Source organism: Symphodus melops, assembly GCF_947650265.1.
Source record: "Symphodus melops genome assembly, chromosome: 4".
Taxonomy (NCBI): domain Eukaryota; kingdom Metazoa; phylum Chordata; class Actinopteri; order Labriformes; family Labridae; genus Symphodus; species Symphodus melops.
Window position 1 is genome coordinate 21071427 of NC_136694.1, and position 141935 is coordinate 21213361.

At 39.4% G+C, this 141935-nt stretch overlaps 8 protein-coding genes and 2 long non-coding RNA genes across 16 annotated transcripts in view; 2 read left to right on the forward strand and 8 right to left on the reverse strand.

The window, feature by feature from the left end:
* trim62.1 (tripartite motif containing 62, tandem duplicate 1) overlaps nucleotides 1-20336 on the reverse strand; it is a 32110-nt gene extending 11774 nt beyond the window's left edge. The window contains exons 1-3 of the mRNA XM_079342130.1: nucleotides 20185-20336; nucleotides 18517-19064; nucleotides 1-50 (exon numbers count right to left, since the gene is read on the reverse strand). The exon at nucleotides 1-50 is cut by the window's left edge and continues 46 nt beyond it. Coding sequence (XP_079198256.1) covers nucleotides 1-50; nucleotides 18517-18924 — 458 coding nt within the window. The 5' untranslated portion in view covers nucleotides 18925-19064; nucleotides 20185-20336. The remainder of the gene's footprint in view (nucleotides 51-18516; nucleotides 19065-20184) is intronic.
* A 6924-nt stretch (nucleotides 20337-27260) lies between these two features.
* Nucleotides 27261-35763, reverse strand: tnfrsf1b (tumor necrosis factor receptor superfamily, member 1B). Of its 2 annotated transcripts, none has more exons than XM_079342128.1 (10): nucleotides 35117-35763; nucleotides 33214-35033; nucleotides 31782-31884; nucleotides 30106-30231; nucleotides 29838-29996; nucleotides 28889-28982; nucleotides 28528-28805; nucleotides 28334-28420; nucleotides 28107-28165; nucleotides 27261-28014 (listed from the first exon to the last, which is right to left on the reverse strand). In XM_079342128.1, the coding sequence occupies exons 2-10, from the start codon at nucleotides 33262-33264 to the stop codon at nucleotides 27472-27474; spliced, it is 1500 nt and encodes a 499-aa protein (XP_079198254.1). In that variant the 5' UTR covers nucleotides 33265-35033; nucleotides 35117-35763; the 3' UTR covers nucleotides 27261-27471. The 2 variants fall into 2 exon arrangements, with proteins under 2 accessions (XP_079198254.1, XP_079198253.1); XM_079342127.1 differs by having other exon boundaries at nucleotides 27261-28017.
* A 100-nt stretch (nucleotides 35764-35863) lies between these two features.
* Nucleotides 35864-48816, reverse strand: miip (migration and invasion inhibitory protein). The gene is made up of 9 exons (XM_079342131.1): nucleotides 48456-48816; nucleotides 47731-47939; nucleotides 39592-39697; nucleotides 39401-39512; nucleotides 39234-39313; nucleotides 39026-39152; nucleotides 38561-38657; nucleotides 38314-38424; nucleotides 35864-36712 (listed from the first exon to the last, which is right to left on the reverse strand). Exons 1-9 carry the CDS (start codon nucleotides 48685-48687, stop codon nucleotides 36578-36580), a joined length of 1209 nt encoding a protein of 402 aa, XP_079198257.1. The 5' UTR covers nucleotides 48688-48816; the 3' UTR covers nucleotides 35864-36577.
* On the reverse strand, nucleotides 36803-38303 carry LOC306822879. The gene is made up of 2 exons (XR_013778963.1): nucleotides 38084-38303; nucleotides 36803-37211 (listed from the first exon to the last, which is right to left on the reverse strand). It is a non-coding gene; the product is annotated as an uncharacterized lncRNA (long non-coding RNA).
* Nucleotides 48817-48940: 124 nt separating the features above from the next.
* On the forward strand, nucleotides 48941-73032 carry mmel1 (membrane metallo-endopeptidase-like 1). Of its 2 annotated transcripts, XM_079342115.1 has the most exons (25): nucleotides 48941-49181; nucleotides 58906-59069; nucleotides 62397-62573; nucleotides 62915-62959; nucleotides 63289-63348; nucleotides 63482-63643; nucleotides 63759-63839; nucleotides 65119-65214; nucleotides 65745-65863; nucleotides 66228-66293; nucleotides 66693-66827; nucleotides 67100-67189; nucleotides 67921-68057; nucleotides 68163-68256; nucleotides 68357-68485; nucleotides 68968-69066; nucleotides 69203-69286; nucleotides 69368-69471; nucleotides 69770-69828; nucleotides 70053-70172; nucleotides 70762-70895; nucleotides 71031-71096; nucleotides 71226-71321; nucleotides 71883-71959; nucleotides 72804-73032. In XM_079342115.1, the coding sequence occupies exons 3-25, from the start codon at nucleotides 62417-62419 to the stop codon at nucleotides 72901-72903; spliced, it is 2310 nt and encodes a 769-aa protein (XP_079198241.1). In that variant the 5' UTR covers nucleotides 48941-49181; nucleotides 58906-59069; nucleotides 62397-62416; the 3' UTR covers nucleotides 72904-73032. The 2 variants fall into 2 exon arrangements, with proteins under 2 accessions (XP_079198241.1, XP_079198242.1); XM_079342116.1 differs by lacking the exon at nucleotides 48941-49181 and having other exon boundaries at nucleotides 58559-59069.
* LOC306822878 lies at nucleotides 62507-70747 on the reverse strand. 2 transcript variants are annotated; one of them, XR_013778961.1, is made up of 3 exons: nucleotides 70258-70747; nucleotides 66708-66806; nucleotides 62507-62594 (listed from the first exon to the last, which is right to left on the reverse strand). It is a non-coding gene; the product is annotated as an uncharacterized lncRNA (long non-coding RNA). The 2 variants fall into 2 exon arrangements; XR_013778962.1 differs by lacking the exon at nucleotides 70258-70747 and adding an exon at nucleotides 68017-68096 and having other exon boundaries at nucleotides 66708-66856.
* Nucleotides 73033-75857: 2825 nt separating the features above from the next.
* On the reverse strand, nucleotides 75858-84049 carry prxl2b (peroxiredoxin like 2B). The gene is made up of 7 exons (XM_079342142.1): nucleotides 83814-84049; nucleotides 83201-83405; nucleotides 82449-82500; nucleotides 82078-82141; nucleotides 81872-81947; nucleotides 80313-80431; nucleotides 75858-77151 (listed from the first exon to the last, which is right to left on the reverse strand). Exons 1-7 carry the CDS (start codon nucleotides 83874-83876, stop codon nucleotides 77125-77127), a joined length of 606 nt encoding a protein of 201 aa, XP_079198268.1. The 5' UTR covers nucleotides 83877-84049; the 3' UTR covers nucleotides 75858-77124.
* A 1398-nt stretch (nucleotides 84050-85447) lies between these two features.
* Nucleotides 85448-95361, forward strand: slc45a1 (solute carrier family 45 member 1). 3 transcript variants are annotated; one of them, XM_079342113.1, is made up of 10 exons: nucleotides 85449-85991; nucleotides 86564-87007; nucleotides 87102-87194; nucleotides 87944-88168; nucleotides 88253-89139; nucleotides 89233-89386; nucleotides 89497-89673; nucleotides 89815-90020; nucleotides 91995-92220; nucleotides 93441-95361. In XM_079342113.1, the coding sequence occupies exons 2-10, from the start codon at nucleotides 86584-86586 to the stop codon at nucleotides 93467-93469; spliced, it is 2421 nt and encodes an 806-aa protein (XP_079198239.1). In that variant the 5' UTR covers nucleotides 85449-85991; nucleotides 86564-86583; the 3' UTR covers nucleotides 93470-95361. The 3 variants fall into 3 exon arrangements, with proteins under 3 accessions (XP_079198238.1, XP_079198239.1, XP_079198240.1); XM_079342114.1 differs by having other exon boundaries at nucleotides 91995-92117; XM_079342112.1 differs by having other exon boundaries at nucleotides 85448-85991; nucleotides 91995-95361.
* On the reverse strand, nucleotides 94704-97356 carry LOC306822877 (uncharacterized protein). Its single transcript, XM_079342144.1, has 5 exons — nucleotides 97145-97356; nucleotides 96441-96548; nucleotides 95928-95991; nucleotides 95704-95780; nucleotides 94704-95593 (listed from the first exon to the last, which is right to left on the reverse strand). Exons 1-5 carry the CDS (start codon nucleotides 97193-97195, stop codon nucleotides 95522-95524), a joined length of 372 nt encoding a protein of 123 aa, XP_079198270.1. The 5' UTR covers nucleotides 97196-97356; the 3' UTR covers nucleotides 94704-95521.
* Nucleotides 97357-106906: 9550 nt separating this feature from the next.
* On the reverse strand, nucleotides 106907-112161 carry odad1 (outer dynein arm docking complex subunit 1). 2 transcript variants are annotated; one of them, XM_079342600.1, is made up of 16 exons: nucleotides 112051-112141; nucleotides 111814-111842; nucleotides 111516-111583; nucleotides 111315-111411; nucleotides 111045-111234; nucleotides 110801-110926; nucleotides 110568-110681; nucleotides 110408-110475; nucleotides 110137-110321; nucleotides 108785-108919; nucleotides 108518-108600; nucleotides 108033-108201; nucleotides 107711-107874; nucleotides 107506-107609; nucleotides 107297-107387; nucleotides 106907-107202 (listed from the first exon to the last, which is right to left on the reverse strand). In XM_079342600.1, exons 3-16 carry the CDS (start codon nucleotides 111574-111576, stop codon nucleotides 107146-107148), a joined length of 1644 nt encoding a protein of 547 aa, XP_079198726.1. In that variant the 5' UTR covers nucleotides 111577-111583; nucleotides 111814-111842; nucleotides 112051-112141; the 3' UTR covers nucleotides 106907-107145. The 2 variants fall into 2 exon arrangements, with proteins under 2 accessions (XP_079198726.1, XP_079198725.1); XM_079342599.1 differs by lacking the exon at nucleotides 111814-111842 and having other exon boundaries at nucleotides 112051-112161.
* Between the last annotated feature and the right edge of the window lie 29774 nt (nucleotides 112162-141935).

Below are 141935 nucleotides of genomic sequence, written 5' to 3' on the forward strand. Positions count from 1 at the left end.
TGTCCCTTCTCACTGTCCTGCAGGGTGGCCAGCTGCTCCTTCATCTCCCTCTGCAACACAACAACAAACACACGCAGCCGTTAGGAAAGACAGATCAACAGAAATGAAGACAACATTCAGCTATGTTCAATCCTCTTCTGTAACACCCTTCCCTTCATCTCAGCTCCAATACAGTCTCAAACCCATCTCATTTGCATAAAGTAATGCTCAAAGTATTCGTCCACATTCTACAGTATTTATCATAACTGTGATGTTTGTGTAAAAGCAGTAGAGACTTCTTACCTCGGAGAGAAAACAAGCAAGGCAGATAAATGGCGAGATATAAAAGAGATGAAATAAAACCTCTGCCGATGTTGAGCTGTGACAGAGGAAAAAAAAAAAACTGGGTCTCAACTCTCGTCAGGCACACGCTGGCAGAACCTGCAGCACTCAGCCACCTCCGAGTCTCCCCACGGCAGGAGAGCGGCTCAGTGGGAGCTGACTGGGGTGGCTGCTGTCACGAATTGCGCAGAGTTTTGTGTGCCAACAACTCCGATTTAGCTTTTGGGAAAAGACGTGCTTCAGCAGAGATCCTCCCTGAAGTGGAGACTTAATTATTCAAATGTGCAAAAGAAGTCATGGTAGAAGCTCTGCAATTTATTCATCTGTACCTGGATTTAGTTTTCATACCAAGTGAATTAAAAAAAAAAAAACAAGGCTGGAGGAGACTCAAGTTGGCTACTGTGAGAATAACAAACTTGTGATTTCTTCAGCTAAATCACACTCTTGCTGAGTGAGTTTAGATTTTTGTTCCAAATGTGTAATAAAATGAGGTTGAAAGAAAAGAGGAAGCAGACATTTTGCAGAGACTCATTAGCTCTGTGAGGCTGTTCTGAGACACGCGTTCTGTTTTCAGCCTCATCCTTACTTTACATGTGATCACAAACAGAATCAGTGCTTACACTGGGATCTTTGAACAGGTATAATGTTTACAATGTTCATCAACTAAATTTGGCTCTTTAGTATGCTAACCATAGACTGACTAGTCATTGTTCTGAAAGCACTAAGGGAAATCTTACCACTGATGGCACAAGGTAAGAGTTTAAAAAACTATACACACACAGTATATACATATTTTTTTTCGAGCAGAGAGAGTGGGCGGTTACATGCAGCGACAGATTCAAGTTTGTATTGGTGCTCGCTCTCACCAGTATGCCAAACTGGGACAGGAAAATGAAAGGAAACGGATGAAAAAGACGCTGCTATCTTTGAATATAAACTTCGGTAACTGATTGCAGTAAAAGAAAGAGAAAGAAACCAAATGAACAACATGAACGTTAAAGCGTGGTGCATTGAGCAAGAGCGGTACAATGTGTTTAGTTCCTAAGACAGCTGACTCATGGGCACAGATTGCACCACCTTAAAAACACAGTCTAAATTCTAAGCTCTGGCCTGAGATAATTACTGTATTTGTTGTGTTGATTCATTTTGTTAAAGTAGCTTACAAAACAGCAGGGAAAGATTAATGTCTCCTCCGCACATGGAGGACGAGCCATCAATGACAGACCTTGGGGGAAGTACTAACTTCTAAAAACCATAAAGCACCGAACACAAACCTGCCTAAAAGAAGAAACAAGGTTATTTTTCATCATGGACCTGACCTTCGTTAAACTGAGGGATTCTCAATCAACCTGATCCGAGCCTTGATACGCTGGCCAACTATTCAAATCTGAAGGATTTTTTGCAAGTTTTAGATTCAGAGAGAGTAAAGCCATCCCGTTCCAATCTGAAGCTAGAATGAGCTACAAACACAAACTGTTTTATAAAACACAGCTTCAACAAAACTGTGCACGGGGCACAAGCTCATACTCAAAATGAGTGTACACATCTATGCGAGGGCAGAAAAAAAACAAAACACTTTATATTTGAGAGGGAAATTAAATCTTTTGCATCAAAGGGAACAACATGGAGCAAGCCTGATTTATTTTAAACCCCCTGTTAAGCCCCCCCCCCCCCCCGCTGCTGGTCTCTCTTCTCATATAACCCACGCGTCACCTTCTCTGAAACAATCCACCAAATGAAACTGTCAGCTTAAACAGAGAGACAACCACACCGCTGCTACCAGGCCGACACAAAACTAGGAAAAGATCTCCAAAGACATACGAACATAATTATTCAACTATCTCGCCCACGAGGGGAAAAAAAAAAAAAAAGGTTAATATACCGCTGGAGAAAGATATAGAACAAGCTATGCACTAGTCGAAAAACCTTGACCTGGATTTTTAGCTGCTGAATTAAAAAAAGAAAGAAAGAAAGAAGAAGCAGCAAAAGTGGGCTGTTGTAGAGCAAGCTTGTTTCTTCTCAAGGGCAGAAACAGTGGGGAAAACAATGGCTGGTGCAGGAGGAGAGCGTGACTCTCCATGCTAATGATAGAGAGTGCGGCAGGCTCGGCGGGCTCTCCGCCTCATCGCTACGCGCTCGTCTCCAGCAGGTCAAAGGCTGAACACACACTGAGACAGAGCAGCACTGACAGACTGGCAGAGAAAACATGCTCTTCACCTTTCCTCCTCTGCATAGAGCTCGACTGACGGGGCAAACAAGGGCAACTTTAGCTGTTAGAAAAAAACAAAACAAAAAACAACGCTCTGCAGAAGGTCTATTTTAATAAACAGTTTGTGCACAGTAAGGTTTGAATTACTCTTGTTCCAGTCACTTATTGAGCTTGTCACTGAGTAGAGACTGTGTGCAGTGTTTGAGCTGAATGTAACACGGTGAAGCTGCATCTGAGAAAAAGCAAAAAAAAAACAACTCTGGGGTAATCATCTTTACACACTTTTAAGGCCCTAAAAGCTCCTCCATAACGTGCAATTACATAATCCCCTTTAATCTTCCTGGAAGCGAATTGCGTCCTTTGAGCATCATACAGATGGAGATTTGTGCTGAAACAGAGAAAAATGGCACAGCTGCAGTGTCAGTTACCACACATGGACAAGGAATTATAGATCAGATTTTGGTGGGGCTCTCTCCAGAGGAAACATGTGCCTGATGGCAACAACAACAAAAAAAAAACATTCTTACGTGACAAGAAAACTAATAATGGAGGTTGGAAGGTGGAAGGAGTGCTGGTATCAGCAGGGGCTCTGAATCGGAGGTGTGCATGTGCACATGGCGTGTGAGTGTGTGTTTGTGCCATGTACGGAGGTGTCTCTCCTCTCAGTCTCATCTGGCTAACACAAGTCTGACATGACATTTCTCCAGGACAGCAAAATACAGAAAAATGGGGGGGGTCACAGCAAGGGGATTATAAATCTAAAACTCATTTCATCCTGCTGTCACTCCCTCCTTCTTCTTGGTCTCTTCATCTCCTGTCATGTTAGCAGCTCGGGCAGATATTTACAAGCAAATAAATGGATCAAATGATAGAATAAGTTTGTGTGTGAAAATGTGCTCACGGCTTGAAATATCTCGTTCTTTTTCTAAACGCTCTGAGCTCGATTACATTCAGCCGCTCGTTCAGGATTGAAAAAGCGTTACTGGCTTCAAACTGTCAGTCTGATGAAGTGGCGAACAACACAAAAATGCGGTGTCACAGCATGAATAATGAAAAGCCTACAGGGTGGAGAACTTCAACGCACACAAAGCTTTCTGTGACCAAATACGGGAAAAAACAACAATCAGGGAGACATTTCTTTCTCCCTGAACGACCAAATGAACTCAGAGCTAATTTGGTACTTGGGCTTATAATGGTCCAAGCATCTGTCTCTTCTGTTTGTCTTTACACAAAGCACAGCTCCCAGTAAGTCTCAGGTAGCAGACAGGCTGGGATACCAGGACATCAGCCAACAAGAATGCAGTGAAAACACTGCAGCCCTGACAGCAGGGCAGGGAGTTTTATGGTTTTGTTCTAATTTAACATGAAGGGTCTGAAATATGTCGTCCGCACCCAGACCGAGTCGCAGGGGGCAACAACACTCGGTCAGTTCAAGGTCAGCCACTGAGATATTACAAAGGAAGCAACACACCGGTGTGCACGTCGACTGAGCATCAATCGCCAAGTATATCGACCACGTGACTCACCGTGACGTTATCTGTACACAGGCGATTTAAAGGTGGCTCTCCCTCTACTGTCTGTGGTCCAAAAAACACGGCTAGTATTAGCTAAGAAATGTCTTCTGACAAGCAGACTCAGGTGTGAGGATGTACACAAGCAGAGGATTGTGTGACGGTGGACTTTACTCTGTCGCTAAACTTCAATTATTTCTGTCATTACATTCCAAGTTCGTATTATCTAAAGGGTGAAAACGGCCTCTACTACGCAGACAAGAACAGTTTGTAACCACGGTAACACAGATTCTCATTGTCATGTGACTGCAGGGATTCCCTCGTATCTTTTTAACGTCTGTTCTGAGACACACGACAACAAAGAACTGTGACAAAGCGAGCGTTTCATTTTAAATGTTGGAGGGATTATGTTTCAGTATGGAGGACTGTTCAGGTCGCCTCTCTGAAGCGTAGCGAGCGACAGCAGTGCTCAATGAGATGATGGCCATTAGTGAAGTCACGACCTTAAGATTAACCTGCTGGGACTGAGGTTTCACTTCTCTGACACGCTGTTCCTAAAAGAATGAAACAATGACCAAGGATTACAAAACACAGTGTAATCACGCAGCTCTTTAAAATATGTCTCTGGATTTCATACAAGTCATACTGACTCATGAGAACAAAGTTATGATATGCTGCAGGCATAGGTTTAGAAAAATGTTTCACTTGTCAGTCTGCTATCACTGCTGACCCCCCCCCCCCCCCCCCCCCGTCTCCACCCCACAGGCTGCATCCAGAACTTGTGAAAAGAAAGAAAAAGCAGCACAACTAAAATGCTGTCTCAGGCCCAAAGCTGCAGTGGAAATGTTCTCTTGGTTCACTGTGCCTCGCAGAGTCTTGTCCGTCTAGCATCAGCAGAGCTCGCAGCCTCTCTGGGGGGTTTCGAGCGCGTCCCTGCAGACTGAGCTCAGCCAACGGCGCAGACAGAGGCCAGCTGAGCTGACTGTGCATGGCCCGCTCCCAAAGCTGCAGGACAGACTGTTCCCTGCTAACATCTGTCCTCGTGAGACAGAGGGTGTGTCAGACAGGAACAGTCTGTCCGGGACGAGGGTTTGCTCAATCTAACTAAAATACTGCTAGGTGACTGACTCCACTCTGCAGATGTAATGCCCCTTAAAGTAGAGGTCTCGCCCTGCAGGAACAGAATGCAGACGGTCATCCTTTTTGGAGGTAAACTCATCTTCATGTTTTATAGTGACGCTGTTTTGCCCATTACAGCCATATTACTAAATCAAATAAAAGCCTCACTGACACGTCCCTTCATTAAGCCTCTTGGACGTTACATTACAGACAAAGTGTAACATGATGAGTTCGTAAATGTGGAAGGTTGACACATTTGGAAAGTTGAGACCAGAGTTAGCATTTTTTGGTCTTTTTAAAATTGAATAACATCAATCAATTGTTGATAACACATAGTGGAACTTTGTTGTCTGACAAACTATTTATATAAGTCTGTGACCACTTTGACCTTTATCTTCTATTATTGTCTGGTGTCACTTGTGCCTTTGTATTTTATGTGTAATGCGTCTTCTCCGTTACCCGTCGAGGGACAACAGATGGAAACGAGCACTTCTGCAATAATCTGCCATCTTTTAAAGCTGTAATCGTTACAGCTGTTCATTAATCTGCACTGTCTCTAACAAATAAATAAATAAATAAATATATTTACCTAAACCAGCCAGCTGCGCGATACGGAGTGTGTGTGTGTGTGTGTGTGTGTGTGTGTGTGTGTGAAGCCTCTGCTGTTTGTTTACATGCTGTACATCTCATTCCCCTCGAACCTTCAGCCTCATGTAGACTCCCACGCTGTTGCAGGGTTCAAATACAAAAAACTACAAAGGTTCAGTACCAGCAGGGATTCATTATCGGGGCTGCAGCTGAATTTCACTATTTTTATATACAATATTAAAGGGTATGTGCGCCTTCGAATACTATTGCTGTGGTAAAACAAAGAAACCTCAGGGTTTTGGGAACTTTCTTTTTCTTTTCTTATCTTATGTTTGAAAAAAACTAAATGCCAACAGAATAGTTGTCTCGACAACAAACTGTCAAAACCCAAGTAAACATTTATTTTGAAAAGTTGAAAGAACAAGAAAAGTTGTTTCCATGTTTACTGGATTAAAGATAAATCAATGAACATTTCAGAATATTCTGCTGATTGACAACTCAATATTAGCTTTTAGCGATAGCTTCTAGCCACAGCCAATACTTTTTTTTTTTTTTTTTAATAAATGTTGAATTTCTGTTCAAGTACGCTTGTCCTGATTGTCCATTATTTGACAGATATACATTAGAGAACTTTAGCGATGAAGACATGTCTCCTGCGGCTGATCCTGGTTCACAGCATCGGATCACAAATGACCCTCAAGTGTGAAATTTCTATTTTTACAAGAAAACATTTGGTGAAAGCAGCAGGGATGAGTGGTAGTGCTGCTGCTGGCGGGCCTCTCCAGTCCTCTGAATATAGGCCATGTCATGTAAATGATGAATGCTCAGAGGCTGCTGCTCCACTTCCTGGAGCGAGGAAAGGCACCGGGTATGCAAATGTATGATCCCAGTGTGGAAGTACAACACTGCATGTCAGTTTTAATAACTTGATCCTCAAAATGAAACAGATTCATGATGTCTGAATAGCCGTGGAGGGTCTACAGAGTCTACATACCGGCCTGGGGGAGCAGTGATGAGAAAAGGGTGTGTGGCAGGAAAGCAGCTGAAGGTGTTTAGAAAGACAAACTGGTCTCTAAGCTATCAGTGTTTTGTCTGATAATCTACACAGTGCAGGACAAGCTGTTTAAGAGGAACAGAGAGCTTGTCTTTGGCACACAAGTGGAAATCCGAGAAGTGGAGAGTGATAAGAGCAAGCCTGCTGCTCGACAGATGCCGCTCAACGCTTCCCCCATCAGTCCCGAGGCTGTTATACTTCTGCCGCCTTCTGAGCCAAACTAGCTTCCACAGAGCTATTTCAACAAGCAATCCAACATATATACACAATTTTCCCAGCTGAAGCCTGAATCTCATTTGACAGACGGATGGTTCAGTTGCTTTCAGACCCTTATACAAAATATTCACCCTACAGCAACCAGTTTCAGCCAATCTCGGAGGAGCTATCAATCAGCCCTGCCAAGAGCAAGATGCTAATCTCAGAGAGGGCTATACATCATCTCAACAGGCAACTGATGAAAGAAAAACCCATTAGCATAGTCAAAGTTACTTCCTCCAGGCCTGTGAGATCACATACAATCCTAAAACAAGCCACAAACTACTCCCATGAATCACCAACAACGGCTATAATCATCTCCAAAGATAAGAACCATGAGGAAAATTGGTTTTTAAAGCTACTCGTGGAAGCTCCACCGAGCTGCCACACGTTCAGACCTTTTGGAGTCGTTATGGTGTATAAGGAAAAAGGGAAACTAGAATTCCTTTAATTAAAAATCCCAGCATGCCACAGACCATCATCGGGTTAGGACAATACACCAAAATATCTTGGTTTAGACTTAAATCGTACATTATTAGAGCTAAATAATTATATTTTTTATTCATATTCATGAGAAGTTAAGAGATGAAGTATAATTATAGATAATAAAAAATTGCATTGAATAAAATACATTATTGCTTCTTTGGGGCATTGTGTATTCTTCAGTCAATCAGACAGTGTGATGTATCGTCTACGATTGTCTTGCCATGTATGAATGTTTGCAGTAAAGCTGCATCCTGAAATTATTGATACGTTGAGCCATGTATCCGGTAACCATGGTAATCATGAGTTACCCAGACAGTCCCACCCCAAGACCCTCCCAGGTAAGCTGTGGCTGTGTTGGGTTCAGGCATGTTTGCAAAACCATTTGAGACAGCAGTTTTGAGACGTGTTAAGAGCTACAGAACAAAAGACGTTGGACTTCACTTCACATGTTCACAGCTATATTTTTGGAAGTTACACCTGGCTACACAAAAAGCAAACTCTTGATTCGTGCCTAAGAACTTCAAAGCAGGGACTTCACTCTGAGCTCCCCCGCTAGGTAAAAAAAAACAAAAAAAAACACACACCCTGAAAATGACCTTTGGATAGGTTTGACTGCCAGCAGATTTTCTCCACAGCCAAATACAAGCTTGTGTCATTTTTAGAAAAAGCCTCTTAGGATTAGTCAAACCTCTAATAGTCAGCATGTTGTTAATATAAAACCTTGTAGTTTGTGTCGGGCGCATAAATCTTGTGCTTAAACACGGGGAGGTGACATGCAAGCCTGCAGCGATGTTTCCTGGACTTCATCGTTCAGGCACGGGAGCAGGAGGCAACAACTCTTCTGTGGCTGTTCTATATGAACTACACAGTCACGATTGTTTTCCCCTCACCTGCTACAACTCCATCTGACCAAATACACTGGCTGTCTGATTCCTTTCACTGACGTCTCTAATATAATTTGTTGGGTGTTTTCCTCTTTTGGTAAATCAGACACTTGCACTACAGTTCCATGAATTTTAAGTACAGCCTTGAGTTAGCACTACATGTTACTAAATCCCCCCTGATGATTCCTTCTAATCTACATATTGTAGCCTGGATCATTAAAAATAAAAGAAATAACACATTTCAGCATCGGTTTGAGCACTAAAAGATCTTTTTAATAGATGCCATTCTTTGTACGTTTTTTTTTTTTTTTCCAACCCACACAGGACTTCATTAGGGTTTTAATACTGAATAGAATTAAGATCAGTCCTCAAGACAACACTAGCTTTGCTTCACTGCAAACTAAAAAGAATAGCTGGCCACAAACCTGTGCACATGATTTGCACACATGATCAATAACATGAAGACTGAAATGGATATAATAGTCGTCTTTGTTTTGCCACAATCAATTATTCATCAATAAACCTTAGTAACTATCCGATTTCCAAAAGTGTCATTCAAGGCCTTTAGCATTTGTTCCACTTGCTTCAGTCAGATATGATGCATTCACTGACAGCCCAAAAGAGCTGAAACGAGAGCTTTCTGTTCTGGAGATTTGAGCAACTAGACAAGAAAAGCAAGACGACACGTGGGAGCTGTAGTCATTATTTCCTCATGGTTAATGTGACGCTGCTCAGACGGAAGGTCAAACAAGTAGACACCAATTTAAAATGAAGTGTTCTTTGGTTTCCTCTGCATCCATTTGGGCTGTTCGCTGATGTAATTATGTTTCTGTATTCACACATGCATGTTATTGTTCATCAGATGAAAATGGCTAATTCCGTGCAGTGATTTGGAACTGAAACCAAAAGCATGATGAAGTCCCCCTCATGATGACAACACCTTTATTGTGCAATCACCACGAGTGACGTTTGAATTAAAGGAGGTTGTGGGCTGCAGACGGTTGTCTTTAGTAGCACAGAGCAATCAGGCTCAGAAGAATATCAAAACTCAGTCACAGAATAATTCATGCTTTCAGATTTGAAAGAAACGGAACTCAACGATGACTGATGTAGTTTGGAATAAAGGCTGTTATAATGTTTTTTTTTTAAAGCTTACAACAAGGCATTTTTTTTGGAACGGTTGACTTGTGCTTTTGGTCGTCTCACTCAAAACTCACAATGACTATTTTTGTTTTCAAAGACGGATTTGTGCATTTCAAAATGGGATGAATTCAATGACTCAAGCTGCAGCTCTCCTCACAAACCTTTCCAAAGAGTCTCAACTGGCTGACAGGCAGCTCACACTTTTTTTCCCTCCATGTTTCTTGAATGCTCACTTGCTGTTTTACAGCTGCGATTATTGTAAGTTCACAGCGGAAAAGAGCTGCAGCTAGATGCCTAAACTGTAAACATCTGCCGAAGCAGGAAGCTCGTGGTAATGTGCAGACGGAGAGCGATGATGAGTGGAGGAAGGAGGGTGAGGACAGACTATACAGCTGGCTGCTCCCCACTGATTGGCCTGACCCTGGAGCACACTGAATGCATTATAGGAGTAGAAATAAGCTCTAAGAAAGCCCGTCCAGACGAGGGAGAACTGGCCCAATATATCACAGTGACAAAGAATTTAGAGGTTATAGTGTTTAAAATAGCTAATGAGGAAATCAATTATTACAAGGTCCAAACCTGTGTGGCCCTGCAGAACATTTAAATCACTTTCATTGAGCAATTTTGTATTCTGCACATTATCCCTAAATCTGATTATTTATTTATAAGGCTTCTTTGTTCTTGCACTCTGATGATCACACAACTGTTTGGCAAAGATCTCCGTTTCTATAATCCCACTGCTCAAACTTTACTGAGCCTGTGCGAGCTCTCCGAGCATGCATGGACCTGATCAGTCGTCATCTGTCCCTCAGCTCTCAGACAGTAGTTAGAACTGCAGCGTATTTGGTAAAATGAAAAACCTCTTCTTTCTCGTTAAAGACAAAACAGACGTTGAGAGCAGGTAAATATCTTCAGGCTGCTCTTTCGCTTTCACCGACGAGCTGGCTCAGAGGGGGCGGGGGGGGGGGGGGGGGGGGGGCGTAGGAGTCTGGGGCTGATTGGAAGCTATAAAAGAGGCGAAGAAAATCAAATTAAATAATCTGCAGCAAATCAGCGACAGAGCATTACAAGAGATTATAGCCCGCTCTGGCCTTGTCCATACCCCTGAGAACAATGGCCTGTAATCTGTCTTAATTCCCCTGCTAATCAAGGGAGGCAGGCTTATTGTCTGCAGCGGTGCATCGACTCTAATATCAAACTGACACAGGCAAGAAAAAAGCCGAAAAAAAAAATCTCTTCTGCAATCTCACAACAAACTTCAAACTTTTACCGAGATTTTAACGACGATTTCTCACCTCCTCCCCCAAACTCTTCACATTCATCGCTTCCGAGGAGGCAATTCACGTCTATGCAGGCGGCAGAGAAAGTAACCACTCTAACAACGTCTCTAAGTGTCTGGTCTTTTTCATTGAATGAAATCTTTATCGCGGTGTCACTGGCTGTCTCTGCTCATCTCCCCAGCATTAGGCTTCACTTTAAGCCGCAAAACTTAAAAGGACAGCACTTCCCCTCCTTACATTGATTAAGATGACCAGTAAATCTCTCCAGTGATCCGTCCGCTCAGACCAATTAATGCTCACACGCAACTCCTCATACATGTTCAGAATGTGGGTATGCCGTGCGTTCATGTCTGATGAATCGCAGATGGAGTCATGTGTGGGAGTTTGTTTATTTTCACAGAGAGTGAAATACACTTCAGAGAAACAAACCTCTAATGAGGTGGTTATTTTAAGTTTTACAAAATATGATGGTGGTGCTAAAGAAGTTTACACAGTACAATTCTAATTTCCCAATTTAACTCAACACAGCCCTATAATACTTCACTGACTGATTCAATTATTTAAAAAGTGCTGGTTTGAAGTCTTCACTAAACTGGTAAAGCTGTTTCTAATATTTTGTTCCTTGATACCAAATATTTCCTCACGTACATGAACACACAACTTTAAACATTACGACGACAGAGCCTTACTGCTTTTGTCCTGTTAAATACAGTATGTATCATTGTTTTATGCAACTGTCCCCCTTTTTACAGCTCATCGTGTTAGGTTATACATCATGTTAGTTTTTTAGTCGAGTTGATCACTACATGTTGGTTTTTGTGGGATAGATATTTTTTGTGCACTTTAAAAGCTGGTACCAGACTTTCTCAGGGAGCCCTGAGTTACAAATACGCAAGTGGGAGGAACGTGTCAGTGAACAATTGTTTCTTAGAAGGTTTCTTCGATAGGCACTTGTTAATCCTCTGGGTTCTGGGTTGTGTTGGGGCTGGGGGGGAAGGGGGGGTAGTCGCCAGTCAATCACGGGGCCGACATAAAGAGACAGACAAACACTTACACCCCTACTGGTAATTTGATGTCATACAACTCACCTAATGAGCTGGTCTTTGGACTGTAAGCCGGGGTACATGCAGGGTACACAGATACGCACAAGGCCTCTGCCTGACCAGGGTTTCTATCCAGGTACTTTTGGGGCGACATTATTCACCACCGCACAACTGTGAAGCCTCAGTGAGGAAAAAAAAAATGTAAAAATTATTTTAGCCTGAAGAATTTGTGCTCGTTTTTGGGTTTTTTTGCACCTCTGGATTTTTGCTGTAAACATCTGCATCTGCATGTGTCCAGCCCTCTATTAAAACAAGCCAGTCTGGCTTTTTTCCCCCTTTACCTGGTTTGAAAACATATGGCAATTAGGAAAACAGACTCCTTTGTGCAGAAGGCCTACATGAATCCTTCTAATGCACAACAGATGTACAGTCATCTGACTCACTTCACTTAAGAGCTCACCAAAGTAATCATCTCAACCAGACTTAAATGTTCAGGCCGATGGACAGCACACCAGCTCTACTTTCTCCAATCACTCAACTCTTCATCTGCTCATCCAGCAGCAGCCTGCACTGAAGTAAACATGCAGCCTCCAGCATCATCAGTGGGATCAGTAATGAGAGCAGAAGAGGCCACTGCCGCTCTCTGGATGAGGAGAATAAACCAGTACTCCTCTAATAGAACATGACTGCGCTGTCTTCCCCCATAGCTCCTTTTCCACTTGAATGCTGCCTCTCTGCCACACCACCCCGCCTGTCGGCCAAGCTGGACCAAGCGAGCCATTGGGATTGGTGGTTGGTGGGAAATTAGCAGCCTCCTCCAAAGAATATTGTAGCGTCCACTCATTCCTTACACATGGAGTTCTCTGTAGTGAACCGTCGTGCACGTATTCGGCACAATAAAATTCGGACGCCACTACATAATGACATATTCACTATCTACAGTGAGTAGTGTGTGATTTCAGCCAGCCTGTGTTACTAATCCAGATCTGTCTCATTTAATAAATTGCATGGCCTCCCCAAAAACAAGGAGACCATTACAGAGAGAGCACAGGAGGGAGAAATAAAATAAAGGGAGAGAGAGAGAGAGAGAGAGAGAGAGAGAGAGCTGCCAGAGGAAAAAGGAGAGCAGGCTGAGATGAGCCACAGGGGTGATGGCAACCGTGGGTGCCCTTGAAATTGCCTGACTCATTACTGCAGCAGCACGGCCATGCGTGGTGATGGCAGGCTTAAAAAAAAAAAAAAGAAGAAGAAGAGAGACAGAAAGAGAGAGATAGCTCTGTTTTGGCTCTGACAGCAGGAGAGTGAAAGACAGGCCTGTTTTTAAACCATCAGAGAGACACTTCAAAGGCTGGTGAGCTCATTCTGCACTAAAAGACAGGACCATAAAAGAGCGTCACATTTCTTATTAACACAATCAGCATGTGATCAGAAAGGGTTACTGAAGGAGAGCACGCAGGTGCCTCTGCAGACTTTGAGTGACAGGTCCGTGTGGGTGACTCACACCTCAGTAATCATTTCATTCTTCAGCTGTGTGGGTTTCCGTTGAACTCTGCTACCTGCTATATGATTAACAGGATCTGTATTATGTGGGACAGAAGTAGGTGCCTAAATATGCATGATGAGCACGGGCTGCAGTCTTCTCTGGTCCTATAGCACGGTCAACTAGAGCGGAAACACGTCCGCAGGGAGAGTGTAACACTCACACACAGCCCCCCCCCCCCCCCCCCCCCCCCCCCCCCCCCCCATATCACCACAATTAAGACACGATGACTGCTGTGGCTTCAACTTTGTCCTATGCTGGAGTTTACTGCCAACTTTAAACCACAGCGGTGCTTTAATAGGCGCACAGCTTCTTCCCCCGCTTCAATCAGAGCTACAGCGATCAAGCCGACCTCTAATTTAAACTGGCGCCAAGTGCTGCACAGCTGAGGGAGGGGACTGTAATCTCATCACATTTTACACAACATAGAGGCCCGTAGTTTACCAGCTGAGGGATGTGGCTCTGTGTTTAAGAAAGTCTGGCTTTATGGTTACCGTCTTGTTTAAAAAATAAAATAAAATCACAACAACAAAAGACAAAGATGGCACGCCGTGTCTGGTGCTGATGACAGCATGATCACTCAAGTTTGAGATGATGTTGCATGCAGAATGCTCGCTGCTTCCATTTGAATTGTGCAAATAGCTGCGCATTATGATTACTGGAATAAAACCAAAAACATGCATTAGTTCACTGTGAAACCTCCGCTTCCTAATGGCATCGCAGCGGACAAATCCTCCTCCATCCTACCTTAATGTTCTTTATGTTGAGGATGCAGTTATGCGTTTGCAGAGTGGATGCCAGATGTGTGTGTTTTGTGCATTTCCCATTTGGCTGCAGGAACTGTTTTTACTTGTGGGGGGGGGGGGGGGATGCAAATCAGCAGGAGGTAAAGCTGTCGACGCAGGAACAGGACTCTGGGCCCGAGGTCAGCACAGTGACATGCCAGGCTAAGGAGATTAGAGCCGGCCGCAGACCGACCACAGGCTGCCCTCATCAGCAGACACCAGCCGGCCAAATAAAGTGACAACACTGAGCCACAAGACCGGGGTGGTGAGACATGGCAGGAGAGTGATGTTGATCCGAACCCTCTGGGGATGAAGTCTGTGTGAGAATATTTCAAGATTGAAATGTGATGTAACACTGACTTAAAGCTTGTAGACGTTTGCATGATGTGAAATTGTGTTTTTACAGTGCAAAGGGCTCCTCATCACACCGAAATGTAGAGTGTGTTTATTCAGGACATCTCTTTGAGATTAAGATCTATTTGGCAATTGAGCCCTGACAGCGAACACGCAGCAATTTCTATGTGGACAGACGATGTTTTGTGTTTCTGTATTTTTACTGTCGATATTTCAGTCTGCTGCGGTTGTGAAACAAACCCATCATGAGCATGTTGTCGGGTTTAAAGACAGCTGGGCTGACAAAAACAAGGTGATGGAGGACACAGATGAGATGGGAATGACATAACCTAAAAGCAAACACTTCTCAGAGAACAGAGAGAAAAATAATAAACCATCAGCGAGCTTTTCTTTTGTTTTCACGGAGAACACAAAAACATGACTCTCTTTCATTTGGCTTGTGGTCACGCACGTTCTCCGCCCCCCTCTGGATGAGGAGTTGCTCTCCTACAGAACCACACGAATGATGAGTTATGTCACACTGAGAGGCCGAGGAGAACTTACGGAGACACGGTTTGAGCTAGTGCCACAGTGTCAAACAATTCAAAACAAAAAAAGTGCCAAACTTTGGCTCTCGACCAACCAAATCCTCTCCTTTAGAAACTTTGAAACAAAAACTCTGAGGTTTATCTTTAAAGAGTTCACCAAGCTGGCACGACATATGAAAAAAACACTGAAGCCGATTGCTGCTATACGCTTTAAGGCGTCCTCCTCAAGCATGTTGTTTGTGCACAATGTACATCGGGATGTCCAAAATAAAGTGTTTGCATGTTAAAGACGAGGCATTAAAAAAAACAAATCAGGCCACTTGTAGATCTTAAAAGGCCACTGTGCCAAACTCACCATGGGACATGGTTGTTTTCCGAGGGGGCCTCTGTGTACTCGTGCTCTCGTTCTATTTTGTCGATCTGGGAAGCCTCCAAAAGCTCCTGGCAGAATTCAAAATGCCGCCTTGAAAAGAGCTCCAAGCAGAGGGACAAGCTGGTCTCGAGGAAAAGAGAAACATCTTGTGTTGGGCCTAATTACTTCTGCTCCAAGATTGCACAGCTCTGACCTTTCTCAGGCTTCCGGCGCAGAGCGTGATTGGAAAGGAAGGAGGACAGCGTCGATGTTCACAGCGGCGTTTTTTCGTTCAGTTTAATGCAGAACACAGCTTGGTTTAGGTTTATGCCATTAAGCTAAATGATTGCACTTGTCTTTGATTTTAATTTCTTAATTCCTAATCCTCTCCTCAAACCCATCTCCATGGAGTTACTTTTCATTATCCAGTTCAGACTTTTGGGATTTTGAGTTCTAAAAATAATACAACTTTAAAGCAATTCATATTAAGCCACAAAATTACACAGCATTTATCCCCATTTCGGTTTGAAGGGAGCATTTGTTTTTGCCAAACAAAAACAGAATCAGCATGCATTTATACAGTGCGTGTGCGTCTGTCAGCCCAGATGAGATAAAAGAAGGCAGCTATTATGTGGAAAACAAGATTAAATCTGAAGAAAACATTAACGATAAGGAAAACGGTGCAAACTGATGTTCACATAGTTTTCAAAGACATCATTGATGTTGACAGAAAACTGCAGTGCAATCAGCACCGTTAGATTCATTCGGTACATAATCTGTCCTGCAATTTAAACATCAGTAAATAAGACGTCTGGAGGAAGACGTCAGTTTGGCCCCTTTCACACATTCACATCCTGATATTTCAGTGTGAGCTGCAGGAGTGAACTCAATTTTTATTTTATTTTTTTTTAGGTCATTACAGCCATCTTATCCGGACTTTTTCCTGCCAGCCGTCAACTACATCTTCTGCAAAATTTAAGGGTGAGCCAATGTGTGAACACAGCAGGAAATATTGATAACATTTCACTGCTACCAACGGGGTGAAGACGTTTCTTTTATGCATCTCCTCCTGTGAGGGCTGAATCAAATCTCTCGAATGTAAATATTTCAAAATGCCCTAAAATGTTCTTACAACTGTCTGGAGTTTGTGAAAGGAGCTTCTTTTTTTTTTTTTAACCCAGTTGTTGTATTATAAATATTTTTTTCCACTAAAACCTGTGTAGCTGTAATGTCGTCCAAACGTGTCGCTTCTTTCAGCTCTCAGTAAATTTAGTTTTATCACCAAGAAATCAGAGATCCTGTCTCTGAGCTTTGAGCTATGACGTCATCTACCACCTCCCATATTTAAAGGCAGGGTCGGTCATTTCCTCCAGATACACTTTTTAGGATTTTGGTTGAAATTGTCTTTAGGTCCTGACAGATATCAATAACTCAATAAGTAAAAAAGAAACAAAGAAAATCTGTCATCTGTAGGAGTTGTAAACGTCGACCAATATCTGCACTTGGCTCGACTTTTATGAACCAATCACGTCTCCCTGCTCGCTCTCTACCCCATACACGCACGAGCCCAAACTCAAAACATGAGCTGAAATCTGCTTCTGGACCAATGGCGCTAGTGCATGCATGTGAGGGGCGTGGCTTTAGAGGGAGCACAGAGGTATCAGGTTTAATGTATTTGGTTGCTAATGACATCCTTCGGCAATCATTTAAAAACCCAAACATCTAATATATGACATCATTTTTTCAATATACTAAATGCCATTATAAAACAGTGGTATTGTTGTTCATGAAGTTCGTCCTCCTTTTCTCTACTGGATGGGGTTTATCATCAGAAATCTGCTCACGGACTCAAGAGCAGTGAGGGCAAAATAAGCCTGCCAGTGTCGAAGAGAAACTTAAAACAGTGTTTTATGTTCAGTGTAATGAATAGTCAAAAGGCTGAGGTCATCTCATTGATGCAGTGTCTGCTGAAAAGGAAGGACTGGTTCATAGAGTAAACCTGAAAATGACAGGGTCTGTGGCATTTTAAAGAGGTAGATATACGGGGAAACAAGGTAGAACAACTTAAAGTTATGAATGAACGAATCCCTGAAACAAAGAAAAAAGGATATGTAAGTTTGATATCTAGGATTGCTCGCAGCTGCAGTGGGAGAGTGTAAACCTTTCATAAGCCCTGAGCAGGCTGCGTGTTAACCATCAACACTCTAGTCTGTTTCTTCTAAGAGAGAGATCTGCTAAGAAACCTGCAAACTATAAATGTTTTTAGGTCGCTTAAAGCAGATCTTCCCGTTGTCTACACATCAGTAACAGCAGATGTAAGCCATTAGACTGACTACATGAAATGCCTCTGGAATGTTTCTTTGCATACTCGGGCAGAGAAGGAACAGGATTAGGAGCTTTGTTTCACAGTTATTGGATTTTGGCTCGGTGGGTATGGAATAATCCAAACAACGAGAGGAAAGCAAACACTGACTGAAGCGTTCCTGTTAATGTGGAAAATGTGACTCAACTTCCGATCACATCAACACAGGCTTTAAAAGGAAGCTACAGCAGGCACCGTCAAGAAAAAAAAACCCATTTCATTTTAAACTTGTTTTAGTCTCATTTCAACAAAGACTTTCTTTTTTGTCCAGGGACCTACTTTACTTCTTTCCTCGAAAACAATGCACCGCTCAGTTACTACCAGAGCACATCTATTATCAATGCCGCATTTGTCATTACACTTTTCAAGAAATACTTTAAGAATTTAAATTTGAGAGTTAATATAAGCAATGCAGGCAAAATATACGAATGACACCAAACTGATCTCACAGATGAGCGAGGTAATGAGGGCAAATAAAATGAGATTCCATTATATTCCTCACTAACTTTTTGCACTCATGAGCAAAGTGCTGAAGCCCCAGACGGCGTGAGTGGGAGCAGAGGTCTGAGGCTGAACTGTCTGGGCAGCTCCCGTGGGGTTGAACTGAACTGCATGAACACGTAACAGAGTGCTGATGGGTTTTAAAGGAACGTCAACCTCGCCCTTGCTAATGGGCTGTCAGACTGCGTGTGCTCTAACTGACCTGTATCTCCTCGTACGCCTCGTCGATAGTGGTTACTTGGTGCTGCTCGTGTAGCGCCGGCTCGTCGCAGAAGAAGCACACCAGACTTTTGTCGGTGAGGCAGAAGAGCTTGACCTTCTCGTGGTCCTTGCAAGGGTAGGAGCTCCTCTGAGCGTTGAGGATGGCGTCCAGAGGGAAGGCCGAGTAGCGCTCCACAATGTTGGACAGCTTGAGACTGGGCGAGAGAAGGGGGTCGGCGAAGGTCCTGCGACACTCAGGACAGTCCCTCGTTCCGTGAGGCTCCTGTCTGCTCCAGTGCTCGGTGATACACTTTCTGCAGAAGTAGTGCTCGCAGCCGAAGCTGACAGGGTCTTGGTAGATGCTGAGGCAGATGGAACAGAGGAGCTCGTCCTTCAGACAACAAGCCATTTGCAAAGACAGAGACTGAGCGGCATCTAAGAAGGCAATGCTCTGAAGAGGAGTGTACTTGGTTTAATGTTCAAGTGAGAGGATCACTGCCATGTGGGAGGTGACGATATCTTCAGGAATCTTTTTCACTTTAAATGTCTCTATTGGAAAAAACAAACAAACGTGAATTAAAGACTGGCTATTTTTATTATGAATCCAGGGCATGGTCTAATCTGGAGCATTAATTATAAAGAAATCACTTACATGGGGCAGATTGTTTGGGTTGAACATTGACAAAGCAGACTTCAGTGAAAGATCATTTATCACAGATCTTAGTTTAAGAGATTTGAACCAACTACTATCAGCAGTGAGAGAGAGTAAGTAGGAAATAAACTGATAAATACATCGACAGGAGCTAATTCAAGCACATTACAGCTTCAACTTCTACAACTGCATTGTTCACTCCCCTTTATAACAATATGTTATGAATGTAATGTGGACTACTTGAAAAAACAATCAGGACATATAAAGTTGAAACAGTCCTTGCTCTATTTAAAAAAAAAAAAACACACTTTTTCCTTGAAGAGTTTAAGAAGTTATCAATCAAAAAACTATTTCAAATCAGCACAATCTGACAATGACAAGACAGCACTTGCAACAAGTCCAGGGGTTTCACTTTTAACCTTTTATTTTGTTAAATTAAATCTACAGTTATCTCAATTGGTATTCACACATGAAATGGTGTTTCACTTTTGTTAGCTTCCTCTTTACCTGGGAATAAAAATGAATATTGATGCTTTTAAATAATAAAAATGCAGGCTTTAAAATACAAATGTGTCCCCTCTTATGGACGTTGAGTTGTTGACTTGCCAGCTGTCTGTCTGCACACACAAACAGGGAAAAAAGGAAACACCTGCAGCGGTATTATCTTCCTCCCTTCCTGGCGTGAAGACGCTTCCTCATGCAGAAGGAAGCTACAGGCTAGACGGACTTTCATAATAATTACCACACGCTGTCGAAGAGATATCTTACAGATATCTTAGTTTTACAGACTTGTTCTACCTTTCTCTTTAAACTGGATTTGTAAACATAACCGAACCATGTTCACGACACCAGCAAGCACAGCAGGAGAATGAGAGGAGACATTAAAAGAGGAAACGTATATTTTAAAAAAAGCTGGATTCTAGGAGGGGGGATATATGAGTGGCATAAATATACAAACCTTATAGTCCTTTAAAGAAATAACAAATATGTGTCGATAAAAAAAAAGCCTAAACTTACCAGTCTGAGGTTAGCGACATCAGCGGCTCCAACGTAAGCAAGTGTCTTTCAGGAAGGAGAGCGACACACAGCGGCAACAGACGAAACCATTTGTGTTTGTGCAATGGGGGGAAGATTTCAAGCATAATCCTTACAGGTTAACGTCGGCTTGTCGATAGATACTTTTCAAAGGGAAAATTGAGATCGTTTTGATTTGATTTTGATATTTAAGGGGTGTTGTCTGTGAATTTTTGGGTTTAAATGCTTACAAAAAGAAATAGAATTGGGGGTATCAGTTTGCAATACAATTGATGCCCCCGATTAAGAATGGAATGGCTCAAATATCTTCTCTCTCCCTTTACCGGTTAGCATCGCTTATTAGCTACCTTCATTACAACACACAATACATGTTAAAGACACACGAACTTAAATATGACACATGATGAATGATCTTCACTTCAACAGAGCCTGTTTGGTGGAGACATTGTCGTCAAACTGGACTCTTACTGTTCACTGAGACGCAGACCCGTCGCCAGACCTTAGTCTTAGGGGGGCATATGAAATGCATGGGGGGGGGGGGGGGGGGGGGGGGCGCACAATTATTATCAGCCAGTACGCACATTTTAATAATCCTATACTGTATTCGTACAGCACGCAAACAGCAATATGACCCGGTACACTAAGAAATGATTCTGTAGTCATGTACATTTAATATATTTGATGAAATGTATTCAATATAAATGCGTCATTGATTTTGTGGCAATTATTTAAGTAACTTTCAAACAAAAATGTTTAAGATAGTATCTGATTATTTTGGTTGCATTAAAGAGCATATTGCAGGTTTAAAAAAGTGTAAATTAACACTTCATGTTGTCTGATAAGGGCTGTAGAATAAGTACATCAATTTTCTGTATGTTCTTCAACACATAAGTGCTCTAATTTAGAGGAGAAAGTGGCTGTTTTTAGCGTAGCTGTTTAGAACTCGCTTTTTTTCCAACAACGCGTCATATGACGTCACATAAGGGAGTCGCGTTCTGTTACTCTGCTTTGATGGGCTTTATGCGTACGTGTATGAATGAATGAATGAAGCCTTTATTGCCCCTGGGGGAACTTGTCTTGCACCGAGAGCATGACACACTTTATAAACAAACATTTAGAAGGCAGCACAAAAGAATTAAAGCACAAAAAACAGGCTAAAACATGACATGATTAAAGAGGTGTAATGATACGTGGTAGTGAGTGAGAACAGACAGGATGCCCCCTGCAGCACACACTCTTCACTGCAATAGTTTGTAATTTGCGCGGCGCACATTCGGGTGCATAGTGTAAGTAGCTTGACTATTCATAGTGTGTTTTGGTGAATTATTACCACAACCTCAGAAACGATCGAACAGATACGTTGAATATTTCGGCATCAGGCGCAAAAGCGTTTCCTTATTACTGATTTAAATCTCTGGGTGTTTAACATAAAATATTATATACGCAGACAAGCGTTTAATGATTTGATCTGCTGGAATCCTCTGTTATATTCTCTAGTTTGCGCGTAATAGACACCGGACAGTCTGTATTAATATATGTAGTCATACGATTTATTATAAATCCAACTCTGTTACAAGAGAGCGTGTGTATCTGTGTGTGTGTGTGTGTGTGTGTGTGTGTGTGTGTGTGTGTGTGTGTGTGTGTGTGTGTGCGCGCGCAGTGGGGAAAGACGGAATGCACAGTTTGGAAACAAACCGAAACACAAGCTTTACGTCTATCCCATTAAAATTTTAAACTTTTTGTCGAAGCCTAATATATGTGCAAAAGTACACATTAAAGTGTGGAGTGCGCTGTTGTGCATGTTTGTGTGGATTACGTTCAGTGGACGTGCGCTGTGAACTCACGTCAGGAGAATCCTGCACCATACACTGTATTTTCTATAACAACGTGAGCACTGGGCTGCATCAGGAATAAAAAATAAAGACATAGTGCTGCATTTGCACAGGCTGTGTAATCGGGTTCTATGTCTCTCTCTCTCTCTCTCTCTCAAAAAATGTAACTAATTACTTTAGGGCTTTCTAATTAATTAATCGAAATGAATCGCATTTTAAGTGCATCACAATATTTGCCCTGAAAAGCAAAACTTTTCAATCTAAATGGATGTTAGTGGATGAATGAATACAATGCATGCAATTTTACTTGCTTGTCAGTTTCATAAAGCTGTTGGATCTTGTTTGAAATTTGTTTTTCTACACAGCAGTTGGAAAGTTGGATCACACATTGCTACCTTTAGCACATTTCCGACCCCCTTATCTTCTACCACTAATAGTGGTATACAGTCCAGAGCAACCAATTGAGCGAGTGAATTTCTAAGTTTATCAGATGTTGAATTACTAATTTTGGTCCTGAAGCCAGTCATTTGGTCGAGTTTACACTGCAAATGCTTCTTGTTTGTACTTGTGGTGGAGCTAGGGCAGAGCGAGTGCGGAGCAATGACAAAAATGGCAAACTGTGATTTAATTATGTTCTTGTAATTAATTAATCGTAATCAATTGGTTTAAGTCCCGTCCCTAAAAGAAATGCAAATTATTAACTAAATGGTAAATGCTGACGTACTGCAAATATATATAAATACCTAGTTGTCGCTAATGCTATGCTTCCTCAGTTGCATTTTAAAAAAAATTAGCAACAAGGCTAATGCTCAAGCTAAGCAACATGCTATGCTACATCACAAGCTCAGAAGAAATGTATGACACAAAACACCCAGGCTAATGCTAACGCTACACATAGTCACTTAAGTACATGCTCATGCTTCTAAGAAATGCTGCAGCTACATGCTAACAGAATGACAAAAGGCAAACCACATTACAAATGCACATGGTAATTGCAATGTTTAAACAGGACAGATCACCTATATTAGACTAGTTTACAAGTTGAGCTTTTGGGGACTCAGGTTGTACTTTGATACACATTACACATTGACTATTGTACATCAAAATATTTTATTTATTGTTACACATCAAATATATCTTGCCAATCACCTGTTGCTCCACAGATTTGAGTGCACTATTCTCTCTCAACCAGGAAGTGTCAAACTGAGCTGAACCCAGCCTTGAGTTCATATAATTATTTGGGGGGGGGACTCGAGTGGAAGGTGCCATGTTTGGTCGAAGTGGAGGTATGTTTGGATTGTTGAGATTAAAAATGTTAATATAAAAGGCAGTTTTAGTATTTTAGAGGAGGCTGGGGAGCCTCTGAGGTAGATGGAGTTTGGAACTGGAGTGGATCAGAGCTGTTTCAACAGTTTATCACAGAGCTGAAGGGCCCAGACTGGTATTGTTTTGAGCTCAGTCTCTTTGTTTGTTTGGCCCTTTTTGCTTAATGTATTTTTTCTTGCAAGTATTATTTTCATGTTCAAGGAACAAAGGAGGCCCTACAGGCCCGGTGAATACCCAGGAAAGGTAAGTCAGCAGAGGTGTGAGAGTACTAAAATATCAAGTAAAAGTACTGTTACTTAAAAAACACATTTACTTAAAGAGCATATTGCAGGTTAAAAAAAAATTGTAATTAATATTTTATATAGTCTGTTAATAGCTGTAAAATAAGTGGGTTATTTTTTTAATATGTTCTACAACACATAAGTGCTCTAATTTAGAGGAGAAAGTGGCTGTTTTAGCATAGCCGTTTAGAACGTGCTTTTTTTCAACAACGCGTCATATGACGTCACATAAGGGAGTCCCGTTCTCTGACTCTGCTTTGATCGGCTTTATGCGTCTGTGTATGAATGAATGAATGAAGCCTTTATTGCCCCTGGGGGAACTTGTCTTGCACCAAGAGCATCAAGCACTTTACAAACAAACATTTAGAAGGCAGCACAAAAGAATTAAAGCACAAAAAAACAGGCTAAAACATGATTAAAGAGGTGTAATGACACGTGGTAGTGAGTGAGAACAGACAGGATGCCTCACTGTAATAGTGTGTAACTTGCGCGGCGCACATCCAGGTGCACAGTGTAAGTGGCTTGATTATTCACAGTGTGTTTTGGTGAATTATTCCCACAACCTCAGAAACGATCGAACAGACACGTTGAATATTTCGGCATCAGACACAAAAGCGTTTATTAATGATTTAAATCTCTGGCTGTTTAACATAAAATATTATATACGCAGACAAACATTTAATGATTTGATCTGCTGGAATCCTCTGTTATATTCTGTAGTTTGCGCGTAATAGACACCGGACAGTCTGTTTTAATATATGTAGTCATACGATTTATTATAAATCCAACTCTGTTACAAGAGAGCGCGTGTGTGTGTGCGCGTGTGTGTGTGTGCGCAGTGGGGAAAGACGGAACGCGCAGTTTGGAAACGAAACGAAACACAACCTTTACTTCTGTCGGTCCTTTATCCCATTAAAACTTTAAACTTTTTGTAGTAGCCTAATATATGTGCACGCATTAAACTGTGGAGTGTGTGTGCGCGTGTGTGTGTGTGCGCAGTGAGGAAAGACGGAACGCGCAGTTTGGAAACAAAACGAAACACAACCTTTACTTCTGTCGGTCCTCTATCCAATTAAAACTTTAAACTTTTTGTAATAGCCTAATATATGTGCACCATTAAACTGCGGAGTGTGTGTGTGTGTGTGTGTGCGCTGTTGTGCATGTTTGTGTGGATTACGTGCGCTGTGAACTCACGTCAGGAGAATCCTGCAGCATACACTGTATTTTCTATAACAACGTGAGCACTGGGCTGCATGAGGAATAAACAATAAAGACATGGTGCTGCATTTGCACAGGCCGTGTAATCGGGTTCTATGTCTGTCTGTCTCTCTCTCTCTCTCTGTCTGTCTCTGTCTCTCGCGCGCACAGCGCGGCACCGTAATATGTTGAACGGATTTGCCGTTTTTACAAGCAGCTCCCATACAATGTAAAGGTGAATGATCGTCACTTGCACCTTCTACAAATTGTTTTTGAATTGATTGAATGTGATTACAAACTTTACATAAGCTGATGTGAACACAGCACGAGCCCATATATGGCGAGCTGACACCTGTCACTCGGCAGGAAGCCTGCTCCGGGTCTCTCTTCTCTCCTGAGGCCGTTATTCCTCTAATCCTGCCTGTTTCTGCTCTCTATCACATCTAACAGGTTCAGAATAATAAGCCAGCACATCATTATATGTAAAGGAATACATATTTTCTTCCTATTTATTGACGGGAGTGACACTCGGATCCATGATTTTCTATGTTAAACAGACGGGGATTCAGCGGGACTCCCTTATGTTACGTCACAGCCGAATGCGGAAGTAAAAAGCAAAGACGTGCGAACACGTACTAAAACGTCTCCAGGAGACCCTGTGGGTTATTAATTTCAGAATTTCTTTAAAAACAGTATTGTTAACGTATTTCCCTATGATTAGTTAAGTTTTGTCTTTAACCTGCAATATGCTCTTTAAACACAAGTAAAAGTACCAGTTTAAAACTCATGTAAAAATAAAAAAAAGTAGCTCGAATTTAAAAATAGACTTTAAAAGGGATTTAACCCCTTTTTTTAACCAGCTATGTTTTAATGATGGATAATTTAATAATCAAGGCTTACTTTATAATGTTAAAATAATCAACTTTTTTTATGACCGGAACAGTTAAACTATTTAAGAAAATACTGGCAAGGTATTTATCTAAATAATAATGTAAAGAGTACTTTATTACATTTAGTATACTGATGCTGCTTAGGTCCTGTTTACACGGAGACGCTGTGACAGTAAGACCAGAACCATATAGAGATATGGCTCTGGCCTACACCACATAAGCAATGTTATGATGAATATCCATAATAAACTTGACTATAGAACATATTAGATGTAACACCAGAAGCATCTCTCAAACATTGCTTTTAAAGTAGTCAACAGAGGGATATGCACAGACATGTGACACACACATACACATAGACTTTGAAACTACCGGTACTTTGAGTGGCAGCAGCGCAGCTCTCGCCAGTCCTCCTGTCAGTACAGCTGGATGCAGCGTTAGAGAACCTTCTCATCCTTCCATCCGGACTTAAACATGTTTAAGGTTCTTTTTAAAAGCAAACTGAATCAGCGGGGCCTTGCTTCCGAGCAGCATACTGCGCTGATGCTCTGAGAAGACGCTTTAGAGCATGGAAAATTAGTTTTCACACATGACTGTAGAAGCTCCTAAAGTTAGGACAAAGGTGTGCTGTGAGAACAGTCAACATAGAATGGATTTATACGGATATCCATGACAAAATTAAGTGGGTAAGCCGGCAAAAACAAGCATTTCAGCATCCCCCTATATATGGCCCGCCGATAGCGACGAGTGTGCTGAGACGTCTGAAGGAGAAAAGCTCCCCCAGTGCTCCCTCAGACTGCAGTGTCCACTTTCCACCAGCAGGTGTCAGGAGTGTCCACAGAACGCTCCCTGATATGTCTAAATAGTATACTGTCACACGCTCTTTTACAGAAAGGACACGAGGTGATTATTTATCTTTTAAAAATCGGCAATGTGCGCGGTTTTTTTTTTTTTTTTTACATATTATGCCTCTTGTGACTCAAGCCTACCCGCTAATGTAGGCCCACAGGTTTAACATCACATTTTAATTTGCTACATGTTTATTTTATTTACTTAACTAGCATCAATATTTTCTTTGCATTTGCAAGTTCAAATATAACAGACTTGTTGTTTGTTTGTTTTAATAAATTCTCATTGTAAACATGGAACATTGAAACCAAACAAATAAATACCTTTAGAAGTAAAGGGCTCCCCAGTTATACTGCCTCCAAAAAAAAACACTGCAGGGGCCCTTCTTCTCTCTAAAATACTATACATCTTTACTTTTAATATTGATTATCAATGAAAAAACTGCATTAAAGTAGTATTTGCATTTTGTATTGATAAAGAATCTCCATACTTATATGAAAATAAAGTTTATTATAAGCAATTGTATAAGTTCCATATACAATGTAGCACCCGGGGTTGTAATTAACTACATCAGTGAAGGATATTAGTCACTTCATTTATTATAAATCACATTTAAAAACAGCAATGGCTGACCAAAGTACTGTACATGAAACGAGAACAATACAGCATAAAGGGCAAAAAGACAATATTCAGATTTTTATTTACAGTACAGTTATTTCTATACACATTTTATACACACTGGAAGTGAAGGACTAAGATATAGGAAACAGAATAAATGTTAACTGTCTTGTTGTCTTCGATAAAAGAGGCCATGACCTACAGGTGTGACTTGAAGTCCTTTAGATTGTTTTTATAGTTCTTTATGAAGACGCAAAGGAGAAAACAAATGTTCCTTCATGTACTGTAACTTTCACTCTCTTGCTCTGACATGAGTGTTGTTTTTCCAGCCTCTTGCTGTGGGATGCTTAATGACGTCTCTTCCTCTCCAAATGGAGGTTTACAGTCCTTCTGAATCAATTCTGCGGGCATGACAGAAGGTGTTCCAGCAGAGCCATTTCCTATGTTGAAGGTGATGTTCACATTAACCTGGGGGCTGGTTGCGGTGGGCTGTGGGGAGGCCTGCGTGGCAATGCTGGTCTGTGAAGAGTCCGGGTCTGTCATGGAAAGTAAAGACAGGGGCTCCGACAGAGCAGAGTGTGGATCGTGGAGACATGTTGAGGACTGAAGAGGCCCGATGGACTGCAGAGGCCCGATGGACTGCAGAGGCCCGATGGACTCTTCGCTGCTACAACCACATGGTCTGGTTAAAAATCGGGTGTTGTCACTATACTGATTCTGGTCATTGAAGGCTTGTCCTTTCTCAAGCAGAAGCTGCTGTTCTGGTGAATCTTTTGTAAAGGAGAGCAGCTGGGTTTCCCCTGGATAACCCTCTTTGGTCTGCTGTATGAAGACACAACAAGGTTAGCTTTATACTACACTGATAACGTCTTTTGATTGGTGTTCAAAAAGCAAAGCAAAAGGAGACTTACTTTATCACCAGCCTCACAATTTCCATTTGCATCTACTTTAGGATGAAAGGTTGCAGCATCTGGGCGGAAAAGCAGAGCGAACATGCAGTGAAGGTGAGTAATGTAAGACACTGCTCCAGATAATGACCATAATTAGTCAACATTATTATTGTTCTTATTTTCAACTAGAGGACTCAAAGAATCGAGATACAATCAGGGTTTTACACCAGCATGATTAATGCGGTTACCTTTGTTACTGTTTGTTTTCCAAAGGCACACCAGCATTACTGAGATGAAAAGAAGTATCAATCCAGAGACGGTGGCAATGACTGCAGCTTACAGAAAGGTAAACAGAGACACGGATCAGAAGCAGATGAGGGGAATTTTAAATGCACATTTTTCTTATCATGACTTCAAAAAAAAAAAAAATCTGTCCCCCTACCCAGTGTACTTTCAGAGAGTGTGCCTCGTGGGGGGCTTTTGGTTGAGTGATTGAAAACTGCCTCTGGAGACGTCAGGTTGTTAGATGGTGTGGGGTCAGTCGGCCCTCGTGGATCCTTGGAGTGTGAGGTTGCTGCGATGTTGCTCGTCGTGCTCATCGGTCTTGTACTTGTCAACACAACTTCTAAGTCACTGGGTTTCTGTGAGGTTTGAGGCTCAGGTTCACACACAGTGTTTGAGGTAGCATTTCCTTTTCTAACAGTAGCCCTTCCATGACAGCTGGAGAGACAAAAGAGAGAGAAGGGTACAAAAAATCTGATCTCCCAAACAGCTGTGTACAGATGTGACTATCCTTCACTCACTTTGTATGAGGCAAACAATGGTCAGTGGAAGAGACTGTATCAGAAAACTTCCCTTCTGGGCAGGGTGCACACCTCACATTTGAGACAGCCGTACCTGAAAACAGCATGTTGTCATTTTAAAACATTTCACCATCAGTCATTACATTTAATTTCAAGTTTATAATACACAATAGAGGTAACATCTGAGGGTAAGGATTAATCCAAGTTTGATGTTACTGGGTTTATATTCAGCCTTCTTCACAACGTTTATGATGGTTTTATGCATTTGGTTTGATCAAATAGTTAAATAAAATTAAAAAAAACTTTGACAGATTGATTGTCAATAGGAAATACCTACATTTGCAACATTAAAACTTTAATTCTCTCTCTTCAGAAAAATATTTAAGAATAAAATAAATGGTAACTACAGATGCAAACAGCTGTGATGGCTGTTAATGTCGTTTTAGATTATCTCAGGATCGTAGGTCAGTTATTTTAAAACCAAGAAAAAAACAAATTGCGATTCATGGATGCCTTTTTGAAAAATTAGAGGCCCTTAACGTGCTTTGGTCTAGGATTCAGCTCCATATTCCAATTGAAATATTTTAAATTCACTGTTCAGAGTGTGGTTAGGGTCAGAGGCAATGATGTTAATGACTCAAATGAGGTTTGCTCGAATATACCAGACACTCATCTTTGAGGTCTCCGTAACGTTAACTGCGGTCCCTGAGTCAAGAAAACGAAACTTGTTTTTTAGTAACAAACTTTTTTATAATCTCTTGAAATAAGTCTTTACTTTTTAATCATGTCACAGAGTAACTACAGAAATGGGCCCTTTAGTCATAGTCAAATGTTGTAATCTTTCGATTTAAAAAAAAAAAAAGCTAAGAGGAACCCAGTTGTTCACAGCATCTGTAAAATCAAATAAACGTTTAAAAATAGATATCGTTAAAAAATATCAGGTGCATACCTGGCACAGACACTCCATAACCAGCTTTGCATAATCTGTAAATGCTACACTCTCCACAGTATGGCTCTTCATAGTCCATGGTGCAGAACATCCCGGGTTGGCACCGACACTTTGAATTCACAGTTGAAGAGCAGTTGAGGGCATACTGTAGACCTTTATCTGTGTTTGGTGAAGGGGACGTTTAGCTTAGAAGGCAAGTTCATTTCGAGAATAAAACAAAGTATTGAACATTATTTTTTTTACAGACATTTGAAGGGAAGCTTCTTACTTGCTTTGCATTTTTTGCAGGATCGGCAGTTTGGAGAGTAGTTTCTTCCCTCCATGTACTGTTCTGCTGGACATGGCTCACACACTGTGTCAGTAGTGTCAGAACATTCTTGTTTCAGTCGCTGTCCTGTTTTTAAATACATTATAATCCTTATTAATCCATATAGTTACTGTAAATTTCACGTTTATTATATCCGCAGAGAAGCGACCTGATTTCCACCAACAGACAAAAATGTGAAGATTGAAAAATGTCACAGTATTACTCACACATTTCCCTTGATAATGTGAACAAGGCCACCCATAAGGTGGAAATAAAGGGGAAACCTGGAGGTTAGCAAAGAAAAACATTTTCCATCCTAATCTATAGCAAAAATTAGCATTTTATTTTACAGCTAAATACTCAACATTAACTCTTAAAGTGACAATAACACACGTTCTTTTTCTTGTTTTCTCTTAAGAAAGTGTAGCCTGTTTCAACATACAAACCCCCTCCTCTTAAAATGATATGAGACTTTTCTTTCGTAATGTTACCGACATAAACAGGCCCAGTAAACTTAACTGTTTTGCCAGTTGTAGCGTAATCGGTGTTGCCATTCCAGGACCTTCACAGAGTTAGGATGCCAGAGGATGAGGGTGTTTGACCCCAACTAGAACTCCTAACCAAATTTGTTCCAGTCAGCTCCCAAGGCTAATGCTCGCACATGGCACTGCTTCAACTGAGAATAACATTCGCCTTCATTCATAGAAATAATGTCATCTTTCAAAGTTTAAAATGTTTTTTCTTGCAATCCCAAAGCTTTACACAGTGATAGTGGTACATTTGACAGACTAATTGCCTTTACATTTTAAAGTTGCTGTAGTTTGGAAATATGAACAAGGAGGCCTATGCTAGCTAAGCAGCCACACAGGGTTAAATTAGACTCGGTAGCAGATTTATCTAATGTTGTTTTACTGATACTTATTGTGATTTAAAAAAAAGTAGCACTGCTTTACAAAAAAAGAACTTCTTCATGTTTCACAAGATCAGCAACTAAAGACGTTTCATACTGAGTCAGCAGGAACTAAAAATGTCAGCCAGAGTTTTTCCTAATCCATCCATAATCTGTTAAGAGGAGTTGAAAAGACAAAATCATCGGTAGTTCGACCTAGCAGAAGTAAATTGGCAGTTGTGACAACAAAAAAATAAAAAATAAAGTCATAGTGACATAAAACAAAAAGGGAAACTTGTCAGTGGCAATGTATTACAAATAAAGTGGAAAGGAAAAAACAGTATAAATTACTAATAAGTAATTCAAGCACACAAGACACACACGACACCATTCACAAATGAGTCTTCTGCATGTACTTTGAGTACTTTCTCAAACTGTGGTGCTCTTCAGTGAGTTTAGACTAACAATAGACTGTGACTGTGGCTAACATCTATTTTGGCATATCCACAATGCAGTCGTGCATGGATGTATTGCTTAGACATATTGTATAAATAAGCCATATGTCAGCTGCTGTGTTGCCAATGATCGTGATAAATGATAATCATCAACTGCAGTAGGTGTTGTGTTTTAATCATCACACCTTCACGCCCAAGCTTTAGCAACATTTTCACAACTTGTGTCATCAGCTGACTTCTGTTGTACTTCTAAGTCAGTACTGAGACAGTTTTGTGTGATTCTCTGCACCTACCAGGAGGACACCTCTTGCAGCACAGGTTCGAGTTGTCTGACAGGTATTCTCCTGTTGGGTGCCGACACTTTCCAGAGTCTGGCCGATAGGCCTGAGAGCATACCTGTTGAAAAGAGAGATGAAACTTTGGGTGTTTTTTCGAGAAAGCATATATGTATTTACTAATCCCCTGATAGATATGAGCTGAAGAGACTCTGTCGGGGATTGCACGTTAAGAAAAAGAGGTTTTAAAATGACTTAAGAGGGAGTTTGTAGCCAGCTTTTATATCACACCAAAACTTTAACTGGTTATGTACCTTCTAACGATAACAAAAAAAAAAAAGTAATTTTATAACCATCTATGTTTTCATAGGCTGACACAGGCTTGTTGAAACAAGATTTTTAAGTCGAACCAGACCAACCACACTTGCACCCATCTTTTCCCGTCTGGTAATGCTGCTGGCCTGATCTGAGACCTTCTCAACAGGTGGCCTTTGTTCTGAGTTTGAAGAGGTGGATTTCACCCCTACAGTATCTCTCCTCTCTGTGGGGCTCTTTTTTTTCAAGTATTCAGGCTGTGGGTTCTGCATAAATGCATCATGCAGGTGCAACCCTTCCTTTCACCAACCAAATATCATGTGCTGATGTGAAACAGTGCATGGGTGACGACACACCTGTCCTGTGCACTTGCCTTCCAATTACAAGCAAAACGCGAAATATGCTGACAGCACTGTATTTCTTGTATAACAGGAAGTAGAGATGTTAACCTCGAAGCCCTCAGTTATGAGGCATATGCTTGTTTTGTGGTATGGCCACCAGCAACAGGTGATGTGATGAGAGGGTGGAACCTCTGTGAAGCTCTTATCATTTACAGACCTTTTCTCTCCTGGCTGCAGGCCAAAACTTACTCATGTTCTTTAGCAGAAATTTTAAAATGAAACTGGAGGTCAGTAGAAAGTAATTTGGGGCATTATTTCATAACCGAAAGTCTGAACAATGAGTCATTCCTTCGGAAACTGTATCTGAAATCAAGTGACTGAAACTGAATATTCATAAGAGTCACCTCAGCACAATGATGTTTTAGATCCATACAGTAAGACAATACAGTAACAATTATAAAGCTCAGGGCATCATACAGGAAATAAGTATAAAAAAAACAAACAAAAAACAAAAACAGTAGTCTCAATTTTTCAACCCATGAGAGGTGACAGACGTTTCCCTAACCGAAATATATTAAAAAGATGAACTTTTGAGAGTAAATTAAGGTTAAAAAATGAGTGTTGCTTATAAACTTTAAACCTAAACTTTTATCTTTCTTTGTGTTTAAGCAGTTTTATATCGGGTGAAACCAATCACTGCCACATACCTAAGCAGATCCTGATAAGACTATGCACGTGCAAATATGCACGACATGCTGACAGACAGACAGACAGACAGACAGACACAAACATACCGTCGGAGTTCGGATGTTCAGCAGAACCAGCAGAATAAGTATGTCCTTCATTGCTTCTTTAAAACGTAGAGGATACAGCCAACAGCGTGCGTACAGCACTGATCATTTTAAAAAGGCGGTCCGGCGGTGTGTGAAAACAGGAGTGATTTCCTTGAACTCAGTCGAGTGTTTGGAGGAAGGAAACAAGCGGGCAGGCATCAGACACATTCTCAGCTCTGATGTGAAAAAAATACCCTGTGAGGTAAGAGTGAGATGAAGCCATGTCTTGAATCATTTGATGTATTTTTTATTTTTTTGGCTAAGTGTGATCGAAAACAAAAGGTGATACAATGTTATTTCCCTGTTTGAATACTTGCACACTAAACCCTTTACAGCATGTTATCTTCATATTAATGCAGCAACTTAATGTCACAATGAATACATTATTGCATGTCACCTTTGCTAATTCAATTTGGAACTTCAGGATATTCTTTAAATCTAAAGCCAAACACTTGACCCAGTCAAGTCAACTTTAGATATAACAGCCATGGTGGACCAAAGTGCTGTGCGGTCAAATACATTACATCCAAAACATACCCCAATACAAAAAATGTAATAGCTGAAACCCTTGACAGACAGGTAAATAGTTCCGTATGCCTTTTTTATTTGACTTAAAGTAAGTATATCTGCATAGTTCCCTTTCTGAGTGGTTTATGCCAGTTATTAGAAGATTTACTTAATTGATCTCCAATGGGGAAATTTTATTTTTATGTTAAGTGACCAATGTGCTGCACCAAATTTTATAGTAAAAACGATGAAGCTCCTAAGAAAACAGGAAGTGAACTCATTCAATTTCTATTCCTGTTTATATACAGAAAAAGTCCAAATGCAGTTCAGTCTCTCACAACAATCAGCAACTGCTTTAGTCAGGATGACAAACACGTTCACAAAGAGTCTTTTTTTTTTTTTTTTAAGAGCTGCTTGATCTATGTTGCCTGAGCCGCCTTTGCTGTGACAGGATACTGTAGCGGATAGTTAGATAATAAAGGTCTTGTTGCTCCACATTCCTAACCCACAGGCCAAGGTTTGTTTCTCTGTAACTGTGTGGATGAAAACAAAAAAAAGAGATAAAATGAGGGTCGGCCTCTGCTTATTGTGAGATTGTATTGTAATGTATTTAAGCTAAGCCTTCGCAGGTCTTCTTCGATGTTTTGTCTTTTTCTCTAAACATCAACATGCAGTTTAAACCAGTGTCATTAAAATTTATATCAAGAAATGAAAACACTCCTGTCTCTCATTCCTTCAACTACACGGTGTAAGCCTTGAACAAAAGGTCAAGAGTTATTCAACAGGTGAAACTGTCTTCTTTCTATTTCTGTTCTGTTCTGTACAGTACGTGCTGGCCAGTTGTCTTTTGTTTGTTCCTGCATGAGACGTTGACATTTCACAATAGAGTTCCCCCTCCCACATACTCCGCATTACTCAAAGCACAGAAGTAGAAGCAATGTACTTGTGTGAGTAAATTAGTCTAATCAAGTCATTCAGAGGATGATTTTTAATGAAACACCTTCAGTCTGTGTCTAAGGATAAATGTGACTTCAGGAAATTGAACATTTATGGAAGGTCTTAGCATTATTTATTTTCGACTTGCCCTACTTTAATGTCTGACTGCGCTGATTGTGTACACTCACTGTGATCTTCTGTCGCGTCATTTCCAAAAGTACGGCCCAGTTACATACAGTAAAGCATCACAGGTTTTTCTCCTCTGTACTTTTACCTGAACAATACTAAGACAACAAAATATACAGCTAACAGGAAACCGCTTTTAATTGTTTGAGATTCTCTTCAATGTTTTCTCGTTTTTGAAGATAACTTTTTGGAAAAATGTTTATTAACATTCAGAAGCTGAGGATTGGAGTTAAACATGCCCCCCCAGCTACTATGCCGTACAATTCTTGTATGGTATGAAACAGAGAGCAATGACTGCTGAGATTTAAAAAGTGCAGTATGCGTTTTAAAAATGATCAGGGTTTAGCTCAAAATGGAAAACAGAATAAAAGAGTGCTAATCATCTAGACTTCAGTGATTTATTTTGCTTTGAAAAACAAATCACAGGTTATCATTTCAGAAAAATGTAATTGTGGTCCGACTTCAACATCAGATCAAAGCAAAGGCTTTATTGTTTCTGTGCCTCAGCTCATTAACTCAGTTTTCACTGTAGACTGTCATAGTCCCAAGTTGAAAAGTTAAAAAGTACAGACAATTAAAATAAAAGATCATATGATAGAATGATTTCAGAGGTAGATTGTCTTTGAGAAAAGAAAAAAAAAGTGTTAAACTCAAACTTAGTTTCACAAATCTGATCTAACACAAAGTTTCACTCCTGTGTGATAGAATCGGATATCTGTGGAAAAAAAAGCAACAGTGTGGTCGACAGATAGCAGCAGCGGGGGACGTAACGCTTTGAAACCAAAAAATCCGATATGGTATTTTTTAACATGAACACAAAATATATCAACATTTATTTATTTGTAGATGTATTTCCTTCATCGAACAAACAATACAATTTAATACAGACATAAAATCTCAGATCTTGAATGAAAAGGAGCAGAAAGAAGAGTAAGGTCATGTAATCTGCCCCTCCTTAACAAGACATTAACTAAAAACGTCATTCAAAATAATTCAGTTCATTTTATTGAACATGCACTTACACGTTTTCGTGTCCTCAAATGTTTTAGACACAAAGTGGAAAAACTGAAGTGTCATAGGTGGAACTGTTTCAGAATGTGACACAGAGCTCTTTGTGGTTTCTTGTGAAAAACAACCTCTGCATTGACAGTGGCCCCAAGGTCTGGCTCTACAAAGTTTGCCGTCCTGTTTTAAGGAAGCGGCAAAGGAAGTAGAAAGCAGAAGTGAATTAGGAGTCACAGCAAAGAGCTGGAAAGGAAACATGAAGTTACGTCTGAGTAACAGAGACGATTCACAAAGACTTCCTCAATGCTGTGTGTGTTCATGGCCTTTAGTCTTCCATTGTGGCCCAACGTTGTGATTTTCTTCTCATGTGCATGAGGCTGCTGACTGTCACATTTGGTGTCTAAATTTGTTACAACAGGAAATAAATGCTAAAATCTAGCATTTAATTTTCTGCTGATTATGCATAATCTCCAGTTTCAAATTCCTATTCTCACAGATGTCAACGCAGTCTGGCATTCTCAATTCAAATTGTTGTCTTATCAACTCTACTTTTAACATTTACAGCAGATATTACTGTAATTTTAACATTAAAAAATAAATCAATAAAATGCTTTTCAAATACTTAAAAAGGAAGTCATCATGAAGGTTCAGGGGAACAGCTGAATTCCATAAATCAGATGCTGACAACCTGTCAGTACAAAGGGTAAGACTTAACTCCCAGTTTCCTTTTAGGAGATGAGTGTTGGAATTTGTGGCGAGCCAAGCGGGAGACATCTGAGATCTGGTCACACACCTGGTTACTGGACTTTTTAGATTCAGGGAAATCCTGAGAAAATATATTTTAAAAAAAACATATACACATTGAGATTGTATGTGATCAAAAGGTACAACAATTATTATTTTATTTTTTTCTCCCCCCTGTCATGTTTGAACATGTCAACCCGCTTCTCGGGCAGGTTTTACACTACTATTATCAGAGTGAAAACAGAAGACATGTTGAAGAAACTAAAGCACTGGTGTAATTATTAATACTGTTAATTAAAACTAGAGCCTGACCGAATTGTAAATCAGTGTTTCAGTGCACTGTTGGCCAATAAAAGCTTTTGTTGAACTGTAAAATAAAACGACAATCCTGTCTTCTTTATATGTCTTTTCCCAAGTGTTCGATAACTGCATATGAGGGATCAATGTATTTAATGTCTTTGTATATCTATATATTTCTATCTCTTAAGATAGAATAGATGTAAGAAAAAAATCTTGCTCAATATATCGACATCTGTATTTTAGCATCGGTATCAGCCCCATTGATCCTTATTGGTAGGGCGCTAATAAAAACTACCGTAAATTCCGGACTATAAGCCGCTACTTTTTTCTCACACTTCGAGCACTGCGGCTTCTACTCCGGTGCGGCTAATGCATGGATTTTTTATGGGGGACAATGAGCTTCTGCCGCAAAAACATTTGACTTCGTCACGTCGGATCTTAATATCAGTCATTTTGCGCTTCATGCACGCACCCTCATGATGGAAAACACACGGAGAAATGCATATGATGTAGCTTTCAAGTTAAAGGCGATCGACCTGGCTGTCAAAGAAGCTAACAGAGCTGCTGCACGTTAAGATGACACTGACAGCGACAACAGAGACTGAGGAAGTGAGTAATGAAGTCATTCTGAGGCAGTGAATGGATGGACTTTTTCTTGTGAAATATATTATGGTCATCTTTTTCATCAGCCGTGTTACAGACACCGTCGGCTAGGCTTCGTATTGTAACAGTTCATGTTGTAAAGTCAGTAGTTGATAATGTGTTCATAATTCCGATTATGTGGAGAGTCAGTGAATGCACCAGCGCGAACGTGTTTACAGTCTATGGTGTTGAGTGGCTGTATGAGAGAACGCTGGGGGAGAGAGTTGGATTGTTACGGCAAGTTATGTGTTGCTCTCTGCTGTAAACGGCGTGGTCACGGCCGACAGTGATCGGGTTATTAAAAGTTATTAATATTTGAACGCTCCTTTAACGTCCGTACGGACGCTACAGTATTTGCGGATGTTACCGGTAGCCTACGTCTGTGTAAATACCTCTTGTTATAGCGTGGACACCTGCGGCTTATAATCAAGTGCGGCTTATATATGTACAAATACATTTATTTACTTATTTTTAGCCGGTGCGGCTTATATCCAGGTGCGCTCAATAGTACGGAATTTACGGTACATTCTTTATCTTGGTCAGTTTTAAGACCTTGTTATTGGTTCAACAGATACTTATGGGGACACTTCAAGCAACAGAGGTATTGTCAATATTCTTTGCTTAGTTCCACCTTTGATTTTCTTTTTACAGTAGGTAAAAAGCAAACAAACAAACAAACAATATTTACAGTTTTATTTTGTAAAAGAAAAAAAAAAGATGTCACAGCATGCGGTATCTCACCTCTAATAGTAACTGGGTGGAGCTCTTTTTGTCCAGACTGCTCCTCAGGTCGAGGCTGCTGGGTGGAAGCAGCGTGCTCTGACCTTTGTTTGACCAAGCAGAGAGACAGTGCTGTACAAGAGAGACAAATCCAAATATCCGTTTAAATCAAACAAAGTGGTTAAACGACAATTTGTAACAATCAAACGAATAAAAATAGCACAGATTAGCAGTCATAAACTGTCTCGCAGAGGAATGGCTTACTCACTGATGGTAACCCCAAACTGTCTGAAGGGTCAAAGCTGCATCGTCGATGAGCTTTGTGTTTGTAAGGTGGCAAGAGGGTAGTGCGAGGGATGCTGACCCTTAGAAAGAAAAGCAAAACATTTTGAGAGACTGTTTACATGTTCTTCAGAGGTGCAATGCTGAGGATAGGAAGATAAGAAAATATTTTTTGTTCGTATGAATTGAAAATGAAGAGAAAATACTTTTGAATCAGTTGAAAGCCCCAAATAATCGGACCAAGAGGATTTCTCACAGATTCAAACTTTTTTGGATTGTTTAGAATTTAAGTTGTGGTCTATATGGCTGAATGGATGATGCATCATTCTATCTCAAAATGGAAACATCTTCAGTAGATACATTTATTTACAATTTAGAAAACGTTTGTGTAATAGTGATGACCTGTTATTGTGGGGGGATAACATGCATTCAAAGGTCACATCATTATTACCTGATGAGCGCTGGTTCAGCAGTCGTGTGAGGGTGGGAGGACTTGTGCTTTTTGCAAACCGGGCAGCATTCTTGAGAGTGCAGAGGCACCGGGAACAGTCTGCTGTTTATCCTGTAGGAGAAAGTACCTGGGAAAATAAAGGTGAACAAGCAGACATGAGCAATACATCAGATTTCATAAAAAGACAAATGAGGGTAGAGAATCTTACACTGGTGAGTATCCACATTAGCCTCTGGGTCATCGCTGTCAGTTAGAGGTGGCGGGACTGAAGGGCTCTCCTCTGAAAATCTAGGAGGAGAAAAGACCCATCAGCTATCATCGGTAAACATAACACACACATTGAGCCACAAGAGCAATTAAGTGTGAAGCACTCACTCTGCTTGTGAGATGCGGACACACTCGTCACTGTTAAGCGATCGAAACATGCGCAGGTCATTGTAGAAAGCGTCAGAGCGCTCAATCGAGGAGTCTTCAGTGTCGAGGACTCCTATAAGTGAACAGACATGACGTGTTAGGGCTGCATGAGATGACTGTGTGTATGAAACAGACAGACTGATGAGGCCTACCTGCTATCCAGTCGTATCCAAGCAGAGGCTGCAAATGACGCCTGTCAGACGCACACATCTCTTCACATCCATCAACCGGAGATTTGACCCGACTCCACTCCTCCCTCTGCAAAAACAAAGTCGTGTAGCAGAATATTTGATGTGTGGTAGGTGTTTTGAAGGGGGTTCAGGGGGAGAGGGCTGTCACCATGGGCATCTGCCAGAATGCATGAGTTGGAGACCGTAGCAGGTTCAAAGGGGTTTATTTGGTTAAATAATAATAATAACCACAGGAGAAAAAAAACACATGAAATGTTGGTGCAGCTCTGAAAGACAAAATAACACAATATTAGAATAATTAAAACAGGACTGTTCAACTTAGAATTTCTTTTAAAGGGAAATAAAGTACTTAAGCAAAATTAAAGTAGACTAGACAACTAAAAAACAGTAATGAGGAAAAACCACCTTACCAGCTCTGAACTGCCACCCCATGTGAAGATCCAAACGTGAGTGATGAGGAGTGCCATCTTAAATAAGCCGTGAACAGGTGAATGCAATTGAACTAATCAGTGACAGTGCAACCACATGCAATCAGGGAGGAGGGAGAAACCAGGAAGTGTTCTGAAGTGAGGTGCAGTAAAATAATAAGGAGGAAACCTGTGGGGAACTAGTGATCTTTGCTACAATCGCCCCATATTTCTAGAGAGAAATATAAATAAATAAAAAGATCACTAAACAACGTCCTCAGGAATGGCAGGAAGTGGGATTAGTTTTGCAACTGGTCTGATATAGGTCTTTCCTTTTACTAGAACTTCAGCTGCCCTAATGAGTTCATCTTTACTTGGGATAAGCCGGGTCACTTCTCCTACTGGCCAAAGAGCTCTTGGTAGTTGGGGATCAAGGATCATAACGACAGAGTTCAACTTCAACTCTGGTTTGTCCCTTTTCCATTTCTGCCGTGGTTGTAGTGATGGTAGGTAGGATTTAGTGAAATGTTTCCAGAAATGATCGGACAGTATCTGTGTATGGCGCCAACGCCGTCGACTGAGGAGTTCAGAATCTGGATAGGATACCAGAGGGAGTGATGCATCATGTCGTCCCATAACAAGAAGGTTGGGGGTGACTGGATCAACATCTGTGATATCTGAAGATACATAGCCAAGTGGTTTAGAATTAAGGATTCCTTCTATTTCAATTAGGACTGTTCTCAGAACCTCTTCAGTGACCATCTGTGCACCAATGGTCGTCTTTAGAGCATTCTTGACTGAACGTATTTCACGTTCCCAAACTCCACCAAAGTGGGGGGCATGAGGTGGATTGAAACGGAAGTCAATTTTCCCTTTAGCTAGTGCCGATTGGAGAGTGGGACAGAGGTTGTTGAAGGTTTCCTGTAATTCCTTGTTTCCTCCTCTGAAGTTGGTTCCTTGATCACACAAGATCTCGTTTGGCGTTCCTCTTCGGGAGGTGAATCTTCGAAGAGCCATCAGGAAAGAGTCAGTGTCCAAGCTATTGACGAGGTCGAGATGTACACATTTGGTTGTGAGACATTTGAATATTAAACCCCACCTCTTTTCACATCTGCGGCCAACCTTGACATTGTATGGACCAAAACAGTCTACTCCAGTGGAATAGAAAGGCGGTTCAAGAAGCCTGAGACGAGCAGCAGGCAAGTCAGCCATTTTTGGGATGATTGGGTTTGCACGCCACTTCTGACATGATACACAGCGGTGCTGATGTTTTCTCACTGCTTCTCGTCCTCTCAAGATCCAATACTTTCGACGTATCTCAGCAAAGAGTCTTTCTGAACCAGTGTGGTGTAATTTCTCATCATAATCTTGAATGATCAATCCTGTGATATAGTGAGTAGGATCAAGTAGAATTGGATGCATCGATACAGATTCGAGATGATGACTTTGTCTTAATCGCCCTCCCACATGAATGAGTCCAGAGGTTCTACAGAGCTCAGGGGATAGGCAAAGTAAGCGACTATGTGAGGGAAGGGGTTTACTTGATTGAAGACAAACTAGGTCCTCACCAAAGCTTTCCAACTGTGCGTTACGCAGAATTTCCTGTTCTGCCTTCAGGTAGTCAGCTGCTGATGGATTTCCAGATGTTGGAACAGAGAGAGCTTTGGCGGTGGCATCAAGAAGCTCTTGAAAAGTCTTGAAGCTATTACCATTAGAAGCATCAGCAATCGCGTTGATAACACCACAAAAGTGAGACCTTTTCAACTCTGTTTGATCACTATCCAGTTCTGCAGATTTGAGCTTGGGCCAATTTTCTGATGATTCATACAGGAATGATGGCCCATTTGTCCATCTGCCAGGACTGAGGATTTCTTGCAAGGATTTGCCTCTTGTAACATCGTCTGCGGGGTTGTTAGCTGAATCAACATAATTCCAATCATGTGAGTTTGTAAGATTTTGGATTTCCGACACTCTTGCTCCTACAAACACTTTAAATCGGCAGGAGTCTGCCTGCAGCCAATGAAGGACAGTTGTTGAATCGGTCCAAAGTGTTATGTTGTTTATTGGTAGTGTCAGTTCCTTTCTTAATAGGTCACAGATGTGAGCACCGGATAATGCTGCACATAGTTCCAGTCTCGGCACTGACAGCTGCCGTTTTGGCGAGACACGGGAACGAGCGAGTATGAAACTCAGCTCCACTTGGCCTTTACAATCCTCTGATCGCAAATATGCAACCGCTCCGTAGGCTTGTTCAGAAGCATCACAAAAGATGTGGATGTCTTGAATTGTTTCTGTTGTATCCATCTTCTTGGAAGTATAACAGCGAGGAAAGGTGATTTGAGATAGGTGTTGTAGTTCTTGCTCCCAGGAATTCCAAGCTGTAAGAATGTCATGTGGAAGGAGGGGATCATCCCAATCCCTCTCTTTCCTCCACAGTTGTTGAACCAGGAGTTTTGCACGAGTTGTGAAAGGTAGGAGGTAACCTAAAGGGTCATACAGATGTGCCAAGACTCTATAGATGTGCCGCATGGTTATGAGGTGTGTCTCCACAGACTTGAATTTGTAACCAAATCGGTCAGGTTTGCAGTTCCAGAGCAGTCCAAGCGTGCGCTCCGGGGGATCAGCCCTTTCTTCAGACAGCCAATGTTCACTGCTTTCAGACCTTGCTTCTGCAGGTAAGTGGTTGATGACATTAGGATCATTGCTTGCCCATTGACGGAGGTCGAAGCCTCCTGCTGAGAGAGTGGCTCTTAGTTTATCAAGGAGGGTCCGAGCTTCCACAGCTGAAGGAAAACTTTGCAAGCAATTATCGACATAGAAGCATTTGTTTACTGAATACAGCACGTCTTTGTCTGATTGATGGTCATCTTTCACATGGGTTTGCAGGGCATAAATCGCACAGCAGGGACTACAGGTGGTACCAAAAGGAAGAACTTGCCATTGATACACTGTTGGAGGAACATCCTTTTTCATATCACGCCAGAGGAATCGAAGAAGGGGCTTGTCTTGGGGCAGGAGGCGGATTTGGTGAAACATGCCTTTAATGTCTCCACTTATTGCTACAGCATGTTGTCTGAAGCGTAGTAGCACACCAAGGAGGGATGGTCCCAGGATAGGTCCAGGTAAGAGATATTTATTAAGGCATTGTCCTTGGAAAGTGAATGAACAATCAAAAACAATCCGATCCTTTTCATTGTGAGTAACATTGTGATGAGGAATATACCAAGCTTCTTTGGTGTTGTAAACTTCATCAGGGGTCAGCTTCACCACATATCCAGCTTCCTCTAGCTTTGAAATTTGCTCACAGTATGAGCTTGCTTTGTTTGGATCCTTGAATAGTCGAGATTCTGTGTTACGGAGTCTTGACATTACTGCTGTTTGAGGTATATTCAGAAGGGGTGAGTTTGCTAGTCTGAGAAGAGGAGTGGCATAGTGTTGAACACCATTAACTAGAATTCTTCTTGTTGCCGTTTCAAGAAGCTCCATGGCTTGTTTGTCTTGCCTTGACCTGATGACAACTTTCTCACTGTGTACAGGAAGGGTGTCAAGTTTCCGAAGTTTTTCAACATGGTAGCGCAACTCTTCTGCAGGGGATCCGATGGACAAGAACAAGCATTGGGTAGACGCTGAGGAATTGCGCAACTGAACTTCTCTGATGGGACCTTGGAGTGTCCATCCTAACAGAGTTTTGACAGCTGCAGGGGATCCAGAAGGGCCTAACTGGATTGGAGCTGTAGGAGTAATGAGGTGGATGTGATCTGAGCCAATGAGCAGTAGAGGTGATGCCTTTTCCATGGATGGTAGCGGAATGTCTCTTAGATGCTTGTATTTTCGCTGGAGGGTTTGTACGGGATAAGTGTGGTCGGAAAGTGCCAACTGGCTTGCAGTGAAAGCATGTTGGATGGTAAAGGTCTTCTCTGGGTGTGCAGCAGGAGAGATCTGGAAACTGACAGATGAACCATGAAGAGTTTCAACATCCTGGCGAACTGTTCTCAGTGATAATGTTTCTGATTGTCCAACCAGGTGAAGGTTTTGAGCAGCTGATTGGAGCAGAATTGTTCTTTGTGAACCATCATCAAGAACAGCACATGTTTTTAAAATTCGGTCACCATTGCGGAGAATCACATTGACGACTTTCAGGAGGACACCATTACTGTCACCTGGTCTGTCGAGGTACAGTGTCTTGACAGCAGGACCAGGGAAGTTGTTGGTTCTCTGATTTACGTCACAGAGAATCTGCAGATGTCTCCTTTTGCAGGTGGCACAGAATTTCTTTAGATCACACTTTACAGATTGATGAGTCCGAGCACAACGCCAACAACGTCTGTTCTCCTTTATCCAGTTGATCTTCTGATCCTTGGTCATAACAGTAAACTCTGGACATCTGCTGATGTGGTGTTCTGTTGAATGACAATATGCACAAGTTGCTGTAGACTTCTGAAAGAGCTCTGATTGTCTGGTCTCATTGGGTTTGTTTATTCCATGTAGAATTGTTGTCATGGCTGGTATTGACTTATAGGGCTGTTTCTGTTGATTGAGATATGGGATGGAGTTTTCCTTTCTAGGTTGACAACGGGCTTCAGTTTGTAACCAGGATGAAAACATCTGTAAATCGTATGTTAGGACACCCTGATTGCGGCATACATGGCGTTTAAAACGACTGGAATGTTCTGCTGGCAGTTTTTCTAGGAGGCGATCTACATGAGACCCGCAGAGAAGTTCAGCATGTCCTTCATTTTCCATTGTGCTAAGAAGACCAACTAGTGCTTGAACACGAAGAGCAAAGTCATCCAGAGTGTGGCCGTCACCAGCTCTTATGGGAGGAAGATCCATGATGTTTCGAAGTTCTTTCAATGCCAGTTGTCTCGGCTGTCCATATCGTTCATCCAGTGCTTTGAGTGCTTGTGTATAAGGGTCAGGAGCAAAGGAGAAAGCAAGTGCCAGTCTTTTGGCTTGATCCACTTTAAGATGATCGAGAAGAATGTGATATTTGAAGTGTTCCGTCTCATTGGGGTCTAGGAGATTACTTAGTGCCATACGTAACATTCTGTACTGCAGCTCATCTTCTCTTCTTAGGTCGGGGAAAGATGGACCTTCAACTTTGTAAACATGAGTTCGGCCAGCAGTGGACGCCAAGAGTCTCTGCTCCTGGTGAGCACTAGATATAGGGGGCTGAAGAACTGAGGATGAAATATCTGGCAGGGGAGAAAGGGGAACTAGAGGCTGTGTAGGGTTAAAACAAGGATTCAATGGCTCAGAACTAGGAAATTGAGGATTGCAATCTTGGGGTGCGGCAGGTAGGCTGGATCTTGGCAATTCTTCTGCAGAAAGGATAGGTTGAGGTAAACCAGTTAAAGGAACTGCAGCATCCAGGATTGATACATTTTGGATATGGGGTAGGGCAGAAGAAACAGCAGCAGGATGACGCTTGACCGCTGGTGGACAGGAGGAGGAATGGTACTGTTTGGGTATAGCACCCAGAGACCTGACATTCTGTTGATCAACTGGAGAAACTGTTGGTTCGCTACATACATAGGGTCGATTTCTTGAGGATGAAGCGGATTTTGAGGAATATGGAGTACACGATCTATCCATGAAACTTTGGACATTCCTCATAGTTACAAGCAGTTCTTTCAGTAGTTCAGTCTGATCAGTTGGTACAGGATGTGGAGAATGCTCTTCATATTTATCGTCTGTTTCATGTCTCTGGAGCTCTTGTAGTCTGTCCTGCATCTCATGTGTGTTTTCCTGTGGTTGGTCTGTTACCGGATGGGTACATTCAGTTTGGCATGACGCACCTTTAACTTGAGGATATTGTACGTCATAGTCCTGAAGATAAGTTGGAAGGCGAGGGGTACGCTCAGAGCGTCTTAAAAACTCATTGTTTGTTGAGGAATCCATAGTAAACAGTCAATCTCCGGCTCGAAGGACCATGTTTTGAAGGGGGTTCAGGGGGAGAGGGCTGTCACCATGGGCATCTGCCAGAATGCATGAGTTGGAGACCGTAGCAGGTTCAAAGGGGTTTATTTGGTTAAATAATAATAATAACCACAGGAGAAAAAAAACACATGAAATGTTGGTGCAGCTCTGAAAGACAAAATAACACAATATTAGAATAATTAAAACAGGACTGTTCAACTTAGAATTTCTTTTAAAGGGAAATAAAGTACTTAAGCAAAATTAAAGTAGACTAGACAACTAAAAAACAGTAATGAGGAAAAACCACCTTACCAGCTCTGAACTGCCACCCCATGTGAAGATCCAAACGTGAGTGATGAGGAGTGCCATCTTAAATAAGCCGTGAACAGGTGAATGCAATTGAACTAATCAGTGACAGTGCAACCACATGCAATCAGGGAGGAGGGAGAAACCAGGAAGTGTTCTGAAGTGAGGTGCAGTAAAATAATAAGGAGGAAACCTGTGGGGAACTAGTGATCTTTGCTACAGTAGGTATTCAGTAAACATTTTTACTAACAGAATAGAAGTACATTTTCTTACCAAGGTTACAAAATGCTTTACAGACAAAAAAAACCAAACAAACGAGAAAGGGCTCCACATAAAAAAAAAGGTCTATTAACTGTCAGTAAGACTTCGCAAAGCATTCATAAAAGCTTAAAATGTGCTTATGACAACAAGGTTAGAATAAATAGTTCCAAAGCGCCCCCTGTGGTCCAATAGAGGCATGTTTATAAACTCTTGTTTTCTGTGTGTGCATCTTGACAGAGCTGGGCACCTTTATAGAATCAATAAAACATTTTCCACTGTCCAAAGATGGGAAGGGTTCCAGAATAACCAATTCATACCGTCCTATTTTTTTTTTGGCATCCTCCTATTAAGCGCACCAATCCGAACGCTAAGCGGTGCAGCTAGACACGCTGCAGTGCGTTGATTGGTGGAAAGAATCGCCCAGGTTTAAAAAAGTCCAGTGGATTTGGAGAGAGTCATGTTCAGGTTGTTTTGTTTTTTTGTTTTTTTATGACTAATGTCAGTGCGCAGCATGAGCCCGTGGAAGATCTCAGAGATGAAGACCATCCAAGGAATCATTTATCTTTGTTTAGTGTGTCACTTCTGACCAGACCGCTTAGTGGAAACAGGGGCTTAGCGGAGTTTAAAATCCAGCTTTGATGGACTTCACTCATGGCACTTTAATAGCTTTGTAAAGATTTAAATGTTTAGAAACAGTCTCCAAAGGAAAATTTAATTGTAAATATTTCTCAAATTTGATATTAAGTTCACAGTAGTAGAAGAGTCTGGTCCCTTTTAAAGCTGAGAAGCTCAATGATCTAAACTTAAGTTTTACATTATTGCCTCATTTTTGTAGCTGAGGTTTAGTAGTCTTTTGAAACATTTACTATTTCTCTGGATTTATACAACCTCCAACACAGTTTAGTTGTTCAGTTTTTTAACATCAAAAAAGTTTAAATATCTCAAAACGGTTGCGTTTATTTGGCTGATTTACATTTTATTATTTTAACAGGAGCACTAGGGCTGTAAATGAGCTTGATTACAACTAAGTCAACTAAGGTGTTTCATTAAAAAGGTGAGTGACATGTGGCTGAGGGTGATTCCTTTTACAGCGCGAAATACATTATTCCTTTGAATCATGTGGTTTTGACTATTACTTTATGTAAGAGCTGAAATTCAAGGGACAGGGTCGGGGTAGCGGTAGGCTTTCATTGGTTTCTCTTCTTACCGGTTCCTCGTGTTGTCTTCTTAGACAGGACTCAGTGCTAGTTGGCCTTTTGTCCTGCAGCCTGTCGTGCACTTGAGGAGGTCTGTCACTGCTTCTCAAATGGTCTGATGCTGTTACAGGTCTACGGTCAGCTGTCTCTCTGCTGTGTTTGGGGGTCAAACATGATCTTGATCTATTGCCTTGGACTCCTATTTGATTCTCACATTCATCTGATTGGGAAACATGAAAACAGATTTCTCAGTCAAAGATCAGGCTTTCACTGAAGTGTTAAGAGATGTACAGCCTAAATGAACTACACATGTGCAACATCAAAAAAAGAAAATTGTCAGAGATTTAAGAATTCATTGTTGTCAATGGAGTTTAATAAGTTTTCAAACCAAGGCACATACATGATTTGAAATACATTATTTCACTGTTTAATGCAAGCTTTCTCCTTGCCACGTACTCCAGTTGAGAAAAAGCGAGCAGGTGGACATTGGGTTGGTTATTTAGAATTTATTTAATTTTTAGATTTATATTTCAATTTAATGGGCGATTATAAAATCCAGCGTAAAAACCACACTTTGGGGTCATGCGTACAAGCTTTGAGTTCGTGTGGGGACATTATTTATGTTGCATCTGTATCTATTCATGTTGTAGCCAATATTGCGCAATAGTTAAGTGCAGAGATTTTTAAATCTTGAAACGTCAGCACCTTTGGCTTCATTAAAAAGACAGTTTATTACCTGCAAATCTCACTGTAGGTTTGTTGAGAGCTGCCCTGGCTGGAGCGAGGTCACCGCTGGTCAGGATGAAGAGCTCTGCAGGCTCTCTCCTCTCAGCCTCGTCCTCTCTCTCCCTCTTGCGGCTTTGACTGCACCCTCTCAGTCGCTCCAGTTTCCCTCTCTGCTCATGCAGCTGGTTCAATAAGTCTTTGTTACGGTGTCGTAATGCCTCAAGTCGGTCTGAAGAGGACATGCTTTAAGAAGTAATACTTATTTAACTTTAAACTCGTGTTATTTATAGAGAAGAAAGAAGCGGAAGTTGCAGATTTTTTTTGCGATTCAAACCAAACTCAACGAGCTCCATAACAACGCGTTGATAACAATGATTTCATTGGCTGTGAAGAGTATACACGTCGTACGTTGCGTGATGACGAAACGCTTTCTTAAAGGGGCAGGCACATGTTAAGCGTCAGGACACGATATCCACAACAGAGGGCGCCCTTTACCTAATAAGTTACTGGACACAGCTGTGAATGGTCACTTAAAATAGAGCTAAATTCGAGTTTTGGACTGGGTGCCAACTATCCTGAACTGATGTTTGGTCTTTTAATTGATTAATCTCTCAGTTCTATATTCTATCCAGGTTGGCACCCTATGAGAAGACTAACGCAGAAAAAACAGGCTTCAATATTATCTTCAGGATCTGACATCCTCGCTGTCAGGAAGAGGAGGAGGAGGAGGATGAAGGTAAAGTTAGAAAGAACACACATTTTAATGTTTTCAAATTTCAGATGATGCTGCGTTTTTCATTACTATCACCAACTATATACGACCCCAGAAATAAAGAGTTGAATTGAAGTTGAACTAAAACTGGTGATTATATATTTGGTAAATATAGTTGAACTGCTCTCCCGAACTAGATTCAAAGATGTTCATAATGTGTCACATCTGATATATTTAAATGACAAGGAAGAAGTTTGGAGTTTAAACCAAAACCGCTGGGCAATTTTAAGCTATTGCAACATCCAGCAGGACCACAGAAAGTTTGAGGACACTGCTCAGTCAATTATGTTAGTTTGCTATTAACTCGGTTTTGGCTTCAACCAACTCCTGGAAAGAAAACATTGTATGAAACAAATCTGAATTACACCAGTAAAGTATTGCACTTCAATTCTCTTCATAGCAGCTTTCTGCACATACATAAACATACCCAGTTTGTTGACTGATAGTTGAAGTGCAACCATTTTTATTTTTCTCCCATTGCCCCTAAAGGGCAGCTTCCTCCTTTGTGGCTTGATGACACTAAACCTGTCCATCCGTGGATGCAATAATAATGGTGTTGCAGGTGGAACAGGGTCACAGACGTAATCGTGTGCCTGATCCCCTGTGGAGCCAATGGTGTGGAACTGCGTGGGTGAGCTGCTGTTCAGTATTCCAGTCATGACTCGTTTGCATGGAGAGCCGTCCAGGCTGGTCCAGTGTGATTAGTTGACCACGGTACTGTGGAGTTGCACTCTATTATCATTTAACGGTGCCAGTCATGAAGTCAAACACTCTTCCCTGTCTCCCTAATTACACCCCCACTGCTGGGCTCGCAGCAATTACGGCCTGCCGCCATGAGGCATCATCATTCATTAGGTACAGATAACTGACACATCAACAACAACAATCGAAAAGCAAAATTATTCATATTACTTACAAACAACAAACTATCACCTTAGAACCTTTATTTTAATGTCATTATTTACAGGAAATTTGTATTATTAATCATTTTAAAAAAATGCAGGATTTAGGTGGCTATAACAATGGTAAATGCATCCTTATTTATTAATAACAATTTAAGAATACACCAAAAGCACTGATTGGTACTTTAAAAAAACATCACATCATCCTTTGAAACAGTAAGAAGAGATTGAATGTTCAATTCAGGAAAAAAAAAGTCTCAAGTTGAAAGGATCATCCATCATCCTTCAAAATGTTTATTTCATGGGAAAAAAGTCTTCTTCTCCAAATATTCCCACCATTGTCAGAACTGTTCACAGTGTATTTTTCATTCAGAGCAGCATGTTGGTCATTTGTTGTTTCATGTCTTAGTTGTTACATAATATCAAAATATCTGTTGATTGATTTATGCCGTTATTTTAAAACCACAGAAAGAAGTGCAGTACACTAATTAACCAAAGAAGACAATAAAGTGTGGCCAGTTCATCTTGTAGCAGTCTCAGTTGCAAAATTCTTCTGGAAAAAGAAGAGTGTGGTGGCGATAGAAAGGGGGGGGGGGCGTTCACAACCATTTCCCCTCTCAATGCTTCCTTAAACTGTTTAAATACAGTTTATGAACAGAATAATGTTTGAGAATATTTTGTGTGTTGGAACTTAGTTTACAAATATCAATCCAACAAATGTTAATTCATATTATTGTTTTCATGTTTAACAAGAATAGAGTGTCTTTATGTTAAGCCCCGATCTCTAAACAACAATATAACATGTTTTAATGCAGATAGTTATGAAATATTTTGTTAGAGTAGGCAATCTCTGCTGTCTGACTTTTGAGGAAAACCAATGCCATTTAACCGCCTTGCATATTTTTCTAACAGACAGTAAGCGGGCAGTTCTGAGCTAATGAGTCAGAGAATGTGATGCTCCAAAGCTAGCCGCTGTGAATGAATCCAGAGATTTAAATACGAAAAGCAATTTAGCTATGTGATGATGAATAAGAAGAGGCTGAACAACACAGAGAAAGAAAAACAACACAGACCCACATGTATGGAACTGCTGCTCGCACATCAGTATGAAATAATATTTAATATTAAATCATCAATCATTTTAATTCTGAATTAAGATATTAATCCTTTTAACCATTTGAACACTGCAGCTTTCTTCTTTTGGCATAATGTTAGCATTGCAAGGCTTGTTTTTAGTATGCACTACTATTCAAAATACATAAATGAAGCTGACAGGTCTCAAATAATGAGCAAATGAAAATCCAGAGAGACAACGGGCCACATTTTAACCTGAAACAAGCTGTTTGATAAAACGTTAGGCACCAACATCTAAGAATAGTGTTCAGCTACCTGTAGCTTTCTTTACATTTGTTAGGATTATCATTTGTTGGCTAAATTTTAGTCAGCGTGACAAAATGTCTTCCTCGCTGAATAAAACATGACCAAATAGTAATATTGGCATTTCAAGCAACATCCTGCCTTACAGCAGTATTAGCTGAGAGGGGGCTAAGTGCTAATAATAAGAGCCAACAGGTCCAAATAAATCGGTTGTTTTTTTGGCCAAATTTCCCTTTGGTGAATAAACGTTATTAGTTTGAAATGTCAAAAAAAGAAATTCATTAGAATAAAAATCTTGAGCAGAGCAAAACAATATTATAAAAGCATTGCTCCCCACCCTGAGCATGACATCAGAGGAGAATGACCGCTGTTTGGCTATGGTCAATGGAGCCATGCATTTGTATCCAACTTTTTCTGTCAGAAAGTCAAAGTCAAATCTTAAGCTCAGTGTAATTGTATTCAGGCTGAGACATTAGTTTTATTTTACGTCAACCAACTGTTAGATTTAATCAACCAGAATCCATCTGAATAAATGTTGTTTCAAAGTTAAGCCCACTGAGATCCATTTCGTATATACAGTACAAAAAATAAAGTCTGACATGACTTTAAAGTACCTGAAGACCTGATCTCTACTCTTATTTTGACTTTAGCGGTTGTCTGGTGGAGTCAGAGTTTTTAGTTACACAAGTCGCTCAGTGTGAGACCTGCAAAAAAAAAAAAAGAAAACCTGATATTACCATAGGGTCCACTGGTTGTTCCTTTCTCTGCTTTTTTATCTGATCTCAAAAGTCTCTCTAAACTCCCTCATGGCAGAGTAGACATCGTCGCAGTTGGAACATGAGGAGGCAAAGAAAATAACCTCCAGCCAAGGTACACACACACACACACAGAGTAAACAGGGTGTGTGTGTGTTTAAACCCATGGTTTCGTGGAAAACATTTGTCCTTTCTCAACAATTTCTCCCAACGAGCTTTTAATATTTTCCTGGAACCAGTCATCTCCAAATAATCACTAGTTATGCGAGATGATAAGATGAGGTAATATCAGAGAGTGAAAGACCAGCCGAGGAGCCTGATGGAGCTGGTGGGGGTCTGAAAGAAGAATGCGACTGAACAAAGTGGTGAGGGAGGTGTTTTTTGCTGATAAAGAAAGGAAAAGGGTCGATTGTCCCTGCCGCTCTGGTGATAGTGCTGGATGCTATTAAGATAAGACGGATTAGAGCTGCCACATCACTGTCCAAGCTGCTACAAGCTGAGGGACAGGTGGGGAGGAAAAAGACCCCATCGCCTTTCACTGACCAAAGGGACTGACTCATGTGGGATTGAAGAATTAATAGGATATTGTTCTTTAAAGAATAATCCAGGCATCTTTTGTCATACCTGAGCATTTCTGTCACGGTATTTAAAATATAATTTTTTCTTACATTTTAATCAGAGGTACTGTAGAAGATCATTCAGGCCTACATTAAAAATGCTATTGGAGGAATAAAGAATTCAGAGAAGAAGCACTACATTCACCATGCAACTTTAAAAATGGTATTGGAGCCCAGAGGATCATGAGCGATTGATACGGATCAAAGGGAGTCAATGTATCAAAGACGAGCCTGACAAGTCAAGAAGTCAAATCTATTCTTTAACTCACAGGCAACCAGTAAAGGGCAGAAACGATTGGTTCAATTGAGAACAAGCTGAAAGCCTGGCAGCAGAGTTCTCTTGAAGTTTCAGTATCTGGATGTTTGGCCTGTTGATACTAAATTAAAGTGTGTTGTAATCGTTTATTCTCCATGACATAAGAATGTGGATGACCTTTAAACCATTCGCAAAGGATGAAGTTAAATGTCTCCATGTGACAAAGCAGGCTCCTCTTCTACAGTATTACATTATTAGTTGAGGCATCCAGACGAGAGGAGAGTTTTTAAATGATGCTGTAGAAAAGGGTAATTTTAATTATTTCTTGATTAGTGTCATTAAACTTCAAGAAAGTTTTTGATGTCCAATACTAAGGTCATCAAGGCTGCACAGAAGAAAATACCGCAAGTGGTACCAGGCATTAAAGGACTGCCTATGGCGATGCCATGTCTAACCTGGTTTAGACCAGAGGCTAATACTGTATAAAGTAATATATAGCCTAAATTATGTAAATGTACTTCTGTACAGTTAATTCTCCTGTGAGAAGTTTTTTTTTTTAGCTTGCTTTACCTTCATAGGGAAACAAAACCACTGGTGACAAGATTGACTATTTCTACATTATACTTTTACGATACTAATTTTTAAAGGCTGTTCAGACGTCATCAGACAAGGCAATGAACAGCATTTGTCCTCCAATTAGATATGATCTGTCTGTTTGTCCTCAAGGGTGCCAAGTTTGACCAAAAAACAGTTTTTACTGTTCATTTAAAGGCAGGGTAAATAATTTTCCCCAGATACACTTTTTAAGTTTTTGGTTGAAATTGTCTTTATGTCCGGACAGATACTAGATCTTATCTAACCCAAAAGGAATGAAGAAAATCTGTCATCTGTAGCAACTGTAAACACATAAAAACTTCGACCAATGTCAGATTGTCTTTTTTTCATAAACCAATCAAGCCTCTCTACCCCATACATGCATGAGGCCACACTCAAAGCATGAGCTGAAATCCTTTGTCGTATTGATGCAAAAACATCAAGTAAGTGAGAGTACACTCACCATATTATGTCACAAATGTGTGCAGAACATAAAAAGGACACTAAGGCCCACATTTAGCATTGTAACTCTTTTCTCATTTGCATTGAATATGCTCAGACAGGCGCCGCTTTTGCTTGAGTAAGGATGAGGAGAAAAGCACCAGCGAAAATCTCCCAAGTGAGCCAAGCACCACTCATCCGTGTTTCTACCATTAAACCTTGAAACAGTGATCGAATGGATACTGATTGATGAGATGAATACAGACACCAAGAGATTTGCTTCAGGTTCAGTTCCTATGAGTTAGTCAGCAGTGGAACCTCATATTTGGGCTTTAATGTCACTGCTGTGCTTAATGACCTGTGTGCTGCTCTGAGGCCTATTAAACGCATGCGGTAAATCAGCAGAGAGGGAACATACCTTTCACCAGCACTGTTTCGTGCAGAGGGAGGACAATAGATCTTAAACCAAGACACTAAACTGACGGAGAGTGTGTTCTTACAAGTTGCACCATCACGTAAGAAAGCGCCAAACAACAATCAATGCCACTATTTCATCCAGAGACTAGTGCCAACTTACATAACCAAGACCCTAGCATTGTTGGTGTTTTAAGACAAATGCAGGATAGCATCACCTCGTCAAAAGTTCACAATAAAAAGGTTTTGTTCAAAAGCATTGTAATTAAAAACAGAAATATTCTGCTCTTCTTTAAACTGACTGCTGGTTTAATCCGACAGCAGTTTACATGGTTCATAATTAAAACCCAGAGGGGAGTATAAAACAGTGATTACGCCTATTGTCAAGCTGCAAGCTCGAAAAGAGGGATTTCAGGCAAAATACTAAAAAAAGAAGACATAAAAACTATATGTTAAATGCAGATTAATTCATCTGGTGGGAAATAAGAACATGGTGTTTAATGCCATCTGTTGGAAAGAAAAAATATCACATTACGCAACCAATGGTTTGACAATGACATTGTCACAATGACATTTTTAGATATGAGGTGTGTTTCATATATTCACATAAATGCATAAACCGTCATCCTGCAAAAACAGCAGCAACCTTCTCTCCTCTTTATTTTTGTCGGAGAGTTTCTAGCCACAGGCTTTTAGCAAAGTTGAGCAGCCTTCTCCATCAAATACGTACAGTAGCATTCATCATCAAAAGCCTAATTAAAAAGCTTTCAAGCTTGTTTTTCAGATCTACTAATCACAGAGACATAACAGTATTTGATTACAGCCTCTGCGAGTACAGGCATACACTGCCTTACAGCAAAATAAATCATATATAATCGAATTTGAGGTTCCGTGCTTAAATCATAATTGCCTGCAAAAAAACAGAGATATTTTCTGCAATCAAGTGTATGACATGCAGGATCCAGACAGAAGGAAAGGAAAGATCAGATGTGTCCTTAAGCTTTGATAATGATCATGGATGAGGAACAAAAGCCATACATTAGCTGACAATGCATGGGTCAGATTCAAGGAAAATCTCAGAAAGGCAACCCTCGACCACCAGACAACCCTTTTAAAGGATTGATGTTCATGTGCGTTGTATGAAAGCTTAAACGATCAAAAATATATTAATCAGAACAGATGCCCTCCTTTTGGAAAGAGATAAAGCAGCCTTCTTTCAGGGCAATCAGAAGCATACATTCTACTTTGACTTTACTTCATGGCTCTTTTCAGCAGCTGGTCACATGTTCAGATGTGTGTGTCTCCCATTTGCAGAACCTACCTCCACCATGCTCGTGGGATGATATCATAGTTCAGAGGGATAGATGAGAGGGAATATTATTCTGCCTGATTACGCCGCCACTCGTGGCCTTTTCAGACTGTAAGATCTCTGTTCTTTCTGTTCAGGAAAACATGTAGTCCTCATAAAGTTACTGAAGTCAGTTCTCGAATGAATCTTACCTTTAAGCACGATTATTTCAAAATCATGAAGATGGGAATACGATGCACAATACATAGGGATTAGATTTATTGCTGGACTTGTTTTAAGCAGAAAACGTCAAATCAAAATAAAATGTAATCATCTTTTTTGAGAAAAATATGCGTGCCATCAATATTGTCACATTTTTTAATATAGGTTTTTGGTTAAAGGAACTTTAAGTTTGTGTCGATTTCGGCGCTCCCTGGGGACAGAGAGATACCTCTTTAACTAGCCGCCGATTTTTTTCCTGTATATGTGTAAGTTGTGTTTAAGAACAATACATCTCATCGTGATTTCTTTCAGTCAACTGAATCACTCAATGAGAATCCTTGCTGTGGAAAATGTAAAAAGCAGGATGTTTCTGCAGCTTAGTGATTATCACTTCCTCTGGAATCTTCTCTCCAACACTCTCCACTCAAAATAATCAGTAGGCATATTGTAGCTAATGTAGAGGTTATGTAGAGGCATCAACAAGAGCGTTTAGCGAATACAATAAAAAAATTAAATACTTTTAAAATATCCTAGATTTGAATCTGCCATTGAAAGTGCATGTTCGTTAAAGGTAGCCGGCCCATCACACTCAAACATCTATTTTTTAGAGTCATTTTTGAGGCAAACAACTTCTTCATGCATGCTATCATCTTTTCACACTTTGCATTATGCATACTGGTCACAAGCAAGCACAGACTCTGAAGCTAATCCAGTCCCTTCATAAAACAGACACTTAAACACATGATCAAAAGTCACAGCTGTCACCATTACAGATGAATACAAAATGAAATAAACAGATCAGCTCCTAATTCAGAAGGTCAGAGGCAGCATGACAAAATCAAATATGGACTGTGTTGTGTTATACAGATGTATTATGTTTGGGTGTGTTGGATGTCTCCTCAGTAGGATACATCCAATAAAAAAAACAACAAACTCAACTAAAACTTGGGATGGAACTTAACTTTAAACAAAGTAGCAACAACGAGTGATTTTACAACCGCAGCTCTGCTACTTCCTTTTTATAGTCTTAGTGTGTAACTTCTGTGTGCCCAGGGATTGTTAAAGAAAATTTGCCAACATACTAACACTGGCACATCAACGCTAAAATAAAGCGAGAGTGCTGATTATGAAACACGCTGTTGGCCTGATGTTTCTATGTGAACTACAGAAGCAAACAAGAACATCAGGAAGAATATTGGAAGAAAACCTGTTATTTTTTACGCCTGTTAATGCTGCTGGTTTGGTGAATGGCACTGCATGGCACAATAAACTAAACTGAAATATATGAATCAATTTGCACGATGACCGAAAAAAAACTCTTTTAATTTCTCCTTTGTTTAAAGTTGTTTTAGACATAAGTGAAAGACGATTTCCTTGTTAGAGAATACATGTAGGTGCTGGACAAACTGGTCAGAGATAAGAGGCGCTGCTTCGTCCACAGGAGTCACCAAAATCAGGACAAAAAGAGGATCCCACAGTTGCCTTTTTATATGCCATACATCAGTAAATCAATACATTCAGTAAGACAATTAATGTTAACAAGTCTACTTCTAGTTAAAGAAATTGCTAAAAAGTAAAAAAGTAATCTGTATTTAATTAAGTACCACTTTTACATGTGTGCCTAAATATTTGCGCCTATTATGAATTTTAAAGTAGCTTATGTTTGAACATCTGTAACCATGGTCATAGAATACAAAATCTAAGATATAATGGAAATAAATGAAATTGCACTTCATGCAAAATGCTTACCACACTGACTATATGAGAGGAACCATCATCTCTACTAAATAAAATCTATGAATAAATGATTAAACTCAGTTGCAAACCTCGATCCCCCACCGTGTTGCACTCTGTCAGTCTTGCTGTTGATAAATGACTGCAGGTTTCTATTTCTGCAGGATTCCCTGTCAGTAAGTTTAACTGATGCCACACGGAGTTTATCTTAATCTCAAATGCATCTTAAATGCATGTTTTATTTGGGGTTGGATTTTCTCAAATGTGTTTAATATCAACTTGTCTCTGGGCAGCAAACAGCACCTGAGCAACTGGGCCTCTGCAAGCATCAGCCAAACACAACGTGGCCCCCACCTCCTCTTTATTATCAGCTAATTAGTGTGGTTAATAAGGCTGATAATGAGACTGGGCGCCATGCCATTTCCATCTGACATCAGGCCAGGGTTCAGATCCCCACCAGGCAAGCCCATGGTGGGCAAAGGAGATCTCCCTGAAGGTGTGTCCTCCAGGTCACAGTAGCAAAGAGTGTAGAACACAGTAATTATTGGCCATACATCCTTTTTGTTTGTGCAGGGATGATGACAAATTAAACAGCTTAAGAAGGTTTGATACTGGAAACATTGTTGTTTTATCTCTGCAAGTTGTTGTGATGTTTTCTACTGTTTGTACTTAGAAGAAAAATAAAAATAGTGTTACACGTCCTTTTGACCCCTTCAGAACCCAAATCACTACCTCGTGACACTAGCATCCACAAAATGTTCTCTTATCATGGTGCTGTAATCAAAAACAAACCAGTTCTAACACCTCCCATCTACCTCCCCGACCACAAATTCTCTCTCTCTCTCTCTCTCTCTCTCTCTCTCTCTCTCTCTCTCTCTCTCTTTCTCTCTCTGTCTCTCTCTGTCTCTCTCTCTCTTTCTCTCTCTCTCTCTCTCTGTCTCTGTCTCTCTCTCTCTCTGTCTCTCTCTCTCTCTCTCTCTCTCTCTCTCTCTCTCTGTCTCTCTCTCTCTCTCTCTCTCTCTCTCTCTCTCTCTCTCTCTCTCTCTCTCTCTCTCTCTCTGCTGCCTCACTCATACCCTGAGCAGCAGACAGAGCTGGGTAAACGTCTCCATCAGCCCGCAGCACACAGACTCATTTCTCCTCACACCAGCTCTGAGTGGATGCTCAGCAGGGGTGTGTGAGATATTAGCACGCTGTGGGGGGTGGGAAACTCCTCAGGGACTTCTACCACATCCACACACCAAGGAAGAAGGTAAGACTGTAGACTTCTTTTCGAAGACATTTTTACGTTCTGTTAGGTACCAAAGTGAAGATAAAACTGCAGCTTTTAGATATCACACATGTCATCAGGAGGCCCAGGACAGATTTATAAAAGTGCTTCATGAATATTTTTGTAAAGATTTTGAGCTGTCTGGACATGAATTATGCTGTCAGGTGTGCAGATTGTTGTAAACCTGACCTGCGTGTGTCTAATCCTTGTTTCGTCTACAAGTTTACAGGCAAACAGTACCACTCACCGAACACTGCCACATGTAATCCTAATGTGCTTAAAACAAGGAGAGCTCAAAACATTTCGTACAGATTAGTCGTTAGTCTCAAAAAAGGTTTTATGTGTGACACACTGACCTGTTTGATTCTCAGCATTTTAAAGCTTTAAATAATGCATCAAATATGCACATGTCCTTGTTTGTTCTGCTGAAACAAGAGATGATGGGACATATTTTAAAAAGGACTCTTTTATTATAATCTTGAAGTGTTTTGAAGGAGAATATTCTGACATCTAATCCAACGAGAAAGAAGTCTAAAGCTTTGATGATCATACACTTCAATTATGATGTCTTATTACTTAGCTTTAAAAGAAATGGTTATTTATGCATAATAACATGTTTCAAATTAGGCTAAAAAATAACACATCAAAAATATTCCATTGTTTTCTTTAAATGAAGATCATGATGAGAATAAACTTTAATCAACATTGACATGCTCCATACTCTGCTTCATAAAGAGATCATCTTGGTTTTGCTTTTTTATATTGATTTAAATGTATCTAAAAAAAAGTAATTGATTAATTTAATGAATATAAAAAATGCTTTATGGTTAAATTACATCTAATTTATGAAAAAAAAAAGTGTCAGCCATATAACATATATGTGTGTGTGTGTGTGTATATATATATATATATATATACATGTGAAAATATTAATGGATGCATATGCCATTGGAAAAATGTGCCACTAATGTTCCGTTTTGCCTTCTCTCTGTCCTTAAAAGTTACAGAGCAGAAATGCCGCCCAGCAATCCACGGACAGTTAAAGATGTAAATAACTTCCTCTTTGACAACTAATCTTGTACTGACACAGCAGAATGCACATTATTGCACAGTTTGCCATACAGTGAGGCCTTTCTTGAATGCAGTTTCACAGGGTTTAAGCTTCAGAGGCACTTCCTGTGCAGTGTGATGATGAGGATGTGAAGGTCTAACAATCCCCTGCTTGCTCTTCATCACTATAGAGCCAGATATGTGCCCATGAGTATTCATCAGGCAGGGCTAATGGGGCACAGCAGTGTGAGCCTCTGATTTACAGCGGGGCCCCTGTCAGACCTAATGATAGGGCAATGTGGCTGGTTATGGAGAAACAGGTGCTGCACAATGAGCAGATGCAAAGCAATGCTGCTGAAAGCAAAGGCTGATTGTCATTTTGTCCCCTGCACAAATGCTCATCTGCAATATTATGTTCACACATACATAATTATTGTGCATAGAAATAAGCTCTCTGGAAGTGAAATTAGAGGCTGTGTGTGTGTGTGTGTGTGTATGTGTGTGTGTGTGTACTGTGTGTGTGTGTGTGTGTGTGTGTGTGTGTGTGTGTGTGTAAGGGGTTGAGGGTGGGAAGATGTTTCAACCAACAATGGTGAGTGAGAGTAATTTTAATGGTCAATTTACTGCCCCACAAATTGTTTCCTGAATAAATATCACATTTAATAATCCTGCAGTCCAAGAATTTATTAAGAAAAATTGGAGCAGAAAGATAACGTCATGAATGAACTTGTAAACATAATAAAACCCATTGGATATTTTTAGATGATTAAAACAGGTGGGCCAAGCCCTCGAGAATCCTCATTACGAGTGTCACATAATCATTTTAACAGCTTAGGCATCAGATGGTGTTCGGGCTGGACCATATGGACAAAACAAAACAAAACATAACTGAAAGATTGTTTGCTTAACTCACTGAAGGCCAACGCCAAAATACATAGTTGTGTTTAGCACTGCTGGATCATGTTAAAACCACATACAGTACATTGATAATTTCAATAAATACATAAATAATGAAACATGTTAGCTTTACAAAATAAACCAAGTAATATTGCTTTAGTCAGATAAGGCCTGAACGATACAAAAAGACCTTTTCAGTACAGTCCTTCTCTGAAGCAGGAGCCAAACAAAGTGCTGGAGCACACATATCATTTAAGGAAATTCTGTCCACTCAATTATATTTTTAATGTCTAAGGTTCTTCTCTGAGAGCATCGACCTTCATTTGTGGAACGGCTCAAGCACAAGAGTTTCCTTCTACTTTGACAAAACCTTTTGTCTGATTCGTTCACAGCCTGTAAATGGAAAGATATTTTATCCTTTGGGCTTCTTTTGTGCCTCTTTTTTTTCCGAGAGAGAGAGACAGGAAAGTCGATAGAGTCACCAGGGAGAGAGAGTGGAAACAACATGTGAGGAAAGAGGAGTTGGATTTGAACCCAGTCCACTTGCTTTGGACATGGGACGTACAAACCAACCACTAGGTTGCCAGTGCCGCTGATTGTTGTTTGAAGCACTTTAGGAGGGACAATGAGCTAATCTTATTCATAATTGCATATGAAATGGGGAAAAAATGTGTGTAAAATCAGAAAAAAAGGAAACATCATTAGTATGATATAAACTTTGTTTAGTCATCATATTGGACCCTTTTAAATTACCCTTTGTTTGGAGTTCCAACCAAAGATAAGATAAGAAAAAGGACTTTATTGATCCCTTTTGGGGAAATTCAGTTGTTACAAAAGCTCAAAGGAAAGAACATGGGTAGATAAGTCACAGATACAAAAAGACAAAAAGCACTGATAATAATCAAAACAACATTAACATGATTGTAACAACATAAATATATACACCATTTACACCTTCACTTGTGGAATGATTAATCTGAGGGGTTTTTTTGCACAGACAAATGAACCTGGCTATTGATGCATATTAATATGATATATAGATGCAAAGTAACCATTAAAAATGTGATATAATGTCGCAAAAAGAAAATGCAATGTAGAAAAGTACATCATGCTGAGGGACAAACTGTCTCAATACCACTAGAGACATAGTTTCACAACTTCTGTCAGTGAAGCTGCTGTAGGTGTTCAGCAGTTAAAGCTCACTCACTGCAGGTCAGCTGGCACAGTTTACCGATGGATCACTGCACAGCCCACACACACATAAACACACACACTCACATGCACACACACATACACATAAATATGCACACTGGTAGCTCTCTGCCTGGACCATCCCACACTCACACGTAGTCTTTCCCACAGAGCCGGCAGACAGGAGGAATATGGGCAAATCCGAAAGCCAAATGGATATCATGGAGAAATCGAGTAAACCTGGGAAGCGTCGTTGGACTGTTGCAGAGATCGGGCTGTCTGTGCTGCTGCTGTTGGTCAGCTGTGCCTTGGCTGGGCTTGTGGTCCTCTACACGTCAGTGGTGAAAGGTAACGTCTCTGCTAGGCTCACTGTGGAAAGATGTACATATTACAAATGAGAAGTGTCTGTGTGACTGCAAGCTGTTTGGATACAGGAAAAGATACTGACCCTAGGGACACTCTCATTTGAAGGTTAATGTTATTAACCAGATTTTAAAGGTTAGTTTTCTACCCACACACAGACCTTACCATTATGTTGAACTCAAGGCTCTTTTTTTTAAGTTTGTTTAAGGAAGTAAACAACGCTGCAGGGGACTTCTTTGTGTTTCCTCTGGCTTAAATGTTACTGTAGAATAATACCTCGTGCTCTTAAATTACATTTTCCCCTCTGTATCTTTTATCCATTTCAGAACAAGCCACCAGGACGAGTGTGTCACAGAGCTCAACAAGTGAAGGTGAGCTTTGGTCGCGTTAAGCCTATAAACTGTGCGCAGAATAAACTGTGGGATGAGTGGGCTGGCATGTGTCATATTTGAGGCTGCACTTCTGATAGTCACCCGGTAATACTGTAATTCCCTTTTCTGCCTCATCTGCAGAGTCACACAAAAGTCAACAGAGTCACTGCTGACACAGACTTTACTTGTCCCGCTCTCACTCATAGAGACAGTGCCATGGATCAAGGCTTTTTAGGATGCCATCTATATTTCCACTGATCTTACTTTATATAACTCAGTGTCATTTGTCCTGAAGGCTTTCTTATAAATGTTGATATTGATTTCTCCAGGCCAGCTTTTTCACTCCAGTCCAAGCGAAGTGTGCACCACTGCAGACTGTGTCACTGCAGGTTAGAGGAACTATTTGTTTTTGCTCTCCTGCTCTGTGTATTGTAAACAAAGTTGACCTCAGATCCATGCAAATCAAATTTATTGTCCCCCCCCCCCCCCCAACACCTTTTTTTTTCTCCTGAAACCTTGAAGCTGCTCGACTTCTGCAGAACATGGACCAGTCTGCAAAGCCCTGTGATAACTTCTACCAGTACGCCTGCGGGGGTTGGCTGGAACGACATGTCATCCCAGAGACGAGCTCCCGTCACAGCGTCTTTGACATTCTGAGGGACAAACTGGAGATTGTCCTCAAAGGTCAGCTCAATGTTCACTGGTCAGTGTGCGGAAGAGTGCGGGGCTGTGCGTGGGTTTTATTGAGAGAGGAAATATCCGTGTGTGTGTGTGTGTGTGTGTGTGTTTGTTGTTGCAGGTGTTCTTGACACAGAGAGTGAACAGGACAGAGACGCCATAAAGAAGGCCAAAATCCTGTACAGCTCCTGCATGAATGAAAGTAAGTATATCTTTATGCAGTGTAAAAACGGATGCTCACTTCTGAAAAAAGACAAAGTTGTTGATAAAAACGGTTTCTGGAACTGTAGATCAAATTAGGTTATCCTCCTTAGCCGTAGAGAATTAAAATTAAACGTCTATTTTTTAATTAAAAATAGTGTATAGTGTAATAATTTAATTATTTTTTAACCAGCCAAAGTATGACATTAGCTGACCTACACTTATCTATAATCCTTTCTTTTAGGTAGCAGGATACCAGTATATAACAGCTTATTATTCTGTATTGTTCAAAACATTCCTTCGTCCACATAGTATCAGTATTACAGCAAGTCTATTCTGACACCAGTGACTACATTTGAAACAGAAAGACATGAAAATAAGAATTGCAGTACATTTAAAAATCTCTTTACAGTTTGGCTCGTCTTCAAGCTGTTCTTGTGTCATCGGATTTACACAGGAACATGAGATGCTTTCACGTTACATACTACACAAAGATAAAGCAAAGAGCCACCTGTTAGACAAGTCTCACTCTCACTATTCAGTCAAATAATAGACAAAGATAGATAAAGTCATGCCCTATATGTTTGACACATTCAGTCCACTTGGTCTTTCATTATTTTTGATCCACTCCTTAATGGTGGTTTGGTCAGATTTGAGTCATGTCCTTATAAAGGCTTTCTTGCTCGCTGTGAAAATGTATTTTTTTTAATTCCACCAATCAACGAAAATGTTTCTCCTCTATACTATGCGACACCTATATGTGATGTTCACTTTAAATACATTATGTAACTAATGTTGATCGTATTCTTTATTCTTAAAGCCATGATTAATTGATTGAACCCCTGCAAGGATGACCACATTAAATGATGTTAAGTAGATAACTAAGTAGTCATCAGTAGTTTCAGAGCTTGTGACAGGTGTGATGGTGCTGAATAAAAGTGAGAACAGCCTCCTTCCAGTCAAACTTTACATCCAACTTTCAGAATATGTATGTACCATCTTGGAAATCCTGTTATCGAATAAAAATAAATTAAATAACCACATCAATACATACAAGAGTCAAGGCAAATATTCAAGGTTTTCATTCATCTTTATGAGACATTTTTTATATATATTGTAGGGTCTTTTACATGGGAACAGTATTTTGACTTTTTGAAACCTACAGATTACTCTGCTCGACAGGAAGAGTTGCCAAGCTATAGTTTTTTCTTCCACTGCTTCATCAAGTGTTAAAGTAAACTACACTTGGGTTTTTAGAAGTTGTGGTATTTTCCCTGCAGGCCTCATAGAGCAGCGTGATTCGGAGCCTCTCCTCAAGCTCATCAACAGTATCGGGGACTGGCCTGTGGCGTCAGATGACTGGAACACCACCACTGGTAGATGAATATCCCTGAACCACACTCTGATGAATGTTTACAGTTTGTTCTTTACAGTGTGCACATGCAACACATACACAAAAACACTCCCACTCAAATACATGTGCTCACATAAAGCTCGTGTGGGCTATATTTGGAGTCAGTGAAATGCTGAGTACCAGCTTTGTTGGCGGGATCGAGAGGCCGCTGAGGCTCTTCAGCTGAGCAGTCAGGTGTGGAGTTTGGGAGCGTGATGAGTGGGCAGGGGAGCAGGTTCTCACTCAGGACTGTGAAGGAGGAGGCTTTAAATAGTCTACTCTTCTCTTCCCAAAGCTCCTGGCTTCTGCCACTTCAATTAAATGTAACCATGGATGGTGGCTCTAACAGAATTGACCACACATAGCTGCACACACAGATTTACACAGAGAGGCCATTAAAATTAGCAGAATGGGAAAAGAGGGGACCTGCTTTTTTTCTGGCTGCCACACTGAAAAGCTCTTCACAGCTAAACTGTGTATAAATTAGGTGCCACTTTCTTCCTTATTTTTCAGAGGAAGCATGGAGCCTGGAAGACACACTGGCGACCCTCACCGGCCGATTCCACAAAAAGGTTCTGCTGGACATGTACGTGTGGACGGATGATCGTGACTCCCGGCGTCACATCATTTATGTAAGATTGATGACTATTGGAGCACAGATAATGACTAACAGATCAGATTTGACGAAGCAGTCCTTGGCTGCTGTTGTTGTTTTAATTTTTTATTGTGACAGATAAATCCCAAGAACAGACAAAGAACAACAGTGTGTATTTCTAAGCAGGGATTTATTCCAATTTGGTGTTCTTCAGACTTTTTACGAATGTGTACAGTATAGAGGTTTGACTACAAATTGAGTGAAGTACTCCTGTCTATGGTAAAGCTCAGAGTAACTTGAGTGGCGGTGTCTTGCTTAAAATGTTGGGACACTGAATGTTAATATTAGAAAACTATATGGACAAAACGAATAGCATAAAAATCTCCTTTTTTTCTGTTCAGATTGACCAGCCAGGACTTGGAATGCCGTCAAGAGATTATTACTTCAACGATGGAAATTACAAAAAGGTAAGGTCTTAAATAATCAGTTTACCAAAATGACACTTAAAAATCTAAAAAACAACAACAACAACACGTCTTTGAATTCCTTCTTAAGGTATCTTGAAATTTAAAGGACTTTGGCTTTATTTCACATACAGTATCTGTGTCTGAGATATTTGTCAACTTCGCAGTACAGTGAAGGTGAAACACATTAAACATCTACACACAAACTTTAACTCACGGCTAAACTACTTCTACCAAAGAAATAGTCCAAATAAGTTAACATTTAGAAATGAAACTTTGGCTCTGAGTTGCTAATGTTATTTTCATTTTCTTGACAACCATACCTTCGTTCACCCCAGCTGTCCTGACATAACCCCAAATTTGATGTGGAAACAAGTTTAACAGCTTGTGATTTCATCACAGGTTCGAGAGGCCTACCTTCATTTCATGGTTTCTATTGCAAAGATAACCCGAGAGGACAAGAACTTGACTCAGGAAGACGACCGTGTGTGGGAGGAAATGATGCAAGTGCTGGAGCTGGAGACAGACATCGCCAATGTGAGTGCCAGCTACAACAGGAAATAAATCTGTGTAAAGAGAGATAAAGAAAATGAATAATGACAAGATGTAAAAACATCACCTTCTCTCTGATTCTATTAAATCAGTTCATATTTCATTTGAATGTTGGGGATCAGCCAAGCTTTTAGCTGTTCATTGTTAATGTGCCTGTCAAAAGCAAAAAGGGAGACTTCTGATGAAAGAGGAGTAAATTGTTAATGAGGTCAAAGTATCAGTTAGTAGAAAAACTTTTCCTTCCTTATGCTGTACAGGCCACATCACCGGCAGAGGAGCGCCAAGATGTCACCATCCTCTACAATAAGATGACGCTGGGAGAGCTGCAGAGCGCTTACAGCCTTAATGTTTGCATAATTTCTCTTCTTTCTCATGTGTTACATTAGGTTTTTACTAAACCACTATATCTTTGAAATCAGAGTATGACCAAAAAGGAATAAATAGGGAATCGTAGAAGACAATAATATAAAAGAGGGGCATGTTGTAAGTCATGGAAACAACTATTTTCTGATTTGCTGAACCTCACCCCCCCAAGGGGTCAGGTTAATTAATGTGCAACAAACCTCAAACATAAGAAGTGTGATATAAGTATACTTTAGAAATACTTTCTCTAGAGAATCTTGTTTTTCCTCAAATTATAACATTATGTGATAATATATGTTACAAATAACATTATATATGTTATGTGATAATATGTGTTACAAACAGGTAGTTTAGTTCTGTCCCAAAGTAAAATTATTGACCTGCTACCACTTCTTGGAGCTTCAGAATAAACATTTTTTATCAGAATGTAAAACTACTCCTCTTGGTGGTAGGAACATAAGATTAGCATACAGCTAACAAAGTAAAGTATTCAACTTGTGACCACAGTAGTTCTTGCCATGTGTTTCTTATAAGCCATGTCTTCTTAATGTAATAACTTGTTGGTTCAGGTTTACTTTGTTACATGGTAATAAACCTGAAAATTAGATGTTTCAAAATGTTTTCATTTTCCCGATTTTAGTTTGGTTTATTGTCGATATACATACAACTGACAGACTTTGAGATTATTGCCAATTTTCTCTATTCTGTGTTTCAGGGTTTTAATTGGACGCGATTTATTCAAGGAGTGCTTTTAAGTGTGTCCATTGAGGTGCAGCCAGAGGAGGAGGTGGTGGTTTACAGCTCTCCCTACCTTGAGAAGATGAATGATGTTCTCTCCAGACACAGTGTCAGGTCACTCCAAGGGTTTAATGCAAAATGTAGCAAATGAACATTAAATTATTATAATATGTACAACCGAGCAACAACAAAAAAACACATGTATTATTTTTTTCACAGAACTATGCAGAACTACCTCACCTGGCAGCTCATCATCGACAGAGTTAACAGCCTGAGCCGTCGTTTCAAAGATGCCAGAGCACGTTACAGGAAGGTGGGATGAGCGTGACACAACAGAATGGCACATATTAACACAAGTCCGCACGAAAAATGTAAATTGCAGTGTGCTTCTTTCTTTGTCTGTGTGTTATCAGACTCTCTATGGGACCACTGTAGAGGATGCTTGGTGGAGGGAATGTGTCCGTTATGTTCAGAGCAGCATGGAGAATGCTGTTGGAGCGCTATATGTGCGAGAGACCTTTGCTGGAGAGAGCAAACAAATGGTAAATCCTTTTTGGTATAGTGGCTGCTGCTGGCTGTCAGTCATCATAGTGAATTCTCTAAACATACCAAAAACGTTGTTTCTAGCAAGTTAGTTACTTTTACAGTAACAGATCAGGATTTATGTCCAACAAGTACTTCAAGCAGTAACTTTCATATTTACATTGTTATCAAGAAATAAAATGATGTGCCTTGTTCTGACTAAACCACCTTTAAGTGACAAGTTACACTTTTTAGACTCCAAACTGCATTTTGTGAAATTTCATTTTAGTGACATGGTTCATTAAATGCACTTTTGTAAAATAAAAAATATAACAAAGCCTCCATAATAAAGCCAAGAGCAATGAAATGCATTTGTGTATTTCTTACAACAGCGACATAAAGGGCCCATGATCGGCCACAAATATCTATTTTATAAAGAAAATGTATCATGTATTCGCTGAGGCCCTATAATCATGGTAGAGTGTGGTTGCACTGTCAACAGGTCAGCGATCTTATCAGTAAGATCCAGCAGGCGTATGTGGAAACGCTTGAGGAGTTAAACTGGATGGATACTCCCTCCAAAGAGAAGGCAAGGGAGAAGGTAAAAAAAAAACACAGCCAAGAGAACACGTTCGTATCATCTCTTAAAAATGTTAAAAAGTAGATTTCTGTAATTATGAAGAGATCCAACTGTGGTCAGTTACTGTGTTATACCTATTATTCTGTCTCTTTTGTAGGCCATGGCAATCAAGGAGCACATCGGCTATCCAGATCATATTCTGCAGGAAAGCAACCAGAAGCTTGACGAAGAGTACGCTCATGTAAGTGACATCTATTCCTGGGCCAAGTGTTCATGACGGATGAATGCACTTTTTAATGATTTGACCTGTTTGTCCTTCCAGCTTAATTTTAGTGACGAACACTATTTCGAGAACATCCTGGAGAACCTCAGGTCAGAAGCACAGAAGAGCCTGAAGAAGCTCAGAGAGCCGGTTGACCCTGACCTGTAAGCTTTTGATACACCTGTCATCTGAAGCTGTTCTTTTTTTAAAAAACACTAATCATATTGTAAGTGTATAAACACAGCTTTATATTATTCAAAATGTAATGACATACTGTGTCTGACCGTTTGATTGGTAAGACGTTTGTGCTGTGACAAATCACTCTATGAGAGATAAAGTAACATGGACTTAATTGTTTTCTTTTTTTAGTGTTGTTGAAGATTTATTTGAAAAATGGCAACTTTGGTTTGGAAATATGTTCTCTCATCTTTTTTTTTAAACCCTTTACCGATCACTCTTCAGATGGATCATTGGTGCTGCTGTAGTGAATGCATTCTACTCCCCAAACAGAAACCAGATTGGTAAGGCCTTTATGAGAATCAATCAAGCCGTCAGTAGCCTGTTTAAAAATCAGCAATCATTGTACAAATGTTTAGCCCCGTCAGCCGTTTAAGTGTTTTCACTGCTGTTGTTTTTGTCTGTCTGTCTGTCTGTCTGTCTGTCTGTCTGTCCGTCCATCCATCCATCCATCTATCCATCTATCCATCTATCCATCTATCCATCTATCTATCCATCTATCCATCAGTGTTTCCAGCAGGAATCCTGCAGCCGCCTTTCTTCAGTAAACAACAGCATCAGGCCCTCAACTTTGGTGGGATAGGAATGGTCATCGGCCATGAGATCACACATGGATTTGATGATAATGGTGAGACATAAGTGAATCATCATGGAAATGTTGTGAAGTCTGAAGTGATCAATTCAGTTCATCGGTTTCTGTCATTTTTTAATACCTTAAAGGTAGAGCCAGTAACAATGCTTGTTGCAGCTTATAAACACCACCATCCTCATCAACAATCCCAAGGAACCTAAGAGAGCTCAGGAGCTCCCAGAAAAAGGAGAGGTTAGAATGTAAAGATAGTGACAAGCAGTAATAAGATATGAAAGCAGGGAGAGAGAGAGAGAGGGAGAGAGAGATAAGAAATCCTGGTGCCAGTTCCCCCGGTAGTCTAGGCCTATAGCAGCATAACTCCCATAATGCATCAATTGGAATGGAGAAAAAAAAGTATATTAATGTATGTCATTGGCTGAGGTAGACACATCCACTCCCCGCCCAGAAACAACAACCAAAACAAACCATGTTTTGTTTATGTTTTCTTTTGTTTTGTTTTTTTGTTTTGTTTTGTTTTGCAAAAAGCTACTGACTCTATCTTTAAGTCTGCTTTTACTGTAATAGGTTACATGCATCATGTTTGGTAAACAGAGCACATCTCTTAATACACTATGTTTCCCTGCAGGGCGTAATTTTGACAAGGACGGTAATATGCTAAACTGGTGGAGTAATTACTCTGCAGAGCATTTTAAAGAGCAGTCACAGTGTATGGTGCAACAATACGGCAACTTCAACTGGAAGCTAGCAGGTGGACAGAATGTAAGCAAAACAGCTCTCCGTATGCAGTGGCAATTTTTGTTTTCTATTTACTATTATCCTTGTATTAAATAACCATTAAAATAAGTGTGTTTTACACTAGTATGTGTGTATTTATGTTTGTTGTGGCAAACGCAGGTCAGTGGTATCAGCACTTTAGGGGAGAACATTGCAGACAATGGAGGGGTCCGTCAAGCATACAAGGTTGTTTTTAGCTGCCAAAATACAAAACAATGTGTTTCGTTTATTTGCAGCAATTACATTCTTCAAATTTTCGTAAAAACTTTTTACACATGTTAAATCTTTCTTTAAATGTGTATGTGTGTTTTGCAGGCTTATCTAAAGTGGGTGGAGACGCAGGGAGATGAGCCTCGTCTGCCTGGTCTTGACATGGATCACAAGCAACTTTTCTTTCTTAACTTTGCCCAAGTAAGTACAGCAAACAGGGAGAACGATTGTCCTATTATAACAGACAGAGTAGACAGTGGTTTCTTCATCAGCGGTCAAGGGCAAAATCCCAGGAGGTGCATTCTTCAGCGGATGTTGGGAAATAAACATTGGAACTAAGTGAAAGAGTCAGGGGGTTAGTTGCTGAGCCAATCACAGAACAAATCAGTGTTCAGCAACACACAAAGAGGGCAAGATGAGCTGCCAAAGAAAAGAGCAATTCGCTTCCAGGGAATTTAGAGAATAAGCAGGAAACTGGAAGCCACAATATTATGTCTAACCTCTGATTTCAAGAGTCTGTAAATCCTCTCCCTAAGGTGGTGAATTTAGTGGTTGTCAGTTAGTTATTGTCTTCCAGCTTGAATCAGACATGCACAGAAATAGTTATATAATCTAATAGTTATAAGAAATATTTAAAGAAATTTGCTGTGTAATTGAAGAGCATAAACAGGGGGTATATTTGTGGTATAACACACATTTTGTTTCCAGTTTAATGTATTTTTTTAAACTTGATCACTCCCCACTCATGAAACTCTCTTCTAGGTGTGGTGTGGTGCTTATCGGCCTGAGTATGCCAGCCAGTCAATCAAGACTGACTCACACAGTCCTTTAGAATACAGGTAAAGAGCTGAAGCATGCTCGCATATATACAGTTCCTCAGAACCAATATGTATTCTCTAAGGGAGTTCAAGTAATTCATTCAGTATAGATGTCAAGAAGGGCCATTGCTATTATTATTGTCTAAATTTCAGGATATATATGTTTTGATCTTTTTAAATCACAAATCTTGATACACAGTATATTGTGTTTTTTATTTTTATTTTTTTTGTTGTTGCAATTTTTGGCTTTATTGGATTGGAGAGTTTAAGACTTTGGTAGGAGAGAGTGGGAACGATATGAAACAAAGGGTCCAGGTCGGACTCAAACACTGCCGCTGGGGTGAGGACTATAGCTTTGGGCATGGGGCTCGCGACATAACCACTAGACAATTCAGTGGCCCACAAATCTTAATATATTACAAAAATGGATAGACCTTGCAAGAAATAAAGGCTGATTAAGAAATAACACAACTAGTCTGACACTTTGATCAATAATGAATAGTAATTGATCAATAATTTGACATTTTCCACTTCATGTTGCTTCAGTAGTTAAGGTGCAATCTATGCTGAATCGCTTTTTCTCTGTTAATATAATAAACACTGATGAGCTATTTCTTAAATTAAAAGTTATCAACTACAAAGAGTATCAAGTTAAGAGAGAGACGGGTATTTACTTCCGCAGTTGGTGCAGACCAACTAAAGAGCTAAAAAGAGAGCGAGTGTTTGACTTACTGCTAAGTTCTCAACTCACTACTGCTTCTTATGCTAATCAAATGTCTATGAAGCTACACTTGCACTTTGAAGTGCTAAGCATTTATAACATATTTAAAATGTTATCACCACTTTTTTTCCCCCTTGTTTTTAGGGTGCTTGGATCTCTCCAGAATTTTGAAGCGTTCTCAGAAGCTTTTCAGTGCCAAAAGGGGAGTACAATGAACCCAGAGCAGAAGTGTCGTGTCTGGTAGATCGCTATGTGCCACAGATACTCATTGAAGACAACTCAAGTCAAATGAACAAGTTGTAGTTAGGGTAATTGTTCCTTTTCCAATAGATTTGGATATTGGATGTTATGTTTTTTAAACGGATGACATCCAGGACATCCCTGTTAAAGACTAACAGCATGTTTAAACACTAAAAGAAATTTGCTTGAGCATCTTCTCAAGTTTAAAGTGTTTCCAGTGTCTCTGGATGAATAGCTCACCTGTTCTTTGCCGTCACCCTTAATGAGGAAAATGTCTCACATGAAAAAGAACTGGGCTCACAGGGATGGCCTTAATGTTGTGCCAGCCTTCCTTAAATGAATCCTTTTCAAATCTTTTGTGCTGATCTTTGTGATTTATACGAAAACATCTGGCCTCTCTCTGACTACATTTTTTGTTGTCAAGACGTTGTGCCACTTCCGAAGAAACAAGGCTAAAAAATGAAGCTTTGACGAGAGAGAATAAAATAAATTTAAGCTGTGGGCTTTGCAGAAGTAATGTTTCAAAAGAATTAGTCACACTCTGAGAGTTCTGTTCATTCGCTCTTATAAGAAACACATTATCTTAAGACTTTAAGACTGTTACATTTTGCAGCTTTAACCTTAAATTAGCATTCTGCTAAAGCTGCTGCTTTGAACATTTCTTCACTGACAAGAGTTCTTTATCAAGCATTATTTTTTTTTAATTGTCTTTATCAGGTTCTGCAAATGGTTGTTGCTGAATACTCACTGCAGAAATGTCTATGTATGTCATGAAAAAAAAAATGTTTCCAGATGTTTCAAGAATTATTGGTGGTCTGCTGCTTCATAGCTTATGTCACAAACACCAAAGGGTAATGTAATAAGGATTGAACAGTTTCACTTTAATTGGGTACAACCCAGTTTAGGTACAGAGTTTAAAGTCAGATACTAAAAATGGTTGTGTTGTGTAGTCAGACCATTAATCCCTCTTTCAGATTTCTACTTTGACATTAACTTAGAAGCTCTGACGTATTCAAAGTAGGCAGATATTTAACCATCATAACTACTTAGAAGTGTCCTTTAGAAGACGTTTAACTGACTTTTATTTAGATGTATTATAACTACTTGTATTATTCCTGTAAGTTTATACTGACCATAAAATACTGATTGATTTGTTGAGGAACTGTTCTTTTCGTTAACAAACAATCTGACCACAGTGCTTAGAAGACTTGTATCCTCTGGGCATTGCCAATTACATGCCAAAGGGGGTGGGAAAAGAAAACCTCCTTAGATAGCTTCACACAAGACTGAGCAGCAGATGAAGTGCTTTGCTCTCTGATCTCACATTGATCAGTTCTGTGTAAGATGAAAGGATTAAGTGCAGAGTGCTGAAGCGTGGTGACCGCCAGTAACTGAACCATGAGCCTGCAGGTGGAACACTGGAGAATGGGGCTTGTCATTAAAGAGATGGCTAGGGCCAGGACTGTTATTTTCTACCTTTATTAACAAGTAATGACAGGAGAATGGAAGCAGAGGGGATGCAGGTAGCAGCATCAGAAAGCTTTCATTTAGAAGGATAAAAACAGCCTGTTTGGTGGCTTGTCATTGATCAAATTCAGGATTCTTTGGTAACCTGAAGACAACTTTTGGGCTCTTCGACAGAAGCCGCTGAATTGAATGTATATATTGAAGCTCTCCTTCTGTCTCTCAGTCTTCACATATTTACTGTTGCTCTTAGCACTGTTTTTCTAAGAATGTAAATGTTGATAATGTGCTCATATGTTAAAGCTAAGGGTTTGACATTTTTGGAAATATGCTAATTCGCTTTCTGGCAGAGTTGGACGAGACAAGTAATACAAGTATCATGTCTGTTGAATATAAACTAAACCAAACAGGTGGTCACAGTTTAGCATTACGTTTGTAAAAGTTAGCTCTGTCCAACAAAAACTGCCCCCCTCAGACTAACACTTTTTGATCATCTCCATTTATTTTGTGGTTTCAAAGGGCAGTACACCAAAATGCCTCTGTAACAGCCAATTAGAGCGGCAAAATTAGCAATGCAGGAATAAGCGGATATGCTATAGCTTGTTTCAACATCCACTCCCGGGAGTTTGTAGTTATATTAATCATTCATTATTTGTAAAGCACCAATTCATATTAAAGGGATACTTCACCCATTTACATGACGCTGTGTATCATTAGAAACATGGTAGTAGTGTTGAAAGGTCGTGAGTCCAAACCTCATTTTGCCCTGAGACGAGAAAAATGTGTTTTTCTTTGCTTGAAAGTTTTCTTCATGTGATGCAACATGACACTTTTTGCATCACATGAAGAAAACTTTCAAGCAAAGAAAAACACATTTTTCTCGTCTCAGGGCAAAATGAGGTTTGGACTCACGACCTTTCAACACTACTACCATGTTTCTAATGATACACAGCGTCATGTAAATGGGTGAAGTACCCCTTTAAGTGTTACCTCGAGATGATTTACATAAAAGCATATGGGATAATATATAATACAATCACATTTCACTACGTCACCTTGGCTTAAAGCCTCCTTTAATGGATTAAACAGTTGTGATTAATCAGGTCAGGCAGATCTAACCAGCTTCACAGTTTTGCTGATCCTCTGCAATAACAAGTAATACATAATTTTCACAGAAAAAAAAAACCTTTTGGATTTCGTTTGGAAAGATCTTGGCTAGGCTAACTTTCCTGTTTTAAGTCTTTGTGCGAAGCTAATTTAAGCCAACTGTTTTCAAGCTGTGTGTTTATCAGACACATGATGGTTAAAACAGTCCTTTCATTGTATTCTTCCCAGAAAAGAGAAAAAGTGTATCTCTTGAAATGTCAAAGCTTTTCATTTTTAACAAGAAGGCACATGCATCATTTCAGGTTCAAAGAGAGGCTGGAGAAGGAATCATAAGCTACAGTGCAAAGAAAAGGCTGCTGAGTGAAGGGCAGCAGCTGAGGCTCAGACTATTGTTTATTTTTTCCGTTTTTATTCGAAGTTTAAATATATAGTGGAAACTGTTAGCTGAGCAAAAATGGGAAGGTTATACATTAGAAAGTTTTATTGTAGATACTAGATGTCCTATACTGCAGTATTTACATATAAATAGTCATGATCATGTATTAAATGAGAGCTTATATTTCTTGCCTTAGTTCTAGCTCCACATTGGCTTAAGTTGTGTGGTTTAGAAATTCAGAAGCCAAGAACAAATACATTTTTGTACAATGTAAACATGTTTGTGTATACCCATCAGAGGATTTTATTTATCTACATGAGTATTTAAAACATTATATTGTTGCTTTGCAAGAATACATATGTTAAAGATGTATTATGAATGTTCCTGCTGCTATGTCATTATGTAGATTGCCATTAAAGTGACTGTCTCTACAGGTATCATCTCAAGGCTCTCCTTTAAATGAACTTGTGTGTATTATGTGTGGATTAAAACATGTGACAGTGTTGTGCATTGTCTTCTTTGCATAGACCAAAAGATACAAGAGGATAAGAATGTCTCTATATATTTATAAGTGACCTCTTCACATTTAGTTCAGAAAAAAATATATTCAACAATTAGTGCATGTGTGGGGCAGAACTACAACAGCGTCATCATGACTCTTCTTTATATAAACTGATTTGGCCCCACTTATAATTTCTATTTTGGTTTGGTACAACTTGTATGTTTTAATCTGAAATTCACAGATCCCACAGTATAAGTCCTTCTGATTTCGGTGATCCTCTTCCTTTCCTCTGGTGCCTATACAATCCATCCAGCACTTCAATGACAAAACGTTCTCCTTTGACAGAGCCATAAGAGAGGTATATGGAGTGTAGTTTATGAAAAGTGTTGCACAAATCTGAGGGCAGTTTGTGTTAAAGTGTTTAGTATGACCTTACATATATCATATTCCTCTGTTTGCTTTGAACTGCTCACTGATTTTAATTAATAACATTTCACACATACAAATAATTCATTTATAGAGGGATGTAAAAGATGCAAATAGATAAAAACAATATCATTGTTGTGATCATAATGCAAGTTTAAAATGTATGTTAATGAAAAAAGGTACATCTTGGAGTGTCACTGTCACTTTCACATTACAATATATATTAATAAAATATTAAAACGTCAAAAAAGGATTTCAAGCAATTAGGAATTTTGGCAGACAATCACGTTCACCAAGTTCACTTCGTTTCCAAGTCAGCCCGCAACCATGTCTGATAGGCAGCTCCATCATCATCGAGTACAAACGTCATCATTGCACTGCAGGAAAAAGTACAATTGTTAAACATCAGTAATGCCAAAATAATGATTTTTTTTTAAGATGCATGTGGATGACTGACAGTCAAAATGGATCCAATACAAACAGCGTCTGTCAGGAAAGATAGCAGTTTTGATTATTGATCAAGCCGTCTACCCAGCTACATGAAGCACATTTCCCTGCTCTGTACGCTGTAAATCCAACTAATCTCTCAAGAATCCATTTGGACGTAACAGAGCTACTAATCCTTAACGTGAATGTCACCAGAACAGCTGAGTGTAATTTAAATTGTTGAGTAAGTTAACTTTCCAGAGGGGATAATCTCTTCTCTTGAAATTATTCAAAAGCCACAAAACAGAAATATTTAAAACCATCAAAACTCTAAAAGATTGTTTAAAAAAATAAAAATAAAAATAAATAAATACATCTGCCATGGGTAGACACGAGTACTGACATACGATAACCGTTTCCATCTGCTGTACTTTGTCCTGTTGATTTAAAGGCTGCTGAGTGATGGAGAACTATGCTTGCAGAAGAGGGTGTTACAAGATCATATTAGAGCTGAATATTTAATTAATAAAAATGTATTTCAATGCAAACATGGAAAGTTTACAAATTATCCCTGCACTCAAGTTCACTTCATTTGTCTGTCTATTCATCATTATAGTCAACACTTTCAGCTGATAACATGTCTACAATCGGGCACTTTAATAAATGTATCATTGATTGCACAGCTCTGAACGGCTCCCTGTATCAACACCACTCATTTACAACCGCCATCATATTTTCATACACATGTTAATCATTCAGTTTGACATGACTGACAAAATGTTGTATTTAATTTTCACATTTTAGACGAGCAGTAATGTTAAGTTAAATGCTGGATGTCTATATTTCTTCTTATCTTTTATATTTTTAATGCTTAAATACTTTGTATTTAATACTATCTATCCATCCATCCATCCATCTATCGTTACAGCATTGTTAAAATGGAATTGTGGAACGTATTAGACTCGTTCTAGTGATTTCTTGGTACCTAACGTCCCATGAATTCTTTCAGATCTTATAAAGACTGCTTTTTTCATTCAATACTCCTGACTCCTGGAATGTGATCCAACAAATGTTAAGAATTAAGACTCTGTCCTCATGTGCCACAGTAATTGACCATTGTGCATCAATTTAAAACTGTTTCTAGCTGTGCTGCAGGCGGTTTTCTGGTTTTGTAACTGTTTTCTTTTTAGCTGATTTTCCCTGTATTTCTTTTTCTGCAATCAAGTCTTGTGTTGTTGTTCTTCATTATATATTTTCTTTCTTTTCAACTTATTTTATTTATGTCCCTGCTTTTATGCTGTGAGCTCGATGTCACTGTTAATAATCAAGGAAACCTTAGTGTCTTTGGAGGTAAAATAAAGGTTTTTAATTTAAATGGAATTCATCAGGTGAAAATGTTTGCCAATATATAATGGGTCCAGAATGAGTACATGATGACCACGTATGTTTATGGAGCCTCAGAAACAGACTGAAGAAACACATGTTCTTCAGGGGAAACTTGTTTGAAAGATTTTGAAACGTATAACACCATCTCAGAGCGGTTGGACGAAGAGGACATTGTATAGTTAAGTACATTAGCTTGACCTGACTCGTAGCCTCAAGCCTGTCTCCACATTAATATGTGCGATCAACATGGCAGACAGCTTGTGACTTGTAAACGTTTTGTGTCACATTTTGAGAAACAAGTTCCACTCTGTTCTTTGGTTGCAGCTCTCTTGATTTTCACACAGTTCATTGGGAAGCCTGCTGTAAGATGCAATAACTCTGGCATGGTCTGTTTTGTTGGATGTAAGCAACAAAGCTGCAGGGCAAACGTTGAAACATTGAAGACCATGTGCTGGATATAACAGACATGCTTGAAAGTCCTGATGATCACAGGATAAAACCAAAGACTGTAAATCTTTAAAACATAAAACGTATTGCTAGTCTGGGTTAAAGATATCATGGCAATGATCCGTGAGGAATTGGTCTATGAACATGATTTTTGGTAAAGAACGGGAATCACATTTTAACAACAATGTGTCTCAATCCATCTACTCAAGGTTTTGAAACTATGTTTATGCTGTGTCATTACAATGCTCCTCATGCAGAGTTCTGTCAATGTTTGGAGACCCTCTGGGCTCTACACTCGTCTTTTTGCATTTGTTTGGTGTTCACAATTTTGTTGAAATACAAACTTGTTCTTTGAGGAGAAAAAAAACTTTTTTTGACTGAGGTATAAAGTTCTGCCTATTACACCAAAGGAACAAAACAATAAATCATAACTTTAACCTCATGAAAAAGACTCCAAAGTCACTTAATGTGAACATCAAAATCTTTCCTTTATGAAAACTAAATGAATCATTTATTCTAATTTAACTGATATTTACTTGAGTTTCTTGAAGCTAAATTGATTTTTTTTTTCTTTTGAGAGAGGAAGACAAACTCATTTCACACATTTTTGGTAAAGGTTCCCAAAATGTTCCCAGGTGACAACAAAAGGATGTCAAACTTTATACAAATAGTCGTAAATCACAAATTTCAAATTTGCCTCAGGGGAATTACAGGGTATTTGTTGAGTACTGTCTCTCCAACCTTCTCTGTTTGTGTTTGCTGAGCATTTTTAAACACAATTATTTACAGACTGAGATCACTGCTCAGGTAAAACGTATTTTGGGGGCTATGACACAGACACTAACAGACCCTGAAGATGGAGTAATAAGTGTGAAATTGCCTTTGAAGGGGCTGTGTGTGTGTGTGTGTGTGTGTGTGTGTTGCTACGGACATAAATCAGAGTCTACTGGAAAAACATCAGCCCAGTGTGTTAGTTTAGCCAGTGATACCTTTTCCATCTATTTGATTCAACACTGTACATCGTTCAGTGACAGGGTACCTGTGTCTTTTGTCTGATTTGATCTTTGTTTTTGTTTGCTGTGGAATGGTTTACCTGCTGTAAACCAGTTTGAACTGAGTCAGGCCCGTTTAAGTGTAACTTTTGTAATGTTTCTTTTAATATTTTCCTGTATAATAAATAACATAAAAGAGTTAAATGGAAGACAGGAAAAAAGAAAAAAGTGTATGGAAAAGAGAAGGTAAATATGTAGGGACTTCTGTCGTCTCTGAGGGGACTTACCACTGGCCTTTGTCCTTCTTTTACTTTAGCTGAGATACCCAACACTTTGGCAATATCCTCCAGTGGTACGTAGTCTCCTGGTGAATCCTGGACAAAGTGTAGCAGGACCTTTTCTCCACCTTTAAAGAGAAGAATCTTTGAGTGATAAACTTGCCAAATTTATCTATTTCAGTTGAATATTTATTTTAAGTGTTATTTGGTTAAAAATCCTCATCAAAACGTGTTTCGTTGAAAAATCCTTGACAAAGATGTAGAGATACAAAATGCACAATTACAGCGATGAAATCAAACCAAACAAAACAATACTCAGATACAACCCTCGCACACTGAGGTGAAATGAGTTCAGATAATTGATTTTGACTGGTAACTTTTTAACTGATTCCCCTAAGAGAAACATTTTTCTTAAGAGCAAAAACAGATTTCCTAGATCAGGGTGGACACACAGGACTTAAAGCAGTAGGCAGTTAGTGGAGCAACTTTGGAAGCGCCCAGCGGACCGTTTTAGTATAAATTTTATGTAAGATGAATATAAGGGATTTATAAATAGACAGCATCAAGTGTTTATCATGCCTTACTATTTTTAATTTCATTTACATATACAAATGTGGCTTTTACAAGTCTATGGTGCATTGTTGTCATGCCAATGTTATTACTAGGGTGGTTCATTTGATTTCCTTTATTTAAGTTCAAGTGAGCCTTAAAAAACACACAAAAAAACCCCAAAATTATAGAAGTAAAAATGTGAAGGGCAAAGAATGAGAATAAAGGATTAATTTAAAGATTTTTAGAATTACACATTTTTCCTTTTTATTCCTAGGGTTTCTACAAAAACATTGTTTATAATGATTTTAAAAGAATCTTGAGTTACAGCCATGCTACTCTAGGCAAATAAACTAAAAACAGCTTATAAAACATATTAATTACTTTTTTTCCCCTTTTCATTATTCATTCATTTTTGTTGTTGTTAATCCTTTTACACATTTGAAATAATCAAAAAAAATTCAACTATTAATCAGCTTAAAACTCCTGCTTAAATATTCTGTTAAAGTTCACCTATTACCGACCCTCTGGGTTTAGGTAATAAGTAGTAATGGTACACCAGCCAACTTTGTTATAAAGCACAAAAAAATGAGTGATATTAGGATCTCTTATCAATGTTGAAGTTGTTGCCTCGCTTGCAAAGGATAGCAGATGGTCTATGGAAAGCTCTCTCTCCTAAAAATGTTGATTTGAGTTTTTAGTTCTGTCATTTTGAGTGTTGACTTTCTGCATATTCATTTCCAGGAAGTCATTTTTTTTTAGAAAAGAAGAAAATGAGTAACAGGAGTCAGAAACACTACACTATCACTGTGAACTTCAAGCTTCACGTCAGTGATATAACAGTGCCCTCTAGAGGGCAAACTGCAATCTTCACATTAGTTCAATTTAAATTATTACACAAACTTCTCATCAACGCCGTTGCAAGGTCATGAACATGTTAGACACCTCCTAGTGTATACATATTTTGAACTATTGTTCTTTTCATTCACTACTGTACTTCTATTGTATGGTGACTTTACCTTTAGCTACAATGAGCATGCCTCCACTCTGGAGCAGATCTCCTGAGAAGTTTCCCTGGATACCAGCAGCTTTAGCCTGCAAATAGTAAAGGAAACATGAAGTAAGACTTCAGAATGTCACTGTGAATTTCAGCAACTCTACCCCTGCTCTTTATGACTTATCGACACGTTTAATAAAGCAAAATCAAAATCCTGCAGTTATCTACCTTTGCAGCTGTTTCTCGCACCCTCTTCCCCATAGCAGCAGGAACCACACTAATGGCTGTGTACCTGGATTTGAAAGACACACATATAAAACATATAAGGTATTTTGGTTGTCTTGATTTATTGAAGATGTCCAGTTTAGTGTTGTAAAATACATAAAAGTTGCACTTAACCCTGAGAAAAGGAAAAACTGGAACAAATGAATGCCTGACTCACTTGCTTTAAAATTAATGAAATGAAAACAATTCACCTATTAACAAATGGCAGATATTGCTCTAATTCGTTAAGGATTAAGTTGCTTGACAAATAAATATATCAACTTCTCTTCATTTCAAAAGCAAAAAAGTCATTTGCTGGGATTTACTGTGCTCACCTTTTAAAGCCCAAATCCTTGTAGGTTTTCTTTTGTTCGTCAACATAAATGGCTAGAAAAAGGAAAGGACAATGCCAGTGAGGATTTCAGTAAGCATGTCGGATTCATTCAAACCCAATCATTCTGTAGTACACTTTAACTTGTGGAAGGATGACAAAGAAGATTGTTCAAGGTCACTATGGAGGGTTGTGACATCAGAGATAATACTTTTGAGAAAACAATCTGTCATTTTAGGTTTATTTCAAATGCAACAGAAATGTATAAACTTCTATCCAAAGTTTACAAAGAAAGAACAACAAGGGTTTCTGATGTTATTACTCCAAGAGCTGGCTTATATGACAAGAAGACATCCTTCGAACCGAACTGTCAAAATCTATTTTAATGGATTAGTTTGTTTCTTTGTTTTCTGGGACACACTTCATTAAACACATCACACTTTGGGAAACGCTGGTGTGCTTTTTAAGGTCATATTCTGTGATAAAGAAAAAAAGAAAAAAACTGCAAATATTCCACAATTAAGGACTATAAAGAAAGAAAAATGACCAATTAAGACTGTAGAGTAACAATAGGTGTTGTTTATCCGATTAAAGACTTTTGCAAATAAGCCATCTGAACTTTTCTTCATTTAGGCTATTTGGTTCATTATCGTTAAAGCAGTGCATATTGTTGAGTCCTGAGAAGGCCTATTATGTCAGTGAACTGAAATAAAGGAAAAGACCAACAATTGCATTAGATGAGTGAGAACAGCTTACATCCTTTGAAAAGCCCTCCTTCTTTGAATTCCTTCAACCCAAAGTCTTCTGGTCCAACACCTACCAGGGCTACACCACTGGTTCTCAACTCCGGCTCCAGCTTGCTGATCTCTGATGCAGTCCACCGACACACCTGACAGCCAAACCTGCGCAGGAAGAACAAGACCACCGTCTGGTCCTGCCACAGAGACTGCAGCTCCACATTCTTAAAAGGAAAAACTCACCATGAGACCATAATACAGGTAACAAACAGGTAACATATGGGACATGCTTGTAGGTAGACTTGTTCCAAATTTAAACGTTATCTGTGATCACAAAACTATTGCTATTATGACTTCGCCTACATTCCCATGTATTCCCTTCAGATCGTCCCTGGAGACTTAATTCAACAGCAATTACATCACGGCTGTGATGTAATTACGGGTTAAATACAATATTTAGTCCGCAGCAGGGAACACACAACTCTTAGGGGGATATATGGCAACCTCTCAGCAGGTTGTAGTATCAGACAGCTTAAAAAACAACCCGAATTCCTAACCTAACCCTAACCCTAACCCTACTACAGAAATGGAAACGCTTAAACATTTTTTTCCAGATGTATTTCTTTGATTACCTCTCCAGTTTCACCACTCTTCAACAAGTTCTTTCCAATTTGGGCGAGGTCGACGTTTGCCATTTTCAGCTACGGAGATACACTGACTGTCCACTGCCAAGAAAGTAATTTCAGAAATTCAATGTTAACTCATATAGTCCTATAGAAATATGTTTGAGTAACGCCCGCACAAACAAACTGTTGCAAAACAAGTATATCCTGATACGCCCACAGCAACGCTGGCGGTGTGCAATAAATGTTAGTGCAATGACCCAATCACAGCGCAGATAGTTTGAACGGAGGCGGGGCTTTGTTATATACGGGCTTCTTCTAGCACGTGCGCCTCACCTATGGACTGTAGTAAATTACCTCACTGAAACAATGAACCAAATGTGCTTAGTTTTTTCTTCAGTATTCATTTGAGTTTTGTTTTCTCAACTTACTGTATACTGCACCTGAATAATGTCCTCCCTGGTTAACTCAGGACTGAAGATTAGGAAATAGTAAGTTTTGATAAAACTTTTTAATTGCACAAGAGTTACATAAGGTGTGTAACAATAGGGTTCAAAGGTAATACGATTTTTTATAACCATGCTTCTGTTTGCTTTCATTGGTCGCTTTGATTTTCTTCTCATAGGCCATGCTGTTCGTCCAATCTGTCTGTTTTCTGAACCCCTGGAAAACCCTCCTTATCCTGTTTGGCAGCCAGTGGCAGAACTTTATCCAACATTGTACTTCAGTAAAAATAGTAATAATAATAATCCACCTTATTTTTTTTAGAGTTTTCAAAACAGGGTTAGCGCTTTACAAATGAAAATAAAATATAAGAAGAAATAAAAGAGAAATGTAGACCATGATTATTGCAATTGTCCTGCAGTTTAGAATCAGCACATTTGAATTTATCCATCATGTAGGATCACTAATATAGCCTAATAGGCCTATATGGTGACTGCCTTGAGTGCATTTTATGAAATTGATATAATTATGTTGCAGAAACACAAAAACTGTGGTTTAATTGAAAATGAAAACATTACACCAGTGCTTGAGAAGTTGTTTTGATCCGATCATGTGGTAAAGAGTAGACCACTTGTATTCAAAATCTTATTAGAATACAATGATATGATGAATCTATTATTTGCAGTTACCTTTAAAAAAAATAGCTTTTCTACTGTGATCAATTTATCTGTTATACACTTTCTTATAAGCCTATAATTGCATACCAGACCTCTACTTAAACATTGTATCAAATATATAAACATGTTCACTTGGTGGAACTGAGCCATCCTTAATGGTTTAAAATGTTCCTACTGTGACAAGTCAAAAATTCTGCGATAAAAAAAAGGTCTACTGACCCTCAGTCCATACTGTGCTGACTTAGACTGCTTCTAAACCGTGTGCTCACCTGTTCTCATTTTCACTGGTTGAGTTAAGGATCTCAACGGATATGGCATAAAAACAAAAAACAACAACAACAAAAACACATCACCAACACCTTTTAATGCCGTTTAACACAAAAACTCATAGGTCTACTAAAAAAGTCTACATTTTTCATAGATTCATCCATATATTTATTTTAAAGATGAATTTAATGCTGATTTACAGTCTACAGTGGCATTATTGAAATGTCTTTCTTACATGATAGGTTTTTTATTTTATTAATCCTACTTGTCGTCTTGACATTTTCCGTGGTTAAAGCTAAACATTATCTATACAGTTTGTAATGATCAACTTAGTTAAGGAACTAAAAAGGGTGATTGAAAGAGTAACCTGCACAACCTGTTTATGTAGCCTACCGTTTTAAACAGTAATAGTCGGTTTACACACCATTGGCTGACTATTGTCCTCTGACTGCATCTCTGACCTCAAGAATACCGTTTTTATATTGGATGCATTAGAGAGGAGGGTGTACAGTGTGTGTAGGTAGACCTATAGGCAACAGTCCGCGGTGCTGATGTTGCAGGGTGGGGCGTGACGTCACGGGAGAGACCGAGAGGAAGAGGCGAAGGGGGGCAGGAGAAGAGGGGGAATGAGAAGGGACGGAGGAGAGAGCGGGGGGATGACGGCAGAAAAGGAAAAACTAAACAACAATCATGACTCCAGTAATACATTCACCGTTTATATTTATACAAATGAATAATAACGCTCGGTGTGTTTACCGTCACAGTTTGCCGCAATAAATGACGAGCATCAGCGATAAAGGTAAATATCATCTTTCACGTTTCAGTTTGCACGCCTTAAATCGATTGTGTGGTCTTCACTGTGAAAATCAGAATATATATCACAGGAAAATATCGCAAATAGGCGTGATATATCGAGTAGGCTTTTTAAAAAGTAATCGATCGTCTGCGTGGCTATAAAGGAGCTATTTCGGTCAAATATTACGTCTAAATGTAAACGACATTGATACATTATCCTTGTCAATATCGAAAGCCATCATCACCACCTCCTGAGGCCCCATTGTGTCCGATTTGAGCATCCTCCATAAAAAATTAAAATGGAAACAGCCTTCATGAGAGCGATGCCGCATCCTACACTGCTGTAGTCAACCACGCCGAGCACATGGGCTTTGCGCACAACACTAACATGCGCATTGGATGCAGTGCGTCGTGCCCATCACCGCTGATCACTGCAGTGTCCTCTTAGTAACACAACGTAACCATTAAGTTACTCACATGACTAGCATGCTTTATTGAGATGATAAAAATACCAAATATATGAAAAACTTAACCAAGAGCAGGTTTAAGCATATTTCACCATTTCTTTTTCTGCAGTGTAAGCTGGCTTGAGAGAGATGTCATCTCCTGGTATGGGCACCCCCAGTGACCCCCTTCTCTACAGTTCAGGGGAGGGGTCATCATCTACATCTCATGAAAGATCCTGGAGGAACTCACTACCCAAAACTGCTAGCTTTCCAACATCCAGTATTCGGCACCTCAGTCACCGAGCCAACAACTTTCAGAGACAGCCAAAGCGTCAGAGGCAAATAAGACCTTCACCTCCTCCTCCACCAAATACACCCTGTCCCCTGGACCAGCTGGACCTCAGTGAGCTTCCCCCAAGACGCACCTTTGGAGAGTTGCTCACCAATGGCAGCATACTGTTTGGTATTGAGTTTAGCTATGCCATGGAGACGGCTTATGTTACCCCAGTGCTCCTACAGATGGGCTTGCCTGATCAGTTCTACAGCTTGGTGTGGTTTATAAGTCCTATACTGGGTAAGTGAATCGTATGGTAAGATTTGAGTAGCAATGTTATGTAAAGGTGTATCTTCATTGAGTAATAATGTTGACTCTTGTCTTTGGCTTTCAGGATTCCTCGTTCAGCCTCTCATTGGAGCATGGAGTGATACTTGTACATCCCGGTTTGGGCGACGGAGACCTTTTATTTTAGCCTTGGCTATAGGTAAGAAATGGATGCCATCCATTTTTACTTCATTACTTGGTGTAACTACGCATCTACCTGCCACTGTCAGAGACAACTTATGCAACAATGATATTGCTTTTATACTACAGATCTACACTCCTCATAATAGTAAACTCTTACAAGCAACAAAGATCATTATTATTTTTTAATAAATCGTTCATTTTGATTTTCCAACGCAAATTTCCTAACTTGACTTGTATTGACTGAAACATCAGCTGTTGATAAATATCGTGCCATCAATTTATAATGTGGCATGCACCAATGTCAGAAGCTGTTGTTAACTGTGGTGCCACTTCAATACTGACTAATTAGCATAACTACCGATTCAAGAAGAGGTTTTTCTTTGGTAAGAAGTCACCTGATAAACAAACTGATGCGTTTGTCCAAGACAGGAGAAAATGTCTGCAGAAGTCTTTACACTGTCTCTGGGAAAGATAATCAACATGCATGTTTGTGAGATGTGTGACCTTTCAAGAGGAGGGACTTAAAAAAAATCAAATACATTCAATCAAAAAGCTCATTTAAAAGTAGACAAAAACTCCAAAGAGGTCATGAAAAAACATTGTATTGGAATCTCCATTAGGCTAAATTGTTATCATAATCACACATGTATCGACCCTGCTTTTAACAATCTGTTCATCTCTTGTCCGCACTTGTGATTTTTGTGGAGGTGCTTTTTGTTTACCTTCTTTACTAACATTAGACAATTCTGCTGCTTTTCTCTGAAGGCGCTTTAGTTGGTCTTACCTTGGTGCTGAATGGACGAGACATTGGAGTTGTGATGGCTGACACAGCATCAAATCACAGATGGGGAATTTTTCTGACAATTTGTGGTGTGGTACTGATGGACTTCAGCGCTGATTCAGCTGACAATCCAAGCCATGCCTACATGATGGATGTGTGCTGCCCAGAAGATCAAGATAGGGGGCTGAACATACATGCGCTATTGGCAGGTAAGAAAACAAGTGCAGATCTGATATAAAGCTTTATGACAGTTTAACTCATTCAGCAAGGCCATTTTGTTTGTTTCACTGCAGGATTGGGAGGTGGATTTGGCTATATTGTTGGGGGCATCAACTGGGACCAGACAAAATTCGGCCAGTCAGTCGGAGGCCAACTGCGGGTCATATTTATGTTCACGAGTATTACTTTGGTATTTGCCACAGTCATGACACTGTTCAGTATCCCTGAAAGGCCCCTACCAATAAGCCACCCAAACAAGAACTCCAACAAAACTCATCTAAAAAGCCCCAACCTCCCTCTTCCTCCATCTCCTCCTATTCCTCCAGGTTTTGGACTAGATGATGACGATGAGGAAGGTCTTTACAACTATGATTTGTCAATGTCCTGTAACATGGACCCCATGGCCCATTCTTGCAGTGCCAGTGCACGCCTTTGTGCTGGTCTCACAAGCCCAATATCGCCCCTGAGCCCCCTCACTCCAAAATATGGCAGCTTCATAAGCAGGGACAGCTCGATCAATGGCATCAATGAGTTTGCCTCATCACTAGGAACCTCCTATATCGACAGTGTTCTCATAAACTGCTACACGGGGCCACAAACACCACAGGGCCTAGCCCCCAACTCCACTACTGTCCCAATGCCTCCAGGTGATTCCCCTCCTCCCCACGAGTCTACACAGGGGTCAGGAAGTAATTCAGCAGGACAGAGACTGGCCGATGGGGTGTCTCATCAAGCAGGGGAAGCTCAAGATCCAGAAGAGCTACAGCCTGAGGGAGAAACACAATCCAGTGGAGCATCTCAGGTCACAGCTGGAGTTCAATCCTTTTCAGGGTCACATCGTCGCTCATCTTCTGGTATCCTAAAGCGACCCCAGAGCCTTGCACTGAGAGAGGATTCCATGGAAAGTCAGCTTGTTGCCTCTGAGGATGGACAAAGAAGAACCGTGACCTTCAGCCAGCAGGTTGGACCCTTTTTCAGGAAACTTTAAAATTTGATTACCAGTATCAAACACAGCATGTTTGAACACAATGTCTTTTTTTCCCCTCTAATGAAGGTTGCAAACATTCTGCTGAATGGGGTGCGATATGAGAGTGATCTGAGTGAGAGTGTGGAGACAGGAGAATGCCAAATGTCATTAAAGCTTCTGTGTATAGCCATCTACAGGATGCCGCCCTCTCTGCGGAGTTTATGCACAAATCACTTTTTGGGTGAGAATTATCCGTATGTGCATTTGGTAGGCAATAAAAACCTTGCAACACCTTTAAAACAGTATTATAATGTATTTGATAGTAATTCATGTGATTAAATTTCTTCATAGGCTGGCTGTCCTTTGAAGGAATGCTGCTCTTCTACACTGACTTCATGGGGGAAGTTGTGTTTAAAGGAGACCCCAAGGCACCCCATGACTCTGAGGCTTATGAACGCTACAATGCTGGTGTTAGCATGGGCTGCTGGGGAATGTGCATCTATGCATTTAGTGCTGCTTTCTACTCAGGTAAGCAAATCATAATCACAATGCATTTCAACATTTTCTGGCCAGACAGGAGGAATTTTACAAAGAATTTGCCTTCTGAATTTTGGAAAGTTTCTCATCTTTTTCCTTTTTTTCTCTTGGGGTTTCCTCCTCTTCCTCCAGCCATATTGGAGAAACTTGAGGAGCGTTTCTCTCTTCGCACACTGTATTTTTTTGCCTATCTGGCATTTGGTTTGGGGACAGGCCTAACAACACTATCCACCAACCTCTATGTGGTACTTTCTCTGTGTGTCACCTACGGGGTGCTCTTCTCCTCTCTATGCACGCTGCCTTACTCTCTGCTGTGTGAATACTACCAGAGCCCTCAGGTGAGTACCTAAATATGTACTGTATATATTTATTTGCTGTCCTATTTTTTTCCTAAATTATATTTTCCCAGGAATAGCCCAAATTAATAGAGAAACAATTTGGGAAACATGCTTTTTTTCTTAAAAGTTTGATTGAGGATTGATCCCAACTCCAACATCTGCACACTAAATGTAAAACCCTGGCCAACAGCTGGTTAGCTTTGCAAAGAGACTGGAACAGGTTAACATAATCCACATCACCACCTCTAAATCCCACTAATTAGCAAGTTATCTGAAGTGTATTTATAGCGTACAGAAAACGAAATATAAATACTTTGTGACAAAGGGCTTATGTGCCAAACTATTTTATGAGATTTAGAAGAATATAAAAGTTTGTTGTTTTTCTGTTTGTTTGACCTTCAACAAAAAAAGAAAAAAACATTATACCGTGTTTGAATGCAGGTATCTGAGTTTGAAGAGTTTTTGGTAAATTAGACAGATGTCTCTGCAGCTAAAAACAATCACCAGAATAGTTTAAATATGAAGCAAATTGGGAAGATCTATTTTCCAAAAATGTTGCAGTATACTTCAATCCAATCCAATCCACTTTATTTGTATAGCACATTTAAACAACAAAAATGTCTCCAAAGTACAATTAAACAAAAATTTCCGTATAACAATAAGAAATAAATAATCACAAATTTGCTGTCCTATTTTTACTTTAACGCACAATAGTCATTTGTGGTGCCCAGACATAGACTGTACTTAAGGAGCGTGTCGTCAGTGATTGGTTTGTAAACTACTACTACTTTGAGATATCTGCTTACTGACACCTGGACACCAGGAAATATACCCATAGCTTAAATTTAGTAGTCGACAGGTTTGAGTGATTGCATTCTGTCACTCATGGGTAGCACGGCCCTAAAGCAAACCCTGCCTTATAATTATCTTTACTCTACCACGATAATCACACTGCATTACCATGATTTCAACAGCAGCCTATTTCCTTTGACACCATCCTCAGTTAGGGCAAGCTCACATTTTGTTATAATCTCAAACTGCTGTGAGGTCATCATCTGAGAAGTAGGAACAGTGATAATCCAGCAGGGAAACTGGCCATATTAGCAAAATGACTATACTGTTAAAGTCATTGTGGTTAGGTAGTGTTAACAGACTACAATAAGATCGGTATAAATTCCTAGCTAAAAAAACACTAACACACTGAAAGTACTTTAAAGCTAACAAAATTAAGCTAAGAAGTGATTACATGCTAACATTAGATATTGCCTTTAAGCATAATCAAATTTGTAGTTTTACCTTAAAATATGGCCAGATTTTGCTCTAGATTCTTGGTATTATTGCGTGAAAATTAGCTCTGAGATGTTAATTCCTGGTTAACATTAAAATACAAATGTTCAAATTGACTTCTCAGCTAACATAATATAAGCTACAAAGTTGTTGAATGCTAATGTTAGCAGTTGTCTAATAGCTGCTCACCGGCACGCTGTCAAATGTGTTGGTTTAACTTACAAATTGGTCAGATTACCCACTGGATTTTCACTGTTCATTGTCTTTAAGTCGTGTATTAGTCAAGGAGATGCTTATGAACATTAATGACTCTCTGTTTCTACATTTTTAAGACTCACAAACTGGAACACAGCAGTATAAAGTTATCACAGAGTCTGAGTTTTGCACCCCAAATATACCTCCAAAGAAAATTGCTGCCATGGGAAATGAAGATAACTTGAAACTTGCTATTGAGTGCATAAAGTGATTATAAAGATGTGCACTGAGGCAATAAATCAGCCGAGAAATTTGTGCACTGAATTATTTTTGCAACCACAGTTCCATCTCCATTAAAAAGATGCAGGTTTAAGACATTTTGTATTGTCCTCATTTTAAACCAAGAGGCTCCATTCACTTCATAATTTCTGTAAGGTGTATATATTTTCATACAATGAACAAATAACTGATTCATCTGATTATTTTTCTCAGTTTTGTGGCTCATCAGAGGAGGGGACCAGACGAGGGATGGGGGTGGACATCTCTCTGCTTAGCTGCCAGTACTTCCTGGCTCAGATCCTGGTCTCTGTGGCGATGGGACCTCTGACCTCACTGGTGGGTGGGGCCCAAGGAGTGATGTACTTTTCAAGCCTGATGTCATTCGTTGGCTGCGTGTACTCCTCTCTCTGCGTGGTGTACCAACTGCCCCCCCCTGAGGGTGAGCACCCCGAAAGCGAGACCCAGCCACTATTAGTGAACACTTAGAGTAGCCTATGAACTTAGTTAAGCTCCCGTACACATACTACAGCAAACACGCTATCACGCTGTTACTTAGTGTCTGAGTGTGTTGACCTTTAAAACATACAGGACAAATACACTGTACAGCACAATTACATATATTGTGTTACACTTTTCCTCACTTTTTTTCCTCAGAGCAAGACAGACAGACAGACAGACATTGGCCACCAATCAAATCAAACGTGTATACATGATCAGTGTGTTCATAGTGTGTGTGTGTGTGTGTGTGTGTGTGTGTGTGTGTGTGCGCGCGCGCGTGCCCATGCATTTTTCCTTTGCGAACGTGTGTGAAGGTTTGAATGAACTGGCTGTGACAAATGGAATTGTGTGTGTGATACTCTGTCTGACCTATTTGAGTATAGGTACACCTCAGCCATTCTTATGTCCAATCCTGTGCTTCTTCTCTTGCTTGTTGATGTCTAGTTTAGAAATGTTGATCTATATGTGCAGGCTAACCACAGCTTTCCCTCTCTTTTTCTTCCTTTTGTCAGTTGCCTAACGTCTGCATGAGCTGCAATGTAATCGCCCCAAAAGCCTTGTGTTTCTATTTTGTTTTGGTCTTATGGCCAAGGGAATGTCTACCTGCCTGTTTCTCTGAGTTAGCACCGTAGCATCACACCTTAGGTGGGATTTTTCTGACTAGATGAATGTGCTACCACTGACCTCACACACTTATTCACTCCATTCATTCAAGAGCTCTTCTGACATAATTTAACAGACCTACTTCCTATTCCTATGAAGCAGAACAAAGTGTAATCACAGTTACAATCTTGAAGGGCTGAATTATGTTCAAATGTTTTAAGCGTATAGAATACACACTCTTCAGACAGTCCCTTAATTATAAGACTGTCTTACTATTCCCGTTTATCTCAGTTTGGTGCTTGGGGGAATCTTAAGTTTCTAGTAAGGGAAAATTGCAAACTAAGCAAGTCATTAGCATAGATCTATTTCTACCATACACATGCTTGAACACACCATACACACCAACACTGGTTAACTAAAGGAAAAAAACCAACAACAGACAATTATACTGGCCACTAATTGCGTCTGGTCCCTCATTAAGCCTCGGACAGCTGTGAGCTGTCATCCTACTCCTGGCCATGCGATTGTAATAATGACAGTGATTCTTGTCATTATCAGGAAGAGGAGAAGTTGAAACTGGGGTGTGAATCAGCATTCAGTCGGAAACCGAACAAAACAGAAGAACAGGAAACAGGGAGAAGACTCATGTGAACTGTGGGTAACCCTGGGGGTGAACAACACTGACAGAAAAGACTGGGGGTTCATACTGTAGAGCCAGCAGAGCAGCAAGTGCTGATTTTGATCTTTAGGGCGCATGCTTGAAAAAGTAGGCTTTGCCTCCACCATGCTCTCAGCCCCATCGAGTCAATATAGTGATGACCTTACATTTGTTAGCCAAGTTGCTCACAGGGCATTACAATTTGATTAATTTTCCATCCTGAAGAAGCCATTTTCATCAAAAGACCAGTACATGTGATTTATGTTTTAAATCTGTTGTGTCATGGCAAACAGCATACTTTATCTGTTTGGCTTCATTACATGCCAACAGCCTGACTTCAGGGCCTGAACATAAGGTTCATTTCAGTACATATTGCGTGACGGTTTCATTGACTAGCCAACAAAGTGAATATCAAACATTTCAGAGGCATGTTTAATTGCTGCCTCAGCAGAATGTCAATAATCACATACTGTTAAAGCCTCCTGAACTGACTGGAGCATGCCATGCTTTATGTTTCTAAGGAAACAGGTACTGTATGGATCTTGCTTTTGCAGCTTGCTTCAGATAAAATGGATTGGTTTGTGTTGTTACCACCTATTGCTCAATTCCAGTAGTGTAACTGTATAAGCTACTTTTATTCAGGGTTCCGTTCAAACTAAAATGATCATTTTGCCATTTTGGTCTCCTGTGTCAATCATTCCTTTTTTTTTTTTTTTTTAAGGAAATGCTTTGGGGCATTTTTGCCAGCTGAAGAGAGAAAATGTTGTGAGGAGAGAGCAGGGATGGTATGCAGCTAAGATCTGAGGACGGATTTGAACCCACAGCTGTTGCCATGAGAACTAGGGTCTCTGTGCATGGCATGCGCAGCGTGACCACAATGCTACCAATGCCTCCTCTTTATGTTCATAAAAATTTAAGCCTTCTCTAGTTGCCGCTCAAATTGAGCTAAAGACAATATTCAACTCACCACAGGAGGGCGCTAGAGACAAGAGTTAGCATCTATTGATTCATTGCACTTTTCCATTACTAAGTGAATAAGATCATTGCTTTCTGCATCTTAGCTAGCCATTTTCCATGTCAAGAAAAATGGGGTCAACTGACATCTGCTCATTAAAACATGGTTTTAGAAGAGAGTAATGATATGATACACAAAGAAGATAAACTTAAGTAAAAAGACAATTTATTTTTTTTAGTCAGAATATACAAAGCAGTGTCTGAAGTAACCGAATGTCATTCTGTTTCTGAAAAAGGCAGTCTTGGACACAAAACTGGGCTACCCAGCCATAACATGAAACTCATTGAAAACATAAGAAAAACGTATAAATGGTACAAACTTGCGTGGAATGCATACAGAACATATGACCAAAGCTTTAAGATTTAAGAGGGGTTAATTAACATGGCAAAATATAGCTTCCATTCAACAAAATCAACTGATCTTGTCATGGAGGCTCAAGACAGCCCCTTTATTCATTTGCACCATCTGTTATGTTAACAGGGCAGGCAAGCCAAGGATTAAGTAGCAGCTTAACACAAATAATTTTTGCCCGAACTTATAATGCTAGCAACTGTCCATTAGCCCCTGCTTAAAACTTATCTTTGGTCCTTAAGTGAATCTGAGAGGTCAACATGAGCCTTGAAAGGAGTGAGCAGCTGCCTGTATGAATGAATCATCTGGTCAGCACCGAAAATAGAGATTGTGCTTCGAACATACTGATATAAAACCTCAAAAACTGAAAATCAAACTGATCTTATGATGTGGCCCTCTTGTACAAATAAAAAAAGCTCATTTTAACGACCAATAAATAACATTTCATAAAAAAATGATGCAGGCCACTCCGTTTCAGGACTCCAGTGCAATGTGATAACATAGGAGCAAACAAAAACAAAGATTTTCTCAAAAGGTACAGAAAGCACAAGCTCTATAACAAGATGTTGACCAGGCTGGTTGGACAGTGCTGCAAACAGGTAGCAAGGCAGACACTTAAGCTTCCACCTCTGCCTCTTTTGAATCTCCATTTTTCTCTGTCTTCTGCTTTTTTGTTTCAACTTTTTCCTAATAAAAAAAAAATATTTTAAGGGTTAGCTCATATGAAATTTCAAACGGGTCAACACATTTAAAAACAGTTTATAATGGTTGTGCATCTTGTCCTGCTGGCAACTTACATCCTCCTCTTCAGCTGCACGCTTCACGGGCTGTGCGTCAGTCTCCTCAGCAGGGGGCGCCTCCTCCTCTGCATTCTCTGCAAGAACAGTTAATCACTTCAGATGAAACCCTTTCATTTTGATGTAAATAGGACAAGATAGGTAGTATTTTAAATTCAGGGTCACACATGAAATACCATCAGTTGCACAGAGAATTCTATCAATACTGCTATATTTGTACATACCATCTCCATTCTTGTGTTTCTCTTCTCCGTTTTTCTCTACTTTGTCACTGTGATCAGCACCGTTCTGATTAAAGAGAGGGAAATGTTAGTCTAATAACACACTGTATTCAGCAAATGTTATTTTTAATTTAAAAAAAAAAAGTAGTTTTAGGTTATGAACAATGTTACAAAGAACTTAGATTAAAAAAAAACTAAAACAAAAACGAAATCCCAAGCATATTTGACAATCCTCCCACAGTCGTGCATGTTTAGACTCCTCTGGGGATAACAGAAAAAAAGGCATGTGAGTGAAGCTACCACTATTCCCAAGACGATTAGCTACCAGGCTAGACAACAGAACGAATGGAGACGTCCTCAGACTTGCTCACTAACATCTGTGCCATTTCACAACCCAAACAAAGCGCTGTGTGGGGAGCAGCTGAACAGAAGAGGGGGAGGCGGGCGCAGCGACACCTGCATGATGAGGGCTGCTAAGACAAAAGGCCATGAGACTGGTCCTCGTCTGAAACTCACTGTGCCATTGGCAGGTGCGTCCCCGTTGTCGGTCTTCTTCTCCTCCTCCTCCTCCGTCTTCTTCTTCTTCTCCTCCTCCACTTCTACTTCTTTCTTCTCTTTCAGCTCCTACAAAATAAAAGCACGACTGAGTCAAATCAGCGAACAGTTTATTCTGAAGTGGTGCACGTTCCTGGTCTAATTTTAATTGAAAGAAAAATCTCACATAGCTTTTATGAAGTCACATCAAAGGTAGTCGATGTAAATAACTCATTGAAAGCAACATTAAATGTTTTTTTCCCCTTTTTGTACCAAAAAGTGAATGTAACGTAAATGCTGCTGTGGATTCCCGCCCACCAGCTGTATCGCTTTGTCTGCTCTACAAGACTTTTTTTCCCCCATACTTTTGTCAAATCACCTCACATTTGTTTGGGTTTCCAGACTATATATTAAGATTATGACTCTGGAAATGAAATAATTAGTTACGTATGTGGTGTATGGTTGTCGAAAAAAGTGATATTTAAAGAAATTGTAAATGCATTTCCCATTTATCTCAACTCATATTTCAACTAGGATGAAGTATCGTTATCGCTAAGCTTGACATTAAAACTTACGGTTAAGCTAACTCAATCAATGGACACGAATAACTTTAAAAAAAGAAAGGTAGTTTCCTAAATCTTTTCAGTCGAGAGATTAACGGAAGACAAAAATTCAATGAAACCCACCTTGGCTGTAACCTCTGCAGTTGCGGTCTTTTCAACAGCGGTGTCGGCCATGGTTTATTTTGGTGAGTTAAAGTAGAAATGATATTCCCTTTCAGAAAAATATTCTATTTCTTGGCTCTTTGCCTTCGTGTGGATAGTCCAAAGAGACGCTGAAAGAGAAATGATGTCCACTCTTCTCCGCTTTTCTCTCGAGCTCGGTGAAACTCTACTCTCGTTGGATACAGCGGATCAAAGCCACACCGGATTGGACCATGTCGATCACCGGGGGTTTTCATTGGAGGAATATCCTGTCAATTCTCACTAGACGTCCCGCCTATTTCCAACTTCTCTTTGATTGGTCGATTTTTTTTAAAGCGCTGTAGACACCACAGTTCTCCGGAGTGATGGAGGTGTCAAATTACATGCAAAAAAAATGACGATGTGAAAACCATGCAGCCACTCCTCCTTTCTATATTTAACACTTGTAACGAAATGGGTTCCTGCTTTAGTCTAAGACTTCAGACACCACATAAAAGGAGGCATTAACAGCACTATTTGGATATTATACACACAGGTCTATGCATTCAATTAAACGGTTTTGAACAAACCTATATTTGAACACAGAAAAGCATTGACATTTGTGTTACTGATTTAGGCCTATATTATATGTTTTAACGAATATGAAGTTATATATTCATTGGTGAACAATCAGTGGGAAGAAAAGCATTCTTCATATTTGATCTTTATACCGCAGAAACTAAGCAATCAATGTGTTGCTTTGAGATTTATGAGTCTATGAAAGTAATGGGGTGTAGTGTGTACAGTACTATGTGTAATCATGTACAGCATTCAATTACAGCTGTTGTTAAAGGTTAAACAGATTTTTAATTTCCTGAGAAATACAGTTTCCTTGGTGGATCAAAAGCTGGATTGAGATCCTGTTTAAATTGCACTGCATAAAAGTAGGCTTGCTATAAAAACTAATGCATGCAACAGCAATACATTCAAAATTTGTCTAGTGGTATTTGCCAGATTTCGCCACCTCAACAGCAGTAAGCAGTAAAGTCCAAGTGTAAATGTGAAACGGTTTAAATGTCATATGCCTCCAAAAGGGCCCCCTCTTCCTGTCATTTGGTCTTGTTAAAAGAGGGTTGAGTGATATGCCAAACTAACTTTTATAATAGCGTTTTTCTTCTCCTGCAGGAGTTCTTTTAGGTGAACTTCATTTGAAGCCTATGCATGTTAAACCAAAAAGAAAACTGTTGTGGGCTCTGCATTAATCTATGGCCTATGATCATTGCCTCAGTGTTATTCAGAAAAATATGAATTACAGATAAAATACACATATAGTTTATTGCTATGCTGGTCTGACCAACAATTGAATTCCTCAGGTATCATAAAAAAACATCTATCTTAAACAACCTAATCTGCCACGCCTGTCATTGTTCCCGCCCGCACATAACTGTAATTCATTTTCAAACCACACTTACCTGCAGTTAGAAACTGTCAGAGCAGCTGAGTAACTTCCACTTGCTTACTACACATATTTGCATGTACTTTACATACTATCACACTACTTTGACCCGGATTTCAAATGCTTCATAGAGTCTTATTAATGTTTGTGTCCTGAACTTGCACAAACACACCCATGGAGGATATCTAGACATTAGGTATTTCTTCATCCTCTAATTCTAGGGCGTCCTACGAGTTAATCCTATACCGCCTCACTTATCTTCTCCCTACCATGCCTGTGTATTCAAGGCAAAGATTTGAAGAAGCCTTCAGGCACTGTTTACTCATTCAACTCACATTCAGCTGAAATATAATTATAAACTGTATAAATACTGTAATTATGCAGAGATCAAAGGGCTGTGTGCCAGTGTGCTAACTGGTGACTTTGTGATTTATTTTTTGTCTCATATAAGGGTGTTTTTCACAAAAGCTAAGACATGTTTTTTTTTTTTTGCACCGTTACCTTGTATGCTGAGCTTTTTAGAATATTCCAAAGCTTCTGTTGTCACATGACAGTTGGAACAACAGTTAAGCTTTAAATTTTGTGGTAAAAAGCCATTTAAAAGAAATCAACAATAAGAAACATTTTGCTGTTGTATAAACTGTGGTACCATTTAATAAATAGAGATGAAGACCATGTGGAGTCTGCAGGGCAGTGAAGCATACATCCACAAAGCTGTGTTATGTTGTCTGTGTGTGTAACCTATTCCAGGGGTGGAACAGAAGAGCATAAAAAGCAGCAGAAAGCATTACTCACTCTGTTTCTTTAACTGGAAAATGGGAGCAATCGGAGAGGAGGGGGAGTGTTTGTGATATCATTTCCTGTCTTTTTTCCCCCCGTTATTTTACCGACCTCAACATGTTTCCATGCCCCACCAATCTGTTACAACGAAAAAAAATCTATGCACGGACTGCCTGTTCATTCTGCAGGTAGCGAAGTGAAGCAGTAAGTAGGGCAGTCAGGGGAAAGTTGAAACAGGGATAGAGTTTGTGTAGGGATTTTAAAAAAAAGATTCTCTTGTATTCCAATAACTGGAGTGTTTACCGCACTTTCCACAAGTAGAAAGTGGAAAACATTTGTTATACTTTCTAAAGCTTTAGGGCCACAGAAAGCGATACTGTATAAAAGAAAAGCTTCTTTTTGTGTATAATGACACATTTCAAAGTTAAGTAAATATCTGCACACACCCCCATAGCCTAGGGGAAACATTTCCTTAAGTTTTAACTTCTCTGTTGTGCTAACAGTTCACATGGTATAGGATAGGAAGTAAAGCAACTTAATTGCACCTAAAATTTCAAGAGGACAAAGGACTGACCTGACTCAAGGAATGTCAGGGCTGGAGGGGGGAGAGCAAAGTGGGGCCCGTCAAAGAGCAGAGGTCAGGATTAGGCGGGGGAAGGGTCCTGATAATTGGAGGAATCGATGGGAGCAAACTGAGCTCTTTTGTTTTGAACAGCAGTGTCCTGCATGGTCCACCTAGCTTTCTCTGCTGCTCAAGCAAATCCCGCTGAGAAATATAACAACATTAAGTTGACTTCTCACTGAGACTATACAGTCGAATGAACAGTAAGGGCGAAAGTGCAATCATATTATTGATCTTTAATTAACACAATTAAGGAAAGTCATTATTGACAACAATGAAAACACTTTTAATTCCGCGACAAGCACTCCAGACGGCTATGTTGAATTTTGAAATTAGAATTACAGGGATATTTCAAAGGACATTGCCAGTAACAAAGTAAAAAATATACATGAATTGTATATTTTTCAATCAAACAATATTTGTGCAAAAATAATGTTCAAAATGTTAAACTTTATTATTTTATCAAAGGAAATTCGATGCAACAATAGATACATTTTTTGTGAATTGTCATTGAATTTCTATTAATATTGCCTTGAAAGATTTCAATTTCTTCATTTACAAGTTCAAAATATTTATTTTTACAAGATGGCAATCTGCACTAAAATAAAGTTAATAGTACATTTACACTTGAAGGAAACTACCAGCAGCCTGTTGCAAACAGCCCGAATATTTGATTTTAACAAGTTTTTTTTTCTACTGACTACCATGGCAAACTCAGTCACACACCGATGACGCTTATGACCCTGCATGTTGACTTGCCCGCCAGACGAATCACAGGTTCCTCATTGCACAATTTGCATGCATGTCGTAGCCAGTGTAAGGATTTTAGGATGAGAGAAATGTGGTCCCATTTTTTAGATCTTTTTAGGGCTTAGAAACATAAACAACACTGAACAAAAATATAAACTAAACTACAATAGCAACACAAAGAAACAAATAAATGACTAAATAAATACAAACACTTTATTTATTTAATTGAATATAATTCAAAATAAGGTGGATCAGAATAGTTTTTATTTTAAGCATGAATTGGACAAACATGGATGAATATGAAACGTACAAGAACATGTGATGAATTCTGTTTAAATTCTTAAAAACAGCTGGCAGATGTCAAGTAGAAAAACAGAATATCATTTATATGCAGTATGACATGAAAATATGAAAAATTGTGTCTGAGTTTTCAGAGTATGACAAAATGTAAATCAAGTCTCTCTGTTGTGTTGATTAATTAATTAAGGTGCTTTGAGGATTTGGAAAATGCTACTGTTTGTGTTTTCCTTAGATGCAAGTCTTTTAGGTTCTGTACATTTGGATTTAATGGAGTCATTGCTACTCTGTCAAGCTAGTTCTAAATGTGTGTTTGAGTTACTCAAGGAAGTGTGCTGTCTCAATCCCTGATTGTGGTAATAAGGCGTAGGATACCAAGTGCAGATTCAGAGGAATGTTGCTTCTTGTAATTTTGGTTTTTGACTCGGCCTGTATCTGGCTCTGTTTCTGATAGGAGATAACTGCTGCTTGGTGTAAAGTAACAGGGAGAAAGACGACTCATTAAATTGTGTCTTATTCCATCCAGGTGAGTGGAAAGGACAAAGAGCTGTTCAGTCATTTTAGGGACTGATGGTGGATGAATTTGGGAGGCACTGATTGTGAGATGGATGAGAATAAACACTTCTATTACAGTCAAGTAACCATTTCAGAAGCTGCACTTTAAAGTGGGCCGTTTGCATGGGGACTTTCACCCTAAGGTGATGGAAAAGAACCCAGAGCAAACCTGGGGCTGCAAGGACTAGAACCACCAGCTGGCATTATAGCTGATGTAGGAGGTGTTGAAGGACACTGCTGAGAAAGAAAGGTCACCTTGGATACTGACTGGGTTGCCACAGCGACTTTGACTCTGAACAGTTAGTGAATGGATTCACACATGGATATCACCTAATCCAGCTACAAAATGTATCACTCATGGGCATTGATGTGGCTTTAGACTCAGTGTTAGTTAGTCCTCTTCACTCCTAAAGAAGCATAGGGCTCAACTCAAATGAAATGCAAATCGTGTGCATAGATTTATTCATGAAACAGCTACATAAAAGAGGTTCTTGAGTCCTTTGTTCAAAACAGTGACTAACTGTGAGTGCCAGTAAAAAACATTATCTCTTTCAAAAAATATGGTTCTTCTCTCAAGAAATACGACAATAAATGAAATGATAAATTGGTAATAACCAAAACATAAACATGGCCTCTTAAACTGTTTCAAAAACCCAATAAGTAAAAAAAGTGAAGCCTCTGCAATGCACAGGTAGGATGTCAGCTGTACTACTAACATACACTTCACCTACTTGCTCCGCCCCTGTTCCTGGTGTACCACAGAAAAGTGGAAATTTCCAGTAATCCCTACTCCATTGCAAGAAGTGCTCCTCCTCCTTCTAGTTTCCCGCCTTCCACTCTTTACCTGATCTCTCTTTCTCTCTCTCTGCTGCTGCTGCTGAAAACAGTCGCGGAGAACTCATGACCCTCTGCTGCTGAATTATGTTGTTCTGCGGTTCATTTTACATACTTCAACGAGAAGGCATGCAGATGTGTGCATGGCCTCAGTGGACAATTAATCCATGTACAATGTCCCTGGACTAGACTCTTTGTATCTGTTAAAGACTGACGTGTTTAACCTCTGCTTCATATGGAGCACAGTCAGAATATTCATTAAAAGTACAATTTTAAAATTGAATTTAAACAAATCTTCATACTGCTCTACCAGTTGTTTCTGTGTTTTCCGCTTTGAAAGCTTAAAATACATATTAAGGGTTAAGCTATGTGTAGCTATTACATGAGCTCCTGAATGATGAACAAGCGTTGGTTTGGGATCACAGAGCAGATGGTGGATTTGCATTTCTATTTATTTGGCAGATCTGATATTCTGGTGTGGGGTTGGTTTCGGAGATATCAAAGCCTTTCTACAAGTGACACATCAGAGAATAAAAACAAGTGAAGAAGGCTAAGGTGTGGCTCAGATAAAAAAACAAAAAAAACAATATGATATCAGTTATCATGTTTACAGCCTTAGAGGCCCAGACTATCTCTCTGCTACATCTGTGGTTTTATAACTTCCTTTTAATTTAAGAGCACAATATAACCATGTGCACATGAGCAGCCCTCATGCTTGATAGACAAACTACATATAAAGCCACAAGACAGCTGGAGAGGAGAAGTTTGAGTGTGCGTGAGGCACACTGACCTTAGACTCATTGTGAAGCACCAACAAAGAGCCATCTGCACAGCAACCACAGCTGAGATGAGGGACTAACATACAGGGGGGCCAAAGGGGGAAGGGACACAGGGGCCTGGAGAGTGTTAAAAAAAGTCAATAAATAGATGATAAAGAAAAAATGTAAATAGCACTTTGTCCACTGGATCACGTGTGACACATTGGAGCAGTTAGTGGGATTATCTCTGAGGTCTGTGCAAAAAGAAAACAAGAAGTTTAGCTATATGTGGATCTCTCCACTGCTGGCTAAGTGGACGACAAGAGCTGCAGGCCTAATCACTCCAGAGCCCATTTCCTGCCTCCTGCGTAGGGAGATGAAGCTAACCGGAGCTGTTCCGAGCTAATGTTGAACCCTGGATCTCAAACATGGTGGGTAACACTCAGCCAGTATTAAATGTGTGATCTGTTTCCGCATTGATCTGAACTGGTTTCATAGGTTGAAGTGAATGGGTAGAAACAAGCAATATGGTGCATTCCAATATGGTGAAAACAAAGACAAAATGGTGTCAGGGACATCTGTAAAAATCACAAATGTTGCACAGGTAAGAAGTGAGAGTCGGGATTGCTTAGCAACAGCCGCTAAAAAAATATCTTGCAGTCTTGTGCAGCAACAGAGGAACAGCTCCTGCTGCCACCATGTGGTGGACTGTGAGAAGAAAACAGAGAACCAGCGATGAAAATGAGGTAAGAAAGATTAAAAGAGTCTAAAGCATGCGTGTGCTACAAGATGAATTATCCAGAGTAAGCTACAAGGTACAATAATATAAAGAGGGACTAAATCGTAATCTTTCTGTTTCAACCCTGTTTGAAAAAATGTCTGGTAATTTGATTGGCTGCATAATGCACCCGCTCTCATGGCAGTCGGTTGCTTAGCAACACTCATGGGAGGGAAAGCTGGATTTGGGTGGGAGGGTGTGAGTATCAGGGGGGAGTGAGGGCACCTCGTCAAGGAGATGGAGCATTCTGGATGCAGGCACACTGAATGGGGAAATACCTGGCACCATTCCCAAATAAACAAACGAGAGAGAGAGAGAGAGAGAGAGAGAGAGCGAGAGAGAGAGAGAGAGAGAGAGAGGGGGGGGGGGGGGGTATTTTCCAGATAACAGACTTGTGCTTTGAGATAAAGGGAGCAAGGCATTTTAAAAGTATGAACACACTTTTTCCCAAAGCAGAACCAGACAGGAAGCATGAGAGAATTTCAGTGGAAAAGTCTACAGGACTTTTGCAATACTTGCTTGTAACTAACTTGAATTCAACTCTAGCGTTAGTTTTTTTTTTTTGGTCAACTAAACTAGATCACGAGGAAATGCTCAAAGACATGACCTTCATTGTTGGAATTATAAAGGTCTAACTGTTTGATGAGTGACAGACAAATAGGCTTCAAACAAACATGTGCTTTCCATGAGAGAAGGAAAAAAAGGAGCCTGAATGTTTCTGCTTAGGAAGCTGGCTTGGTGTCTCCAAGCACATGTTTGGATTATTTACATTTTGATGAGGAAGAGTTAAGCCATATGACAATCTCAAGATTGCAGTGCATAGAAAAGCATGAAAAAGGTCCAAGATGACAAGAGATTATTAAGCATCTAGCAGAAGGTGAACTTAGAATTAGGGAAACTGTTGAGCAAAAGGAAGGGAAGAGGTGGAAAATGGGCTTATATGGAGAGGAGGGGTAAATAAGAACCAGGTTGGGTGGGTAGGTGCAGCCAGCAGAAGGAGGTGGGCCTTGCAATTGGCTGATGCGGGCGGTCTCCGCAGGCAATGAGGATTCTTTGTCAAGAGTAGGAAATGAGGTTTGTGTTGTGATTAAAAGGAGGGTTACTATGGCAATGCAGTGAGCCGTGTGCACAGAGAATTTGTCAGAAGTGGTGGGGGCTAAGTGAGAGTAGAATTTCAAAGAAAGTAGCCTCCTCCGCCTCATCTCCCTCCACTGCCACCCCTTTGCATTTCCACGGCGCCCTTTTATCTCTGATAATCTGTTTTTATAGCCACACAGTTGAGACTGCAGAGGGGATTATCCTGAGCAGAGTGATTCGCTGGTCGATCACTTGCAAATGTTTACAGAGTAGCAGTTTATTTGGCTTCCTGAAATCGTGGCTGTCAGAACCTTTAAAACCAAGCTTATTAAAATAACACACTTCAAGCTACATCATTACCATAATGACCTAAATGTGTCTCTTTCTTGTTGAGACAGGTACACTCAGTGGAATCAGCCCTATTTCTTGGAGGCTACGGCTCAAGATTAAAAAAAAATTGTATGATGGCATCAGTGTGACCTTCAAAGCCTAAATATAGAAACACCGTTTCATTGTTTCGCTGAGTAAAAATATGTTTCTTAAAATAATTTCCCTCCCCTCTAGTTCTCCTTTGTGCTAAAGGAAGTTGCTCTCTCTAGCAGTGACTGCTATCTTACCCTGACATAGGCTCATTCCAGGATGTTTGGATTTAAATATAAGTTTATACCACTATAATTATTGGATACAAAAACCAAAAACAATTACAAAAGCTGCTGAAGTAACGTGCACATACTGACATAATATGGTGATCTGCATCATTACAATACTATGAAAAAGGAAACAGATTGTCATGTTTACTCCTGTTTCTTTTTCCTGGTTGTGTTGCTATTTGTGTTTTGCTTTCTTTTTTTCAATCTCATGTGAATTGTTACTGTTATGTTCTTGAGTTATCTGTCTTAAATGTTCTGTTTCATTTTGTAGTTTTACTTCCTCCCTTTGCCTGTTTTCCCTCCGCTTTGATTGCTCCCATTAGTTTCACCTGTGTCTTGTTTCTCACACCTGGTTTTGATTTGCTCCTGTGTATTTCGGTTCTATTCCCTCTTCATTTCAGTTCAAACGCCTTTACCTGTGGATACATGTACATAATGTTGGCGCACATAAAAAGAAAGATATTTTGATAGAAAGGTCATTTAGAGCAGTGGTTCTCGACTGGTGGGTCAGGACCTAGAGGTGGGTCTTGGACCCCCCCCCCCCCCCCCCCGTCTACTGCTGGGTAGATGGGTGGTGGGGGGAGTGTAAAAAAAAACAAAAAACCTTTTGAAACATGTTTGTTTGGTTTCATCTCTTTGTTCTGTCATGCTTTGCACCAGTTGATGTTCAAATTGCACCATTTTTCATAAAACAAATCTCATTGGTTGAAAAGTATCAGAAATTTGGGTCACACTTTCTCAGTGGTGGGTCCTGAGCATAAAGCAGTTGAGAACCAATGATTTAGAGGGTAGAATAAACCGGTTTTATGACAATCAATCTCAAAGTGTCTTTGAGTCAAAACTACATCTAAAGAAAAATATTCCTGCAACAAAAATGTGCACAAAATCTGAGGTTATAGAAAAGCAGAAAAGCACTCAGCTTTTTTTTCTTTTTGGAACACAGAATCAAGACTCAGCATGCCAATTAGGATTACAAAAGGTTCTGCTGCCCCCAACCTTTACTTTGGAGTATAGCAGCAAGTATCATGTAAAGAAGTGCTGCCACGAGGGGCGGCTGTACTCAGAGCAGATTGTAGAGCCAAAGCCAGATGGCCAATCACACTTCAAAAGGACAGCTGGTTACCGGAGTCTGAGAAAAGCATTTTATAGCTCGAAATCCAATTAGTTAAACTAAACTAATGAAACATATACAGACCAAACCAATGATTCTTTGTCAACATAAAAACATTTTAATAAATCATTTGTGTATATGTTTAAGCTAGAACAATTTTAAATGAACGTTCAACATGGTTGCTGTCATATCCTCCATATTGTATTAAACGTACATATTGATGTAAACAGGCCCTTCAGCTGCAGATGAGTTTCCCATTTTAGTTTGAGTATTCACTACACCAGTTTCAGCTCCATGTTCTGGATCAGTGAGTTTTCCAGGAAGTGATGTCCGCCTTCATATTTTTGAGGCTTTAGTTGCTGCCTGTCGACCGGAACTCTCTCTCTTCTGAACCTTTAAATCGTACGCAGATGAAGAGTTACGTTTAAACAGTTGTTTATGATGTCAACCATAAATAATGGCTTGAGTGTAGGACTACTGCTCTTACCCCTTTCATTATTCTTCTGCGAAGTTCCCCCTGTGTGAGCGGCCGTTCTTCCTCATCAGTGACGGGAGAGTCATCTGCATCGTAGTCCAAACTAACGAGTCCAAACACCACACAGAAGCCTCATGACCATGACATTTTTAAGCGTTTAACTGTATGTATGGATTCAAGTCATGAACATGTGTATCAAACAGAACAGATAAAAGACCCACCTGCTGATCACAGGCTGGATGCTCATCTTGTGCTGAAGCAGTTCTGGATTTTGTCCCAAAAGAAATGTGGGCAGGTCTTTAGGATTGTAGTCCTTTTCAAGATCCTGAAAGTTACCAATATAAATAGGAATATTATTTAAGAATACAGACACAAATCAATAACAGGAACGTATGTGAGTAAAGAAAGGAGAGAAGCACATGTTACTTTAGAGTTTAGGAAAGCTTGTACTGTGAGCAGCTCATTGGTCTTCTGCTCCACCAGACCCAAGTAGGACATGATGTTGTTCTCACTGATCCCTGCAGAGGAGCCAAGTTTATTCTCGATCACCGAGCGGTCACACTCTATTTTAGAGAAGATGCTGTTCACTCCTGGGAGGGATGAGAGTCAGGAGTACAATGAATTTTATTTTATGAAATCACTTCTGTATTTGTAGATTTGCATGTACTATACTAACACATTCTTTCACAAGCCTGTTACTGTTTGTTATTTTCTTGAAAATGATTTTTGATACAAATCACAGCCAGACCTGTTTTTGTCTCATCCAGGATTTTGCTTATAAAGCTGGCTCCGTTTTCGTAGTCCTCAGCTTGGTACTCAATTTCCTTTTTTTTCTCATCAAAGCTTCTCAGCAGGGAGCGTTGATCTCGCTCCTTTTGCAAACCTGATTCTCCATACTGTTCGATCTCTGATTGTATCTGCAGATTCACACCTTACAGAGTTAACAAATGTGTGTAGATAATTCTATATGAGTTAAGAACATTTGTCCTTAAGAGTTAGTAGCCTCTCACTGACTTTAAACAACTGTAAATATCTAATGAAAATTTTGCAAATTGACAAAAAACAGTATTCATGTAAACACATACATAATTTTTTTTTTATTACTAATTGTTTTTTTAATGTTTATGACAGAAATCAAGTGTATTCTTCTGTCACTGAGTAAGAGTAAAGTTATAATTGGAAGGCTTTAATGTCCAGTGTTAAGTGAAAGTTAAATCGAGAAAACAAACTGACCTGACTGATTTGATCCCTCAGAGATTCAGCTTCATTGTTTTGCTCATTGACAAAATTGAAGAGTGCAAAGTTCCGGTCTTCATCTACACAACAAAACAATAAAACACAAGTGATGTACACTGATTTCTTCTTCGCTGATTTTTTTTTTTCTTAAACATCAACTCAAATTATTAAGTCTATTTTAACATGCTCAAAACAGACATTTGACTAATGAATTTAAAAAGATTCATTCTTTTTGTGTGTTAATGTCTGTGTTGGAAGTCTTACCCTGAATGAACCGGGTAACCAGTAGGTCCAGGTTGTCCTCGCCCGTCACAGTCTGGATCTTCTCAAAAACCTCCTCCAGAGTGTCCAGAGACTCTTCCCCTGAGTCTGTCCTCCTCTGCTCCTTCAGCTCTGACACTGAGGCAAACGAGTACAAAAACAATCATATCAGCATCATCAGAACCAGTGTTTTCCTTCTTCATTCATCCCTCTTTTGTTAAGCATCTCTGAAAAACTGAACGTTTTATACTGAAATGATTCAAGTTTGTCTACATTGCTGCTTTAATCTGAAACACGACTGAAACAAGATAACAAACATGATGAAATGACTTTTTGAATTCTATTTCAATGAAGGATTGAATTCAAGGAAACACTGACAGAGCTCACTTTTCCATTTCAATGTGGTGGGTTTGAATTCCAGTCAGAACAATAACACTGCTATTATTGAATATTAGTGATACAGTTAGTCTGACATCTCTCTTATAGTTTCAGTTTCAAAATATAAGCAACAGTCAGTTCCTATCATCTGAGTTGTATTTCTTAGATGATCTGTTTGATGTAATTATCAGGAGTTCCAATTTTGTCAAGAAGCGAGCGTGACCACAACACAACTGATGCATCTGGCAACAGCAATAATTAATAGTAGAAGAATAGTAGACTTAAACAATGTCCTTTTTTTGTGTTTTATTTGTCACTGAATGTCAAGTGTAGTTTCTTATTTTACAACCCACTGTGGAACTAGCTACTCTATGTGTGGCCCAGTGTGAACGTAATTAGAACACACTACTAACGAATAAGGAATTTTACCAGCTGAGAGAGTTCAAACTGTCAAACTTTATTCAGAAAGGACAGTGGATAGAGAAGGAACTTGAGAGAGTGGAGAGAATGTCATCGGCCCAATCATTTAGTCTGTTAAATAACACGTAGCTTGGAGTTGATGATGTCACACTTAGCTGTAGGGAATAGGCTTTAGTAATCATCTCATCATTATGTTTTGTCATAATATTTCCGTCACTGTTATGTTCAGCCAGTAGACTTTTATTAGACTATTAAACATCAGAGGCAGCAGCATTGACAGAAAAAAAACATTTTACTGATTGGTCAAATTAAGCTTTAAACATAATTTCTGCTACCAGTATTTGAGCTACATGTAGACCAACAGAGGACTCTTTTCCCTAGCTTGTGCTTTTGCAGGATATTCCTCCAAGCAATTAATAAGACTAAAGGCAAATTTTGTTTTGCTTTCGACTGAACAAACGTTGTTTTATCAACCCAGGTAGGGCCAGTAACACATTTGCCATGATTGTGAAAAGAAGTGAGCGACAACAGCTGTACAAAATAAATAAAAATAAAACCTTGTCTGTGTCCCATCTCCTCATCATCCTGTCCGCTCTTCTCGCTGCACTTAGTGTTCATAAACTCTTTCAGGCTACACTCGTGTGCGATAACCCTTTCCAGTTCCTTCATCTCTGCATTGTACTGGGCAAGCTCCTTCTCTGCCTTCTCTTTCATCACGGTCATCTTAGACTGAGCCTCCACCCTTAAGTAGAGAAATTAGTACTGAAGATATTTGACAACAAAGACCACAAGGTGAATATCACTCTTCACAAACGACTAAAATCTGACCTGGCATCATAAGCAGCAGTGGACATGGTGACGACTTCCCCGATCTTCTTGCGAATAATGTACAGTTCCTACGACAAAAAGCAAGTGCACAGGTCAGTTAAACCACTGCAAAAACATACCAAAAACAGAAAAAAGAGACATCTATAACAAAACGTCTGACCTTTTCCAGCATCTTTTTTAATTGCTGGAAACGGACACGCTCAATTTGAAGAGTCTGCAACTCCTCTCTCAGGTGGCTGTTGTTGCTGAGCTGCTCACTGAAGCGGGTTAAGGCCTGGACAGAACACAAATCTCATATGTGAACTGAAGTGGCAAGGGCCAACTTTTACATGGGTGCATTTCCAAATCTGTATCATCTGTGGGTTTTTTGTTGTAATGAATTTCAGCACTCACTCTGTCCAGTTTGTATTCCAAAGAGCGTATGGCCTTCTGGGACTGTTGAACCTCGTACCTCTCTGCATCACTTGTGTTGATCTTGTCTTTTCGCAGCTCTGCCATCTTCATCTCTATGTTTGCTATCTGCCCACATTACATTCACAAAATATATGACATTAACTGGTTTGTGTAACAAGAAATACAGGTACACATATGGTGAAATTGGAATAAGTATCAAACAGAAGGAAAAGACTTAACTCACCTCTTTATTTATATCTTTTTGACTCTGCTTCTCCCTCTCCAGCTCCTCAGCCAGCATGTCTTTTTGCTCCAGCAGAGCTCGTAGACTCTGGGTGTCATCACTCTCCTGTTGTTTGCGGGATGAGCTCTTACATGCGTTAAGATTTCGATGCAACTCCTCACGCTCTTCTTGCAGCTTATTTATCTCCCGCCTTTATCCACACCACAAAAAAAAAGCCACTCAGGCGATTCAGAACAATAATTGTGTAATGCTGGTGTAGTGTCCACTCACTCTTGCTTGCGGATCTGCTCCCTGGCCTGTAGGTTGTACGCTTGCCGATCTCCTTCCATAATTTTGAACTGTCTCTGTAGTTTGGCCAATTCAGATTCTGCTTGGAAAATTGGTATTTAGACATAATACTTGAGACTGGCTATATTACCTAGACCAGATCATGTTGTTAAAAAATGGATCTCATAAACAACATCACAGTACCATCCATATCCATTTCACTGGTGTCGGAGTGCACGCTTGCAGCAGATCTTCCTCGAGGCATGGCTCAACTGGGCAAGAATAACAAAAAAATAAAAATATGTTATTTGCAGACACCAATTAAGCTTGGATTGGCAACAAATCCTTGTCATCTCATTTTACCATTACAATTAACAAAGCCTTGATCTTTACTCTCATATTTAGTTTTAAAACCTGACAATACAAACAGATTGGGTTTTTTTAAGTGGTTGTTTGTGTGAAGAAAAAGCAACACATTTGAATCCAATGCACTAATAATCACCTTTTAAAGTAGTTCGTTTTCCTTTCAAGCTGTTTTAGTAAAAAAAAAATGTTCCGTTGAAGAATAAACACTTAAATATAATTCTGCATGTTAACGTAGTTAGCCGACAGGTCAACCCAAGGTCAACCCAACCCTTCCTTAACAATAACAACGATTATTGCAAGTTAGCTGGTACGGAGGACTTGGATAATTAAGCTTGTTCAAAGTATGACATTTTTTACGAAAGGTTCAACTCACCAGCTCGAAGTTTAAAAAGTGACGACAAAAGTAAAAGCTCTCTGGGCCCACAGCTCGCCCACAGAAACATGGGTTGTTAGAAACCGTTGCTAGGCAATCAGAGACTCCTTTTCCCTGCGTGACGTCTCTCAGGCAGCAGACTTTTTTTATAGTGATGCAAAGTAGTAATTCAGGACTTTACCAGAACCGTCGCCAGATCTTAGTCTTAGGGGGGCATATGAAATGCATGGGGGGGGCATAATTATTATCAGCTAGTACGCATATTTTAATAATCCTATACTGTATCGCACAGTAGCCTACGCAAACATCACGTTTAAATATCACGGACTTAAACTTGTTTAAGGTTCTTTTTAAAAGCAAACGGAATCAGCTGGGCCTTGCTTCTGAGCAGCATAATGCGCCAATGCTCTGAGAAGACGCTTTGGAGTGTGGAAAATGAGTTTTCACACATGAATGTAGAAGCTCCTAAAGTTAAGGCAAAGGTGTGTGCTGTGAGAACAGTTGGCATAGCCTGGATTTATACGGATATCCATGGCGAAATTAAGTGTGTAAGCCGGCGAAAACTCATCCAGGTTTCTAACGGTAACGTCGAGTGGAGCGACGTAGGTTACATCACGTTCGAAGTTTAAGTTTCTGTTTAGTCAGTCCCTGGCTGTTGCAGTGTAAATTCCCCAAAAAACACAATCACACCATTGTTTCTTTATATTTTTGATGGTTTACTGATAAAGAACGCAACATCAACGCAACATAATTTGCATCTATGATAATATAATATTAAGTTAAAAAAAGAAAAGATCTGTGCCTCAAGTGGGGGGGGGGGGGGGGGGGGGGGGGGGGGGGGGGAGCCCGGCCCCCTATGGCCCGTCGATAGCGACGGGTTTGGACTTTACCATTATAACATAAACCTACCGACCATAATATTACCGATATCTTTTAAACCACTATAGCCTAACTTGAGAAGAAGAGCAGCTAGAAAAACTGAAGGTCTGTATCTCTTGGTTAAAGGTAACCTGTGTTTGTGTGGGTGTGTGTGGCCCGGATCAGGCCTACATCAGGGGGGGGCGCTCTGCTACCTTCTGAGCAAAAAATACAAACAAACAAAACAGACTTTCTGCAGAGCATGGTGAGAAGGGTAGTGTATTTTTTTGTGTTGGAAATAATTCTTAGATCATTATTTTATCTTGACTTGTAGATTTTTACATTAGGCAATGTGAGAATGCTGTCAGTGCATAAAGGATTTAATAATTAACCCTTTTCTTTTAATGTAACTCATACTGTACACCACCCCATACATGTGTTTAGAAGTAAAGCAAATCTTGTAAAACAACCCTTGGTCAGAACTTTAGATTTGAAATCTGAAAAAAACTCCCGTAGATAAAGGTAAAAAATAAATACCCACATTAGTGATGGGAATTCTGGTTCTTTATCTATTCGCTCCCATTTGTTATTATTTCAATATACTTGTCATGGTTGTTATTATGAGTGGGCATGGCTCTGACAACTCATCAGAGTTCAGACCAGGATGCAGAGCTGCAGTCTTACACACTTCTCTGCGCTTCCTTTAGATCTGTTTACCTGCCACTATAGCTGTCCTTGTGACTGTAAATCTAACTGTAACTCAGTTAGATCTTCTTATAGCTGTAACCCTACTTATACTATAGATACTGTGTCTGTTCTCCGCCCCAGACCTGTCTTAGGCAATTCCAGCCTCAATAAAAGAGGCGTAAATCATAACAATTTAGTCAAAATCAAAACTACAAATACGATTTGGCAAAAAAATCTAACAATTAAATGCGGCTTGCTAAACATTAGATCCCTAGCATCTAAATCTCTCCTGGTAAATGAGCTAATATCAGAGAATCATATTGATCTACTTTGTTTAACTGAAACCTGGCTTTCTCAGGATGAATATGTTAGTTTAAATGAATCCACCCCTCCCAGTCATTTGAATGCTCATATAGCTCGAGACACTGGTCGAGGTGGTGGAGTAGCAGCTATTTTTAATTCTGGTCTTATAATCAATCCTCGACCAAAGCTGAATTATACCTCTTTTGAAAGTCTTGCACTCAGTCTTTCACATCCAGTCTCTAGAACTTTTCAACCAGTTCTAGTTGTTATAGTTTATCGCCCTCCTGGCCCATATTCAGAATTGCTATCTGAATTTGCAGAATTTCTATCACACATAGTTCTTAGCAGTGATAGAATAATTGTTGTAGGTGATTTCAATATCCATGTGGATGTTGTTAATGACAGTCTTAGCACGGCTTTCATGTCTCTATTGGACTCTATTGGCTTCACCCAGGGTGTAAACAAACCTACTCATCGATTTAACCACACCCTGGATCTTGTTTTAGCCTATGGTATTGAAATTAATAGTCTGTCGGTTTTTCTGGAAAATTCTCTGATATCAGACCATTTCCTAATAACTTTTGATTTCTTTTTACCAACCTTAACTCCTCTTAATAAAAAAGTGCTCTCTAGAAATTTAAATGATAATGCTGTAGCTAAATTTAAGGAAGCTATTTCAGCTGCCTTTGTTTCAGTTCCATCCCCTAACCTAGTTGAAAACTCCTATAATCACTTTAGTCCCTCTCAGTTAGATCAGTTTGTAGATAGTGCGGTGGATTCACTTAGAGTTACTCTGGATTCAATCGCCCCCCTAAAACAGAAGCCAATCAAACGACAGAGATCAGCTCCATGGTACAATTTAGAAACCCGTACTCTAAAACTAACGTCACGTAAATGTGAAAGAATTTGGCGCTCCACCAAAACGATAGAATCTCGTTTAATTTGGCAAGATAGTCATAATAGATATATGAAAGCCCTACGGCAGGCCCGCACTGCCTATTACTCGTCTCTTATCGAAGAAAATAAAAACAACCCTAGATACTTCTTCAGCACTGTAGCCAGGCTGACAGAGAGTCATAGTTCATTTGAGCCATCTATTCCTTTAGCCCTTAGCAGTAATGATTTCATGAGCTTTTTTAATGATAAAATTCTAAACATTAGAGACAAAATTAGCAACTTACTACCTTTACTTAGTGCAGATTCCTCCTATATTTTCGATTCGGCAGAAACGGTTCCAAATTCTGATACTAACCTTGACTGTTTTTTTCCAATTAACCACGCAGAACTAAATTCGATTATTTCTGCGTCTAAACCGTCAACTGGTCTTTTAGATCCAATCCCAACCAAGTTGTTTAAGGAAGTCTTTCCTCTAGTTAGCAGCTCCATACTAGATATGATCAATTCATCTTTAGCAGCAGGTTATGTACCCCAGTCGTTTAAAGAAGCTGTAATTAAACCGCTCCTTAAAAAGCCTACTCTTGATTCAGGAACTCTAGCTAACTATAGAGCTATATCTAACCTTCCTTTTATTTCCAAGATCTTAGAGAAAGTGGTAGCTAATCAGTTGTGTGATTTTCTCCACAACAACAGCTTGTTTGAGGAGTTCCAGTCGGGATTTAGAGCTTACCATAGCACTGAGACTGCACTAGTTAGAGTAACAAATGATCTTCTGTTAGCCTCAGACAGGGGACTTCTATCTGTGCTTGTCCTGTTAGATCTTAGTGCTGCTTTTGACACAATTGACCATCAGATTCTGTTACAGAGAATAGAACAATTGCTTGGAGTTACAGGGACTGCTTTAAGTTGGTTTAGATCCTATTTATCAGACAGATCTCAGTTTGTGCATGTTCATGATGAGTCCTCTTTGTACACCAAAGTTAGCCATGGAGTGCCTCAAGGATCAGTGCTTGGTCCGATTTTATTTACATTATATATGCTTCCTCTAGGTAGTATTATGAGAAAACACTCCATGAACTTTCATTGCTATGCAGACGATGCTCAGCTCTACATAGAAAATGAAGCCAGAAGACACCAACCAGCTTCGTAAACTAGAAGCCTGCGTCAAGGACATCAGGACCTGGATGACCAGAAACTTCTTACTGCTCAACTCAGGCAAGACTTGTTGTAGTGATTGGACCTAAGAACCTTAGAGAGACTTTCTCTGCCGATATGACGGCCCTTAGTAGTATTAGTGTAGCCTCTAGTACCACTGTTAGGAACCTAGGAGTTCTATTTGATCAGGATATGTCCTTTGATTCCTACATTAAACAAATTTCAAGGACAGCTTATTTTCACCTTCGTAATATCTCTAAGATCAGACAGATCCTGTCACAAAATGATGCTGAAAAATTAGTTCATGCATTTGTTACCTCCAGGTTGGATTACTGTAATTCTATTTTAGCAGGGTGCTATGGTAAATCTCTAAAGACCCTCCAACTCGTCCAAAACGCTGCAGCTCGTGTTCTTACTAGAACGAGGAAAAGGGACCACATTACTCCTGTATTGGCTTCTCTCCATTGGCTCCCTATAAAATCTAGAATAGAATTTAAAATCCTTCTGCTCACCTACAAAGCTCTAAATGGTCAGGCACCATCGTATCTTAAAGAGTTAATTGTACTGTACTATCCGACAAGAACATTACGTTCCCAGAATGCAGGCCTGCTTGTGGTGCCTATAGTCTCTAAAAGTACTATGGGAGGTAGAGCCTTTAGTTATCAGGCACCGCTCCTTTGGAATCGTCTACCAGTCGGGGTCCGGGAGGCAGACACACTAGGTACTTTTAAGAATAGACTTAAAACTTTTCTTTTTGATAAATCTTATAGTTAGGGCTGGCTTAGGACCAGCTCATAGTTATGCTGCTATAGGCCTAGACTACCGGGGGAACTGGCACCAGGATCTCTTATCTCTCTCTCCCTCTCTCTCTCCCAGCTTTCTTATCTTATAGTAATAAGATGTCTATAGTGACAAGCAGTAGCTTGTCACTATAGACAAGCAGTAGCTTGTCACTATCTCTGTATTCTAACCTCTCCTTTTGAGCTCTCTTAGGTTCCTTGAGCTCTCTTAGGTTCCTTGGGACTGTTGGTGAGGATGGCCTGCCCAAACAACCCCTCCCCTGGCCCCCCCCCCCCGAGGATGGCCTGCCCAGACCCCCCCCCCCCCCCCCCCCCACCCTATTCTTCTTTCTGCATCTTGTCCCATCTCCCCCATCCCATTCTCAAGCCCAGCACAGTTTAGCAGATGGCTGTTCCGTCATGAGCCCGGGTCTGCTGAAGATTTCTGCCTGTTAAAAGGAAGTTTTTTCTTGCCACTCTATGACGGATTAAGCTGGGCTCTTGTATTATAGCCATAAGTAAGGTCCTTTACCTGCTTTTTGTAAACATAACAATGAGCATGGTCTTGTTACCTGCTCTTTTGTTAATGTTAACAGACAAACAGTAAGGTCCTTTACCTGCTTTTGTAAAGTGTCTTGAGATAACGCCTGTTATGAATTGACGCTATATAAATAAAGATTGATTGATTGATTGATTGATGGCTACCTGGCATCGGGGGTAAGCGATGTCATGAGAAGGTGTGGCCGGGGCCTTTAATTGGGGACAGGTGTAAGATTCGGGGGAAAAGAGTGGAAGGGCAAACAAATTTCCAACCACGCCACACCACACTACACCACTCCATAGCACACAAAGAAACGCTGTACTTAAATCCATTACGTATATTAATCCATTAAGGATAAAATCAGGGTGTGCGTTGTCTAACTGACCACTCTTAACATAAAGTTGAAAATTTGCCCGTCCGATCACGGGGAGAGGAGGGGAGAGAGCAATGCTGGAAGGATTCCATGAATGAAAACCAGGAAAATAAGGATCGATCAGCTGTTCTGGTGTCTCGGAGAGCCAGGAACTCGCCGGTACCGTGAGTAGAGGCGCCGCTTCCTGACTGTGGGAAATCAAGCATTAAAGAAGATATGCGAAATGTTTGGATGTGCATAAAGAAACCCCACGGTGACGTGAATTAATAAATACGGAAATACACGAACACAGCCACACAGCTGATCGCCGCCGCTGCGCAATCAGCTGATCGTCTCTCCTTGTAACGCACGGATAAAACACAAAGCATCTTATGGAATAAGTCATTGTGCTCACATGAATCCAGTGATTAAAGCGCTAATAAACCCGAGGGTTTCTTGACAGACGCTGAGCGGTGACTGCGCGTACCCGACACAGAGCGCTGGGTGCGCGTGCCGGACACAAAGTGACAGCTAATAAATAAAGATAATTAAACAAATCCGGCCAAGTGTTTCTAAATAAAACAAATGAATAGCGGGGAATCTGTGACGATGGCTGCAGGAGGGGATCTCGCGGACACAGAAACAGAAGCTGAAATGAACAGTAGACAGTATAAATCACTAAGCGCATCACGCAGAGGTAAACTCGGACATTGCACGCGCAAACTAAATGAAATTAAAACAATGATGGAAGAAAGTGCTGATGTTAATAGAGTACAAGAAGGTTTCGCTGAACTTCAAAGACTGCTTGATGAATTTAAAGTGTGCCATGAATCTGTTCAGATACTGTTGCCTGATGACGCAAGAATAAATGAAACTCTTCACTGTAAGCCCGGATGTCATATCTACAAAAAAATATTAAGTACAATGTACTTAAATTTGAAAATTTTGTTTCATTACTAAAAAAAATTAAGTATGTTCTACTGATCTGCAGAAAAAGTTGATTTTGTGAATAACTTTAAGTTTAATGCACTCAAATAATTAAGTTTTAGCCCTAACCACAACCAGAAGGCCTCATGAAATTTACTGAAATTTTAAACCTGTGTTCTGTTGTTGTTTGTTAATTTATCTTTTATCTGCCAAATATAAGTTTTAAAAAATCATATTGATTATTGAGTGTTTTTACATTAAAATCAGTTTCTTCTCTTCCAGTTTCGTATGTTTTAGGGCTCATCCTGCACTCAGGAGTATTTACTAGATTTGCACCCAGTAAAAATGCTTACTTAGATTTTTATATCACACTGTGACTCTGAATTCACAGCCTCTGTAAGCTAGTAGGCATGTGCAAGACCGACCACATTGAACATCCTGTTTCAAACTCGTGTTTATAGTATAATGAGCCTTTATTTTGAAAACAACCGAAAGCGCGTTATAATTACTGCACACTTGAACTTAACATCGCCCCTCCCCCACAACGGTTACCTGCTGCATGTTTGACAGGTTGAATTGACATTCGGCTGCAACTTGTCTCAGTGAGAGGTTTCTACCTGCCATGTGGTTCCTTCCTTTTTATTCACTGGATATTTATGAGCAGTGGAAACTTATTTGAACTTAGCAACTGCGGACGTTTTCGGCTGCTAGCTTGCGGACGTTTTTGGCTGCTAGCTTGCGGACGTTTTCGGCTGCTAGCTTGCGGACGTTTTCGGCTGCTAGCTCGCGGACGTTTTCGGCTGCTAGCTCGCGGACTTTTCGGTTGCAACTTGCGAACATTTTCGGCTGTTGGCAGAGGACAGTTTTTCGTGTGGCAGTTCGCCACTTTTTCACTGGATAGGCTGTTTTTAAGCTGTGGACAACTGTTTCAACCAGTTCAACTGAAATTTTTTTTATTGTTCATTCTTTCGGCGGACACCGCCCCACTTTGAACCATAGACTGTCTTTGAACCCGCGCCCCAGCAAAGAAAGGAGGGTGGACGGGACAAACGCTGCGCTAAGGTCCTCTGAATTTGGTGAGTAATTATTGTATGTCACTTGCATGCCTCGTTTTTGTAGCAGACGTTACTGTCATAACATTTTCTCTCTAAATTTGCTTTGTTTAACTGTTGAGGGTAATCAGGAGAGATGCTTTGGAGGTGCAAGTATTGTTCTCTTAACTCTTTCCCCGCCAGAGAATTCTAGAATGTTTGCCAGCCAGCGCCAGCCTTTTTCACCATTTTCACCAATCTTTCAAGACTCACAGAATATTTTGTTCTTTGAATATGTAAATATTGAATACATCAAAAGAAAGATCAGAGCCTCTGCTTTCATACACAAAAAACTATTTTATTCAAACTTCATTCAATCTTTTTTTTATCAGCACTTGAATATCGGCCATTTTCACAAAAAAACAACATTCCGGACAAAAAGCTGAGAAAACAGCACTTTTGTAAAACACACTTATTTTCAAGAAAAAAAAGTGATTTTGAGTTTACATTTGGATTCTTTTTACTTTCATTTGACAACTACAGTTATATTTTAAAAAATAACTAAAATAAATAAAAATGATTACATAAAATTATACATTTTCTTTGAATAGTGTAGCACTACAACATTTACAAACTATATTATACATTTTCTTCTCTTATACACTCAGAAATACTTTGTTTTTACAAACACTTAAATATCATTATTATTTTCAATAATAAAACATTAGGTGAACAAAAACCTGATCAAGAAGAGAGACAACTGTGTCTCCCAGGGAAGTGCCTTCTCCGCAATAGGGTTTCATGTTGTAACAGTACCCTGTGTCAGAATCGCAAAGGATGTAGGATTTGAACCCATATTTGACTGGTTTTTGGGGATTGTACACCCTGAACGCTAGCCGTCCACGCCACAGAAGCATAACCTCATCAATGCAAATGTTGGTGTTAGGTTGATACATTTGACTGAATTTAGATATAAGGTAATATAAGACAGGGCGGACTTTGTACAACCTGTCAGTGCTATTTGCTGGCCTTGATTCATAATCATTGGAGTGTAGAAATCTCCATATGATTTCAAACCGGTTGCGGAACATGACCTTGTTGAAGTAGGGGGTGACCAAAATGTCATCTGTAGACCAGTACATTTCAAGGTCAGGCTTACGAATGATATGATCAAGACCAGCAGCAGCATCATTTAGAGGTCCAGGATTCTCAGTGAAAAGGAAAGTCTTTTGGCTGCCAGTTCATTTCTTTCCACATCAGATTACCTGGACCAGGACCTGCACCTGGCTGGTTTACAGGCCCTCTTGCTTGGTCACCAGGTACTTGACCTCCACCACACCCATAAGATCCACAGGTCCGACCTCTGCCTCTTTGCTGTGTTCGACCTGTAAATAATTAGAAAGACAATTTTTTTATTCAACAGTGTGATGTGCACAAAGAGAGGAACGTTATTTTTCGGCCTCTTCATATCACATCTTACCTTTTTCACCTTGGGCAGGTCTGTATAAAGGACATCTGGGCCCTGAATCCCTGGACTCTGTGTGTAAAATGACAGTAAAATGTCAAACAAATATTCATTTGGTAAATAGTTTGTGTACAAAATGAAAGCTAAATTATTTCTTTTTTTTATCTTCTCTCACAAATTAGCAGATGCTCTTGTCTTGTAGTATCTAATAATCATACAATCCAAGTAACATACTATCAAACTAAATAAAATAGGTTATCATGACTCACCTCTTGCACCTACGTGTATGTCTGGACCTTGGAGACCTGGATCTTGGAGACCTGGACTCTGTGTCTGGAAATTACAATAAAAAGTCCGTCAAAAATTCGTTTGGTACATAGTTTATGTACAAAAATGAGAGATATGTTATTTCAACGTCACGTTATCTCATGAATTATCAGATGCATATGCTATCACGGTGAATCAAAAAATAACGTGATCATATCTTACCTCTGACACGTCCTGAATCCCTCCATTCGCTGTCGCCGCTGCCGCCTTCACCCAGATCAGTTTCACGGAGGTCAAAAAATGAATTATCAGAGTCTGTATCGATAATTAACTCTGTAGCTTCCGCAGCCGAATATCTCCTTGCTGGCGCCGGCATGTTTGTACTGTTCAAGAGCTTTTATCTCATATCTATACGGCTAATGTTTACTTTTTGACGCGCGTCAAACTCACATACAGACTGATCGAACTCCGACCGCTGGAAAATAAGGACGAAGAAAATGTTTGGGTTTTTTCTCTCTACTTTCCCGCGGGTGGTCTTGTTTGTTGGTTTTTGACCCCACAGTCCTGTAACTTTTTCACAACATCCGTCAGAGCGCCCCCTATCGTATTACACTGAAAACACCAATTGACGGAAATTTCCGTCAATGGCGGGTAACGGTTGGATCCAAATGACGGAAAATTCCGTCAATGGCGGGGAATGAGTTAACTATGGTAAAAGAGGAGAGCTGTTTAAACATTACAGGCTTAAACATGGAACTTATGCCAGGACTGAACCATTTCCTTGTTTACATCAGGAATGTCTCTGTACCTTTACTTCCCTAAATGCACTGAAAATACATTTATCCCGCCTTCATCCTAAAACTCAGGACCAGCAACCAAGTTTAGGTGTACCAGTTAAGTTTTGCTGTCTGTCATGTGACTTTGCTGAGTCTTGTTCTGAGACACAATACTTCAGTCACCTGCATACTGTACACTTAAAAGTTAACCATAAAATCAGGTGCCCTTTTAAAGAATGTAACTTTGAAAGCAGTGTGTACTCCACTTTCAAAGCTCACAAGAGCAAAGTACACAAGGGACAGAACTGGAAGAGTTTCAAGTCACAAATTATCGTTTCTGATGATGACAGTGGTACAGCTCGAGAGCAAATATCAGAAATGTCACATGATGACATGGACGAGTTAGAAGAGGATATTGGTGAGGCCAATGCAAGTGATCTTTTTGATTTACAAAAACAGCTTGAACACAATTTAGCATCGCTAAAGTAGCCCAGCTAGCGAGGAAAAACCACCATCAACTGGGACGAGGGAGCATTCATGCTGTCCCACACCTGGGACTCTCTCCTCCAGAGACCATTGGACAGCGGGGGGCGCGGCCAGCCTGATAGACCTGTGAGATCCGTCAGGCTGACCACTCCTAGGAAGAACAACATATAAGGATACGTCACAGCGATCAGCTGACGCCTCTGAGAAAGACTGCAGATGACGGTCGAAACATGTCAAGGTAAAAAAACATCTCCTACTATTACTCGTCTAAAAAGTACAGTTTTATTTGTTTTTCCCAAGTATAGTTTTAAGAACATAAATGTTATTGGGTGGGGGTAGCTTTTCTTTATCTTTTCCCTGGTACCTTTTTTGTCATCTCTTTATTCTTCTCCTTTCCTTTCCACTCTTCTTTCCTGTCTTTTTTTCTGTACATTCTTAAGTGTCCTCCTTTTTCTTGAATCTCCTGTATCTTAACCTGTGCTTTGCTCCTCTCCTTTTTTGCTTCATATCTTCTCTTCTGTTCTTCTCATCTGTCTATCTTCTTCCTCCTTCATTTCCCTTCATATTGTGTCCTCTTGTCTGCCTAGCCAGGAAATTTCAAATGATGTTCTAAAAATTGTGGTGAAAGTTCTGGCATTTAATTGACAAATACATGTAAATATCTTCAGCTAACTTGTGTTCTTTTGAGTACATTTTAGACTACTGAGCCCACTGAGACCAGATGCATATGTGTTCGGGGCCTGCCAGTTATCTTGGGGGATGATCCCTCAGACTTCTTCAGGACCAACACAGTAAGTAACTTAATTTTAAATTGTATACAATATGGTTTGCTGGCTTTGTAGCTAGGGACAGTCCCAGTCATGCTGAAAAGATTGGGAGGGGGGGATAATTACTTAAAGTACAGTTTATATAGGATGAAGCTTAATGATTATGTTCTCTCCTGGTCCATCTCTCTCTTTCTTTGCTATGCTGTCGCTGACTAGGAATCATTCAGTCAGACTGCAGTGGAATCCTGTGCGTAGATGAGGAACATCATCAGCTGAACCCATCCAGAGTGGGCATAATCTTGGAAGGAAATGTTGTCATGAATGAACTGTCCAACCTGCCTCAGGCCTTCTGCATCCTTTTTGGACTGATTTATGCCCTTCACCTGGACTACCCAAAGTCCATGAAGTACACTTTCCACTTTGTCCAGCAAGTGCTACTCAACCTGGGTAAAAGTGAGCTGGCACCAAAAATTCAAACACTGAAAAATCTGCTTACCTTGTAAGTTCCAGGTAGGCATTTTATGACATGTTTATGTTTGCTGTTGTGCACTGTTTGCATTGTAAGTTTTAAAGTTTCTTAACAGTTGCATCAGAAGGGCAGGTCCCATCATTTATACTTGTTCAAGATGTCTAGTTTCTACTTGAACGGAGAGCCGTTACACATAATGCTGTATCTTAACATACGTCTTCACAAATCCACTGAAAAATTACAGACCGAGATGGGTTGGTAGTGATTAACCCATTTAAAAAAATGGTGCGACATAACTTGTTTTACCTTTTTTTTTAAAGTTTTTTTATGTGAAGTAAAACCCAGTGCTGGGAAGTTTTATTCAGTACTGACTATTACTGCTCGCATGCTGAAGTGCACCTGTTAAAACAGGCATTCAATGTTTACGTTTGTAACTTACTTACTTACGTTTGTGAAAAACATTCTTCTGTTGCAAATTACATTTTTCCACTGTTTAAAATATGGAAATAAAAAGAATGTACTTCTGTATTTAGTGTTTTGATGTTTTCTTTATTTAGTTTTCTGGGTTAATTAAACAAATATAATCACAAATGTACTTTAAGGTATTAAGTGGAGTAATTGGACAAAGCAATTGAAATAATACATTATTTAAAGTTTAATCAACTTAGAATTTAGTGTATTGAACTTAAAAAACTTAAGTGTAATCAGTGTGCAAAGCAATTGATAGTACAGATGATTTTAAGTTAAGTCAACTTGGTATTCAGTGTATTGAATTCAAGCTTTTAAGTTAAATGCACTCAAGCTTCAAGTCCATTGTACTTTCTTTTTTAAGGCAACCGGTTTCCTCGGATTTTTTAAGTAGACTCAACTGAAATGGGTTTAAAGTGTTGATTGGTATGATCCAAAAATGTCTGATTTCACTGCATTCATGAGTGAGGTGGAGCGCTGGATAAAATCCCAGTCTGACATACAGGCCCTTGTTGATACGACAGACAGCGTATCTAAAGCATCAAGGAGCAGCTCAAAAGCCTCATCGGTCTCATCAGCCCGCATTAGAGCTGCAGCAGACAAAGCTGCTCTATTAGCCAGAGCTGACACTCTGAAGAAAAAGCATGAATTGGAACTGGAGAAGCTTCAACTCTGTTCAAAAATGGACACATTGGAATTAGAAGCAGATGTTGCTGCAGCTGATGCAAGAATGAAGACCCTGCAAGAATTCAATGACAACATGGAACATAACTCAAAACCCGGACTGACAAGGATGGAAATAAGTCGGGATGAACATGAATATGTGAAAGAAAAACCACCTGACCCAAAGGAATCACTGGAGGCAAAATCAGTCCTGTTTACAAGAACAAATGGAAGCCTATCACATCTCGGTTTTGCAGAGCTTCCTGGCAGCACTGCAACATTTTGTACTGAGGAACTAATGGAACAGTTACCTGTGAGAGGAAAAAAAACTGAGGTTCTACTGCGAACACTGGGACAAGAAAAACCTGTGAAAACCTATACCTTAGGCGGACTGGAAGTTAGCAGCCTAGATGACAGCGACTTCATAGAACTTTCAGAGGTCTTCACACAGACTGCTATTCCTGTTAGTCGAGAGAACATTCCTACAGAGACAGATATAAAAGGATGGCCTTACCTGAAGGACGTTCACCTAAACTCCATCAGAGCAGAAGTTACACTGCTGATTGGTGCAAATGTCCCAAAAGCAATAGAGCCAATAAAGGTCATCAACAGTCAAGGCGATGGGCCCTATGCAGTCCTAACACGCTTAGGCTGGACGATAAATGGACCGCTTGGAAGCATTTCACAAGCAGATATGCATGGCCGACCGTGCATTACAGCTAACCGTATTTCCGTGTCAAGATTGGAGGAACTGCTAGTCCAACAACACAATCAGGACTTCTCCGAGTTGGCCTACAATGAGAAACAAGAACATTCGTTTGAAGACAAAAGGTTCCTGAGGATAGTTAACAATTCAATCACAAAGAAAGACGGCCATTATGAAATACAACTTCCATTTCGCCAGGATAACGTATGTCTACCTAACAACAGAAAGGTGGCAGAACAAAGAGCACTAAGTCTTACCAAAAGATTCAAGAAAGACAAAGCATTTCAGAACGATTACTTTGCTTTCATGAATGACGTCTTGAAGAAAAGATACGCTGAAAGAGTACCTAAAGAACAGCTCACCCGGAACGACGGAAAACTGTGGTTTATTCCTCACCATGGCGTCTACCACAAAAGAAAAAAGACAATCCGGGTGGTCTTTGACTGCTCCTCTTCCTTCCAAGGTACGTCCCTGAACTCGGAGCTGCTTCAAGGTCCTGACCTTACGAACACCTTGTTGGGTGTACTCCTCAGATTCCAACAGGAACCAGTAGCAGTGATGGGGGACATTGAAGGAATGTTCCATCAAGTAAGGATACCCAAGGATGATACAGACTTCCTTAGATTCCTGTGGTGGCCTGGCGGTGACACCAGTCAACCACTGGCAGAATACCGAATGATGGTACATCTGTTCGGAGCAGTCTCATCTCCGAGCTGTGCTAATTCCGCACTGAAAAGAACTGCCGACGACAATGAAGGGAAACGTGGCACTGAGACCCTCAACACCATACGTCGCATCTTCTGAAGTCTGTCTTCACAGAAGGACAAGCAGTCTCTCTAGTACAGGAGCTGAGAGCTACATGTGCCACTGGTGGATTCAAGCTCACCAAGTGGACCAGCAACAGTCGATCTGTCCTTGCTGCTGTTCCAGCAGAAGAGAGAGCTAAGGAGGTAAAAGATTTGGATCTCGACAGAGACAAGCTGCCTGTAGAGAGAGCCCTCGGCATGAGATGGAACATAGACTCTGACACATTCTTCTTCATGATTACCCCTAAACAACAGTCAGTTAATCGCAGAAGTATCCTGTCAGTACTGAACTCGGTTTACGATCCTCTTGGATTTCTAGCACCTGTTCTGCTTAGAGGAAAAATGATACTCCAAGAACTCTGCAGGCTGAACTGCGGATGGGACGAAGAAGTTCCAACAGCCTTTGCAGAAAAATGGAAAGACTGACTGAAAAATCTTGACCTGATCCATAATCTGAAGGTCAACAGATGCTTAAAACCCTCAAACATCAACATCTGTAGCGCCCAGCTGCATCACTTCTGTGATGCAAGTGAGCGAGGTTACGGGACAGCCACCTACCTGAAAATAATGAGCAGCAATGGATTAGTTTACACATCATTCGTGATGGGAAAGGCAAGAGTTGCCCCCTTGAAGGTGGTAACGATCCCAAGGCTAGAGCTTGCAGCCGCTGTCCTTGCCGCTAGGATTGACAGAATGCTAAAAAGAGAATTCGAGTTAAATCTCACCGACTCTGTCTTTTGGACAGACAGCACCTCTGTCCTGAAGTACATCCTAAATGACACACAGAGATTTCAGACTTATGTGGCAAACCGTGTATCTACCATCAGAGATCTAAGTCACAAGTCACAATGGCACCACATAAGAACCGAACTCAACCCAGCGGATATTGGATCAAGAGGTACTACAACTGAGACTTTCCTCAGAGAGGGACGCTGGCTAAAAGGTCCTGACTTCCTTCTGCAACCTGAAACAGATTGGCCAGTGCCTGCTCAAATATCACTTGTAATCTCCGACACTGATCCGGAGATCAAGAAACCTGCTGCTATCTTCGCTACAATTGCTTTGACAAGCCAAGGCCCTTTGACTCGCTTCATTCAGCACTTCTCATCATGGGACAAACTGATCCGATCAGCAGCATGGCTCCTGAAAATCAAATGGATTCTGAAAAAACAGAGTTTACAGAAAAAAGCAGGTCACACACAAATATCCGTAAAAACTAACATTACTGAACAACTATCAGTGGAGGATCTTACCAAGGCAGAGGAATCCCTTTTGTCCTATGTCCAACAGCAATCCTTTCAAGACGAGGTGACTGCTTTACAAAGGAACCAATCTGTGAAAAGGAGCAGTAGGATCTACAAACTAGACCCTGTCCTTCAGAACGGAATCCTGAGAGTCGGAGGCAGGCTGAGCAGGTCGGCAATGCCGGAGGAAACTAAACATCCGGCCATTCTGCCCAACGACAGCCATTTCTCAGGTCTACTCCTGAATCATATTCACTCTTTAGTAGGTCATTCTGGACGAAACCAGATGCTATCAAAGCTCAGAAAGAAATATTGGATCATCAAAGCCAACTCAACTGCTAGAAAGATAACTCGCAACTGCGTAATCTGCAGGCGATGGCATAGTGCTGCAATGAAACAGAAGATGGCCGACCTACCCCTTATACGCATAACACCTGACTTACCACCCTTTACTCACACCGGTCTAGACTACTTCGGTCCCATTGAAGTGAAGAGAGGCCGTAGCAGAGTAAAAAGGTACGGAGCCCTGTTTACATGTCTTGCCAGTAGAGCCGTACACCTGGAGATGGCTTACTCCCTAGATACAGACTCCTGTATCTCAGCACTCCGAAGGTTCATCTGCAGAAGGGGTCAAGTAAAGGAGATTGTCTCTGATAATGGTACAAACTTCGTTGGCACGGAACGTGAACTCAGAGAAGCACTCGCTAACCTTAAACTGAACAAGATCCAACAATCGATGCACACCGAAGGTATCAAGTGGACATTCAACCCTCCTTATGGTTCTCACCATGGAGGTGCATGGGAGCGCCTCATCCGAATAGTTAAAAAGATCCTTTACTCCATCACAAAGGAACAAACCATGGATGATGAATGTCTGCAAACAGCTCTGTGTGAAGTGGAAGCGGTCATCAACGACCGCCCCATTACAGTGATATCTGAAGATGCGACAGATCCAGAACCTCTTACGCCTAATCACTTGCTTCAACTAAGAGGAATGCCCATTCTTCCACCTGGACTCTTTGAAAAGAGTGACATCTATTCCAGAAGAAGATGGAAACAGGTCCAATACATATCAGACCTCTTCTGGAAACGTTGGACACGGGAGTACCTTCCACTGATGCAGGAGAGACAGAAATGGAACGAGGTAAAAGGAAACCTGAAGGTTGGAGATATAGTGCTGATCATCGATGAAAGCTCACCACGCAATTCCTGGCCTATGGGACGTATCATGGAAACCTTTCCTGACAAGAGAGGACACGTGCGTCGTGTCAAGGTCAAGACCCAGAACGGCATGCTGGAGAGGCCAATTACGAAGCTGTGCTTCCTGAAAGACATGACCTGACAGACCTGACAGACCGACTTACTTGACTAGGTCCTTAAGTTGACTATTATAAATTGCTTTAATACCTTCAAATCATGATTAATTTGAGCTAAGAAACTAAGAAGGATCAAATAACATTTTCTCCTGTATATGTGTACATATAGTAAACCAGTTTGCTGGTGTTATCTAATTGTCCTGCAGAATATTACAAATTTAAGTTCTGATTTGCCATGCATTTGTTTTGTGATGAACTCCGAAAGGATAACTTAATTTTCTCTCCAGGATGAACTTTTGACTTTGGCGAACTGTTCGAACTCTTGAAGATTTCTTCTTTCTCTTCTATTCCCCTTTTTGCCCAAAGACAATCTTGAGTTAATGGCTTCTTTATGATTTTATTTTGATATGAATTGTCACATAATGGCCAATTGGGGGCAGAGTGTTGAAGCCATTTATCTATTCGCTCCCATTTGTTATTATTTCAATGTACTTGTCATGGTCGTTATTATGAGTGGGCATGGCTACCTGGCATCGGGGGTAAGCGATGTCATGAGAAGGTGTGGCCGGGGCCTTTAATTGGGGACAGGTGTAAGATTTGGGGAAAAGAGTGGAAGGGCAAACAAATTTTCAACCACGCCACACCACACCACACCACTCCATAGCACACAAAGAAACGCTGTACTTAAAAGAATAAACGAATGAGAAGGATGAAATCAGGGTGTGCGTTGTCTAACTGACCACTCTAAACACTGACTGACTGACTGACTGACTCTCTTTCTTTTTTTTCTCTCTTTTTTTTCTCTTTTTTTGACTGACTGACTTTTTCTCTCTTTTTTTGACTGACTGACTTTTTCTCTCTTTTTTTGACTGACTGACTTTCACTTACTGACTCTTTCTTTTTTTCTCTCTTTTTCTCTTTTTTTGACTGACTTTTTCTCTTTTTTTGACTGACTGACTTTTTCTCTCTTTTCGACTGACTTTTTCTCTCTTTTTTCGACTGACTTTTTCTCTCTTTTTTCGACTGACTGACTTTTTCTCTCTTTTTTCGACTGACTGACTTTTTCTCTCTTTTTTCGACTGACTCTTTCTTTTTTTCTCTCTTTTTTTCTCTTTTATTGACTGACTTTTTCTCTCTTTTTTTGACTGACTTTTTCTCTCTTTTTTTGACTGACTGACTTTTTTGACTGACTCTCTTTCTTTTTTTCTCTTTTTTCTCTCTTTTTCTCTCTTTTTGACTGACTGACTTTTTCTCTCTTTTTTTGACTGACTGACTTTTTCTCTCTTTTTTTGACTGACTCTTTCTTTTTTTCTCTCTTTTGTTCTCTTTTTTTGACTGACTTTTTCTCTCTTTTTTTGACTGACTTTTTCTCTCTTTTTTGACTGACTGACTTTTTCTCTCTTTTTTTGACTGACTGACTTTCACTTACTTACTGACTCTCTTTCTTTTTTTCTCTTTTTCTCTCTTTTTTTGACTGACTGACTTTTTCTCTTTTTTGACTGACTGACTTTTTCTCTCTTTTTTTGACTGACTCTTTCTTTTTTTCTCTCTTTTTTTCTCTTTTTTTGACTGACTGACTTTTTCTCTTTTTTGACTGACTGACTTTTTCTCTTTTTTGACTGACTGACTTTTTCTCTTTTTTGACTGACTGACTTTTTCTCTTTTTTGACTGACTGACTTTTTCTCTTTTTTGACTGACTGACTTTTTCTCTTTTTTGACTGACTGACTTTTTCTCTTTTTTTGACTGACTCTTTCTTTTTTTCTCTCTTTTTTTCTCTTTTTTAGACTGACTGACTTTTTCTCTCTTTTTTGACTGACTGGCTTTTTCTCTTTTTTTGACTGACTGACTTTCACTTACTTACTGACTCTCTTTCTTTTTTTTCTCTTTTTTTGACTGACTGACTTTTTCTCTCTTTTTTTGACTGACTGACTTTTTCTCTTTTTTTGACTGACTGATTTTTTTCTCTCTTTTTTTGACTGACTGATTTTTTCTCTTTTTTTGACAGACTGATTCTCTCTTTTTTTGACTGACTGACTTTTTCTCTTTTTTGACTGACTGATTTTTTCTCTCCTTTTTTTTGACTGACTGATTTTTTCTCTGTTTTTGACTGACTGATTTTTTCTCTGTTTTTGACTGACTGATTTTTTCTCTGTTTTTGACTGACTGACTTTTTCTCTTTTTTGACTGACTGACTTTTTCTCTTTTTTGACTGACTGACTTTTTTTCTCTCTTTTTTTGACTGACTGACTTTCACTTACTTACTGACTCTCTTTCTTTTTTTCTCTTTTTTTGACTGACTGACTTTCACTTACTTACTGACTCTCTTTCTTTTTTTTCTCTTTTTTTGACTGACTGACTTTTTCTCTCTTTTTTTGACTGACTCTTTCTTTTTCTCTTTTTTTTCTCTTTTTTTTGACTGACTGACTTTCACTTACTGACTCATTCTTTTCTGTCTGTCTGTCTGTCTGTCTGTCTGTCTGTCTGTCTGTCTGTCTGTCTGTCTGTCTGTCTGTCTGTCTGTCTGTCTGTCTGTCTGTCTGTCTGTCTGTCTGTCTGTCTGTCTGTCTGTCTGTCTGTCTGTCTGTCTGTCTGTCTGTCTGTCTGTCTGTCTGTCTGTCTGTCTGTCTGTCTGTCTGTCTGTCTGTCTGTCTGTCTGTCTGTCTGTCTGTCTGTCTGTCTGTCTGTCTGTCTGTCTGTCTGTCTGTCTGTCTGTCTGTCTGTCTGTCTGTCTGTCTGTCTGTCTGTCTGTCTGTCTGTCTGTCTGTCTGTCTGTCTGTCTGTCTGTCTGTCTGTCTGTCTGTCTGTCTGTCTGTCTGTCTGTCTGTCTGTCTGTCTGTCTGTCTGACTGACTGACTGACTGACTGACTGACTGACTGACTGACTGACTGACTGACTGACTGACTGACTGACTTTTCCTCTTTTTTGACTGACTGACTTTTCCTCTTTTTTGACTGACTGACTTTTCCTCTTTTTTGACTGACTGACTTTTCCTCTTTTTTGACTGACTGACTTTTCCTCTTTTTTGACTGACTGACTTTTCCTCTTTTTTGACTGACTGACTTTTCCTCTTTTTTGACTGACTGACTTTTCCTCTTTTTTGACTGACTGACTTTTCCTCTTTTTTGACTGACTGACTTTTCCTCTTTTTTGACTGACTGACTTTTCCTCTTTTTTGACTGACTGACTTTTCCTCTTTTTTGACTGACTGACTTTTTCTCTTTTTTGACTGACTGATTTTTTCTCTTTTTTTGACTGACTGATTCTTTCTCTTTTTTTGACTGACTGACTTTTTCTCTTTTTTGACTGACTGACTGATTTTTTCTCTTTTTTGACTGACTGACTGATTTTTTCTCTTTTTGACTGACTGACTTTTTCTCTTTTTTGACTGACTGACTTTTTCTCTTTTTGACTGACTGACTTATTCTCTTTTTTTGACTGACTCTTTCTTTTTTTCTCTCTTTTTTTCTATTTTTTAGACTGACTGACTTTTTCTCTCTTTTTTGACTGACTGGCTTTTTCTCTTTTTTTGACTGACTGACTTTCACTTACTTACTGACTCTCTTTCTTTTTTTTCTCTTTTTTTGACTGACTGACTTTTTCTCTCTTTTTTTGACTGACTGACTTTTTCTCTTTTTTTGACTGACTGATTTTTTCTCTTTTTTGACTGACTGACTTTTTTTCTCTCTTTTTTTGACTGACTCTCTTTCTTTTTTTCTCTTTTTTTTCTCTTTTTTGACTGACTGACTTTCACTTACTTACTGACTCATTCTTTTTTGTCTGTCTGTCTGTCTGACTGTCTGACTGACTGACTGACTGACTGACTGACTGACTGACTCTCTTTTCTCTCTTTTTTTGACTGACTGACTTTTTCTCTTTTTTGACTGACTGACTTTTTCTCTTCTTTGACTGACTGACTTTTTCTCTTTTTTGACTGACTGACTTTTTCTCTTTTTTGACTGACTGATTTTTTTTTCTCTTTTTTTGACTGACTGATTTTTTTTTCTCTTTTTTTGACTGACTGATTTTTTTTCCTCTTTTTTTGACTGACTGTTTTTTTCTCTTTTTTTGACTGACTGACTTTTTCTCTTTTTTTGACTGACTGACTTTTTCTCTTTTTTGACTGACTGACTTTTTCTCTTTTTTGACTGACTGACTTTTTCTCTTTTTTGACTGACTGACTTTTTCTCTTTTTTGACTGACTGACTTTTTCTCTTTTTTGACTGACTGACTTTTTCTCTTTTTTGACTGACTGACTTTTTCTCTTTTTTGACTGACTGACTTTTTCTCTTTTTTGACTGACTGACTTTTTCTCTTTTTTGACTGACTGACTTATTCTCTTTTTTTGACTGACTCTTTCTTTTTTTCTCTCTTTTTTTCTCTTTTTTAGACTGACTGACTTTTTCTCTCTTTTTTGACTGACTGGCTTTTTCTCTTTTTTTGACTGACTGACTTTCACTTACTTACTGACTCTTTCTTTTTTTTCTCTTTTTTTGACTGACTGACTTTTTCTCTCTTTTTTTGACTGACTGACTTTTTCTCTTTTTTTGACTGACTGATTTTTTCTCTCTTTTTTTGACTGACTGATTTTTTCTCTCTTTTTTTGACTGACTGATTTTTTTTCTCTCTTTTTTTGACTGACTGATTTTTTCTCTTTTTTTGACAGACTGATTCTTTCTCTTTTTTTGACTGACTGACTTTTTCTCTTTTTTGACTGACTGATTTTTTCTCTTTTTTTTTTGACTGACTGATTTTTTCTCTGTTTTTGACTGACTGATTTTTTCTCTGTTTTTGACTGACTGACTTTTTCTCTTTTTGACTGACTGACTTTTTCTCTTTTTTGACTGACTGACTTTTTCTCTTTTTGACTGACTGACTTATTCTCTTTTTTTGACTGACTCTTTCTTTTTTTCTCTCTTTTTTTCTCTTTTTTAGACTGACTGACTTTTTCTCTCTTTTTTGACTGACTGGCTTTTTCTCTTTTTTTGACTGACTGACTTTCACTTACTTACTGACTCTCTTTCTTTTTTTTCTCTTTTTTTGACTGACTGACTTTTTCTCTTTTTTTGACTGACTGATTTTTTCTCTTTTTTGACTGACTGACTTTTTTTCTCTCTTTTTTTGACTGACTCTCTTTCTTTTTTTCTCTTTTTTTTCTCTTTTTTGACTGACTGACTTTCACTTACTTACTGACTCATTCTTTTTTGTCTGTCTGTCTGTCTGTCTGTCTGTCTGACTGTCTGACTGTCTGACTGACTGACTGACTGACTGACTGACTGACTGACTCTCTTTTCTCTCTTTTTTTGACTGACTGACTTTTTCTCTTTTTTGACTGACTGACTTTTTCTCTTCTTTGACTGACTGACTTTTTCTCTTTTTTGACTGACTGACTTTTTCTCTTTTTTGACTGACTGATTTTTTTTTCTCTTTTTTTGACTGACTGATTTTTTTTTCTCTTTTTTTGACTGACTGATTTTTTTTCCTCTTTTTTTGACTGACTGTTTTTTTCTCTTTTTTTGACTGACTGACTTTTTCTCTTTTTTTGACTGACTGACTTTTTCTCTTTTTTGACTGACTGACTTTTTCTCTTTTTTGACTGACTGACTTTTTCTCTTTTTTGACTGACTGACTTTTTCTCTTTTTTGACTGACTCTTTCTTTTTTTCTCTTTTTTTGACTGACTGACTTTTTCTCTCTTTTTTGACTGACTGACTTTTTCTCTCTTTTTTTGACTGACTGACTTTCACTTACTTACTGACTCTCTTTCTTTTTTTTCTCTTTTTTTGACTGACTGACTTTTTCTCTCTTTTTTGACTGACTGACTTTTTCTCTCTTTTTTTGACTGACTCTCTTTTTTTCTCTTTTTTTTCTCTTTTTTTTGACTGACTTTCACTTACTAACTGACTCATTCTTTTCTGTCTGTCTGTCTGTCTGTCTGTCTGTCTGTCTGACTGTCTGACTGTCTGACTGACTGACTGACTGACTGACTGACTGACTGACTGACTGACTGACTCTCTTTTTTTGACTGACTGATTTTTTTTTTCTCTTTTTTTGACTGACTGATTTTTTTTTTTTTTTTTTGACTGACTGATTTTTTTTTTCTTTTTTTGACTGACTGATTTTTTTTTCTCTTTTTTTGACTGACTGATTTTTTTTTCTCTTTTTTTGACTGACTGATTTTTTTTTCTCTTTTTTGACTGACTGTTTTTTTCTCTTTTTTTGACTGACTGACTTTTTCTCTTTTTTGACTGACTGACTTTTTCTCTTTTTTGACTGACTGACTTTTTCTCTTTTTTGACTGACTCTTTCTTTTTTTCTCTCTTTTTTTCTCTTTTTTTGACTGACTGACTTTTTCTCTCTTTTTTGACTGACTGACTTTTTCTCTCTTTTTTTGACTGACTGACTTTCACTTACTGACTCTCTTTCTTTTTTTCTCTTTTTCTCTCTTTTTTTGACTGACTGACTTTTTCTCTTTTTTGACTGACTGACTTTTTCTCTCTTTTTTTGACTGACTCTTTCTTTTTTTCTCTCTTTTTTTTCTCTTTTTTGACTGACTGACTTTCACTTACTTACTGACTCATTCTTTCTTGTCTGTCTGTCTGTCTGTCTGTCTGACTGTCTGACTGTCTGACTGACTGACTGACTGACTGACTGACTGACTGACTCTCTTTTCTCTCTTTTTTTGACTGACTGACTTTTTCTCTTTTTTGACTGACTGACTTTTTCTCTTTTTTGACTGACTGACTTTTTCTCTTTTTTGACTGACTGACTTTTTCTCTTTTTTGACTGACTGACTTTTTCTCTTTTTTGACTGACTGACTTTTTCTCTTTTTTGACTGACTGACTTTTTCTCTTTTTTGACTGACTGACTTTTTCTCTTTTTTGACTGACTGACTTTTTCTCTTTTTTTGACTGACTGACTTTCACTTACTTACTGACTCTTTCTTTTTTTTCTCTTTTTTTGACTGACTGACTTTTTCTCTCTTTTTTTGACTGACTGACTTTTTTCTCTCTTTTTTTGACTGACTGATTTTTTCTCTTTTTTTGACAGACTGATTCTTTCTCTTTTTTTGACTGACTGACTTTTTCTCTTTTTTGACTGACTGATTTTTTCTCTTTTTTTTTGACTGACTGATTTTTTCTCTGTTTTTGACTGACTGATTTTTTCTCTGTTTTTGACTGACTGACTTTTTCTCTTTTTGACTGACTGACTTTCACTTACTTACTGACTCATTCTTGTCTGTCTGTCTGTCTGTCTGTCTGTCTGTCTGTCTGTCTGTCTGTCTGTCTGTCTGTCTGTCTGTCTGTCTGTCTGTCTGTCTGTCTGTCTGTCTGTCTGTCTGTCTGTCTGTCTGTCTGTCTGTCTGTCTGTCTGTCTGTCTGTCTGTCTGACTGACTGACTGACTGACTGACTGACTGACTGACTGACTGACTGACTGACTGACTGACTGACTGACTGACTGACTGACTGACTGACTGACTGACTGACTGACTGACTGACTGACTGACTGACTTTTCCTCTTTTTTGACTGACTGACTTTTCCTCTTTTTTGACTGACTGACTTTTCCTCTTTTTTGACTGACTGACTTTTCCTCTTTTTTGACTGACTGACTTTTTCTCTTTTTTGACTGACTGACTTTTTCTCTTTTTTGACTGACTGACTTTTTCTCTTTTTTGACTGACTGACTTTTTCTCTTTTTTTGACTGACTGATTCTTTCTCTTTTTTTGACTGACTGACTTTTTCTCTTTTTTGACTGACTGATTTTTTCTCTTTTTTTTTTTGACTGACTGACTTTTTCTCTTTTTTTGACTGACTGATTTTTTCTCTTTTTGACTGACTGACTTTTTCTCTTTTTTGACTGACTGACTTTTTCTCTTTTTGACTGACTGACTTATTCTCTTTTTTTGACTGACTCTTTCTTTTTTTCTCTCTTTTTTTCTATTTTTTAGACTGACTGACTTTTTCTCTCTTTTTTGACTGACTGGCTTTTTCTCTTTTTTTGACTGACTGACTTTCACTTACTTACTGACTCTCTTTCTTTTTTTTCTCTTTTTTTGACTGACTGACTTTTTCTCTCTTTTTTTGACTGACTGACTTTTTCTCTTTTTTTGACTGACTGATTTTTTCTCTTTTTTGACTGACTGACTTTTTTTCTCTCTTTTTTTGACTGACTCTCTTTCTTTTTTTCTCTTTTTTTTCTCTTTTTTGACTGACTGACTTTCACTTACTTACTGACTCATTCTTTTTTGTCTGTCTGTCTGTCTGACTGTCTGACTGACTGACTGACTGACTGACTGACTGACTGACTCTCTTTTCTCTCTTTTTTTGACTGACTGACTTTTTCTCTTTTTTGACTGACTGACTTTTTCTCTTCTTTGACTGACTGACTTTTTCTCTTTTTTGACTGACTGACTTTTTCTCTTTTTTGACTGACTGATTTTTTTTTCTCTTTTTTTGACTGACTGATTTTTTTTTCTCTTTTTTTGACTGACTGATTTTTTTTCCTCTTTTTTTGACTGACTGTTTTTTTCTCTTTTTTTGACTGACTGACTTTTTCTCTTTTTTTGACTGACTGACTTTTTCTCTTTTTTGACTGACTGACTTTTTCTCTTTTTTGACTGACTGACTTTTTCTCTTTTTTGACTGACTGACTTTTTCTCTTTTTTGACTGACTGACTTTTTCTCTTTTTTGACTGACTGACTTTTTCTCTTTTTTGACTGACTGACTTTTTCTCTTTTTTGACTGACTGACTTTTTCTCTTTTTTGACTGACTGACTTTTTCTCTTTTTTGACTGACTGACTTATTCTCTTTTTTTGACTGACTCTTTCTTTTTTTCTCTCTTTTTTTCTCTTTTTTAGACTGACTGACTTTTTCTCTCTTTTTTGACTGACTGGCTTTTTCTCTTTTTTTGACTGACTGACTTTCACTTACTTACTGACTCTTTCTTTTTTTTCTCTTTTTTTGACTGACTGACTTTTTCTCTCTTTTTTTGACTGACTGACTTTTTCTCTTTTTTTGACTGACTGATTTTTTCTCTCTTTTTTTGACTGACTGATTTTTTCTCTCTTTTTTTGACTGACTGATTTTTTTTCTCTCTTTTTTTGACTGACTGATTTTTTCTCTTTTTTTGACAGACTGATTCTTTCTCTTTTTTTGACTGACTGACTTTTTCTCTTTTTTGACTGACTGATTTTTTCTCTTTTTTTTTTGACTGACTGATTTTTTCTCTGTTTTTGACTGACTGATTTTTTCTCTGTTTTTGACTGACTGACTTTTTCTCTTTTTGACTGACTGACTTTTTCTCTTTTTTGACTGACTGACTTTTTCTCTTTTTGACTGACTGACTTATTCTCTTTTTTTGACTGACTCTTTCTTTTTTTCTCTCTTTTTTTCTCTTTTTTAGACTGACTGACTTTTTCTCTCTTTTTTGACTGACTGGCTTTTTCTCTTTTTTTGACTGACTGACTTTCACTTACTTACTGACTCTCTTTCTTTTTTTTCTCTTTTTTTGACTGACTGACTTTTTCTCTTTTTTTGACTGACTGATTTTTTCTCTTTTTTGACTGACTGACTTTTTTTCTCTCTTTTTTTGACTGACTCTCTTTTTTTCTCTTTTTTTGACTGACTGATTTTTTCTCTTTTTTGACTGACTGACTTTTTTTCTCTCTTTTTTTGACTGACTCTCTTTCTTTTTTTCTCTTTTTTTTCTCTTTTTTGACTGACTGACTTTCACTTACTTACTGACTCATTCTTTTTTGTCTGTCTGTCTGTCTGTCTGTCTGTCTGTCTGTCTGTCTGTCTGTCTGTCTGTCTGTCTGTCTGTCTGTCTGTCTGTCTGTCTGTCTGTCTGTCTGTCTGTCTGTCTGTCTGTCTGTCTGTCTGTCTGTCTGTCTGTCTGTCTGTCTGTCTGTCTGTCTGTCTGTCTGTCTGTCTGTCTGTCTGTCTGTCTGTCTGTCTGTCTGTCTGTCTGTCTGTCTGTCTGTCTGTCTGTCTGACTGACTGACTGACTGACTGACTGACTGACTGACTGACTGACTGACTGACTGACTGACTGACTGACTGACTGACTGACTTTTTCTCTTTTTTGACTGACTCTTTCTTTTTTTCTCTCTTTTTTTCTCTTTTTTTGACTGACTGACTTTTTCTCTCTTTTTTGACTGACTGACTTTTTCTCTCTTTTTTTGACTGACTGACTTTCACTTACTTACTGACTCTCTTTCTTTTTTTCTCTTTTTCTCTCTTTTTTTGACTGACTGACTTTTTCTCTTTTTTGACTGACTGACTTTTTCTCTCTTTTTTTGACTGACTCTTTCTTTTTTTCTCTCTTTTTTTTCTCTTTTTTGACTGACTGACTTTCACTTACTTACTGACTCATTCTTTCTTGTCTGTCTGTCTGTCTGACTGTCTGACTGTCTGACTGACTGTCTGACTGACTGACTGACTGACTGACTCTCTTTTCTCTCTTTTTTTGACTGACTGACTTTTTCTCTTTTTTGACTGACTGACTTTTTCTCTTTTTTGACTGACTGACTTTTTCTCTTTTTTGACTGACTGACTTTTTCTCTTTTTTGACTGACTGACTTTTTCTCTTTTTTGACTGACTGACTTTTTCTCTTTTTTGACTGACTGACTTTTTCTCTTTTTTGACTGACTGACTTTTTCTCTTTTTTTGACTGACTGACTTTCACTTACTTACTGACTCTTACTTTTTTCTCTCTTTTTTTGACTGACTGATTTTTTCTCTTTTTTTGACAGACTGATTCTTTCTCTTTTTTTGACTGACTGACTTTTTCTCTTTTTTGACTGACTGATTTTTTCTCTTTTTTTTTGACTGACTGATTTTTTCTCTTTTTTTGACTGACTGATTTTTTTTCCTCTTTTTTTGACTGACTGTTTTTTTCTCTTTTTTTGACTGACTGACTTTTTCTCTTTTTTTGACTGACTGACTTTTTCTCTCTTTTTTTGACTGACTGACTTTCACTTACTTACTGACTCTCTTTCTTTTTTTCTCTTTTTCTCTCTTTTTTTGACTGACTGACTTTTTCTCTTTTTTGACTGACTGACTTTTTCTCTCTTTTTTTGACTGACTCTTTCTTTTTTTCTCTCTTTTTTTTCTCTTTTTTGACTGACTGACTTTCACTTACTTACTGACTCATTCTTTCTTGTCTGTCTGTCTGTCTGACTGTCTGACTGTCTGACTGACTGTCTGACTGACTGACTGACTGACTGACTCTCTTTTCTCTCTTTTTTTGACTGACTGACTTTTTCTCTTTTTTGACTGACTGACTTTTTCTCTTTTTTGACTGACTGACTTTTTCTCTTTTTTGACTGACTGACTTTTTCTCTTTTTTGACTGACTGACTTTTTCTCTTTTTTGACTGACTGACTTTTTCTCTTTTTTGACTGACTGACTTTTTCTCTTTTTTGACTGACTGACTTTTTCTCTTTTTTTGACTGACTGACTTTCACTTACTTACTGACTCTTACTTTTTTCTCTCTTTTTTTGACTGACTGATTTTTTCTCTTTTTTTGACAGACTGATTCTTTCTCTTTTTTTGACTGACTGACTTTTTCTCTTTTTTGACTGACTGATTTTTTCTCTTTTTTTTTGACTGACTGATTTTTTCTCTTTTTTTGACTGACTGATTTTTTTTCCTCTTTTTTTGACTGACTGTTTTTTTCTCTTTTTTTGACTGACTGACTTTTTCTCTTTTTTTGACTGACTGACTTTTTCTCTCTTTTTTGACTGACTGGCTTTTTCTCTTTTTTTGACTGACTGACTTTCACTTACTTACTGACTCTCTTTCTTTTTTTTCTCTTTTTTTGACTGACTGACTTTTTCTCTTTTTTTGACTGACTGATTTTTTCTCTTTTTTGACTGACTGACTTTTTTTCTCTCTTTTTTTGACTGACTCTCTTTCTTTTTTTCTCTTTTTTTTCTCTTTTTTGACTGACTGACTTTCACTTACTTACTGACTCATTCTTTTTTGTCTGTCTGTCTGTCTGTCTGTCTGTCTGTCTGTCTGACTGTCTGACTGACTGACTGACTGACTGACTGACTGACTGACTGACTGACTCTCTTTTCTCTCTTTTTTTGACTGACTGACTTTTTCTCTTTTTTGACTGACTGACTTTTTCTCTTCTTTGACTGACTGACTTTTTCTCTTTTTTGACTGACTGACTTTTTCTCTTTTTTGACTGACTGATTTTTTTTTCTCTTTTTTTGACTGACTGATTTTTTTTTCTCTTTTTTTGACTGACTGATTTTTTTTCCTCTTTTTTTGACTGACTGTTTTTTTCTCTTTTTTTGACTGACTGACTTTTTCTCTTTTTTTGACTGACTGACTTTTTCTCTTTTTTGACTGACTGACTTTTTCTCTTTTTTGACTGACTGACTTTTTCTCTTTTTTGACTGACTGACTTTTTCTCTTCTTTGACTGACTGACTTTTTCTCTTTTTTGACTGACTGACTTTTTCTCTTTTTTGACTGACTGATTTTTTTTTCTCTTTTTTTGACTGACTGATTTTTTTTTCTCTTTTTTTGACTGACTGATTTTTTTTCCTCTTTTTTTGACTGACTGTTTTTTTCTCTTTTTTTGACTGACTGACTTTTTCTCTTTTTTTGACTGACTGACTTTTTCTCTTTTTTGACTGACTGACTTTTTCTCTTTTTTGACTGACTGACTTTTTCTCTTTTTTGACTGACTGACTTTTTCTCTTTTTTGACTGACTGACTTTTTCTCTTTTTTGACTGACTGACTTTTTCTCTTTTTTGACTGACTGACTTTTTCTCTTTTTTGACTGACTGACTTTTTCTCTTTTTTGACTGACTGACTTTTTCTCTTTTTTGACTGACTGACTTATTCTCTTTTTTTGACTGACTCTTTCTTTTTTTCTCTCTTTTTTTCTCTTTTTTAGA

Bases quoted from the DNA above. Each gene is read 5' to 3' on its own strand.
- miip (XM_079342131.1), bottom strand. From the start codon at position 48,687: ATGTCCTCTTCAGACCGACTTGAGGCATTACGACACCGTAACAAAGAC. The intron at 39,698-47,730 runs GTAAGAAGAGAA...TTGTTTTTGCAG, and splicing joins GAAGACAACACGAGGAACCG to AGGGAGGAGTGGAGTCGGGT. The intron at 36,713-38,313 runs GTGAGATACCGC...ATATTTTCTCAG, and splicing joins CCACCCAGTTACTATTAGAG to GATTTCCCTGAATCTAAAAA.
- odad1 (XM_079342599.1), bottom strand. From the start codon at position 111,576: ATGCCTCGAGGAAGATCTGCTGCAAGCGTGCACTCCGACACCAGTGAA. The intron at 111,235-111,314 runs GTGAGTGGACAC...GTGTGGATAAAG, and splicing joins GAGCAGATCCGCAAGCAAGA to GCGGGAGATAAATAAGCTGC. The intron at 110,322-110,407 runs GTCAGATTTTAG...TCTCTACTTAAG, and splicing joins ACTGCTGCTTATGATGCCAG to GGTGGAGGCTCAGTCTAAGA.
- tnfrsf1b (XM_079342127.1), bottom strand. From the start codon at position 33,264: ATGAAGGACATACTTATTCTGCTGGTTCTGCTGAACATCCGAACTCCG. The intron at 30,232-31,781 runs GTAGGTGCAGAG...ATTTAAAAACAG, and splicing joins CTGCAAGAGGTGTCCTCCTG to GACAGCGACTGAAACAAGAA. The intron at 28,421-28,527 runs GTAGGGGGACAG...CCTTTCTGTAAG, and splicing joins ACTCTCTGAAAGTACACTGG to CTGCAGTCATTGCCACCGTC.
- slc45a1 (XM_079342112.1), top strand. From the start codon at position 86,584: ATGTCATCTCCTGGTATGGGCACCCCCAGTGACCCCCTTCTCTACAGT. The intron at 89,140-89,232 runs GTTGGACCCTTT...CCTCTAATGAAG, and splicing joins CCGTGACCTTCAGCCAGCAG to GTTGCAAACATTCTGCTGAA. The intron at 90,021-91,994 runs GTGAGTACCTAA...TATTTTTCTCAG, and splicing joins AATACTACCAGAGCCCTCAG to TTTTGTGGCTCATCAGAGGA.
- LOC306822877 (XM_079342144.1), bottom strand. From the start codon at position 97,195: ATGGCCGACACCGCTGTTGAAAAGACCGCAACTGCAGAGGTTACAGCC. The intron at 96,549-97,144 runs GTGGGTTTCATT...TTTATTTTGTAG, and splicing joins CTGCAGAGGTTACAGCCAAG to GAGCTGAAAGAGAAGAAAGA. The intron at 95,992-96,440 runs GTGAGTTTCAGA...CTCTTTAATCAG, and splicing joins ACGCACCTGCCAATGGCACA to AACGGTGCTGATCACAGTGA.
- mmel1 (XM_079342115.1), top strand. From the start codon at position 62,417: ATGGGCAAATCCGAAAGCCAAATGGATATCATGGAGAAATCGAGTAAA. The intron at 66,294-66,692 runs GTAAGGTCTTAA...ATTTCATCACAG, and splicing joins ACGATGGAAATTACAAAAAG to GTTCGAGAGGCCTACCTTCA. The intron at 66,828-67,099 runs GTGAGTGCCAGC...TATGCTGTACAG, and splicing joins TGGAGACAGACATCGCCAAT to GCCACATCACCGGCAGAGGA.
- prxl2b (XM_079342142.1), bottom strand. From the start codon at position 83,876: ATGGCAAACGTCGACCTCGCCCAAATTGGAAAGAACTTGTTGAAGAGT. The intron at 83,406-83,813 runs GTAATCAAAGAA...TTTCCTTTTAAG, and splicing joins AGAGTGGTGAAACTGGAGAG to AATGTGGAGCTGCAGTCTCT. The intron at 82,501-83,200 runs GTAAGCTGTTCT...TCCTTTTTCTAG, and splicing joins AGGAGGGCTTTTCAAAGGAT to CCATTTATGTTGACGAACAA.